This window comes from Lemur catta, chromosome 6 (genome assembly GCF_020740605.2).
Source record: "Lemur catta isolate mLemCat1 chromosome 6, mLemCat1.pri, whole genome shotgun sequence".
In the NCBI taxonomy this organism is placed as follows: domain Eukaryota; kingdom Metazoa; phylum Chordata; class Mammalia; order Primates; family Lemuridae; genus Lemur; species Lemur catta.
The window spans coordinates 7,287,659-7,431,837 of record NC_059133.1 but is presented as its reverse complement, the minus strand read 5'-3'; the positions used below and the strand labels follow the sequence as shown (position 1 = coordinate 7,431,837).

The 144,179-nt window shown below is 38.9% G+C and overlaps 5 protein-coding genes and 1 non-coding gene across 10 annotated transcripts in view; 3 read left to right on the top strand and 3 right to left on the bottom strand.

Annotated features, from left to right (window-relative positions):
* Positions 1–19,180: 19,180 nt before the first annotated feature.
* On the bottom strand, positions 19,181–47,643 carry SLC25A17 (solute carrier family 25 member 17). The gene is made up of 9 exons (XM_045554838.1): positions 47,440–47,643; positions 42,757–42,817; positions 40,316–40,382; positions 37,959–38,110; positions 28,394–28,510; positions 27,262–27,407; positions 27,077–27,172; positions 24,115–24,197; positions 19,181–20,080 (listed from the first exon to the last, which is right to left on the bottom strand). The coding sequence occupies exons 1-9, from the start codon at positions 47,491–47,493 to the stop codon at positions 19,933–19,935; spliced, it is 924 nt and encodes a 307-aa protein (XP_045410794.1). The 5' UTR covers positions 47,494–47,643; the 3' UTR covers positions 19,181–19,932.
* A 4,063-nt stretch (positions 47,644–51,706) lies between these two features.
* ST13 (ST13 Hsp70 interacting protein) lies at positions 51,707–77,200 on the bottom strand. The gene is made up of 12 exons (XM_045554836.1): positions 77,024–77,200; positions 71,199–71,256; positions 69,016–69,091; positions 65,767–65,837; positions 63,350–63,416; positions 61,388–61,472; positions 61,143–61,253; positions 58,601–58,703; positions 57,295–57,411; positions 56,026–56,074; positions 54,061–54,194; positions 51,707–53,605 (listed from the first exon to the last, which is right to left on the bottom strand). Exons 1-12 carry the CDS (start codon positions 77,131–77,133, stop codon positions 53,477–53,479), a joined length of 1,110 nt encoding a protein of 369 aa, XP_045410792.1. The 5' UTR covers positions 77,134–77,200; the 3' UTR covers positions 51,707–53,476.
* On the top strand, positions 77,200–127,061 carry XPNPEP3 (X-prolyl aminopeptidase 3). 4 transcript variants are annotated; one of them, XR_006735945.1, is made up of 11 exons: positions 77,200–77,819; positions 95,538–95,654; positions 104,639–105,046; positions 108,903–109,105; positions 113,111–113,173; positions 114,042–114,155; positions 116,780–116,865; positions 123,434–123,614; positions 125,032–125,152; positions 125,410–125,710; positions 126,784–126,862. XR_006735945.1 is itself a non-coding variant. In XM_045554833.1 (11 exons), exons 2-11 carry the CDS (start codon positions 81,036–81,038, stop codon positions 126,948–126,950), a joined length of 1,470 nt encoding a protein of 489 aa, XP_045410789.1. In that variant the 5' UTR covers positions 77,787–77,819; positions 81,020–81,035; the 3' UTR covers positions 126,951–127,061. The 4 variants fall into 4 exon arrangements, 3 of the variants coding, with proteins under 3 accessions (XP_045410788.1, XP_045410789.1, XP_045410791.1); XM_045554833.1 differs by lacking the exon at positions 125,410–125,710 and adding an exon at positions 81,020–81,045 and having other exon boundaries at positions 77,787–77,819; positions 126,784–127,061; XM_045554832.1 differs by lacking the exon at positions 125,410–125,710 and having other exon boundaries at positions 126,784–127,061.
* DNAJB7 (DnaJ heat shock protein family (Hsp40) member B7) lies at positions 83,197–84,117 on the bottom strand. Its single transcript, XM_045554837.1, has one exon. It carries the CDS (start codon positions 84,115–84,117, stop codon positions 83,197–83,199), a length of 921 nt encoding a protein of 306 aa, XP_045410793.1.
* Positions 118,686–118,817, top strand: LOC123640919. The gene has a single exon (XR_006736147.1). It is a non-coding gene; the product is annotated as a small nucleolar RNA SNORA42/SNORA80 family (small nucleolar RNA).
* A 14,988-nt stretch (positions 127,062–142,049) lies between the features above and the next one.
* The window catches only part of RBX1 (ring-box 1), a 13,078-nt gene continuing 10,948 nt past the window's right edge, over positions 142,050–144,179 (top strand). The window contains exons 1-2 of one of the 2 annotated variants that reach the window (XM_045554831.1): positions 142,050–142,210; positions 144,109–144,179. The exon at positions 144,109–144,179 is cut by the window's right edge and continues 8 nt beyond it. In XM_045554831.1, the coding sequence (XP_045410787.1) occupies positions 142,133–142,210; positions 144,109–144,179 (149 nt within the window). In that variant the 5' untranslated portion in view covers positions 142,050–142,132. The remainder of the gene's footprint in view (positions 142,211–144,108) is intronic. The other variant, XM_045554830.1, reaches the window with a different exon arrangement.

Sequence of the window (144,179 nt, the reverse complement as noted above, 5' to 3'; positions counted from 1 at the left end):
TAAGCCTAGGAGATTCTGAATCTATAGGTTTCTGCTAAGGCTTGGGATTTGCTTTTTGGTTGCTTTTTTTTTTTAAAGCTCTCCAAGTGAATCTGATTTAGGTTGGCTTGCTCTAGACCAATGGTTCTCAACTGTGGGGTTTTTACCCTTTAAGGGATACATGTGGCAATGTATGCAGATATTTTTGATTGTTACTGGGGGAGGGGAGGAGCACTACTTACATGTAGTGGATAGACGCCAGAGATACTGCTAAATGCCCTAAAAAGCACAGGACAGGTCTCTCCATTATCCAGCCCAAAATGTCAATAGAGAACCCCTGTCCCAGAAAATGGAAAGCCAATGAAGGGTTTTAAACAATGACACAGTATTCACTCACTTAAGTATCTACTGAGGAGTGTTTTCTACTTGGCAGGAACTGTTCTAGGCCCTAGAGATACAATGGTGAACTAAACAAAGTCTTGCTCTCAAGAAGCTAAAACTAGAGGAAACAGACAATGAACAGATAAACAAATAAATATATATTAATAATAAAATATCAAGTAGTGATAAGCGTTATGCAGAAAAATAAAGCAGGCAAGGGAATAGAGAATAACCGGTATTCTCTTAGGTCGGTCAGGGAAGGCCTCTGAAGAGGTGATACTTGAGCAGTGCTGGGGAAGTGGCAGAAGGAATGGCAAGACCAAGACCCTAAGCCATGAACTTGCTTGAGTCTGAAGAGCATGGCTAACCTGGCCTGTATGGGTGGGAGTGGGATGAGGTTAGAGAGGTGGCCAGGGGCCAGATCATGGCCTTGGGAGCCATGCAAAGGACTCTGGATTTTATCCTGATTATTAGAGTACACTATAGGGATGACAGCAGGAGAAAGACAGGATCTGACTTACATATAAAAAGATCATTATGGTTCCAATGTGGAAAAGAGAATGTGTAGGGAAATCGCAGAAGCAGGGAGTTAAGTTAAGAAGCTATTGTTGTGGTCTAGATAAGAGCGATGGAAGCTTGGTCATGGGGGTAGAGGTGGAGAACCTGAGAAGTGGTAGGATTTGCAATATATTCTGGAAGAATTAACTCACAGTGGAGTGATGGAGAAAGGATGATTTCAAGGCTTTTGGCCTGAACAACTGAGTGAATGCAATTCCACTCAGAGATGAGGGAAACTGGGAGAGCAGCAGATTTCTCTGTAGGAATAGAGATGAGTTCTGGCATGTTAAGTTTGAGAAGTCTACTACACAGCCAAGGGGAGATCTTTGTTTCTTGCTCCACCATGATCACCAATGTTTTCTGTTCCAATAAATGGCACTGTGACCATGAGACTAGCCCAAACTGGGCCTACTCCACTGATAACAAAATGTTGAGTTACCATCTAGGTATAACAGAGCCAAAAACTGCAAGTCATGTAGCTCAGGCATGTAAAATAGAAAAAAATTTGACCTCTAACAAACCCCAAAACCAACAGTTCCTCCCCTTGGAACCAAGAAGACTAGGACATGACTGGAACCTGAATGCTGGAATTCTTTCAGAAGCCAGGGGTCCGTTGGCCCAGAAGATCAGGGGCTAAAATCCGCCTCAACATACCTTTCTATAAATGGTCAAATTTGAAATCCTCCAATCAGACCCTGGAAGCCAAACATTCCTAAATCTTTTCCTTTGGCCTCTGAGCCCATTAATTTTCCTTAGACCCAAATCAGGGAGACAGATTTGAGCCTGCTCCCGTCTCCTTGCTTGCTGACTGGTTTTGCAATAAAGCCTTTCTTTCCTCAAAGCCAGAGCCATAGTTACTGGCTCCTCTGTGCTTTGGGCAGTGAGGCCTTTTGCTCAGTAACAGCATCACCATACACTCAGACGTGGTGGTCATCCTTCAGTCCCCCCATTTGCTCAATACCAGATGTGCAACAATGGGAAAGTTTCCAAGTCCAACCTTCCAGGTCTGTAAAATAAAGATATCACCACCTGCCTCAAAAGTTTATTATAAAGATTAAATGAGGCAGTATGTATAAAGCAGCTAGCATGGTGTTAATTTCCCCTAAAATGAAAGATGGGCCCTAGATAAAGAGAGCAGGCAACTGGATATATTCAGAGCGGAACAACCTGAAGGGTGAGAGAAGGTAAATCCACGTCCCTGAGGAACAGTAGAAAGAAAATGGAAACATTTAATATGAAGAAGTCTCACTGGGCATATAGAAGGACTGTCACTAGAAAAGTAATGTCTCTGTGGCTCCAATGGACAGAACTACGACCAGAAAGAAGATAGAAGCCTCAGAGAGACAGATTTCAGCTCAATATATGATGGTAAATTGTCGTAAATGTTATAAAGTATGCTTGGAATGTATTTTCTAATTTTGGGGTTAATAGAGATAGAAGAAAAAAACCAATGGGCTTTTTCTACTCTCTATTCTCACTCAATACAACCCTTTTTTTTTTTTTGATACAGAGTCTCACTCTGTTGCCCAGGGCTGGAGTGCCATGGTGTCAGCCTAGCTCACAGCAACCTCAAACTCTTGGGTTCAAGTGATTCTCCTGCCTCAGCCTCCCGAGTAGCTGGGACTACAGGCATGCACCACCATGCCCGGCTCATTTTTTCTATATATTTTTAGTTGTCCGATTAATTTCCTTCTATTTTTTAGTAGAGACGGGGTCTGGCTCTTGCTCAGGCTGGTCTCAAACTCCTGACCTCGAGTGATCCTCCTGCCTCGGCCTCCCAGAGTGCTAGGATTACAGGCGTGAGCCACCACGCCCGGCCTCAATACAATCCTTATTTACTTCTGGTCTCCAAAATGTGTTGATCTAAAGAAAGAAACTGTGGCAAAAATAGAGTGGGCCAAATTTGAGGACTGCAACCTGGGAGAAAAACATTCAAGTTGCCCCAAATAAGCAGCAGTTACAAGTGGGTTTTTAAAGGAAAAAAGAAGAGATAGTTCTTACATTGGTTAAGTACAATAACATAAGCTATTGATTGGCTATACATTGTTCTTTGTATCACAAATTACAGGAACATGAAGATAATGGCTGAGGGTCACATTGTGTAACTTGCCATAACAGTTTAGGTAATTTATCAGCTAATCTGGAAACTACAAGGAAGGAAAGAAATAACAATATGCCTTTAAACAATTGCCTCCAGGCAAGAGTGCAGGGGTGTGTGTGGGGTTTGTGTGTGTGCACGTGTGCATGAGACTGAAGTCTCATACGTCTCTCTATGCCTGATGAATTTTGCATGTCACGTAAACCAAAAATAAAATCCTAAGTCCCCCACCAACTGAATGAACCCCCTCTTGGACAAGGGGACTCCAGAAGAAACTGAAAAATTGAGTTCCTGGCCATGACAGGAAGGGAGTCAGACATGCCTTGGTATACCCTCTCCCTTTTTGCAGTTTAGACTCAAAAATTGACAAGGATTAATGCTTAAATAGAGATAAGACTGACAGAACAGACTCTTTGTGACAGTAAGATACCCACCAAATTATAAACAAGACCTAAGACCATGCAAGGCAAAGGTTAAGTCATGCCTGTGAGCCACCAATCTTGCTAAACAGGTATATTGTAACTTACTTTCCAACCTGACTCTAGCATGGCATCACATGACAGATAACAGACCCCTTTATCTTAAACATTCCTTTCTATTGACTCCAAGTTTTTAGGTGAACCTGAACTCTTTCAACCATTTGCCAACTAAAAAAATCCCTAAACCCACCTATGACTTTGTAAACCTTCCCCCAACCCTGGCGGCTTTGAGATGTCCCACTTTTTTGGGCCAAACTATGTATTGATTTATGATTTTACCTACAATTCCTGTCTCCCCCAAAATGTAAAAAGCCAAACTGTAACCTGACCACCTTGGATACACTTTCTCTAGACCTCTTGAGACAGTGTTTCCCTAGACCGAGAACACTCATTTGGCTCAGAATAAACCTCTTTAAAATATTTTACAGAGTTTGTTTTTTCCATTAACCTTCAGCTCAGACTGCTCTGAGCTTCTTTTCTTTCTGAGTGTGTAGGGATTTCTCCCTACACAGAACCGAGCAATTCTCTGGCAGTTTCTCCAGTGGACACGAGCTGGGTGTCCTCTAATTCAATAGCATCAGATCCCACAGGTTGAGCACTCAGTCTCACAAGATGGCCCCCAACTTCGGATGCCAATCACAAGCCCCAGGTTGTGATCTATGCTTCTGACCAATTGGCTATAAATCAGGGTTCCCACGACCCCTTTCTTGGGTTCAATTAATTTGCTAGAGTGGCTGACAGAACTCAGGGAAACACTTTACTTACCTGTACTCATTTATCTTATAAAGGATATCACAAAGGATACAAATGAACAGCCAAATGGAAGAGATACATGGGGCAAGGCTGGTCTTTCTGGTGACCAGCCCCCATCCTGAAGCTACCTAGGGGCTGCCAGCTACCAGTCAGCTCATTAGCATACCAAAGACACTCTTACTATGCTGGAGATTCAAGGGTTTTGGGAGCTCCGTGCCAGGAACCAGAGGCAGAAACCAAATACATATAGTTATTATAAATCACAATATCACAGATATAAATAATTATGAGATATTACTCAAATATTCTTTAGCCTATTTAATTTTCAGAAAGAGATATGCTAAGAGCTCCATGCGATTGTTGGATCTGACAATTTCTTTTAGTGATTCTGACCAACTTTGTATTGTGCATTTGAGTCAATGCGATTAGGTGTGTTAAATAAAAATTACAGGAGGCCATTGTTTTGGACTAATTTTCTGCCCTCAAACCAACAGACCAGACTAAGAATCAAAATGGAGTCACCCATGCTGAAGTTCTACTGCACCAAACCCAAACTAACAAATTCCAAGAAATCAGGAATAAGAGATATTAATAATAACCAATTTCCCAGACAGACCAGTTTAAATCTTCCTCAGCTTTAATCCTTACACAAAAGAAGTAGCCTGAAGTAATTTGATGTTAACTAATCAGTTATTTTTCTATCGTTCTGTCTCCCTGTCCCCACCTTACAGGAAGAGTAGCATTGAAACTAATATGCTGTTTGTTCTTCTAATATGTTCTCTGTTCTTGACTTCTGCTTTGTTTGGCTCTTCTCTGTCTATAAAGCCAATATCTTCTGCTCAGCTCACAACATTTATTCTGTTTTAGGGAATGAAGTGTTGCCCAATTCTATTAATAGAATTGCAAAAACGCCAATTGAGGTCTTTAAACTAAATTTGTTGTAATTTTTTTTTGTAAAAACAATTTTGTTTCATTAAAGCAAATGAAGTTCAAAGTCTAAAAAAAGCTTTTTTTCAATTTGCATAAAATTGTTATTTTTTTATTAAATTGATGCTTGTATTTATTTATTCTGATCATTTTTTCCTAATTTATTATTTTTTTAAATTTCATAATATTGTGGGGGTGCAAACATTTTGGTTACATATAATGCCCTTGCATCAGCCCAAGCCAGAGCTACAAGTGTGCCCATCCCCCATACAGTGCGCTCCACACCCATTAGTTGTGAGTTTACCCACCCCACCACCCAATTTGTTGTAATTTTGTCTTTTGACAAGTACATGTACATTTAAGACTTTTCTATCTTCTGGGGATTTACCCATTCTACCATTACACCTCGTGACCTTTCCTCTCCTGCAAAATGTCCTTTCCTTTAATATCAACTAGCTTTCCTTTGGCTTGACATTTGCTTGGAATATCTTTTTTTTTTTTTCTCTTAAGACAGAGTCTCGCTCTGTCACCCTGCGTAGAGTGCCATGGTGTCATCATAGCTCACTGCAACCTCCAACTCCTGGGCTCAAGCGATCCTCCTGCCTCAGCTTCCCGAGTAGCTGAGACTACAGGCGTAAGCCACCACACCTGGCTGGAATATCTATTTTCATCTCTATACTTCCTAACTTTCTGCCCTATTTTAGTTGTGGTTTATTGCCCTGTGCTCCCTAAAAGTAACCACCGTCTCGACTTCTAACACTGTTTTTGACATTTATGTAAATGGAATCATATATTAAGTAAAGTTTTGTGTCTGGCTTTTTCACTCAACATTGTGTGACTTATCCACATTGTTGCATATAGCTAGAGTTTGTTCACTATAATTGCTGCATAGTATTTTGTTGTACTAATTAATATGACAATTGTTATTTACTCGACATTGGGTTGTTTTGAATTTTTGGCCATTATAAATAATGCTGGGATAAACATTCACGTACTGGAGGAATAAGGAAAATAGGGAAAGTTCAACTAATGAAAACTGACTAGGCGTGGGGGTAAGGTGGAGGGGCCTAGGAGAGGCCTTAAAAAATAATTTTATATATGATATAGTAATACTGCACAACTGACAGTGATTCATCTAGAATAGAGCTGAGAAGCTAGGAAATAAGAGGTATTTAAGTACCCAAAGTATTGGAACTTCATTCACAGGAGAATTTCTTCCCCAGTTTACTCTTATTTTATAAAAACCAAAAACTCTGGCTCTCTGGCCGCCTGGGCCTCAGCAAATTATATATTGCCTATTAGAAGAGAATGTTCTCAGAGGCAGCATCTGAAGGTCAGAATAAGTGTTAATTAACAGCTAGGGACAGGACAATATGTACTTGATAAAAAAAAAAAACAGACACAAATGCAAAACACATGGCAGTCTGAAATAATTCTTTGAAGGAACAAGCTATCCAATAATTTCCCAAAGGCATCAAAGAGTAACATATCACAATGATGTCCAAGTTCTAAAGCAACAGTTGAATTATACGAATTCTATTATGTTTAAAGTAGCCAAGGATGTTTAGCATTTGAGAAAGATTTCTGTGCAAAATGGTTAAAACAAAAACAGCAGTAAGTCAAAACACTTCAGTGCATAAAAAAGTAGCACTGCAATGATGTTAGGAAAACAGTGGGCTAGCGTACTATCACCTATTCCTAAGACTGGCTGAAAGTGCCGAGTACAGAGTAGGTGCTCAGTCCTAGTTATTAATAACTGACTGCTTGCAGGCAATGAAACAATGGAGGGAATCTAAGAAAACCCACAGCTACCATTATGCTCAGTTGTAAAAGACTGGATGCCTTCCCCTCTAAGATCAGGAGCAAGACAAGGATGTCTGTTCTCACCACTTCTATTCAACATTGTACTTGAAGTTCTAGCCAGAACAATTAGGCAAGAGAAATAAACAAAAGGCACACATACTAGAAAGGAAGAAATAACAGCTCCTCTATTCTCAGATGACATGGTCTTCTATATAGAAAACTCTAAGGAATACACTAAAAAACTATTAGAATTAATGAATGATTCAGGTCATCCTAGAATTCTGCCTATATTGGGGTTCAATAAATACTTATAATATAAAAAAAGAATTCGTAAATGAGATCAGCAAGGTTGCAGGGTACAAGATCAATCTAAAAAAATTAATTGTATTTCTATATACTTGCAATGAACTACTTAAGAACGTAATTCCATTCACAATAGCATCAAATGAATGAAATAGCTGGGTGCAGGGGATCACACCTGTAATCCTAGCATTTTGGGAGGTTGAGATGGAAGGACTGCTTAAGCCCAGGAGTTCAAGACTAGCCTGGGCAATAGTGAAAACCTGTCTCTATAAAAAATAGAAAAATTTGCCGGGTGTGGTGGTGTGTGCCTGTAGTCCCAGCTACTTGGGAGGCTTGAGGCCAGGAATTCAAGGTTACAATGAGCTATAAGCTATGATCAGGCCACTGCACTACAGCCTGGGTGACAGAATGAGACCATATTTCTAGCAACAAAACAAAGAGAATTGCAAGAGACTCAGAATAACCAAAACAATCCTGACAAAGAATAAAGTTGGAGAACTCATGTCCTGTTTTCAAAACTTACTACAAAGCAACAATAATCAAGTCAGTCTTTCAGTCTGGTACTGGCGTAAAGATAGACATATAGGCCAAAGGAATAGAACTGAGAATCCAAAAATAAATCCATGTCTATGGTCAAGTAATTTTCAACAAGGGTGCCAAGACCATTCAATAGGAAAGAACAGTCTTTTCAACAAATGGTGCTGAGACAACATGCAAAAAATGAAGTTGGAACCTTACTTCACACCATATACAAAAAATTTAAGTAAAAATCTATCAAAGACCTAATGAATATATCAAAAATCTAGATTTAAGAGCTAAAACTATAAAACCCTTTGCTATGATCTGAATGCTGTGTCCCCCCAAAATTCATATGTTGAAATCTAATCACCAATGTGATGGTATTAGGAGGTGGGACCTATGGGATGATCATGCCCGGCTAATTTTTTTACTTTTTATAGAGACAGGGTCTTGCTGTTGCCAGGCGTGGTGCATGTTTGTAGTCCCAGCTACTCGGGAGGCTGAGGCAGGAGGATGGCTTGAGCCAGGAGTTTGAATCATTTAACCATTTTGAACCTATAAAATGGAGACATCATCTGCCCAATCCATCTCAGAGGTCTGAAGTGAGTACCAAATAAGATAGTAGATGCCAGATTGTTTTATAAACTACAAAGCAATATATAAGGATTATTATCATGTGCCTGGCACAAATGTGCTCAATAAATGTTTGTGAAATAAGTTAATATTTCAAACGTTCGTGAAGTACAGATCAATGAGAACTCCAGTTATGTTTATTTCATATGATGTGGATTTACCTGTTTATATCAACACCACTTGTTTAGTGATTTGAATTGATTTTTAAATTACAGATTGTCAAAATGTTTTTTACCTATTCTCCCTCCTGTTCTCCTTTTTTTTTGGAGGCAGAGTCTTCCTCTGTTGCCCAGGCTGGAGTACAGTGGGGTCATCATAGCTCACTGCAACCTCAAGTTCCTGGGCTTCAGCAATCCTCCAGCCTCAGTCTCCCAAGAAGCTGGGACTATAGGTGTGTGCCACCATGCTCAGTTAATTTTTTAAAATTATTTTTTTGTAGAGACAGGGTCTCGCTATGTTGCTCAGGCTGGTCCCAAACTCCTGGCCTCAAGCAATCCTCCTGCCTTGCCCTCCCAAAGTGCTATGATTACAGATATGGGTCAGTGTGCCTGGCCCATGCTCTTTTTTTTTTTTTTTTTGAGACAGGGTCTGGCTCTGTTGCCTGGGCTAGAGTGCTGTGGCATCAGCCTAGCTCACAGGAACCTCAAACTCCTGGGCTCAAGCAATCCTTCTGCCTCAGCCTCCCAAGTAGCTGGGACTACAGGTATGTGCCACCATGCCCGGCTAATTTTTTCCATATATTTTTAGTTGTCCGGCTAATTTCTTTCTATTTTTTAGTAGAGACGGGATTTCACTTTTGCTCAGGCTGGTCTCAAACTCCTGAGCTCAAACGATCCTCCCGCCCCGGCCTCCCAGAGTGCTAGGATTACAGGAGTGAGCTACCACGCCTGGCCCATGCTCTGACTTTTAATCTTTTTTCTGCCTATTGGCACTTCCATCAGATGGTGAACAGAAAAGAAGGAGTTAACAAACTGTGGATTAGTCAGTTTTGCAAGTTTAAAACAAATTTGATTTTTAATTATATAAGTACATTAAAGTTGTATATATTTAATTACAAGTTTTATTTTTTGTTTTTGAGACAAAACACCCTATATCACCCAAGCTGGTCTTGAACTCCTGGCCTCTAGTAATCCTCCTAACTCAGCCTCCTGAGTAGCTAGGGTTACAGGCATGAGCCACAGCACCTGGCTTAATTGCAAGTTTTTATTTGTGCCAATAAAGGCCATAAAAAGGTGGATGTTACTGGCCCAAAACTGTGACTTTTGTGTCTCTGACTTCAATATCTATTGATATTGAGAGGTACTGGCTACATCTTCAGGCCAAAAAAGATTTAAAATTTAGGTACATTCTTGGGGAAAGGAAAAAGTAAAAGATCATAATTTCAGCAAAATACTGTCAACTTTATTCTTTGCTTTTATAGATAAAAAGGGTGCTTCAGGGTAGTGCTCCACCAAGTGTAAGCCACAGTTTCTATTCAGATTGTTCACTGATTCTAAAAATGCTTCCTTTACTGATTTAATTGGTAACACATTTCACTAGGCATCTCTGAGAGAAGTGATTTATAATGAAGATGATATAGAAGGCTGATTGCAATGCCCTCTGGTGGTTTAAAGGTTTCTTCATATCTATAACAGCAAAATTTAAAAAAATGAAGCCATTTTCTATCAAATAGGAGCTTATTTATAAATTAAAGTATCAACAGGCCGGGCGTGGTGGCTCACGCCTGTAATCCTAGCACTCTGGGAGGCCGAGACGGGAGGATAGCTTGAGGTCAGGAGTTCGAGACAAGCCTGAGCAAGAGCCAGACCCCGTCTCTACTAAAAATAGAAAGAAATTAGCTGGACAACTAAAATAAATATATACAGAAAAAATCAGCCGGACATGGTGGCGCATGCCTGTAGTCCCAGCTACTTGGGAGGCTGAGGCAGAAGGATTGCTTGAACCCAGGAGTTTGAGGTTGCTGTGAGCTAGGCTGATGCCATGGCACTCTAGCCCGGGCAACAGAGGGAGACTCTTTCTCAAAAAAAAAAAAAAGTATCAACAAAGATAAATTGTAAAAGTCTTCTTTGATTTCCATAACCATCATAAACATAAAGCATTTCTGTAGAGTGCTAGTATAATCCCAAGGTTCATGATTATTAATAAAATGATTCATAGAAAGTCCCTGCCTTCTAGAACTTGCCATCTAACAAACGCAAATAAAGTAGGAAGCTATGTAGACATGGAACCAAAGCCTGAAGGAGAGAACTGTGGAAGGTACATGGGCTTTGGAATCTCTGTGGGAGGATTAAATAGGATTATACAAGTAGAGCGCCTAGTATGGCAAGTGGTGCACAGGAGGTGCTCAAGAAATGGTAGCTATTATTATTGTGCTTTAGTATGTGATGTTCCATGGTCTCAGCTACCTGCTGGAAGAAGACTAACTTCCAGCTGTAAACTCCTATAACATTTACTTTTGATAGGCCTCATTTAACTCTATTTCATGAGATTGTTATGAGAATTAAATGACAAAGCACTCAGCTCAGTCCTTGGTGTACAATGCCCTGCTTCCCTATCACACTTAGAATGCAGTGCAGCTTGCCAAAGTGAAGGTGGAGAGAGAAAGGAAATGTTCACATAGTCCAATGTGACAATGAACACACAGGACTAGATAGGATGAAAATTTAATTAATAACAGTATCACAGTACACAAACACTGTGAACCAGTAACTGAATTCCTGGAAATTTTTCTTAAAGAAATAATCAGAAAAGTGTAAAAAGATACATATACTAAGGATTTTATCACCAAATTATTTATAATAGCAAAAAATTGGGAACAACTTAGAAGTCCATTAATGGGAGTCTAAATAATGATATATTCATACAATGCAATTCTACACAGCAACTAAAATTAGCACATACATATTTACTGACACTAAATTATATTTGAGATGAAAAAGTTATAGAATTAGCCAGTTTGATCCTATTTAAAAAACCCTTCCACTCCCACTGCTTTACTTAACTAACCGTAAAGAAAAATCGCTTATCTATAAATACATCTCCCTAGGTATACATTTAAACAAGCCTGAAAATAGATATACTGAAATATTAGTAATGATTTCTAGGCAGTAGGAATATAGAAATATACACATATCCTCATTCTCTTTATTCTTTTCTATATTTTCTGAAATTTTTATGATTGTATATTATTTGTACAAGAAAAAAGGGTCTAAAGCTAAAATAAAAATTTTAACCATTTAGAAAATATAGATAGTTCCAAGTAGCATGAAATAGTAAAAGATTATTGAGTAAAACATCAAGACGTCTAAATTTCTGTTTTCTTTTTTACTTAATTTTTTTTTTAGAGACAGGGTTCTTGCTCTGTTGCCTGGGCTGTACAGTGCAGGGGTGTGATCCTAGCTCACTGCAGCTTCGAAATTCTGGGCTCAAGTGATCCTCCGGCCTCAGCTTCATGAGTTGCTGGGATTACAGGCAGGAGCCACTGCACCTGGCTGAATTCCCGTTTTAGACTCCCAATCTTTTGTTATGTGACCCGAGGCAGAACTGTGTCTCAATTTCCTACCTATAGTGTAGGTAATAATAATAAATCTCACAATAAAGAGAATAAAATGAGAATGAGTGCATTACAAAAAAAAAATCTATAAATGCTACACCTATAAGACAGTTGAAAGTTAAAGAAATAGAGGACTTTCTCCATTTTTAAATTCTCACTGCTTTTATAATTTTTAATATACCAACAAATGCAAAATATTCAGATAAAAACTCAACTAGTTTCACCAAATGGTACTGGGAAAACTAGATATTCACATGCAAAAAGGATGAGGTTGGACCCTTACCTAGCACCATATATAAAAATTAACTCAAAATGGAATCAAAGACCTAAATGTAAAGCCTAAAACTATAAAACTCTTAGGAAAAAATACAGGGCAAAAGCTTCACAACATTGGGTTTGGCAGTAATTTCTTGAATATGGCACCAAGGCACAGGCAACAACAACAAATAGACAAATCAGACTTCATGAAAATTTAAAAACTTTGTGCATAAAAAGACACTATCCTATAGATGATACCACTGTATTCTAGCCTAGGTGACAGAGTGAGACCCTGTCTTGAAAAAAAAAAAAAAGAAAAAGAAAGACACTATCATCAGAGTAAAAAGTCAACCCACAAAATGGGAGAAAATATTTGTAAATCATATATCTGATAAGAGATTAATATCTAGAATATATAAATAATTGCTAAAACTCAGCAACAAAAAACCAAACCCAATTCAAAAACAGGCAAATAACTTGAATAGACATTTCTCTGAAGAAAATATACAAATGGCCAGTAAGTACATAAAAAGTTGCTCAATATCACTAATCATTAGGGAAATGCAAATCAAAACTACAATGAGATACCACCTCACACCCACTAGGATGGCTACTATTGAAAAAACAGAAAATAACAAGTATTGGCAAAGATGCAGAGAAATTGCAACCCTTGTGCACTATCGGTGGAAATGTAAAATGGTGGAAAACAGTATGGTGGCTCCTCAAAAAATTAAAAATAGAATTACCATATGATTCACCAATTCCACTTCTGGGTATGTACCTAAAAGAATTGAAAGCAGGGTCTCAAAGAGATTTTTGTATACCCATATTCATAGCAGCATTATTCACAATAGTTAAAACATGGAAGCAACCCAAATGTCCATCAATGGATGAATGAATGGATAAGAAAAATATGGTATATAATACAATGGAATATTTACTATTCAACTTTAAAAAGAAAGGAAATCCTGACATATGTTACAACATAGATAAGCCTTGAGAATATTATACTAAGTGAAATAAGCCAGTCACAAAAGGACAAATACTGTATGATTCCACTTACATGAAGTACTTAGTACAGTCAAGATCATAGAGACAGACTATGGTGGTTGCCAGGGGCTAGGGTAAGGGGGGAAATGAGGAGTTAGTGTTTAATGAGTATAGGAATTTGCAATTTCTTACTTACTTACCTATTTACTTACTTACTTATTTATTTATTTAGACAGAGTCTTGTTCTGTTCCCCAGGTTAGAGTACAGTGGGGTCATCATAGCTCACTACAACCTCAAATTCCTGGGCTTCAGTGATTCTCCTGCCTCAGCCTCCTGAGGAGCTAGGACTATAGGCATGTGCTACCATGCCTGGCTATTTTTGAAAATTTTTGTAGAGGAAGGGTCTTGCTATGTTGCTCAGGCTGGTCTCGAAATCCTGGCCTCAAGCAATCTTCCCACCTTGGCCTCCCAAAGTGCTAGGATTACAGGCATGAGCCAAGCAACCCAGCTATAATTTGCAATTTAATAAGCTCCTCCATATGACACCCACGTGGGGAACCACCCACTTGGCTGGCCATTTACTCTGCCAACAGGTCCTACAGAAACTAAACCAAAGCAAGAATGAGGTACACATGAAACAATTCTATAAATAATATCATTAGGATAGATAATTTTGGTGATTCCAATTAAGCAAAGATATATTGATTCTTTAAAGGTTAAAAAAGCCAACTGGCTAGCAAAATAAAGTATACTTCAAAAAAGTGTGAACTAACTAATCTGAGGAAAAGAAATTTAAAAAACTGGTAATCAACCAAGAAAATACTAGACGTACAAGAATTGTAAAAACATGTAAATTTTTAATTAGCAAATAGATCAGTCTGAGTGAAGAAAGCTCAGTACTGTCTTCAGGCAGAAATACTCATGCAACAACTGGGGGCCTACTCTGATCAAGACACTCTGCTGCTTGATGAAGACTCATTTCCTGCCCTAAAAAAACTTGGAGTCTAGGGGAACACAGACAGATAGACTGCTGCAGTCCAAAAATGCAATGTAGTAGGTACAATGATGGACATATGCACAAAATGTTATGGGAGTACAAAGAAAGGCCTTTTGGCGTGGGTGGGAGCAAAGCTCCAGAAAGGCTTCAGAAACACCAGAAACCTGATCTGAGCAGGAATTCACTAAGAGTAGTAGGAAGAGATTCCTAACAGACCATAAAGCATAAACAAAGGCACGGAGGCAAGAAATAGCATGCATTCAAGAACATAGAGGCTACAGGAATCCTTGGAGCCTGCGGCATCATGTTGGGGTACAGACAGTTCATTATAGAAAGAATTACATGTCTTCAATCATATGCCCTCCCTACGATGTAAAAGGGAGCCACACACTGGCTTAGATGGCTTACTTTTAAGGACATCTGAAGGATGCAGTATGGCAGCGTACAAAGTTTTGAAGTCAGCCTTAATCTCAAATCCTGATCCCTGCTCATGAAGTGTGTGACTCTTAAGCCTCAGCTACCTCATCTGTTAGGGGAATGAACCTTATACTTGTGGAGTTGTTACAAGGATATCAAGATGTATACAAATCAATTGTGACTGGCATTTAGTAGGCATTCAACACATGAAAGCTCCATTACCAATTCTCATATTATATAATTAGTTCTAAACTGAGTTCTTCTCTTTCAATGCCATTACAGATTGGACCTCATTTGCTGGGTCCCACAGTTTACTGCTCAGTATATAGCTGTCACACATTTTTTAAACATCTCTTCTTTTGAGTGCCATGCTAGTGTTCCTCCTTTTCCCCAACCCTCACATCATTTCCTTATTTCCTTTTCACTCTTTATCTTTAAATAGTAATTTTATTTCTTTTCTTCTCCCACTCAGTCCCTAGAAAACCTTTTCCTTGCCCATTAAATCCCACTGAACATACTTTTCAGAGGGTACCAGTTTGCGCCACAAAGATTAGCATTAACCCAAGGCTCTTTCATTTATACAGTGATAAAAACTCTGCAGGGCCTCAATCAGCCACATTTATTGCATACATAAATACCCTACAAATAAGCCTTCATATACGTTTGGTATTCCAGGGACATTCAACACTGCTAGGTAAGTAATTCACTTGTCCAGAGAGAGTTCGTCTTAGATGCATGGCATTTGGATCCTGAAGTTACTATTCTTTAGCTTTTCAAAAGAGCCAAGGTGAGTCACTAGCTCAGCCAGTGACTTTCTGCCATTAAACCAGTTCATATTTTACTAATTAACTGATAAATGTTTGGGAGACTTAATTTGAATACCAAAAACACATAAAATTACTGGATTTGGCCTATCTTTTGAGAAGATATACCAAAAGGCTCCCAGAAATGTTCACAATTAAAATGAATGGAAAAAGGAAAAGCTGTCCCAAAGTAAAACCCAGTTGATTTTCTTGGGTTTTTTTTTTTTTTTTTTTTTTTGAGACAGACTCTCACTTTGTTGCCCGCGCTACAGTGCCATGGCATCAGCCTTGCTCACAGCAACCTCAAACTCCTGGGCTCAAGCGATCCTTCTACCTCAGCCTCCCAAGTAGCTGGGACTACAGGCATGCGCCACCATGCCCGGCTAATTTTTTCTGTACATATATTTTTTTAGTTGTCCAGCTAATTTCTTTCTATTTTCAGTAGAGACGGAGGTCTGGCTCTTGCTCAGGCTGGTCTCGAACTCCTGAGCTCAAACAATCCGCTCACCTCGGCCTCCCAGAGTGCTAGGATTACAGGCGTGAGCCACCGTGCCCGGCCGATTTTCTTGTTTTAAATGGCATTTATTAAGCACCTACATATGCCATATACTATGCCAGATGCTTTCACATATCTATATCTCTTATTTGATCCTCAGAACACCCTTGAGAGGTAATCATTTCTATTTGACAGATAAAGACCGAATCTCAGAAAGGTTACGTGATTTGTCTGTGGCCACAATGCTATTAAGCACTAGAATGAACACTGGAACCAAGTCTGGCTCAAAATCCAGAGTGCCTTCCACTAGATCACAGTTATATCTATTCAAACAGCCATATCCTTAATCAATAATAATAATAATAACAACAGCTGTTGCTAACATTTATCTAGCTCTTTTCACATGGCAAGCACTGTGCTAAGCAATTTATGTATATAATCTCACTTAATCCTCACAGTCACCCCATGAGGTAGGTTTACCAAGACCTCCATTTCACAGTTGAAGAAACTGAATTTCATAAAAAATCTCATAAAAGTTCAGTAATTGCTTTGTTCCCACAGCTGGTAAAGAGTAGGGCCAGGGGTTGAACCTAGATTTGCCTAATTCCAGAACCCATTCTCTTAATCATTACACTAGACTGCAGGAAACTCGACTCTAATCCTGGCTCCAAAGAGGCAAGTCATCTGAAAGTTCTGTCACAATTTCCTAGTTAATTAAATGGAATATTGCTACTTGTCCCTACCTATTTCACAGAGATACCGGAATTATAAAATGAGAAAGTATATAAGCTTTAAGAAGGGAAATTGCTATATAAATCTAGGCACTGTCTTAAGTTTCACTCAGCTCTTCCCTATCCCATGGTCATAAAGGGATTTAGCTGACATCATTAGCTCTCCTGCATCCTCTGAAATGGGTAGTGAGTATTATTACCTCCACTTATCAAAGAGCTGAAGCACAAGGTGATGACATAATTTGCTAGCTGGTGGCAGAACTGGGAATAAAACCCAAGATTTCCAACTTCCACTGAATATGTTCTTATGATAAATCCTATTTCTGCATTTTATACTGAACTATATAATAGACAAGGGTAGAAATATTACAGTTTCTGCTTCAAAAGATTAAATACTTACAGAAATTAAATTTTCAACTGCAGTGACACTAATGTAATTTCTAAGGTTCTTAATCCTCATATTCTAGAGAAATTGCACAAAGAATGAAAAAGAAAAATTTTCTATTTCCTTAGTATGGATTGCAGCTCTTTAGTTTTCTCAAACAATTTATTATTAACCAAAGGTTACCAAACTAGGTGAGTTACTACCTATTATACTTTCAACTAGTGAGTCTATAAGCTACCTAAGAAACAAAACATCCTGAAAGAAAATTAAAACAAGGAAAAAAGAAAAAAAACATTACATCAAGACACTGAAAGAAAATTAAAAAATGGAAAAAATAGGCCGGGTGCAGTGGCTCACGCCTGTAATCCTAGCACTCTGGGAGGCCAAGGTGGGTGGATCGTTTGAGCTCAGGAGTTTGAGACCAACATGAGCAAGAGCGAGACCCTGTCTCTACTAAAAATAGAAAGAAATTATATGGACAACTAAAAATATATAGAAAAAATTAGCCAGGCATGGTGGTGCATACCTGTAGTCCCAGCTACTCGGGAGGCTGAGGCAGGAGGACTGCTTGAGCCCAGGAGTTTGAGGTTGCTGTGAGCTAGGCTGACACCATGGCACTCTAGCCTGGGCAACAGAAGAGTGAGACTCTGTCTCAAAAAAAAAAAAAAAAAAAAAAAAAGAAAGAAAGAAAAAAAAAATGAAAAAAAGATAGGAACATAAAACCTCACTGTTAGATTGTTTCCTCCTAAAATCAGAAAAAAGAAGCATCAAATACATTCTCACATCATGAACACCTAATGTAGCTATATGAGTTATTCTAACTACCAACCCACAATACTCTGAGCTCAAAATTCAAATTTCAAAGTGAACAGCATAATAAAAACAATAACAAAATTACACACGCACTTTTATGGTCATTCTTCCGTACAGAAAAATAATAGTTTTGTGCTTCCCACCCAAGGTCTACCACAGATACACACAAAACTTAAAGTAAAATAAAAAGCTATAAAGACAATTTTGTCTTCAATTCTCTGGTTTAAATAGGGATGAATGCTCAGTTTTGTTCCCGGATTATTCACTCTTGCTAATTCATATATATATAGTGTGCTGTCACCCAGGTTGGAGTGCAGTGGCACGATCATAGCTCACTGCAGCCTCAAACTCCTGGGCTCAAGTAATCCTCTTGCCTCAGCCTTCCAAGTCTCTGGTATTACAGTTGTGAGCCACCGTGCCCAGTTTAATTTTTATTTTCTAGAACAACACAACGTTCTTTCAATTACTACTAGTTTAATAATCATATATTTTGAAATTACCATGGGGACTAAAGAGGGGAAATAAGAGAAAGAAATTTCCACTCTGAAAATTGAACTAAATTCTAAATAATGAAATATTTCATTATTACTTCCTCTGACTGAATCACGGACTTTTTTTTTTTTTTTTTGAGACAGAGTCTCACTCTGTTGCCTGAATCACAGACTTATAAATGAAAAATCTGTCATTTTGTTATAGGGACAAAAACTAAATCATAGGAATTCAGAGTTGTTCTACTAATGTTAAGAGAATTTGCTTCTTTAGTGGCTTGAGATGTTTAAATCTACTCCTAGCTACATGATAAAAGTCCTACCATCTTAACAATATGCTATGAGGTGAAAGCAAATGATGACATAGGTAGGACTCTTAGATGTCTTCAGAGGTCATTTTAATACATTAGTCTATCATTCCTTTGAGAACTATCTTTACCTTGGTTTCTATGATCAAAACCAATCACTTTTTCTGTTGGCTCAGGGGCCTCATGGTTCCTGAACTTTAGTGTGGATATGAATCACCTGGGGATCTGGGTAAACTGTAGAATATGAATCACAAGGTTTGGGCTGCATGCAAGCAAGCTCTCAGCTGATGGCAATGCTAATGTCTGATGGACCACACTTTCAGCAAGACTCCAGGGAGTCTTTCATATTCCAAATGAAATAACCTCAATCAGATGTTTATTCTCAAAACATACATCCTATGCCAAGAGTTTATAAAGGGAGATAATATCCCAGGGTTTTATGATTTTTACCATCTGGTTGCAAACCCAATGTAGTACCTTAATAGAGAGCAACTTTTCAAGAATGTCTTTTGTGCTGACAATTTATTGGGGTTTGACTGATTGGGGCCTGTATGGATGGACATAAAACCTCAAGCCTTTTGTAATCAAAGAGTTGATTCAAAATAAATATTTTAAAAATAATGTCAAACACTAATGAATAAGTGACATTTGTAAATAGTTTATAAGAGAATCATTTGAGATTAATAATTTTCATCTCCCCACAAAATAAATAGCTCATGTACTAAAAAAGACACCTGTCCTTAAGGAGGAGAAAAAAAGCCCAACAAAAATAAAGTCATACCCATGGCACGGTCACAATATTATTTTTAGTGAGGGAAATATCAAGATTAAGACATACAAAAATATCTGAGGAGAACTGCATGTTATTAAATTTGTCCTAAAACCAGAGGAAGAGTTCAGGGAAAGAGAACAGCTGATATGTATAAGAAAAATTGAAATAGATTACACACAAGAGCAAAATAGTCCATTTCCCTTAAGAAAACCAATAAACCTCCACAAACTTTCATTTTTAGGTTTTCAATAATATTTTCTTTTTATATTAGTCCAACTACCACCCCCAAATCCAACCAGCCATTATAAAAAGTAAGGGGGCAACAGGTTCAGCTGGCTATACTTCCCATTTACTCTTCGATGCCTTTCAAACCAGTGAGGGTAAAATTTGTGGTGGAAGGAGTCAGAGTAAAAGGAAAATCGCTTCTCTTTACTCAGAAGGAAACTCCCCATCTCAGCATCCTCCATTCTTCCCACTGGAAGGCGTGTCAGTGCTTGCCTGCACTCTTCAGCCTCATAACTGTGAAGGTAGCAGCTGTCAGTTTCTCATAAACAAGGAACATGAGAGCAGCAGTGAGTACTGTCTGCAGCAGTTTGGCTTCAAGGCCTTTGTAGAGTCCCATTATTCCAAAACGCCTAAGAGAAAAGAGGTTTGAAAAAACAAAAGTTTTCTTTATAAAAGTCAATTCCTTTATCACAGAAACATGCCTGCTACCTGGATAGGTACTTTGATCAAAATAAGCAATGGAGGTTTCAGATTTCAACACAGACTTCTGTTATCAAAGAACTTACCTTTAAAGGTGTCTGGGGACTGATGAAAGTTTAGTATTCATGAGCCATCAATACTTTGTTTTTATAGTCACCACTAATTATCAGAATGTTGACAATATCCACTGATAGGATGTAGATCCTAAAATCTCCTAAAACCATCTTAATGCCAAAATCTGAGATCTAAAAACATTTAGATCTTCACGTTACTGCTGTCCCAACTCAGTTGTTTCAACTTAACAGTTCCTAAATGGCAGGAAAGCTGCCAACAGGTTTATATCATTTTAGCCTCAAGAGAACTAGAGAAAGAGACAGACATGAAAAGCTACCTGATTCTCAGACTTCCCATCCACTTGATCCTCTAACCCAGTGATTCTCAAATTTAGCATGCATCTGAATCACCTGAAGGGCTTGCTAAAACACTGATTGGGTGTTTCATGCCCACAGTTTCTAATGCACTAAGCTTGGGATGGGACTCAAGAATTTGCATTTTGTACAAGCTCCCAGGTGATACAGATGATGATGCCAGCCTGCGGACCAACCCTTAAGAACCACTGCTCTAACCTCAGAGAAGAATGCTTTGGCTGAACCAAGAATTCAGAACAAATGATCTCTCCAAAGCTAATTGTTTACAGTGAATTAATTTCATATGCTAATTCATCAGCAACTTCAGGGCTATATACAGTATGCACACTGAGATATTAAAACTAATCAAATGCTCCATTTAGAAGATATTGCTATTAATATATTTTATACATATGCTGTATGAAACCTATTATTAGGGGGAAATCATGTGATAAAGAGGAATGAAAAGACCAGTTGCAATGAATTTCTAGTTCATTGACTAACTTGAACTACGTTAACCCAAGAAACCCAAGAAATTCTACCTCAGTGCTTTTCAAGGTGAGGTCCAACCGCATCAGAAGCACCAGGGTTTGTTTAGAAATGTAGATTGCCAGGCCCCACCCCAGAAGGGAGGCATGAACCTGCATTTTAACAAGCACCTCAGGTGATTCTTAATCACACATAAGTTTGGAGAGGCCTGGTATGGTATACTACACTATCCATTATAGTATTCGCTAGCCATGTGTGCCAATTAACATTTTTAAAAAATTAAAAATTCAGTTTCTCAGTTGCACTGGGAATATTTCAAGGCTCAATAGCCACACACAACTAGTGGCAACACTACTGGACAGTACAGACATTTCCACTATTGCAGAACATTCTAATGGACAGAATGAAAGCTCTTTATTTATTCAGTCCTTCCTGAGTACTTACTGAGCATCTGACTTTGAACATCTGACTCTGCCTCTATCTGTTTGGTGTATCTGTCACTTTTTCTCTAAATCTGTTTCCTGATCTGCAAAATAATCACCCTTCTACATCTATAAGGTTGAGTGAGAACCAAATAAGATAAGAGATGTGAAAACACACTGGATTTGAAAACTATATAACCCCATAGATTTCCATTTAACACTCCCTTCTTAAACTTTCTTGTTAACGTATCTTTCTTCAATCTCCCAATGCTGGTAGAAACGGAAATTGGTATTACATTTTTGGGGCAATTTGGCAATGTCTATCAAACTTTTATATGTTCAAACTCCTTAACTAGGTAATTTCACTAGTTAAAGGAATTTTCTCTACAATTATAATCAGTCATATGTACAGAGCCAAATTTATGGGCTGTTCATCATCAATGTTTGTAAAGGCAAAGACCTGGAAACAACCTAAATATTCATCAATAAGTATTGGTAAATAAATCAGGTCATATTATGTAATAGGAAACTAGGCAGTCACTACAAAAAATAAGATTAAGTTTGTAGATATCAATGTGAAGGGATGTTTGTGATATTAAGTTTATAAAAACACAAGTTGCATATATATGTTGCTAATATATATTTTATATAATATTCTGGAAATATATATACTCAGCCATTAACAGTGACTACCTTTTGTAAAAAGAATAAGGAGAGAAGAAAACAAGGATTATGTAGGCATGTACTTACACCTTTTACTGAAGTTTAACTGACCTCAATTTGATGAGTTTTGACTTATATATTAATATATACTCATGAAACCATCAACACACTCAAGATAGTGAACATATCCACCACCCCTGAAAGTATCCTCATATCCATTATAATCATTCCCTTCCTCTGCCTATGCTGGCCCCAGGTAACCATTGACTTTGTCAGTATTGATTAGTTTGCATTTTCTAGAATTTTATAGAAGTGGAATAATATAATATGAATTCTTTTTTGTCTGATTTCTTTCACTCAGTATAATTATTCTGAGATTCTTCCATGTTGTTATATGTATCAATAATTTCTTTCTTATGTCCATGTAGTCTTCTACTGTATGGATATATCACAACTTATGTTTGGGTATCTATTCACCCAATGATGGACATTTGGGTTGTTTTCAGTTTTTAACCCTTACAAATAAAGCTGTTATTAACATTTATACACAAGTCTTTGTGTAGGCATATACTTTCATTTCTCTTGGGTAAATACCTTGAAGTGGAATGGCTTGGTCCTATAGGAGGTGTATGTTTAACTTTTTAAAGAAAATGCCAAAATGCTTTCTAGAGCATTTGTTACACTATTCTACATTCCCACCAGTAGCATAGGAAAGTTCTGCTTACTTCACACCCTTCCCAACATTTTGTATGGTGAGAATTTTTTACCTTATACCAATTCTTTATCTTTGATTTTATTTTTTTATCCCATGCGTATTCTATTTTTATAATAAATTTTTTTCAAAGTATCTTCTATCTAGAAACAATAATAAAGTTATAGCAGCTTCTGCTTCAAAGGAAGTCCTTGACTCATCTGACTTCCCTGTCAGTTTCTTTAAATGAAACAGAGAAATGACAATAGTTCTTGCCTCACAGAGCTAGTATTAGGATTGAGATTACCCACATGTAGCATGTAACTTAGTGTCTGCCATATGGCAAACCCTCAGAAATGTTAAGTTATTCTTACAATATCATCATCATCATTATTACTTTTTTTTTTTTTTTTTTTTGAGACAGAGTCTGACTCTGTCGCCCAGGCTATAGTGCCATGGCATCAGCCTAGCTCATAGCAACCTCAAACTCCTGGGCTCAAGCGATCCTCCTGCCTCAGCCTCCTGAGTAGCTGGGACTACATTACTCTTTCCACTCCGCTCTCTCTTCTCCACTAATACTACTACTACTGCTAACTCTATAAGCAGATGTTACATTCCCAAGAGAGGTCATGGGGTATGCCATTGATGAGCACCACTCAAGCAGATTAGATTACAGGAGGGTTCCCTTTCTGAAGGAGTTCTGCATATCTGTAACTAACAAAGAATAAGCACCTGAACTTTTCCATGCTTCCATAGTTTCCTAAAATGGTGTCTTTCTTTTGTTTGTTTTAAAGAGACACAGTCTTGCTCTGTCACCCAGGCTGGAATGCAGTAGTGCAACCACAACTCACTGCAACCTCAAACTCCTAGGCTCAAGCGATTCTCTCACCTCAGCCTCTGAGTAGCTGGGACTACAGGTGTGTGGGATCAGCCCTGGCTAAATTTTTTTTTTTTGGAGAGATGAGGTCTCTGATTTTTAAAATTTTTTTTTGTAGAAACAGGGTCTCTCTATGCTGCCCAGGGTGGCCTGAAATCCCTGACCTCAGGTGATCTTCCCTCAGCAGCCTCCCAAAGTGCTAGGATTACAGGGATGAGGCACCATACCCAGTGCCAAAATGCTGTCATATTATATCAAGCTCCTAAAATGAGAAATGTCTGAGCACAGCATTCAAGACAGGTTTTTGAGGCTGCCATTGCCAAGGCAGTGGTATAAGAGAAGCAAATCCAGCTGTTCCTTGGTAGAGACAGGTTTTGAAAGAGTGGACAGAAGGTGAAGCATCTATAAAGCTCACCTTACTCGTTGGTGAAGAAGATAGAGAACATTTCGAAGACTTCCCAGTGTTCTGTTTTCTGGGTTTAGTCTGTGACGTCCAAACTGAAGAAGAAGAAAAAAAAAAGTTACTGTTTATTATTACTGCCTTTTAAAATCTTAATTTCTGGCCAGGCGCGATGGCTCACGCCTGTAATCCTATTACACTGGGAGGCCGAGGCAGATGGATTAATTGAGTTCAGGAGTTCGAGACCAGCCTGAGCAAGAGCCAGACCCCTGTCTCTACTAAAAATAGAAAGAAGTTAGCTGGACAACTAAAAACATATAGAAAAAATTAGCTGGGCACGGTGGTGCATGCCTGTAGTCCCAGCTACTCGGGAGGCTGAGGCAGAAGGATTGCTTGAGCTCAGGAGTTTGAGGTTGCTGTAAGCTAGGCTGACACCATGACACTCTAGCCCGGGTGACAGAACGAGACTTGTCTCAAAAAAAAAAAAAAAAAGAAAAAAAAAGATAATTCTGGAAAAAATTCTATCTCAAAAGAAAAAAAAATGCTCAGGATGATGATTTAGTTATTGATGGTATGGCTTCATAACTTCCACTTCTTTAGGAAGTTCTGCTAATCACTAATTTATTAGAATCTCTGCAGTCTAAGCTCTTCACATTATATATTTATATCATAAAAGTGTTAAAACACATTTATGAGAATGCTACTGAATCCTTTATATTAAGTACCAATTCAAAAATAATGTATTAGTAAAAATACTTTTTAAAAAAATAATAATTATTTTGAACTGAAATACTCTCACTAGCATCCTCATTTTATCTACAAATAAGTCTTTTGAACTTTTTCTCTAAAAAACAGATCTTTTTTTTTTTTTTGAGATAGAGTCTCACTCTGTTGCCCGGGCTAGAGTGCCATGGCATCAGCCTAGCTGACAGCAACCTCAAACTCCTGGGCTCAAGCGATCCTCCTGCCTCAGCCTCCCGGGTAGCTGGGACTACAGGCATTCGCCGCCATGCCTGGCTAATTTTTTCTATATATTTTTAGTTGTCCGCCTAATTTCTTTCTATTTTTAGTAGAGACGGGGTCTCGCTCTTGCTCAGGCGGGTCTAAAACAGATCTTGAGGCCATGCGAGGTGGCTCATGCCTGTAATCCTAGCACTCTGGGAGCCTGAGGCGGGTGGATTGCTCGAGGTCAGGAGTTCGAGACCAGCCTGAGCAAGAGCGAGACCTCCATCTTTACTAAAAATAGAAAGAAATTATCTGGCCAATAAAAATATATATAGAAAAAATTAGCTGGGCATGGTGGTGCATACCTGTAGTCCCAGCTACTCGGGTGGCTGAGGCAGAAGGATTGCTTAAGCCCAGGAGTTTGAGGTTGCTGTGAGCGAGGCTGACGCCATGTCACTCACTCTAGCCCGGGCAACAGAGTGAGACTCTATCTCAAAAAAAAAAAAAAGAAGAAAAATTAGCTGGGCATGGTGGCACTCGCCTGTAATACCAGCTACTTGGGAGGCTGAGGCAGAAGAATTGCTTGAGCCCAGGAGACAGAGCAAAACTCTGTCCCAAATAAACAAACAAAAAAAAGATCTTGAATCTGTTCTCGTCCTATCTCTCCTCTCCACTGCTACCACCCTAGTCTAAGGCCACCATCCCCTCTCACCTGTATCACTGAAATGGCCTAACTGCCCCAGCTTTCTCTCTTAGCTTTCTGACTGACCAATTCACCGCACAACAGCCACTACAATCTTCTTGAATTATAAATCACATCACATACTTCCCAGCTTAAAGCCCTTCAAAGGCTTCCCACTGCAGTGAGAATAAAAATCTAGACTCCTCACCTACAGCTTCCCAGTTACTTTTCTAATTTCACCCTGAGCCACTCTCTAGCCATAGAGGCCTCCTTTCAGTTCCTAGGATGGGCTGCCCCAAACTCTTGGCACATCATATTCCCTCTACCTCGAATTCATTTTCCTTTATTCTTTGCATGGCTGGGCCCTTATCTTCCTTTGTATCTTAATTTAAATATTCCTCCTCAAAGAAGCCCAGCCCAAATCATGCTAGCTAAGATCCCTACCACGTCCTCTCCATTAAACCACAAAACACGTTCATTTCCTTTACAGCTCTTTTTTCAATTTGTAATCACCTATTTATTTTGCTTATTTACCTGTTCATTCACTCTCCCACTATCTCCATGAGGGCAGGGATTATGGCTGTTTTATTCACCACAGTATACCCAACTCCTCCCATAGGATGGATGCTTAATAAACATTTGAATGGATAAATAACTGAATGAATGAAGAAACAGAAATTTCAGAGTGGGTGAGTGAGTAAAGAGAAAAAGAAAGAAGAAAAAACAAATTTGAAAGTGCTTCAGAAAAGCTAAATTATGAAATCCTCCTGAGTGAACTGAAGGAATGAACATCTGATTTTATAAAGGATAATCTGCCCTAGAGCACCAAGTAAATCAACTTGAATGAGAAGGAAGCAAATTTACACTTTCCTGAGATACTTAAAGAATGTTTCTTGCTCTGTCACCCTGGGTACAGTGCGGTGGTGTCATCATAGTTCACTGCAAGCTCAAACTCCTGGACTTAAGCAATCCTCCTGACTCAGCCACTTAAGTAGCTGGGATTACAGGTATGCACCACCACCACCCCCAGCTAATTTTTTTTCCTATTTTTAGTAGAGACAGGGTCTCATGTTTGCTCAGGCTGGTCTCGAACTGCTAACCTCAAGTGATCCTCCCGCCTCAGCCTCCTAAGAGCGTTAGGATTACAGGCGTGAGCCACCACACGACATTTGGGTTTTCTGAGACATTGTGTTACCTATGAAATGACAAATGGAACTTCATTCGAAACCAAACAGAAAACCAACTGATAGCCAGCCTGGTTAGCAGAATATCAAAGAAATGGAAAAAATGAAGAGACCACATATGTTAGAATGTTGTTTGACTAAATGCAGGGAGAACCCTAGCACTTACCCTCAGAATTGACTGTACCGTCTGCATGGGATAGGTGACTGTGGTGGCAATCGCTTTGGCTATTGCACCAATGATGAACACATCCAAAGAAGAAAGCTGGAAAGCAGAGAAAGAACAAACCATATCAATCCAAACAAGAAGAAGGTGTCAGAGATTATTTGGCTGCTTTCCAAACCAGGGATTACCTTCATCCGTTTCTTCAAAAGCTGCCGTTTTAAACCTTCATAGAACATGAATTGGATGGCAGGATTGAAGACCAACAGCAAGGAGGGAAATGTGCCATTCCATAAAGCCAAGATTCCTTCATCTCGAATGATCTGGTGAAAAGCATCTAAGCAAGAAATCAGGGACTTTTGAAAAGCATAATGATAATCCCCTAACTAGAGAAGAAAACATGAATTCTGCCCAAATATACCCAGAACACAAACCACATTGGCTCTATAAAGATTTCCTTCTTGCAATGGTATTCTGGGGGCAAGTTTATCCGCTAACTACTGTTTGATAATCAGCTACTGACAGTCACCAGGTTATTTAGAGACCAACTTCAATCACAGGCAACTCTTCCTGACAATCTGGGCTTAGAATGTCAAATTTTCCTAAGTAATTATCACCACTACTGGGAACTCTGTATTATACACAATTGTGAACTAAGCCCACATGTTTCACAACAAAGTCTAGTACAACAAAAGATAAGATCCTAGAGACCATTATAGTGGATGTGACTTATAAGAAAACTACCATTCTCATTACAAAGATTAATATGTGAGAATGGAGAAGCTGGCAATGTGGTACTATTAAAAAGCAGAAGCTCAAAGATATCAGATACCAATTCGGTATCTTTATCCAAAGACAGCACAAGAAAAAAAAAGTATAGATTATTACTCAAAAATATTCATCCTCTCCTATCTATACTGCTTGGGAGCAGTATACTTCTCTACCCCTTCTCTACTTCTCTTGGGCTTGGCCATGTTAATGTGCTTTGGCCACTGGAATGTCAGCAGTCAAGGTGCAAACAGAGCCCTGAAATATGCTTGTAGCACTGAGTGTGTCTTTTGTGCTTCTGCCACCACCATGAGAAGAATATGCTGGTGCTGGTCCCAGGAAGAGGAAGAGAGACGTGGAGCTAAGACTCTCAAGCTGGGGTCAGCCTAGATGAGTCAAATTCCTGTCAATCTACAGACACATGAGCTAAACAAATGTTACTAATGGATGCTGAGATTTGAGGTTGTCTGCTATGTAGCCTTATTGTGGCAATAGATTCCAGATGCAAAGAGGAAAGAAAACCCTTAAATAGGAACTCAGCCAAGAGACACTTACCAATAATACCTTTGTAGTTGGTGGGTACAATGTCTTCATTCCTAAATTTTGCTCCTTGCAGCTTCAGCCTGGTGTTTACCACCCACAGTGGAGTTGTTAGCAACACATTCACCACTCCTTTAAAAAGAAAGAGGGAGAGACAAAAGGAAAGCAAAATATAACCTTTAAGCTTTTCTGTCTTAAAGCAACATACCAATACTCCATTTATACCTCTTGCCACTGACCTCCTAGAAGACCTAGAGTAAGGTATCTCTTTGTGTCAGGATATAACACAAGCCACTACTGTTAGAAGCAATTTGGAAGCTTCGCTGATAGCAAATGGCTGGCAGCGGCACCTCTCCACATGAAAAGAGTAATGAGTTTCCTCATTTGTACAATAGGAGACAATCTACTTATTAATGTATATAGCACTCAAAGTAGCAATTTTGATATAGTTTCAAATACAGTTTTAACATAACATCTTTAGAGAGAGGAAATGTCTTATAGATAACATGCTAAGTCCATGACAATATTAGATCAAACACACAATTTACAACTCTCACATTAAGGAGCTCACATGGTTTTGAGTGAGTATGGATTTTGTACAATGGGTGACAGGTGAGGGAAAAGGTGACATTTCAAAGTGCCTTAACAGTGTAGAAGCTTATCGAAGAGTTCCTGATTGCTTAGACAATTAGGATAGGCAGGCAGCAAGCAGCAGCTATGAAGTGTCACAAAACATCTGAAACAGCTTCACAACCATCATGATCCTTACAAGCTTAAGATGGGGATCTTGGCCCCCCAAGGTTGCCTCAGAGTGGAACAATACAATGAGCCAGGTGCTTCTTTTTTGAAAACACATGATTCCAATTTAACACCATCTTGAGATATTAAAATATTCCTCATCAGTCCTGAAATGATTAAAAAAATACCAGACAGAATTGTAACAAAGTGCCTGACACATGGTATATACTTTGTAAATATTTGTTAATTAAATAATTGAACAAATGAACCAATGAACAAACTGCAACAAGCACACATCAAGCTACACATCGAGCTATGTGGTCCCAGTCATGATATAAAGAACCAAAAGGCACAATCCTAAGAGAGAAATCTTTTTACTAAAAGTCACTTATACACAACTGGAAAAAGAATGTTTTGATTTAAGGAATCTCAAAACATTCTATAAAGAAAAAGACAGTTTAACCAAGGATAAACTTGGTGAAACTGCCAAGAGATTCAAATTCAAATTTTTCATTTGTTGTATACAGTTGCTAAAGCAAGATATTTTGCTACCTAATGCCTATAAGAACATTATGAGAACACATTTCTCAAAGTTAAAAAAGAGGACAATACCACATACTTTTATGAGTTGTATTGTTATATTTTTATAGATTCACATATCATGGAGTCATCATTAGTCATGACTTAATATATTCATACATTGTCATTTGAGGCATTGATCATAATCTGAAAAATTCTTACCTATAGATTCTTACTAGTCTTATTTATTTATTTTTTTGAGACAGAGTCTCACTCTGTTGCCCAGGCTAGAGTGCCGTGGCATCAGCCTAGCTCACAGCAACCTCAAACTCCTGGGCTCAAGCGATCCTCCTGCCTCAGCCTCCCGAGTAGCTGGGACTACAGGCATGCACCACCACGCCCTGCTAATTTTTTCTATATATTTTTAGTTGTCCATATAATTTCTTTCTATTTTTAGTAGAGACAGGGTCTCGCTCTTGCTCGGGCTGGTCTCAAACTCCTGAGCTCAAACGATCTACCCACCTTGGCCTCCCAGAGTGCTAGGATTACAGGCGTGAGCTACCACACCCGGCCTAGTCTTATTTTTAAAAAGCACCAGTGTCTCAGAGGCCAAGATGGAAGGGTATTAATACATGCCCATTTGCCCAGATTTTAGAATGTATTCCTATTCAATGCAATGCACACTTCACTAAACAGAAAAACTAATGGCCAGAAAAATCAGACTAGAAAGAGCAGTCTACTGCATTTGTTTTAAGAGAAAAGGAAGACAGGAAAGCTCAGGAGCAGAGATCACAAGCTTCCATGGATACTGAAGAAAGGCATACCTTTCTAAATAAATGAAATATGTTGCCCTTTAAATAAATTCTTTAGAAATCAAAATTCCCTTCATGTTCTATTCAAGAGGTAGGCACATGCAAAACACTTAGGAGGCAATACAGCTAAGATTAAGATTTAACCATTATTTAAAATTCTGCTTTCATATCCCCATTATTAACACAAACGGAAAGACTGAAAGGATTCTTCTAAAGGACAACCTCAAGTACAAAAATGAACTACATTATTTAAACAAAAGAATATAAAGTCCGTGTAGAAACATTTTTTATTTCAAAGATTTTTGTCTGAGAAGTTCAAGTACTTTTTTCATTCTCTAAGCCAAAATAGATGGAGGGATATTTTTTAACCACTATCATTTTATGAGTTCTAAGAAAAGCTACTCAAATACTTGAGAACTCCAAATTTTACTCAAACTTGCAACCTATATAACCAAGCAAAGGACAAACATTCCACTGAGGAGAAACATGTCAGAAATCATTCATGAGTACCGATTCCAACTCTTACTAATGCTAAAAGGCTAGAAGGGTAAAGAAAGCTATCTGCTTATTTATGAGCCTATGTAGAAAACTCTTCTGCCAGTTCCAAGCTGTGGATGCTACTTCAGCTCTAAGATGGGAATGCTAATTAATATTTTATCTATCTAAGGACAGGAGATTGTTTATCTCCTAATTCTAATGTCTATAATTCTATTTTCTTTTTTTTGGTTTGGTAAGAAATCATTTACAAGAAAACGTAACCAAAATTAAGAGATGAAGAACAGTAAAAATTATTCCCCAAATCAAAGAACAATTGGAACATAGCTATTTACTCCTGAAATCTTGAAAACAAATAGTTTTATCAGCAGCAAGTCTCCTTTATTTGGAGAGAAAACACACATGAAGTATGCTAATTGAGTACTTTTGGGAAACAGGTACACTCGCTAGTCATGTAAGAACAAAGCCACAAATATAACTAACCACTTGACTCCTTAGAAAGGAATAAAACTTGACACAAAACAGGGACACATCTGTCTTACTAGATTTAAGGTTGAAGGGCAGGAAATACATTTTGAAATATCACAACAATGATAATACCATTGGCATTAAAAAAGAGTTAGTGGTAAAAATTCCAATTTCATAAAAATGATAAGTGTCTCTTCATCTAAGTTATCTGTAAGGTTCTTTTCCCAAATTCTTTCCCAGGGCATTAAGCTTTATGGGCTTTCTTTCTGTGAAAATACAATAAAATAATCAATTTATAAGTTTTAAGCAGAATTTGAATACCAACAATGCTGTTCCTAGTTCTCGTTGGAGATGATAAAACTGATTTCTTCAGTGATTATAACACTATGACAGGGCTCACAGCAGGAAGAGAAAAAGCTGTTCTAATTGAAAACTAAAACTAAAATCCTAAGCACCCCCTCCCAGAAAAACCTTAAAACTGAGTTCCCAGCCAGGAAGGGAAGGGAGGTCAGATTTGCTTGTTACACCCTTTCCTTTTTGGAGTTTAGACCAATCACAAACTGGACTCAAGGCCATACAAGGCAAATGTTAAGTAATGCCTGCAGGCCATCAATTTACTTAATGGATCACTTTCAGTACATTGTGCCTTGGTCTATAATTAACAGAGTTCCTTATCTTAAAACATTCCTTTCTACTGATTCCAAGTCTTTAGAGGAAGCTTTATTTCTTTAACCAATTACAAATCAAAGAATCTTTGAACCCACCTACAACCTGAAACATTCTCCCCTTGGAGACATCCCACCTTTTTGGGCCAAACCAATGTATGCCTTCTGTGTATGATTTATGATTTTGCCCGCAATTCCTGTCTCCCTAAAATGTATAAAACCAAAATGTAGGCCAGGCGCGGTGGCTCACGCCTGTAATCCTAGCACTCTGGGAGGCTGAAACAGGTGGATCGCTCGAGGTCAGGAGTTCTGAGACCAGCCTGAGCAAGAGCGAGACCCCGTCTCTACTAAAAAAATAGAAAGAAATTATATGGCCAACTAAAAATCTATATAGAAAAAATTAGCCGGGCATAGTGGTGCATGCCTGTAGTCCCAGCTACTTGGGAGGCTGAGGCAGTAGGATCGCTTAAGCTGAGGAGTCTGAGGTTGCTGTGAGCTAGGCTGACGCCACGGCACTCACTCTAGCCTGGGCAACAAAGTAAGACTCTGTCTCAAAAAAATAAATAAATAAATAAAAACAAAAACAAAAAAAAACCCAAAATGTAACCTGAGCACCACAGGACCACTTACTTGAGGTTTCTTGGGTATGGCTCCCCAGGCCATGGTCACATACTCGGGTCAGGATAAACCTCTGTAAATGACTTTACAGAGTTTGGTTTTTTCCATTAACATAATCACTATAAAAATATGTATACATTAAGATATAAAAACATGTTATTGAGAGAAGTTTAAAACTTCAAAAGTAATTCCCTATCTTCAGAAAAATAAAGGACTTATAATTAGATAATCTCAGAATTACAAAAGATTGTAAAATTCTTTAATCCAGGGTCTTTCAACTACGACAATATTGACATTTTGGGCTGGATAATTCTTTGCTGTATGTGTAGGTTATTGTGTAGAATGTTTACCAATATTCTTGGCCTCTACCCACTAGATGCCACATTTGACCCTGCGGGTCAAGATCAGCCTCAGTTGAGAACCACTTAGATAATAACCAAGTGATTATTCACATTTTTTTTTTTTCCTTTTTGAGACAGAGTCTCACTCTGTTGCCTAGGCTAGAGTGCCATGGCGTCAGCCTAGCTCACAGCAACCTCAAACTCCTGGGCTCAAGCAATCCTCCTGCCTCAGCCTCCCGAGTAGCTGGGACTACAGGCATGTGCCACCATGCCTGGTTAATTTTTTCTATATATTTTTTTAGCTGTCCATATAATTTCTTTATATTTTTTTAGTAGAGATGGGGCCTTGCTCTTGCTCAGGCTGGTCTTGAACTCCTGAGCTCAAACGATCCACCTGCCTCGGCCTCCCAGAGTGCTAGGATTACAGGCGTGAGCCACCGCGCCCGGCTGGAGTAGTACTTTAAATTTAATTAATTCGCTCAATGTTTTAACAGCACCTTATATGTACCAGGCAATGTGCTAAGATACTGGGGATGCAGAAATAACAAAAATGTAATCTCTGCCTTTAAGGAGCTTATTGTTTAATAGAAGATAAAGACTATGCAGACTTAGTAGAGCAAGCACTAAGACAGAGGTAGATACTGTGTTGGAGCACAGAGGAAGGGCACCTAACCCAGAATAAAACCTGGGGGTGGTGGGTATGGGAAGCAGGGAATGATTCTTGAAGAAGAGGTAGCTGAGAATAAAAGGAGGAATAGGAGTTAATAAGATGAAATAAGCAGTAAGACTGTTTCAGACAGATCGCAGTCACTGCAGAGGAATGGAGTTACTAAATGGCATGGTACAAAGAATCACAGTTTGGCATGGGAGGCTACCCATACCTATAATGCTTTGCCTACAGTAACAGATAACAACTGGCATAAGCAGGTTTGAGAAAAAACATAGTTCACTGTTGGTAGGTGTAAAACTCAGTAGACAGAAGTAGAAGAGCATGGACATTCTAGCAAGTAGCCTACTGGTCACAAATGCTCAGTGCACTGGGGCATCTGCAATAAAGATCCAGTAAAGATCAGTAAAGATAGAGCTAGAGAGGTGAGCAGTATCACAGCAGATCTCGTAGGTCAGTCTCACACCCTGTAAACAGCAAGGGCCTGGTGTGCTAAGGGTGCCATGCTGTATGCAAGGGGCAGACACTGAAGGCTTTTAAGCAGGGGATAACACAGTTAGATTTGGTTTCAGAATCGTAGTTCTCAACCATTTTCTAACAAGACGTGTAACAGATGATGCACACGATCAACATAGACCTTGTATGTCAGGCTCTGCTTGTATGTCAACCACAATCCCGCCCTTCTTTCACATACTCAAGAAAACAGTTCAGGATTATCACAGTGGGATCTCTTTCAATCAGCTTCCCATAATGGACTCAACAGATAACCTGTGTTCTTTCCTCTTTAAGACATACTGACATTTGCCACAGCACACCAGATACTTGTGACCAGTAGACTACTCACTAGGATGCCCATGCTCTTCTATTTCTATCCAGAGTTCACACTTACCAAGAGTGAACTGTCTTTTCTCAAACCTGCTTATGCCAATTGTATCTGTTACCCAAAGCAAAGCATTATAGGTAGGGTTATGTACGAAAAAAGCACAAAACTCCCAACAGTGAACCCATATGCCAAGAAAAAGCCTTGGCCATACAACAAAAAAAATTGAGGAGTATATACTCATATATCTTAAGTTAAAATACAATACTTAAAGTAAGTAGGCTATAATATTCCTACTTTAACTGACCTTTAAAAACTAATTGCCCTACTACTACAGTCCATCTGTGTTAGGTATGGGGGAGTCTAATGTAATTATAAATTATACGAATTAGAAAGGAAACAAGCAGGGCACAGTGAGAGAGAATAACATGGGGGTGATGTGTACCTGGTAGGTAATGGGATGTCAGATACAGCAAATAAACAGCTTTGGACAATTTCAAAAGCACTGGATTTCATCATTATAGCCCATGAATTAGTAGTTCCATGGAAAGTTACATGAGTTAGTCCCTGATGGTGAGTGATAACCTTTTAAATGCATATATATAAAAACTATGGTAATCTAAAATGATTAAAATAAAGGTATTACAAATAATTGGTTTCAAGTATGGAAGATGATACTAGATTGCCATTTGTTGTAATTATGTAAAAAACAGTTCCTTCTGTATAGAATCTATTCTATTTTTTTTCTGCAAGTGAACAAATCTCAAACTTGAGTTCTTTGAGTTATGACACAATTTGAAAACTACTCTCCTAGAAAGGCTACTTGGGCAGGACTGTGTAAAGTAGGTTAGTGAGGAAGAACTCAAAGGCAAGGAGATCAGACTAGTCCAATAGTCCAGGTGAGAGATGAGGCTTGATTCTGGGAAATGGTTATGGATATGGACCAAAAGGAATCAACCCAAGAGATATTTAGGAGATAGAGCAATGGTTCTTGATGATCGAGCAGATGTGCAGGGTAAAAGGGCATGAAGAGCCTATGAGACCCCTAGACTTCTATCCTGAGTTATTTACCTACAACTATTCATTCATTTCCTCCAAGAATGAAATTTATGTGAAAGCTGGTCCAAGTGAAAGTTAATTAGATCAAAATCAAATCAAGACTAACATAAGAATATTAATCAGAAGAAAGACTCAGAGCCCATACCAAAAAACAGATCAGTGGCCTCAATACAGGTGGAAAAGAGGACTTGTGGGCTGTGAATACTCCTTGCCTGGTAATTATTTTCCAATCGAATAATTTTAATTTCAAACAGATATTTACAGTATTCAACTGTATGGCCCTAAAATTAGTAATTTCTCAAAGAATATAAAAAAGTGATTCCACAAAATACTGACACTAAACAGACATTTAAATCAATTAATTTGGTTACAAACTGAAATGGATGAACACTAAAAAATCATGGGAAAGAGATCTATTTTCTTTCCACTTCTTTAATAAGACTCTGACTAGTTTATTCTTTTGGTCATTCAGTAAATATTTCCTGAGCACCTACCACATGCCAGGCACTGTTCTGACTGGGAATATAGCAAAGGGGGGAGAGATATGTTTTTACATATATAATATACTTGCTCTTATGGAGCTCACATTCCATTAAATGGAGACAGACAGTAACTAAATATTTACAATTCCAGGTTAACGGCTCCTGAGAGCTTCTAAAGTCTTAGATGACAAGAATCTAAAGACCTCTGAAACCTGGCTCCTACTTACCTTAACATGATCCTACATTTTCTCAATTTCCTACCATTTCCTCTATGGAGAAACTGTCCTTTATTCACCTACAAATGCTACTGATCCTGCCAAGGTTCAGTTCAAGAGTCATTGCTTTCTACAAGTAGATATCTCCCAGCCACAAGTGACCTCTCTTCCTCCTACGAACCCCTAAGGCATTAACAAGTCTTATGATACTAACTATGCTATGCTGTGCACTAAAATATCTATCACATTTGACTAAATGCTTTCACACTCGGGGTGGGCTTCATGGATGTGTGACTTGTGTCACTCTTGGTTTAATGCTCTATCTTGAAATGCTTAATAACTTTTGAGCAAGGGGTCCTGTGTTTTCATTTTGCACTGAGTTCTGCAAATTGCGTAGCTAGTCCTGTTCATGTTAAATATCTCTTGTGAACCTCAGTCAAAAAAAATCATCGTAAGTAAGAGAGGAAGACACTGTAATTCTCATTTTTTAAAAAACAGATAACTTCCATAAACTCAGAGTATGGGCTACTAAACAGGGATAACTGATCTTCCTCTCTGGATTGAAAATACAAAAATAAGCCAAGTCAGTTCAGAAAAAAAGCCCTGCATATATTCTGTTCGTGGGATTATAAATGTTACGAATGTTATAGAAAGCAGTATGGAGGTTCCCAAAAAAGCTAAACATAGAACTACATATGATCCAACAATCCTATTTCTGGGTACATATACAAAGGAACTGAAAGTGGGCTCTCAAAGAGATATTTGCACATCCATTTTCATAGCAGCCCTATTTACAATAGCCAAGAGGTGGAGGCAACCTAAGTGTACATTAACAGACGAATGGATAAACACAATGTGATATATACATACAATGGAATATTATTCAGCCATAAAAAAGGAAATCATGTCTGTCATGGGCTACAGCATGGATGAAACTTGAGGATATTATACTAAGTGAAATAATCAAGCCACAAAAAAACAAATATGATTCCACTTATATGATTATCTAAAATAGTCAAATTCTTAGAAACAGAGAAATGTAAAGTAGATGGTGGTTACCAGGGGCTGGGGAGAGGAAAAGGGGAGCTTGTTTTTTTTTTTTTTGAGACAGAGTCTTGCTCTGTTGCCCGGGCTAGAGTGAGTGCCGTGGCATCAGCCTAGCTCACAGCAACCTCAAACTCCTGGGCTTAAGCAATCCTTCTGCCTCAGCCTCCGGGTAGCTGGGACTACAGGCACGCACCACCATGCCTGGCTAATTTTTTCTATATATAGTTTTTTTAGTTGGACAGATAATTTCTTTCTATTTTTAGTAGAGACGGGGTCTTGCTCTTGCTCAGGCTGGTCTCGAACTCCTGACCTCAAGCGATCCACCTGCCTCAGCCTCCCAGAGTGCTAGGATTACAGGTGTGAGCCACCACACCTGGCCGGGAGCTTGTTTAATGAGCACAGAGTCAGCTTTGGAAGATGAAAAAGCTCTGGAGATTTATTTCACAACAATGTGAATATGCTTAACATTACTGAGCTCACACTTAAAATGGTTAAGATGGTAAATTTTATGTGTTTTTTACCACAATAAAAACAACCCCCAACCAAGTCAGAAAACTGATTATATCTTTTGTAGTATTACTTTGTGCTAAAATAATCTCATATAAAACATTTCATACCCAGGAAACCTTGTTACCTGCAACAAATCCAACTACCAGATCTTTTCCAGTAGTAGAACGTTGACCTTTAACCCAGACTGCTTTGAGGCTATTAAAAGTGTAGAAATAGACAAAATTGGAGCAGCAAAGACTCGAAATGACTGGAAACCACCCTCGATATGGTGCCAGGCTAGGGGAAAAACACAAAAAGCAAAAGGTTATGGACAAAAGCCTTTTGAAATTGGTAGGTAAGTCCTAGGAAAGGCTGATCATCACTCAGTCTCAAAGTTCTCTCCTACATTACTACAAAGGACTCCAAATTGTATACACACTTTACCTTCTGAAAAATGACCAAATCAAGAAATCTTTTCTAGCACTAATGATATCAAAGAAACAACACAAAGTCTTACTGAGTTACTAATTCCTCCCTCAGTTTTCTTTAGTAACATCAGTATATAATACTGAAGATAATTTCCCTATGGCTGTTAGTTAATATAGCACCATTCACATTTTATTACAGAGCAAGAACATTTAAAATAAGCAATTATAGAAAATAAGTGCAAAAACCAAAAGAGATAATTGGGGCACAGAAACCAGATTGAAAGGAAGAGGCTCTTACTGGCCAAACTTGGGACAATTTGAACACCAAAATATTAATAATTAACGACAGTAATCAACTGTAAGCCACCGAAAAAGTAGAAATTTCTGAGTCTATACCAGTGTGAACTAAAATAAAATCTTAAGCCCTTCAGCTGACTGAATGGATTTCCCTCTTGGCCAGGGCACCCCAGAAAAACCTTAAAACAAAATTGCTGGCCATGAGGAGAAGTAAGGTCAGAAATACCTCCTCATGCCCCCTCACTTTTGGAGTTACTCTTTGTAATAATAAGATATGAAATCATTAACGGGCCTAAGGCCATGCAAAACAAAGCTTAAACCACACCTGCAGGCCATTGATTTACTTAATAGATCACTTGGGTTTCAGTATGTGTCTGGGGACTTGTTTCTGATTAACAGACAGCCTCATTTTAAATTAAAACATTCCAAGCCTTTAGACAAAGCTTTATTTCTTTAACCAATTACAAATATCTTTAAATCCACCTACAACCTGTAACCCCAACCCTCTTCTAGATGTCCTGCATTTTCGGGTCAAACCAACGTACGCATTCCACATATTGACTTATGATCTTATGTGTAATTCCTGTCTCCATGAATGAATAAAACCAAACTGTAACCCGGCTACTGTGGGCACATTTTCTCAGGACCTCTTCAGGCTCTGTGCTCCAGGCTGGTCACATACACTCAGTTCAGAATAAACCTCTTTAAATTATTTTACAGAGTTTGGGTTTTTTCCCATTAATACCAGTCATAAATAGACAAATTAATAAATGATGGAGGTGAGGCTCCTTCTTACAGTAGAATGCTAAGACTGGCAAATGTGGAGGTAATGCTGGAGTTGGAAAATCATGATTTTGCAACTTCATGGTAAATTTAGGGGAGAAATTTTTGATAAGGAGCAGGATATTTGTACTGTCTTAAAGAATCTCCTCAAAGACTGTTTATAGTTGCAAAGGAAAAAACAATTATTCAGTAGCTAAATCAAATCTAAGACATCATACTTAACCAATGAAGAACGGGTAGACAATATGTGACTCAAGATGTGATACCCTGAGAAGGACACAATATCACCTGTGCATTATTTTAGGCAAGAATGCATAACCTCAATCTAATCATGAAGAAACACAAGGCAAACTTAAAATGAGAAACATTCTATTTTAAAAAAAGGGTGGTGGGGGAGAGACTGTATTCTTTAAAAGTGTCAATGTCATGGGGGTAAAAGTCTTTGATGTATGTAACTTATTCTGAAATAATTCTGAAAAAATTTGTGTGTGATGTGGGTATGTGTGTAATAAGGAGAGAAGGGGATGGAAGAGAGCATGAGCACAAACAGTAAAACAAAGAGAAAAAATGTTAACAAGAGATATATCTGGGTAAAGCACATGCTGGTATTCTTTGTACTAATTTTAGTTTTGCAAATTATGTGAATTTGAAATTATTTCCAAATAAAAAGTTAAAAAAAAAAGAAGTACATAATCTTTCTGAATGCATTTGATAGGAATGAACTAAACCCCCTATCGTCTTCTTGGATTTACTATACATAATACAAAGCACTGGTTTCACGGAAGATTCCATGATCAAGAATCAAATGGCTAACTATTAATACAGATCTTTAAGGAATTGAAAACAATTATGTACTTTAAGTCAGGCAGTTAAAAGTTCACAACATTATAAAGCTACAAGAATGGATAGAAAGTAAGTATATATGTACTGGAGACACGTGAACCCCCTTACAAATTACTATGTTTAACTCAAGATGAAATGACATGGTACTCACAGGCCTTCTTCTTTAATGATCTCCAGAAGCACCATGTGTGTAGTTTTGGACTTTCTTTTCTCATCAACTACAAGACAAAACAGTATATATTTAAATCCTTTGAGAATTATTATCTTCAACATCAGCAAGTTCCACCGAAATGCCATTTCCCTCACCCGAGCAATCTCTCATCCTATTCTTTGAGCTCCCTGGTTTGCCTCATAACTTAATGATCCCCTGTGTGACCATGTGCTAAATTCCCAAATGTACATTCCTTGAATTTCATCTGTTATTCATGAACCAAAAAGCATTTTAATTCAATTCCTAATTTCCAAAATAAAAAACCTGACAGGAGAAAGTTATTCCTTGTATTTCATAAAGCTCTCTTGTTTTTTTCAAAGTTATATATATATATATATATATATATATATATTCTCATTTTAATACCCTATAGAGAGGAAATAAATTACAGTCTTCCTTTTACAGAAGAGGCTACAGACACAAAAACTGTGAAGCAAAGCCAGGATTAACATTCAAGTTTCTTAATAAGTTTTAGCCTTGTGTTGTGTCTCCTAATCTAAAAAATAAAAGATATCAAAAGGATGAGAACTACTCTGCTTTTTCTGGCATTCTCACTGAAAACAAAACTTACCTCAATTAACTTCAAATTTTCTACTCACATGAAAAATAATTTGAGAACATAAAAATGTGGAAATTAACCTATTTCCTAAGAATAAAATTGGTACTAGTATGACTTGTGGGATGGCAAATTAGTAAATCCCTATAGAAGACATTCTTGCAATAACTATTAATATTATAAATACATTTACCCCTTGGTCTAGTAATCCCATTTCTGGTAATGTATCCCATGGAATTTAGAGAAACAACATGGCATCTGAACAAATCTATTCTAATAACAAAAGAGTAGAAACAACCCAAGAATCTACAGTAGGGGAAGGGTAAACAGATTATGGTACATCCACATCATGGAACACTCTATAGCTATAAGATAAGATAAAGAAACAACCAATGTGCTGATTTGGAAGGCATCCAAAACATACTTCAAGTGAAAAATGCAAGATACAGGCAGGGTGCGGTGACACGTGCCTATAATCCCAGCTACTCAACTACTCCGCTACATGGGAGATTGAGAGGGGAGGATCACTTGAGGCCAGGATTTTAAGGCTACCCTGGGTAACACAGTGAGACCCTGTCTCAAAAACAAACAAACAAACAAACAAACAAACACAAGGTACAGATAAGTGTGTAGAGTTTGTTTTTTGTGTAAGAAAGGGATAAAATTTAAAAAAATATATTTTTATTTGCTTGTTATTCTATAAAGAAAGTCTGTAGGGCTATTCAAGAAATGAGCAAAGGGCCGGGCGCGGTGGCTCACGCCTGTAATCCTAGCACTCTGGGAGGCCGAGGCGGGTGGATCGCTCAAGGTCAGGAGTTCAAGACCAGCCTGAGCAAGAGCGAGACCCTGTCTCTACTAAAAATAGAAAGAAATGATCTGGCCAACTAAAATATATATACAGAAAAAATTAGCCGGGCATGGTGGCGCATGCCTGTAGTCCCAGCTACCCGGGAGGCTGAGGCAGTAGGATCGCTTAAGCCCAGGAGTTTGAGGTTGCTGTGAGCTAGGCTGATGCCACGCACTCGCTCTAGCCCGGGTAACAAAGCGAGACTCTGTCTCAAAAAAAAAAAAAAAGAAAAGAAATGAGCAAAGGTGTTACATGCAGTGAACAGGAAAGGGGGACAGGGCAAACCACAGTGAGTGTTTTCACTGTACTTTATATCTTTTTATATATTTTCTTTTTTGAATCATATTAAATTATTTCCTACCCAAAACCTCTAAAATAGACCAAAAATAACAGGCATGAAGGGTTTAACCTTTGTGCTTTGAATTAGTATTCATCACTGATTTTACTCATCTCTTCATGTAAATTCTGGTATAGGTTTATAATTTCAAGTTGACAAAACATTGAGAAAAAAAAACAAGCAAGAATTACAGTGAGTTTGGGAATCCTACAAACCTAAAGAGGCAGATTAGGACTATGTGCCTAGATTAGCAATGACGGTGGGTATTTGGCTCCATTATATTTCCTATTCTTCTTCTTTTCAGAAAATCTACCTCCCTCAACATATTCTCTACTTTGTGCCTTTAAAAAGTCATATGGCTTATTAGAAAGGATTGTAATGATTCAAAATTATTAATGCAAGCCCACTCAGGTTCTTGCAGATTAGAAAATGGCTAAGGTTGTGACTCATCCATGAATGACTCTCTGCTAATCAGGAAACAGCAATGATGACCAGTATTTAAAGTCAGTGAAAACAGACCACAGTAGACCTCTAAAGAAACAGAGCATCTTTACATTAATTGAGAACTTACTAGAGAAAATGTTTTGCTCTCTGATGCCAAATGACCAGGAATATGATTACTACAAAAGATAACTACTCACCCTGAAGTCGAAGTCTAGCTGTATCCAAGGGAAAAAATACTGTCATTGCTGTCACACTTCCCTGAAAGTTAGAAAAAGGCTTTAGCCACTGCAGTATCACAAACATAATGAGCCACAACTTTTAAATAAACAAAGTTCATTATTAACAATGGGTCAAATAAGATTTTCACTGAACAAATATATACAACATTTTAATCTGTTGGGATTAAAATGTTATATGCTTAAACATAAATATTTAATTTGCCAGAAGAGAAATTTCTCTCTCTCTCTCTCATATTGAAAAAGAAAATACAGTAGTTCCCTGCAAATGACAAACTTAGGGGCTTGAAACCTAGGACACATGTGGAAGATAGCAGGTAAATGGATTTTTAATTGTTTACAGGTCAGTTGTTATTACCATATTCACTCTCCGATAATCTCCTAACCCCAAATATCCAGTAATTAAACAGACCTGTACTTCTATTCTCTGTGCTTAATCATATATTCACCACAAAGTAAAAGGATGTGTAAGAATCATATTGTTCTTTAAATTAGCATTTTGTTTGCTTGTGTTTTAAATAAAATAGGAATAATCTCTTTGCTAAAAATTCTTTAAATTCATCCGAGGTAAGACAATGACACAAATTATCAGGAAAAAAATCCAACCAGTCTTTCCATTCATAAGACCTTATATAAAAACCACAAACATTTATTTAGGGATTAAATTGTATGCCTGAAACTTGCTGTTCAGTTTATGTTCTCAACCTAGATGTGGACCCACTGGTGTATACTCTCAGGTATAAAATCAAGTTCTAGGTTGCTGATCTAATAATGGTTGTAACATACAGTATTTTAATCATGATAACAATTGGAAACTAGACCAACTTTAAAGGTAAGTATGAAAATTTACTAGGCCTCTGATCTACTTAAATAGGTCAGCTTGCCTTGATGAGAGAGAACACTGTAATATTGGTATTGCTCAAAACTCAGATTAAATCTTACCTCTCCCTACCCATCAGATTACAATTGGTTGTCTAGAATAGCATTTGTTTATGTCTCTCTTATAGCATTTATATTACAATGAAAATCACAGTGAACTCTAATTCTTCTGCTAATTTGTGAGAATACTCATTTCATACCTCTGCACATCCTAGATCAGATGTGGGGAACATGTGGCCTTCTAGGTCCTTAAGTGCAGCCTTTTGACTGAATCCAAAGTTTACAGAACAAATCCTTTTATTTTTATTAATACATTTTTCTTCATTTTTTATATTTTTATTTTATTTTTTAAAATAGATGTATTTTATATAACAAAGAATAAGTTTCAATGAAATAATCCTCCCAGATTGACCTGCACAATTAGAAACAGCTGCTATGTTCATGATTTAGTTCTAACTACCCTCGCCTGATTGGCGCCACTACTGCACCAGGCTGGTTGGTGAGAGTTTATGGGGGTTGAGTTCACCAGTCTGTTACCAACTTTTGACAACAGTGTGCTGTGCTTCTGTTTGAAGTGGAATTTGTGAACAGTTGCACAGCTCCACAGCATTTTTAAATTCTGTCTACTTAAGAGCCAGATCATGTCAAAGATCAAGAGAATGCTGAAGGAAGAAAACAGATTTTTTTAATGAGGTCTGGGAATCGCAATATTATCTTGTTTCTGCTGAAGATAAGACGATTTGCTTGCTTTGTGATACTGCAATATCAACATTAAAGAAATTCAATGCTCATCAGCATTACAACACTCATAAGGTCTCCAGTATCATCGCTAAGCTTTGGTTGAACATTATGCTTAGGAGATTTAATTAAACATCAGCCATCACCATGATACCATACCATTAAAAGCAATGTTATTTTTCTTATCAATGGTAGTTACAGTTTTGTAGTGAAATTTTTCCTTTGGTATCAACTAGAAGACAGTAGGGCCACATGGTGTGGTTTAACCTTAATAAAGAGGTTTGCAAAAAGAGTTTAAAAACCAATCTTCAGTGTGAAAATTCAATAGAATAACAAAACACAAAGAAACTTCTCACTCAGATATGTGCTAGGAACTTTCCTGAGAAGAAGCAAGAGAAAAAAATTATTCTTACAAAAGTCTACATATCAGATAAGCTAACATAGCTTATGGGAGGAAAAAAAAATAGCAAATCCAGGGGGCACAATTTCAAGTGGAACTTTTCAACTTTTATTTTATTTTTTTTAGAGACAGGGACTGACTTGAACTCCTAGGCTCAGGTGCACACTTCATGTGGAACTTTAACAAGAGAAAAATGGGCAACAAGAAGAGAAAAAAATAGAAATATCTTTGTAGATTAAATAGAAATATATCACCTCTACTCCCAGTTACTCTCCATAGCAGGGCTCAGAAAACTAAGGCCTTCTGCTTTAAGTTCTCCCCCAAAAAAGGAGAAAAAGGAGAAAAAAAGAGAAAAAGTAATTTTAAAATAAAATTAAATTTAAAAAAAGAAAAAAACTATGGCCCATGGGCCAAATCCAATCCAAGAGCTCTTTTTGTAAATAGGGTTTCACTGGCACACAGTTTTGCCCATTCATTTACTTATTGTCTACGGCTGCTTTCACACTACTGTGGCAGTGCTAAGTAGCTGTGACAGAGACTGTACACAAAGCCTAAAATATTTTCCATCTGCTCCCTTACAAAAAATGTTTGTCAACCCCTATTTTATTTCTTTTATAGCACTTAACGGTATCTAAAACTATTTTATTTTTTGTTTAGTCATTTACTGCCTGACTACCCCACTGGAATGCACATTTCATGAATAAAAAGACCTTGTTCTTTCCTATATTCTTAGCCCTTAAAACAGTGCATGGCACAAAATGCACTTTAAAAAAGTGTTAAATGAATAGAATTTATTAAGACAAGAAAAAGAAAACGAACATTTCCCATCTTCCCATTCTCTCTTAGATGCACTCCAACTATTCACCCCACTACTCCACCCAAACTGGTCTTTAATTAAATTAAACACTGCATTTATCAACATGATAATTCTCAGTCCTCGCATGGTAATTCTCAGTCCTCACCTTACCTGATCCATGCGCAGCATTTGACCCAGTTGGTCTACATCCTTCTCCTCAAACATTTTCTTCCTGTGGTTTGCAGAACACCACTCTCTTAGTTTTCCTCCTACTGTACTGGTCCTTCTTTGCCTCCTTTATTGGTGTGATCTTATTTCTCCAATCTCTTCCTGTTTCAAGGCTCACTCATTGAGATTTTTCTCTCAGTTCATGCTCACTTCTTTGGTGACCTCATTTAGTCTCATGACTACTCTCAGGCATTTCAAACTTCAGTCCAAAACTAAAGCCAAATTCATCTTCTCCCCCAAACCTACTCCTTCACAGCCTTTGCCATCTCAGTAAATGGGAACACCATTCCTCCAGCTGCTCAAGTCAAAAACTCTTGGAGTTAACCAACCCCAATCTTATAAATATATTCCAGGTTAATGATCACTTCTCACCACCACCACCGCTATCACCCTGGTTCAAGCCACCACCATCTCTTGCCTGACAATGTGTCTCTTACACTCTACTCTCAACAGAGCAGCCAGGGTGATCGTGTTTAAAATGTAAATCAGCAAGTCCAACAGCCAGTTCTCTTTCCCACTCAGAGTTAAAGTCTCACACAATTTGGTCCTCTGAAACTTATCTGCCTCTTTGTTCCCTTCATTCCAGGAACACAGGCCTCCATGCCCATCTTAACACATGTCAAGTGAGCTTCCTTCTCAGCACCTTTACACTGACTGGAAGGCTCTTCTGGTTGAACCGAATGAACCCGGTCTCTTGAATTAGGCACCTTAATGAAATATTGTGTCACCTAATTCTCAAAACAACTCTATGAGGGAGGTATTATTTCCCCCACTTTACAGATTAGGAAAGTGAGGTTTACAGGCCACCTAGCTAACAAACCATGGACTTGGGATTCAACCCAGATTAGTCTACACAGAACATGAACAAAACAAGAGAGGATTCAGTGATGTTCCTCTGAAGTCACAGTGATCCTAACAGCTACAGGTGCGTTTTGACAGCTAGTGAAGGATATGAGAAAGGGTAGTAGGAGATTAAGAGAAGAACCAGAGAGGAGTTACCCAAGCCGAGCGGAAAGTTTCAAGGAGAAGGATGTCAAATGGAACCTAGACATTCAGAACCCCAAGAACCAAACGCATACCTCACAGAAAATCACACCTGTGGTAAACAGCAACGCTGATCTTGGTAAAAAACAAAAAAACCTATCTTCTCCTGCCAGAGTGTGAAGATAGGCTGTAGTTAAGCATTTGATTAAGCTTCACACCTACTTTCTCCTCCGACCCAGTGAGGCAAAGTTTATATGTGCGGTGGGGGTGGGTTGGCCTTAAACTTCAGAAGGCAAAGAAAACAGCAAATTTCTCCTCCCCAACTCTCCGTGGGCATGTGTGACCATTGCTGTCTATATTACAGACAGTCTCGAGGCGACCACAGCTCCAGGAGACAAGTCTCCAGGTGGCCAGGGCCCAGGGCCGAGTGTCGGCTCTCACCAGTAATTGTTTCAGCAACTTTCTGCCAATGGCCCATTCCTCTCAGCCCTACGGTCATGACAGAAGACCCCGGCCCACACGATCTCTCTCTCATAGCCATCCCGCAGCCATATTCAGGGACTGGCCCGAGAGAAACCCCGCGCCCCGCTGCGGCCCCGGCGTGAAGACCCCGTCTTACCACGGCTCCGGCCACGGCGTGGACCAAGCTTTCGTAGGACAGCACAGAAGCCATTGGCACGGCTCCCCGAAGACCTAGCCACACTTCACCCGCACATGCAGCAGCCGGCGAACTAGGGAAAGCAGCTCCACAGCCTAGGGCGTGAGAGCCACAAGCTCCACCCTCTCAGGATCGCCCGCCTCCCCCAGAACAACCACTTCCGGGGCGCCCTCTGTCGCCAGTGTCAGCCGCCGCCGGGGCGGGAAAGCCGGCCTGGGAACGCCCCCCGGCGCCGATTGGCCCGCGGGCGAGCGCGGCTCCTGGGTCTAACCAAGTTCTCTCGTTTTCAGAAATTCTCATTTCAGAAATCCTAGTGGCCTCCTTTCCTACTGGTGACAGCCAAAGACGGGGGCTCGTGGGAGTCCAATCTTCCTGTTCCTCCTCGACTTAACTCACCTTTTCGCTACTTTGAAAGCCACACTTTAGAAACAAATATTGGTTGTCGCCAGGCGCGGTGGCTCACGCCTGTAATCCTAGCACTCTGGGAGGCCGAGGCGGGTGGATCGCTCGAGGTCAGGAGTTCGAGACCAGCCTGAGCAAGAGCGAGACCCCCGTCTCTACTAAAAATAGAAAGAAAAGTAGCTGGACAACTAAGAAATATATAGAACAAAGTAGCCGGGCATAGTGGCGCATGCCTGTAGTCCCCAGCTACTCGGGAGGCTGAGGCAGGAGGATTGCTTGAGCCCAGGAGTTTGAGGTTGCTGTGAGCTAGGCTGACGCCACAGCCGGGCAACAGAGCAAGACTCTGTCTCAAAAAAAAAAAAAAAAATATTGGTTGTTGACTGGGAACATTCACCCTTTGGAAAAACCCTGGGGTGTGGTGCGGAAGAGATCTCAAATGTCAGATCAAAATGATCAGACGCAAGCGAAAGCCTCCTACCAGTTGACAATTATGAATGTCACTTAACCTCTTTGGCTTCCTCATTTGGGGAATGACAGTGTTAATATCAACAACTGCCACTTGCTATGAAGATTACGAAAGCTAATTTATGTAGATGTACTTTTTAAAATAATGAAAAAAATTTTTTCCATGTCACAAAAGTGAATGACCAAACTACATAGAACTAAAGAAACCACAATTTCTAACCTGTGAGACATGCTGTTTCACGATGTTCCTCATGGATTCCAACTTCACTTTACTGGGACACCATTGTCTCCTGTCTCTACTAAAGGTTCTGAACCATGTTTACTTTTGTAATACCCTGGGTGGTAATTATTTTTTGGAGACAGGGTCTTGCTCTGTTGTCCAGGCTGGAGTGCAGTGGCATGATCATAGCTCCCTGCAGTCTCAAACTCTGGGGCTCAGCTTATCCTCCTGCCTCAGCCTCCCAGGTAGCTGGATTACAGGTGCACCACACTCAGCTAATTTATTTTGTACAAACAAAGGGTCTCACTATGTTGCCAAACTGGTCTTGAACTCCTGGCCCAATCCTCCCGCCTCCATCTCCCAAAGTACTGGGATCACAAGCATGAGCCACTGCACGTGGCCCCCCCAGCAATTCTTGTGTACTTCCTACAATGCCAGGCTCAGTGCTTTATGCCCATTATCACAATCAATCCCTGGGAGAGAGTCCCTAACAATGTTTCACCTGGTCACGTTTTCCCAGTATTTGCAGAACATATTTAACCACCATTGGTTAAAATCTCTTTCCACTTAAACTCTTCTTCAGAGATGTGCTTCAGTGACTACAAGCTAAGTAAAAGGTGAGTTGGGGACACACTAGGTTGGCTTTTTATACGGTTAAATTACTGCTAGAGGTTCTGTCGTATGAATGGCTTCCAGGAATACTCCCATGACTCCAACTGGTCATGATATGGAAAGCAGAACCAAAAATCAAATGAAGATGGGATTTTTGGCACTGGAATGCAGAGACAAGTTGGTTGTAAAATTTAAGTAGAGTAATCAGTTCTCACTGGCTCCCAACCAACTGGAAGCTGTCAAAAATACACTGGATTATAATTTTGTTTTAGGGGGCACATTAGCTGTCAAAAAACATTTTGATTAACTAAAAAATTAACTATACTGAAACACTACATTGTCATACAAAGCAACCAGAATATGCAGCTAAAAATATAGAATCAGTTATTAAACAAAACAATCTCCGAAGTTCAGAGATCTGATTTTAAAAATTGTAATTTTTTACTTCCTTTTCATTCTAAACAAAGACTCACTTTTATGTCTAATTTAGTATTCATAATTACATACTCTCTTCCTTAAAGAGGGTTCTCTGAATTATATAAGCTTCAAACCCCCTGACACTACATAAACAGTATTTTAAAAATTTAGGGACCTTCTGTATACACCCACACCATGAACAAAGAGTTGAAGACACCTAACTAGTACTCACCATTTCATGTATGTTGCTTTTTCACTGGACTAACTGTGCTCAGGCTACTTACCTGCAACCTGAAATTGTCCTAGTAATCTGGGTGAGTATACTTGATTATATATCAGATACCCAGATTTTCAGAGCACCATATACATATTTATATTAATTCTATTTATCTCACTTCTTGTAACTGTAATTCTAAAATGAGGATTTTACCAAATGTCAAAATTTATTGCTCAACTTTATAGAAAACCATGAATTTATACTGCCACCAGCACTATAAAAAAGGTTTCATTAAATAATTGCTGAACTTTTAAAATTTGTGCCAACTTGATAGGCCATACTGTTGAAATTTGCTTTATAAAGCTTAATAGTTATTATCCACATTTGTTGTCTATTTACTTTATTTTCCTCCCCAAACTGTATGAGCTCTGTTAAGTACACTATACTTGTTGTAAATACTGGCACATATAGAACTTTTAGAATTAGTGTTCCTTTTTTAAATTAGCTTTTTCTTGCCTTTATTTTAGGGATTGTCATGCACTTCAATTATGCTGTCCCTTAACTGTTAGGAGAAACTTCTTGTTGGATGTACAGATCAGCACATGAAATGTGTGACAGTCCTTATTTAACCAATCCCATTCAAATGGACATTTTAGTTTTCAATTCCTTAAACAATTCTTCAAGTATCAACCTTGTACATAGAGGCAGCACAGAGTAGAGTTTAGGAGGAAAACCTCTGAAGCCACAAGCCTAGGTATTCAAAAATCCCAGCTCCACAAATAGTGTGTAATCCTGGGCAACAGTTAAGTGCTTCAGTTTCCTCTTCCATAAAATGGTAAAGTGGTGATAAAAGGATCTACCCTTAAGACCATTCTCAGAATTGGGCCAATACTTGCAAACTATTTACAACAGTGCCTAGTACAGAGTAAGTACTGCTTACCTGACATATGTGCCTACTCAGATGCATTAATTTTAGGTATTAGTAAATATCTAAAATAGAAGTTGTTTCTCCTTTACCCTATTATCAAGCCAGTATTTCCCAGTAGGGAAGACCGCTGGTTGTCACCCTAAGTCCTTTCTGTTTCTTCTATCATTATTTTTGTTAAGCTTATGACCATGTAACTATGGATCATTTCCCTTACAGCTAAATATGGCCTCAACACACATACACAAAATTGATCAATGAGACATAAGCAGTAAGATGTTAATTCCATATACTAGCTTCACTATCTCAGCATGTGTTTCCCAGACCCCCTTTTCCTCAGATTCAAAGATGAGCACCAGTGCAAGCACTTTTGGACCCAGAAATAGAAGCTACCTTCTGAGAATGGCAGAACTGCTTACTTCTGTACAGCTACCTGAAAGAAAAGTAATCTGTTTTACTTGGGATAATGCATTTTTAGGGGTCCTTATTAACAACACTTTAAAATCTGCAGCCTTTTAAGCCTAGTAAATAACTTAAGAACATGTATTGGAAAAAAAAAAAAAAAAAAAAAACGGGGAGTGGGAGGTTTCCAATATCCAGTTTGAAACCGTATTTATTTTTTACGTAGCTAGAAATATCCAATAACTACGTATTTTAAGCAGAAAAAAGCTCCTGTTCCTTTTCATAACATCATTAGCACAAGAACATTTCTGGTTTAGAAGTGATAATGAGTTTCTATGAAAATTATGAATGTATTTTATATTTGTGGAACTTAATAGTCTAAAAGCACAAGACACTTTCAGAAGAGCAATTTCACTTTTACCCATTTATGGTAATATTTGCAACATTAGAATATAATTAAGTGTAGTTGAGTAAATCAAAGAATCAAGAACAAAACTGTTCTTCTTGGGTTAACATGACACACATTGGCAATTTTGAGAAACTAGAACACACAGGAACAAAAACAACATGCAAACTCAAATTCAAGTTTATATGGTGAGTTTTCAAAGGATTTCAAGCATACAGCTTTTTCTCATTTATATAACAGATGAATTCTGTCTGCTTGTGTACAGCAAAGGGTTAGAAACTGAATAAACTTATTTATGATTTCAGAAATATGCTATTTTAGAAATGTACTCCATAGAATTTACTTCATTGCTCCTACCACTGATTCCTCACATAAGCAAAGTACAGGTCTCATTCCTTGAAACTGCTTTTGAACACTAGCAATTTAAATGGAAAACTAGGTAGAAACATAGCAATATCAGGAACAAAGTCTCTATATTCAGTCTTATTTAAGGTAAGAATTGGATGGATGACAGAAAATTTATCATTTTCTTTATCCTTGGAGTGGTGAGGGAAAAAAAGCAGAGGTGGGGTTATGACTGCACTATTTAAGGAAGACCCAAACAGGAAGACAGTGAATCTTCACAGTTGCAACTCCACAATGTGTAATTGTGGATATCTCATCTATTTGATCATTCATGCTAGATCAAAAAGTCAGGTTCCCCTCAATGTATATCAGTTTTCAAATCTTATTCTCTTCAAAACACAAAGACGAATACTACAAGATAAACTCTAACTGCAATAGGTATTTCCTAACTAGACAGCATTTCCAAACACTAAAGGGAATCTCACCCTCTAATGTCTTTTGATGTGACAAGATTTTGGCAGAGTGAAAGTCTATCACTTAAATAAGTAATATCAAGGCCAAGTAAGAAACTACAGTTGTTACGGGTATTACCCTACAGTCACCATATGTATTACATATTAAATTAAACCCAGCATTAAATATGCTTGTATAATTATGCTGTGAATGATAATAGCAGTGAGGATGCTAGTGAAAAAAGACTATCTTTAACTCAAGAAGATTAAGGGGGGAAAAAGGGTAACAAGCAGAAAGAGGACAGGGAATTGGGCATTTTTGAACAGGAAAGGCAATTTTAAACACAGAAATATAAAAAGAAAATTACTTCCTTATTTCTGCTCTGTGGAAATAATATGAAGCATTTATTTGATATATTGGACAACAACAGAGCTAAGTAATCCAACTCTACTGCAGCATTACAAAAAAAAAATCATCCCTTCACCACAGTGTAAGATTTAAATGCAACCTGCACAAGGGTGCATGTTATATAAAACAGCAAGACTGCTGCTGCCCTGCCAAGTACTTCCAGTCCCTACCCAGGTCCTACTGAAATACTGGTGGTCCCAATAGTTTTATTGAAATAAATCATTTTTTTAAAAAATAAAGCATTTAAAAAGACAAATTAAAATGCCTCAGTAACCATATATCCAACTCAAACTTTATCTATTTAAATGAATTATATTTGCCCCCACCAATAAACCTTTATTTTACTCAAACTAGAGCAATAATTAATCTCCGATGTAAGTATCTTTCTTGCCCACTAATTCAAAGGAAAAAATCCAAAATGATTAGTAAGAAAAATGTAGGAATTAACATGTCCTTTTAATTAGTTTCAAATATTTTTAAGGTTTAAAAAGTATCTAGAAGATTGTAATTTCTAGCTGGAAAACATTATCTGAATGAATACCCTAATGGCAAACCACTGCAAAATGCTTCAGCTGCATTTGGGACAGAGGGGTAGGGATTATCTTCAAAGCACCCCAGCTCTCTTGATGAGAAGGTCAGAGGTACACTGGTTTGTATTATTGCGACATCCATTAGGTGATATAGGTTGCTTTTCCTTCAGCATGGGCTTTATTTGTCGGAAGGGCATCACGCTTGACCTCCAAATTTGGATGACAATTTACTGATGAGATTCATAACCTTTGGGTTGCTCTGGTATTTTGACATATTTGCCGGGTTCTGGGCCACATCCTGAAAGGCCACCATAACTTCTGGATCCTGAAGAGAAAGGGTTTAGTTTTCTCATTAGTATTTTAAAAAACTATCTTACTGGGTCAACAAGTTTATTATCCTAAATCCCATCTCTTTATTTAGGCCTGTAATAATTTTGTCATGGCCAAGAATAGAAACATTATTAATGTGCACCTCTCAAAGGCAAGCTCAATTATGTTGTTTGAATTAGATTACAAAAACAAGACATACAATTTTGATACAAGTAAAAGGACAACTGGATATACTTGTCAACTATTACTGAGTATTACCTATAAACTAATTTTTAAAAACTTAAGGTACTCACTCTGAAAAAAGAAAATGAATGTCACATCTGCATAATTAGCATTTGGTAACTGAGATAAATAAAAAATGACTGATAGTAACCTTCGTCTCCACACAAAATTATGAAAGAAATCCTTTAATGATATAAAGTCAAATTTTGTTTTTCTTCCAAGTCCTACCTGCATGGCTGCAAGAACCTCTGGATCACTAAGAATTTCATTGAGTCCAGGCATTCCTGCCATTCCAGGCATGCCTCCTCCCATTCCAGGCATTCCTCCAGGAAAATTACCAGGCATTCCCCCAGGAAAGCCACCTACAAGAATAAATGAAAGAACTGTAGAACACCCACTGTACTCCCAAGTAGGATGATATACTATTTCCTTCTGATTAAAAATAACACACACACAAAAAGTGCACATACAAAGAATGAGGGTGCCACTAAGCACAAGTAGTCTGAACAGCATAAACATTCTAACCTAAGATATAATAAGGCACCAATTGTAGCTCCTAATTTTCTCTTAAAAAATTAAGGCTATAAATCAGACTTTGCTACCTTCTGGATTCACTTTTTCCTAAAAATAAAACAGTTAAATAGTTTAATCTTACCTTAAAAACAAATAGCCAAGTAACAGTCCCTTAGAATTATAAAGTTGAAGTCAGTTACCCTGGTCATCTTTTATCTTAACTCTCCATTCTTGGATATGATTTCTGTTTCAATTTAAAGTTAATTCGGATGAGTTTAAGATTTTTGTTTTCACTATATTCACCTAGAGTACTTCTTCCTTCAGTTAAGAACTACCCAAAATGCTTGTTACAAATTATCTGTGGATTTTTGATTTCCACCTCGAACAGAATCAAATTCTCTGAAAATGAAACTAGAAATCTGCATTTTTAGCAAGCTCTTCCAATGATTCTTCTTTAGAGAGAATAATGCTCCAGCCAAACGGATTTAGTTCTCCCAGCATATTTTGTTAGATTATGAACTCAAATTATCTACTCTTTTCTTTAGTACCATAAATCTATTATATATATCCATTGTCAATATTCTGCAACCATAATTATAGATGCATCCTAAAGGGAAAGACAAGTAACATTAATATATTCTACAGATCAAGGGTAAAGCCATAATAAACAAAGAAACACATAATCTTAGGGGACCTGAAAACTACTACTATGGTGACATCACTGCACTCTATCAGGGTCAAGAGAGTGAGACTCTGTCTCCAAACAAAACTTCCTTAAGAGAAAAAGGTAGTTACCATTGAACAACCAGAGGCAGCTGTTTTAAAATGATTTTTTTACGTCTTTTTTTTTGGCCTTTATATAAATTTCACACTGTCTCAATCAGAAGTATTCAATAATTATTCTGAGTGCCTTTCCCCCTTCTCTTTTATCTGCATGTTAGTCCTCTGATATCATTCAAAGTTTTGCCTCACTAGCAATTTCTGATCACTTAATATTTGCAAGAAAAAGAATAAATGTTTACACTGGACTCAAAACACCATTTTTATGCCTAATAATCCCATATAGTGCTTTTATCTAGTATCCTCACGAATATCATTGTATAACAGAACAAAATTCCATTATGGCAATTTTGAAGTACTTAGATTACACCATAATAAATTCTTTTTTTTTTTTTTTTGGAGACAGAGTCTTGCTCTGTCACCGCAGCTAGAGTGCAGTGGTGTCATCCTAACTCATCGCAACTTCAAACTCCTGGGCTCAAGCGACCCTCCTGCTTCAGCCTCCTACATAGCTGGAACTATAGGAGCCCGCCATCACGCCTGGCTAATTTTTCTATTTTTTTTGTAGAGATAGGGTCTCGTTCTTGCTTAGGCTGGTCTTAAACTCCTGACCTCAAGCAATCCTCCTGCCTCAGCCTTCCAAAGTGCTAGGATTACACGTGTGAGCCACTGTGCCCAGCGCCACTAACATAACATTTTTAATGAGAATGAAACTTTCTAGAGGTTAACATTCTAAAGACTTTTTAATGTTCCAGGAACTAATGGTACTAAATATATTCAGTATATAAACCTTGCTTTCTCTCTATAAGCACATACGTGTGTATATATCTGAGCCCCCCAATCAGAAATATATCATAATTATTTACAACATTAAGAGCTTTAATTTTCCTTTAAATATACCTGGAAAAGAGCCATACTGAGCTCCTGATTGTCGTCTGGCTTCTTCCTCCTTTAATACAAAAGAAAATAAATTATATACTAGGGAAAAAATGTCTGCTGTCCACTCCTAACCTATTCATGCAAAATCAGGAACAAATTATAAAATAAGCTAGTAGAGGTCTTACAAAAACAAGTTTCAAATGGTAATACTGGACTGAAAAGATACACCTCATCCCTTTCTCAAAAAAATTTCCCAACTACATTTTCAATGAACATTATTCTTGGTCATAATTTCAAGAAGTACTAATACAAAAACTGCAAATTCTTATTGTTTTAAAACTCGAAAATGAAAGACATGGCTAGATTCGTAATACTGTCATAACTTTTGTTTTCCAAATACATCTTTTCCACACTCTCCTTATATAACTCAACAAGACAAATAGAGAACTACTGATTTGTTTTTGCATTTTTCTGTTTTTGTAAAGACAAAAATGAAAGGAAAGATGTAACACAGCTTTATGTCCTTTCATTCAACAACGCTGGAAAGACGTAAGTGCAAACTGATAGAACCAGTACAGAAAAAAATTAGGAGAAACCTTAAGAACAGGAGTAATACTGTGAAGAAATTATGGCTAATTTTCTTTTTTCCTATATTTTCTGTAATATGACTTTGTAACTAAAAATTTATAAAAAGCTGGAATCACTTTCTTACTTTTTTTTTCTGTATTTTAATTTTTTAATTCTTATTATCTTTTCTTTTTCTTCCCAGCTCTTCCACGGAAATTTTTTACTTTTTTTTAAAAAAAGAGACAGGGTCTCACTATATTGCCCAGATTGGACTCAAACTCCTAGGCTCAAGGGATCCTCCTGCCTCAGCCTCCCGAGTAGTGTCAACTACAAATGCATACCACCATGCCTGGTTCGAATCAATTTTAAATAGCCATAAATTCATCACTGGAACAGGAAGAGTCATAAATTTAAATCCAAACAGGCATCCTCAAAAAACCAAATACTATTACTACCAAGTTTTAATTACTTGACCAGGAAAAACTCATGAACACAAACAAGAATGTAAGTTGGTGAAATGTTAATAAAAGCTCACTTGAAAATTTAAAGACTAAAAGTATCCCCACAAATTAGATACAACTAAAGAAAAGTCCTTTTAATACTACCAGCACCCTACAAAACTTCAGGCAGCATTAAATAAAGTATGCAGGAATTAGAATGGTATCCTCAAAACTCCACAATATACTCTATTTTCCTTTCATTGATTAGCTATAGTAACTTTACCCTCTGGGCTCTCTCATGCTCTTCTCGAGCCTTCTTAACCCTTTCTATTCTTTCTTTGATCTCTCGCTCTTCGCGTTTTCGCTCATACTTTCTCCGATGTTCTGCAATTTTCTGGGCCTAGAAAAAAAGAGCCATAGAAAAATAAGCCTGCTCCAAAAGCTGATGAAGTTCAACACAAATAAACAGTTTTGTTAGGAGTTACTTTTCTTTGTGGAGAGAGGTTTAATTCAACATGTAGTTCTGAAAACATTTAACTAAGCTCAGATGACAAATAGGTTTCAAACTGCATGACAATTCTTGCCTGTTAGTTTCTACCAGCTGCATAGTGTTAAGGGTTCAGAAGTTACAGCTCAGTTCAGCAGAGTAGTATCACTAATGATGTCTGCCATGGGAAGGCAGAGACTGGAAAAACACACACCAGCTATTTGCCACAGTCTATATTTAAGTTTCTTAAGCCACAAAATGGGTGGGGGTGGAGGGGGGACAGAAATATTTAGTCTTATCAAATTGCTATACAGATTAAGAGAGAAAATACATGCAAATATGTGTACCAGGCACTAGTAAATAGTACCAAATGCTTTGGATCTATTATTTATTCACAGAATAAAATAAATTTAAGAGATTTGTATTCGACTGTTACTTTAGTTTGTTTACAACTCTGCTGCGTTAGCCCTGTTATGAGAAGAAAAAAAGAAATGAAATCTCTGGCAACAGATAAGTTAAACTCAATAAAATTTACACTATCTCAAGACCTTTGGGAATAAACTCTTGGTAGTTTAACTTCCCACAAAGCTGAAGGACTTACCATGTAAATGCACTGAAATTATTTTAATTAATTTTAGATAAAAATTATCTTAAAATAGAATGTTCTAGCTTTTGGATTCAATATTATCATTTTAAAAAGATTGACAGGAACTTCCACGAGGCCCTCATACTTTACAAAGTGGCTATATACATCTATAATATATAAGGACAGACCAGACTCAATCTTGGTTCATGATAATTATAGAACTATTTCTTTCCTTGTTGTAAACCTGATAACACCTTTTCCATTTCTAACTTTCTGGTTATTCCACTATACGCTTGCAAACAAAGTAACAGAGCTTGCTATAAGATAGCATGAGAAATGAAAGCATGAAAAGCTAATGATATCTTGAATTGAGCTCTCCAAACTTTTCTAAATTACAGATTATAACCTCCAAGTGTTTGTTTCTTTGCATCTGTTTTTCAGGTAAATTACGGCTGCAGGGGCTAAGTACTAGAGCCATGGAGTACTACAGTGACAACTTTCTGTATTTTAACATACCCTAGGTTGAACTTCTTTCAGCATTGCACTAACATCTTCATCATAATCCAGTTTACAGGCAAGGGCAAGATCATGGGCTGCTTCTTCCCAATGGCCCAGAAGTCTGAAACAGATTTAAACTCATTTAAGGAGACTTTGATATATATATGTAGCATGGTATCTTTCTTCCATATAAGAAAGGGTTGTTATAGAAGAAGTTAAATATTAACTATAAATATTCATCAACTAATTCAATTACTATGTTTCACATTGTTGATTAAGTCTAAAAACTTGAAAGAGTTTGAATTTCCTCTGTGGTAACTGTAAAGCTGCTCTTCTACAAAAAAATCTCTAAAACCTTAAAACAAACAAAAAAACCCCACCAAAAATCCTTTCTTAATTTAGAATATCATGAAATTATATAAAGAGTATGGAGAATTATAACTTTTAACTCATCAAAAATAGGATTAATATGGTGTATATTTAGCATGCTACATTCTATGTAAGACAGAGAGGAAAATACACATGTGCACACTTTACTTAAAAACGATAATGGATAAATCAGAAACTAAAGTTTGGTGGGGTAGGTGAGAATGGGCAGAAGAGACAGCAATGGAAATGGAGTTCTCTGAATATACCTTTTAACTCAGTGTTGACACTTCAAACATAAATGTTTTATATAACTCTAAAAGTAAAATAAAATCTGAAAAGATAGAAATACAGCTACCCCTAAACCTCAATATAAACAGAAATAAGAGGCTGTGCATCATACTGACAACATACACTACACAGAAAAACCAATTCAAGTAACTTTTATAATAGTTATTTGGCTGGGTGTGGTAGCTCAAGCCTGTAATTCCAGCACTTTAGGAGGCTAGAGTGGGAGGATAGCTTCAGGCCAGGAGTTCGAGAACAGACTGGGCAATGAAGGGAGACACTGTCTCTACAAAAAATAAAAAGTAAAAAAATTAGCCATGTGCAGTAGTGGCACGTGCCTGCAGTCCTGGCTACTCGGGAGGCTAAGGCAGAAGGATGCTTGAGGACTGGAGTTCGAGGCTTCAGCAAGCTACAATCATGCCGCTGTACTCCAGCCTGGGAGACAGAACGAGACCCTGTCTCATAAAAAACAAACAACCCAGTTATTTCGACTGTGTGTGTATATATTTTATTTATTTTTTTTTTGGGACGGGGGTCTCACTCTGTCACCTGGGCTAAAGTAAAGTGGCATCATCATAGCTCACTGCAACCTCAAACTCCTGGGCTCAAGGAATCCTCCTGCCTCAGCCTCTCGAGCAGCTGGGACTACAGGCATGTGCCAGAACACCTGGCTAATTTTTCTATTTTTAGTAGAGATGGGGTCTCACTCTTGCTCAGGCTGGTCATTTTTTGTTTTCAAAGTATTGTAATTCTGAAACAATTTTACATATATCGTAGGATTGTACAAATAAATATATTAGGCACAAAAATTTTGAATGTAGGATACAAGCATCAAAAATACAACATCACAAGGGAAAACAATGTTAAACTTTAATGGAAAATACCAGTATAAACTCAATTTTAAGAGCTTTTCCTTAAAATAGTCATTTAAAAAATCTTTTGTTCTAGCTCTGCCCATTGAAGCAACAGTTCATACTAGAAGGACCTCTAGCACCCAAATCTTAGCTTCCACAAAATCAATCATGATTTCCTTGAGAAATGGCTTACTCCAAGTCTGAGACAAGCACTGTACAAGATGAGCTTGTGCTATCTCATATCAGAGGCAAAGAAATATTCAAGACTAATGGGATTCCAAAACAATCACCAGCAATGCGTGTGCTTTTCCTATACACATAGCATTAATAAATTTTATTTCAATTTTTTACCCTTAACTTTGACATGTATCTTCATAGAGATCACTAGAGCTACTTTGAGTCATCTAATGTAGCTGCCCCATGCAGATCCATCTTTTATCTCCATCGACACTTGAGGTATAGCACCTTTTCAATCCATGTAACTAAAATGTGAGTGTCACTGGTCATTTCATCCCCAAGACACAAATACTCTTGTGTACCATTAAGTTTTGCCACCACGAATGATTACTAGTCTGGGTTAAATTCACCTCTTTATTTTCCCTTTTTTCAGATTTTTCAGGTGACCCAGCAGTGACTGAAGTAGTTTCAGGCTGGTGTATTCCCTTTTTATATATATATATATATATATATATATATATATATATATGTATACACACACACACATATATATACATATATATATATATGTAGTTCAATGTTAAGTTATAAAGAGTCTGAAAATGAAAGAAAATGTGTATGAACACTGATATAAGGTCATTCTCTCTTTTCTTGGAATTTTAAGGAAAAAAAATCCTTACATTTGCCTATATGTGGTCAAAAATTAACAAGTTTTCTTTCAATGAAAGGAGCAAATAGAATTGTTTTCTTATTTACTCCCTACTGAATTCTCTCAATTCTTCATACTAAGTGCAGATTACTTTGAAAATTAAGCCCGTAGGCAATTGTTTTTTTTAAAAAAAGAGTTCTGAAAATAATTAAGTTACATTATTTACCTGTGTGCTTTCCCTCTCCATTTGTAAGGCTGAGCTGAATCAGGATTTATTTCAATGGCTCTATCACAATCTCGGATGGCAGCATTTGGCTTCTGTAATTTGATGAAGACACTAAAAAATAAGTGTGAAATTAAAAAGTATTAATTTCAGACAATAAAAACTTTGGGATAACCATAGAAGCAATTCTATTTAAGCAAACGAGCAGAAACTATTGACCCCGGGATGCTTTTCTGTTGAGTTCTTACCTGGCTCTCTTGGCATACAAAATGGCCAACCGAGGATTCAGCTTGATGGCATCTGTGAACAAGTCAATGGCTTTCTGTAGTTCACCTAAAGTAAAACAAAAGTTACTGAGAAATATTCAGAAGACAAAAATACAGAGGTACTGGGTACAGTGCCTTATACCTGTAATCCCAGCACTTTATGAGGCTAAGGCAGGAGGATTTGAGAGTCAGGAGTTGGAGACCAGCCTGGGCAACACAGTGAAACCCTATCTCTATTAAAAATAAAAAAAGTTAGCTGGGTATGATGCCGTCTGTATTCCTAGCTAGGAGGATCACTTGAGCCTCGGAGTTCAAGGCTACAGTGAGCTATGATCCTGGCACTGCATTCTAGTCTGGTGACAGAACAAGACCCTGTCTCTTAAAAACTGGCTCTTGAAAGCCAACCTTTATCACACCTATATTGTAAACTTGAGACAGGACAATTTATGAGTACATAACCTCATAGCAGAATACCATATTGTTAGACCAATACTGATTTTTTAATTAAGAAAAAAGTAAAAGGATAAAATCAATTTAAAGGATAAGGTAAATTAATTTTATTCCATTGATTTTCTTGTGTCATTAAATAAAAAGGATAAAATTAAGCTTAAAATGGAAAAAATACCCACATAACTTCACAGGTCTGATTTTTAAAAACCACAACAATATACTACTGAAGAAAAGGTACAAAAATTCAAGAAAACTAGAACTCATAAAATACCATAACATATATTTAAAATTTATTCCCTGTATCCTATTCTCATAGTTAACTTCTTTATTAGTTTCTTAAGAAATATTCAAGAAATAAAACATACTATAAAATTAGAACAGTTCTTTGCACAAAGTCTAATTCTTGGGGAGACAAGCCAAACACAATTTTAAAATAAATGTCACAATTCACTGTGAAAAATATTTACCCAGTTAGTGAATCAGTAAAGGACTTTAAAAGAACTCATGAAAACAAGACAGAAAAATATTCAGTCTTCCTAACTAAATAAATGGCTCCTCCTATCATCTAGTTATGAGTTGGCAAACTTTTTCTGGAAAGGCCCATATAATAATTTTAGGTTTTGCAGACCATACAATCTGTAATAACTACTCAGTGATACTGCTGGAGTGGGAAAACAGCCATAGTTAAGTACCAGACTAGGTTCAAATCAAGGCACTCTTGCTTGAGGCCAGGAGTTTAAGACCAACCTGGGCAATAGTGAGACCCTGTCCCTAAAAAAAATTAAAAGTTAGCCAGGTGCGGTAGTGTGAGCTGGTAGTCTCTCCCTCCCCCGACTCCTCCCCCAAAGAAAGGCACTCTGGCTCGATAGTCCAGCTTTTAACTATATTCTCCAAACAAAAGGGCCCTTGGCAAGCCTGTGTGGGGCTTGAACTCATAATCCCTGACTTAGAATACTAATGTTTTATCACTTAGAATATACTATAGAATTGAACATATTTGAAAATTAGAACTAGGTTAAATTTACACACCCACATGAACAGAGAGTATAGAAAGAAATGTGGAAAAACAAAAACATGATTTATTAGGTGGTGGGTTCATTTTCATTTTGTTAAATATTGGTGAGACAATAAATAAGAAAATGGCGGGGGGGAAAGGACAATATGCCAAAACGAGTGACAAAAATAATGAAGTATGGCAAAAGTCCTTGGCAAGTCACAGCCCCTCTGAGCCCTCACAATGTCAATCTATAAAATGGGTTAGTATGAGGTTTCACTGAAATAATGTACCCAAAGCATAAAACTGCCAGGAATATAGAAAGCACTAAATAAATAAATGTTGGATAGAAATCTTAGGGGGTAGGGAAATGAAGAGAAGATTAGCACAGAAAAGGAACGGTCTGGAAGAGCAGTGGCTGGGAACAATTGATGGGTATAAACTAAAAGTTGAAATAAGTAAAGAAGAGTCTGTAGCAAAAAGAAAAAAAAATTACTCACCATCATTTAGGGCTTCAATGGCTGCAACTTTCTTATCATTTGCCTGATCCATCATTTCCTCAGTTATCTAGATGGAAAATAAAAGTCAACTTAGTAGTAGTAGCAAAAGCAAGAGAGGGAGAATCAATCTGGACAGTCTTAGGGAAGAGGACGAGGCAGCCACAATAACCATTTTCGTTCACTCCTCTAGTCTCCAGAGAGCAAAGAGGATAATTATGATAACTACTAAGAATGCAGAATGTGTTTTAATGTTTTATACTAAACAATTTTTACTCCCTACACTCTGCCCTAAACGTGGCCTTAATATTAAATCCAATCTCCTCTGAAAGAAGTAATTAGTTCTTTTTAGGCTTGAATCTTCAGAAGAGAAAGATCTCATTCCTTTGTTCTTATAAACATCTATTGAGCACTTAGAACACACTGTACAAGATGCTGACAGCACAAAGATGTAAGAACAAAAACTTACAGCAGGCTGGGCTCGGTGGCTCACACCTGTAATCCTAGCACTCTGGGAGGCCGAGGCGGGAGGATCGCTCGAGGTCAGGAGTTTGAGACCAGCCTGAGCAAGAGCGAGATCCTGTCTCTACTAAAAGTAGAAAGAAATTAACTGGACAACTAAAACTATATAGAAAAAATGAGCCGGGCATGGTGGTGTATGCCTGTAGTCCCAGCTACTCCGGAGGCTGAGGCAGGAGGATTGCTTGAGCCCAAGGAGTTTGAGGTTGCTATGAGCTAGGCTGACGCCATGGCACACTACCCCAGGCAACAGAGTGAGACTCTGTCTCAAAAAAAAAAAAAAGAAAAGAAAAGAAAAAGAAAAACAAATAGTTGACCAAAAGTACTTGTATTTGTTCTTGACAAAGATGCATAACACATTTTCCAGGGAAAATGGAAGTTACTGAAAGATATTTTAAAAAGACCTAAAGATTAGACAGATACCACATTCATAGATAGTTAAGCTCAATGGTGAGATGTATCCTCTCCCTAACTTGATTTAGATTTAATGCAATTCTAACAAGAGGGGGAAAAATTATTTGAAGTTGGGAGGAGACTTGACAATCTGATTCTAAAATTTATAAGGAAAAGCAAAGCAAAGAACAGCCAAAATACTCCTGAAGTTTTGGGTGTCCTTGCCCTGCAAAATAACAAGACTTAGTATGAAGCTACATAAGACAATGTGACATTAATGTATAGAAAAAAAAATTAGACAAGTAGAACAAGAGAGTCTGCAAACAAACCCACACATATAGAAACAGCATTTATTTTAGCATTGGTAGGAATTTTTTAATAATGGTACTGACAGGTAGAGTGAAAGTGAAAAGCAAACATACAAAATTTATATATGGAAAAAAACAATGTACTACAGCAATTACAACCTTGAGGTAATAAAGCATAAAATATAATCATCGATCTAACTAGATTAAGAGACACTGTTTATTGAGACAACATAAAAAATGAAAACAAGCCACAAACTGGAAGAAAATATATGTAGCACTAGGAAATGTTAGTATCTAGAATATTAAAATGAACTACATCCTGATCAACTGAGGTGAGGAAAGAAAAAATTTAGGATAAAAAAAGAAAAAAAATGAACTACAAATCAGCAAGAGAAAGACAAACACCATGGTAGACAAACGGGGAAAAGGTCTGAACACAACTTAACAAAAGCCTGTGAATGACCAATAAACATTAGAATATGCTCTACTTTATTAAGAACCAGGAAAATGTAAATTAAAGGCCACAACACTTCACACAACAAGACTAGCAAAGATGAAATGACAGCATCAAGTATTGAGAATACTTGGACCAATAATTGGACCAATCTTTTAAAACTGCCATTACAATATGATAGTGTTTCTCAACTTTTTTTCATTAACAGCTACCATGGAACCTTTTAAGACATTTTCCACATCCCATTTTAATACCACAAATATACTGCATATATGTTAACATGTTATGGCCCTTAGAAGAACTACTAATCATTGTGCTATCTAAAATTTTTTCAAGCTCCTCTCCCAATAACCAATTTTCACACCCTTGAGGGCCCAATGTGAAAAAAACATTTTGGAATACAACTTGGCATTAGATATTCCAGTAAGAGGAAATTCTGCTTTTAGGTAAATACTTTAGGTGAATTCCACTTTATAGTGTAAAGAACAGTCAAACTAGATGCACATTTAAAACAGCAGGTGAAACAGATAATAACAGGGATTTCAGAGGCTGTTTGAGAGAAGGGTTAAAAATAACATGGGAATTTTCACAAATATATTAAGTAGTAATATAAAATGCTTTCCCCAATGCCTTAAGTCAGAGAAAGATCTACTATGTGCTCTTCCTGGAAGAATCATGTCATAAAATTATTGCAACAGGGGAGGACCTTCATGTTCCTTATAAGCAGAAAATAAAATTGAACTTACCTCTACATTTTCATCTCCCATTTCTTGCGGGGCATCAGTGTCTGGTTCAATCACACCTTCATTATCAATTTCTGCCAAAGTTGAGAAAATGACAGTGAGACCTGCACTATACATTATGGTAGTCACTACCCACATGTGACTATAAAAAAACTGATTAACTATGGCTAGTGCAATAAACTAAATATTTTAATTAACTTTAACTTAAATATGGAGGCATTAAAAAATATTTCCCTGTTAAACAGTTTATTGTTTTAGTAAGATTACATTTCACTTTAACTGTCACATCATGTAAGATACTTATCAAAAGATTGCAATGGGAACATTGGTGTGTTCATAGTTTCTAGTATCACACAAAAATACACCACTGATTTAGTAAACTGTCAACAAACATTTCAGTTCAAATAATTTTTTTGTACACACTGATATACTATAATGTTTTTGGGTTTTTTTTTTTTAGAGACAGGGTTTTGCTCAGTCACCGAGGCCAGAGCACAGTGGCATGATCATACGTCGCTGCAACCTTGAACCCCTAAGCTCAAATGATGCTCCCACCTCAGCCTCCCAAGTGGTTAAGGCTACAGGCACACACTATGATGCCTGGCTCATTTTTATATTTCTTTTTTTTTTTTGGAGACAGAGTCTCACTCTGTTGCCTGGGCTAGAGTGCCATGGCATCAGCCTAGCTGACAGCAACCTCCAACTCCTGGGCTCAAGCAATCCTCCTGCCTCAGCCTCCCGAATAGCTGGGACTACAGGCATGCGCCACTATGCCTAGCTAATTTTTTCTATATATATTTTTAGCTGTCCATATAATTTCTTTCTATTTTTAGTAGAGACGGGGTCTCGCTCTTGCTCAGGCTGGTCTCGAACTCCTGAGCTCAAACAATCCACCCGCTTCGGCCTTCCCAAGTGCTAGGATTACAGGAGTGAGCCACCGCACCCGGCCTATATTTCTTATTTTTTGTAGAGATGGGAGTCTAGCTATGTTGCCCACAGTGGTCTCCAACTCTTAGCCTCAAGCAATCCTGCTTGGGCCTCCCCCGAAGTCCTGGAATTACAGGCATGAGCCACCATGACAGCCAACTATAATGTTTTTAAAAATATTTTATGCAGATAACACAAGTTACAGTGATACTTTAATGTAAATCATAATGAAATGTTTAATTTTAATATAATTATTTTCATTTTTAAAAGTATGGGCACACTCTGGGAGGCCGAGGCAGGTGGACTGTTTGCACTCAGGAGTTCGGAGACCAGCCTGAGCAAGAGTGAGACGCCGTCTCTACTAAAAATAGAAATTATATGGACAGCTAAAAATATATATACAGAAAAAATTAGCCAGGCATGGTGGCGCATGCCTGTAGTCCCAGCTACTCGGGAGGCTGAGGCAGGAGGATTGCTTGAGCCCAAGAGTTTGAGCTTGCTGTGAGCTAGGCTGACGCCACGGTACTCTAGCCTGGGCAACAAAGTGAGACTCTGTCTCAAAAAAAAAAAAAAAAAATGGGGGCAAATTTTAATTTTAAAATAAAGGCTTACTACTAAGGCAGGATCAAATCCCAAGACTAGTCCTATAACCAAATCAGTAAAGACTAAAAGGAGGTATCCTGAAAATTTTATGTTAAATGACAACTGTGATTTGCCACAACAGACCAAAACAAAATAAGGATTATAAATTTTTAAATAATAAAACGGACAAATTTAAGAGATTTTTTAACAAATAGAGTGAATTTGATAAGTTTCCATCTAACAAACAAAAAAGAATCAATGAAATTAAAATCAGCTGCCTGAGATCAGAATTCACATCCAACACACATAAAAAAATTTTTTTTTTAAAATTGACACGATTGACAAATAAACATTGCATATATTTAAGATGTACAATGTGGTTGCTCTGTTGCCCGGGCTAGAATGCTGTGGAGTCAGCCTAGCTCACAGCAACCTCAAACTCCCATACTCAAGTGATCCTCCTGCCTCAGCATCCTAAGTACTTGGGACTACAGGTGCTCACCACCATGCCCAGCCTACAATGTGGTCTTGACATACATGCATACCTTGTTTTATTGTGCTTCACTTTATTACACTTTGCAGATACTGTGATCATACACTGTGAAATGATTCTCTCTGTCAAGTTAATTAACCTATCAATCTCAAATATTTATTTAGGTGAGAACACTCAAGATCTAGCCTATTAACAAATTCCAAGGCATGTAATACATTATTGTAACCATGTTGTACATTAGATCAACAACACTTATTCAGCTTACAACCAAAAGTTTGTACCTTTTAACAAGGGCACAACAAAAAATTTTTAATCAATTTTTAACAGAAACTGAACTTGTCTATAAAAATTTGATTTGTGCACAAAAAAGAAAATGCTTTTAGAAAGAGTTGGTTAAAAAAACAAAACTATTACTATAGTCATGGAAACTGTTACAAGATAATGAGAAAGACAAAAGGTGAAAAATCTTCAATTAAGCCCCCAAACAACTGTCAATAGAATACAAGACCTTTCTGACAATATCAAAGATCAACTGATTCAAAACTTGAAAACTTGCCAAGTACTTTTCTTTAGGTTCTGTGACATAAGAGATTGTCCAATTAGAGTCCAATTGCTCAATATAGTATCCTTATAGTCTCAAAGGACTTCCAAATTTATGAAGAAATATTGTCAATTTATAGCCAAAAACAACAACAAAAAAATCAAACTCATGGCATAGATATGAATTATTCTAAATATGGACCAGTTTTATCAACATGGATGCAAGAACTAAAGAAAAATAATTTTTTGGTACTCAATTCAGTGACTGGAAAACTTTCAAATTATGTTTAGAACAACTTAGGTATATGACCTAACTTTTTCAAATAAAATGTTACGAAGTCTGAATTATTTCCAATGAAAATGTAACATTTGAATTGAGGGATGCTATATGTGTAAAATTCACTTTGAATTTTGAAGCCTTTCTATGAAAAAAAGAAGGAAAATAACTCATTAACAATTTTATTATATTGAGTACATGTATATCAACATTTTAACCAAAGTATCCATCACTGGCTTTAAAAATTTATATTTAAACTTATTTCATCTGTTTCCTTTTACTTTTTAAAAACGTGGCTACTAGAAAATCCTAAGTTTCATATGTAGCTCACATTTTATTTCTACTAGACAGAGCCGATTTAGTTAATCTAATAAAAATCAACATAGGATCATATTATAGATTATCAAATACAAACTAACTACCATGTCCTCACCTAGATCACTTTCCTCACTTGATGGTTCCTCTGTCTGTATGTTTTCCTCCGCCTTCTTACTATCTGTTTTTTCTTCCTAGCAAAGGGAAGGCAAACAGTGCTATCAGTATTTAATAACATATCCAATATTTATACTAATTTATACAAATTCATGTATAAACTGTTCACCATACATTATATTTCCGTTGTAATGTTCCCTTCCCTTGTTTTGTTTTGGTAAACTAGTTGTAGTTTTTTGTTTCTCCTTTTTAATTAATTATAGGTCTAGTCTCTTACCCAAATCTTTAGGACAATGCATTTTAGAACTTGAAAATTTTTAGATTTTAGAAAGCAAATACAATGCATATATTACATAACACCCTCATCAGGTACCACAGTCCATAAACTCTCTATAATCCAACACATTACTATTTCTACAAAATAAAGTTTGAACATTAAGTGGTACACAGACTATAAATAGTCCCGTGTCCATTCACATCACGTTTTAATATCAAATTTACTAAAAATCTTTACATTTTTCAGGGTTTTGAGTTTTGGAATTGCAAAAAATGATCTATGGAACCATAATAATACATAATGAAAATTCAAAGAATTTAAAAGTGCACATGATGGAAAGTAAATTTCCTTCTCATCTTGTATGTAACCAGTGTGGTTTCTTATATATCCCATTCTAGGATATTCTCTACATATATGAGATAACTCCGCACTTTTTTCTTTTTTTTTTTTGAGACAGAGTCTCGCTGTGTTGCCCAGGCTAGAGTGAGCGCCGTGGTGTCAGCCTAGCTCACAGCAACCTCAAACTCCTGGGCTTAAGCGATCCTACTGCCTCAGCCTCCCCCCCAGTAGCTGGGACTACAGGCATGTGCCACCATGCCCAGCTAATGTTTTCTATGTATATATTTTTTAGTTGGCCAGATAATTTCTTTCTATTTTTAGTAGAGACGGGATCTCACTGTTGCTCAGGCTGGTCTCGAACTCCCGACCTCGAGCAATCCATCCGCCTCGGCTTCCCAGAGTGCTAGGATTACAGGCGTGAGCCACCGCACCCGGCCACTTTTTGCTTTTTCTATTCAACAATGCTGTGTATCTTGAAGAACATACCCTTATAAGCCCACCTACATCAATTCATTCAACCATATTAGTATATCATTAACCATTTAGGTCACTTCCCCCTTTTTTTCTTAAAAACTGGAATCAATTGGAATCAAAGCCCCACCTTATTACAAAACATTTGTTGAGTCCCTACCAACTGTGCAACGTGGTAGATGCTTTAGAATACACTGAAAAGGCCAGTCATAATTGTAAATCAGAATGTATTACAAAAAAATTTTAGCAGAGACAAAGGTTTAAATATAATTTTACCTTCATATATGTTTATTCAATGGCAAAATATACTATCTAGGGCTCAGAAAATACCAAACTAATAAAATGACTCATCTAAGAAAAGGATAACTATATTTTAGGCTTTTGCTTAACTTTTCTCATTTCACTTGTTCATAGATATAACTTCTATTTTCATATCCAAATAGATCAACCATGTTTAGGGTTCTAAGTAATAAAACAGCAAACCTTCTTACCAATTTAAGACAGCTAAACTGAGCTAATCAGAAAACTTGGAAAGAACCTTTTAGACATGAAGACAGACAATGGAAGAAACAAAAAATTCTCAAGAAAGCATTTGTAAGAGTATATTTTCCCTCTCATCTCTAAATTTCAGCTACAGACAACCTCCTGATGGATCCCACATATCCTTTCAGCAAACATACTAACACAACACCTGATTCACACTCAGAAATATTACTCAAGTAGTAGGGCAGAAAAAATTTAGAATTACTAATGTTACTTGTTCATTTTCTTTGCAAGTATTAATAAAATATCTTTAGTACCTGTGCTAGGTGCTTAAGAGACAATAATGAAGACTACAAAGGCACACCATCACAGAACTTGCCACTTACAGGCCACACATATAACAATTATTGTCATTTATTCTAAAACATGGTCAACACTCAATCCCAAATTCTCAGTTTTAAATCAAATTCCAGAGATTTGGTCTACAGCAGAAATTTTAAAAGATCTTATTTCCAAGTGATCTTGAAAAAATCAGGAGTGGTAATTTGAGAGCACTCTCTAAGAAATCTTACAGTACTTTATCACTGAGCATAACAAATGAAATTAAAACTTACCTTAGTATTTTCTTCTGATTTAGCTTTCTGAGAAACAGGTGGTACTTTACCCCCCATGCTTTAGGAAGATGAGGAAAAAAAATTTGTTCAGAAAATTAAAATTCACTATGTCAAGCAACATATTTATGCCAAAAAAAAGCTAGACACTTAGATGGCGACCTTTCCAAAATTTAAGAGTAAACTCTCAATTAACTTGAATACTTTAGTATTATTTTGGTTAAGTCTTTTTCAGCTTCAAATTCCATTTTTAGTGTACTGGTTAATGAAACCCTTTCCCTGCCTCAATAAGCTTAACAAACATAATTACATAGCTTCTCTGTGCCCATTCCCAGAGGAAAAGAGACAGAGTAGCCAATATGCAATGACAAAATCATTTGTACAAGTTGTTAGCTGAGAATTCAACTCAGGTATATTTAAATCTAATACTTGAAATCTGACATTTAGCAAGACTTCAATTTAATTCAAACAGGCAGTTTATGGAATAATTATGCAGTTGTAATACAGTAATTCAAAATGTTTGTATTTCCTGACTGGGACCTACGAGAATTTTTCTTGCTTATATTTGCATGCCTCTCACATTACAGATTTTTCTCCTACTTATCCCCTCTAAACTTCGCCTATTAATACTTCCTCTTGGCCTTGCAAACCCTTCTTTCCTAAATAGTCTAGAGCAACAGCGTGAATTATATGCAAATAACTTGAAAAGAAAGGGCTAAAGACTACAAAAAAATTGGGGTTATATGCCCCATTTGGTGTAGACCCTAGCACATATCTACATGACTTCAGTCTAATGACTAAAACATTTGATGAATTTAGGGCACTGTACAATGGTGAAGGTCAGAAGTCACACAGACTTTACTAAAATTTGCCTTGAAAATAAAGAACAGCAACAACAAAAAGTCATTAACTCTCCTTGTTTACATAAAACAAGAAGATATGTTAACTTAGAGAACATAAAGGGTTAATCGTTTATAACTATAGTTGTCATATCCACATTTATTCATTTCAGTTGGGTAGAATTTGTCAACACAGGGGAGGCGCAGGTAGAATTTAAATGGATATCAGTTTTCCAAGGTTCTTTTACCAATTTACACTTCTATCAGCAGTATGAAAACTTCAGTTGTTCCAAACACTGGCCAACACTTACCTATTGTCCACCTTTCAGATTTGTAGTCATCCTGATAGGTGTGTAGTGGCATCTCACTGTAATTGAGTCCCTTTCCTATATTTACTGGCCACTAGAATAGCCTTTTTTGTAAAGTTCAACTCTCATCCAGCTATCAGGTTATCTTTATTTATTTGATGACGTTCTTTGCAGATTCTGCTAAGTGCCCTTTGTCAGTTTTATGTGTTCCAAGTGTCTTCTCCTACCCTATGGCTTGCCTTTTCACTCTCTTAACATCCTTTGATAAACCCAACAAGCAAAAGCACAAATACAAAGTAGCAAATAGAATGAAGAGAAACAGAATTTGGAATTTCTTATAAGTCAAGAAAAACAAGCATACGTTTCCCATTATGTTTAATCTGATGGAAAAAAATCTTCAGTTACTCAGTACTCTTAAGGAATAGCTCCATTATGTCAAAAATAAATAAGACCATAGGATCCAAAACATCTTAATTTTGCACACAGCAAAGTAAAATGATTTAACAATAAGGAACAGACATCTAAACACCACAAAATTCTTTTCTACAGGAAAAACTACTTTTCAAAAGAGCCTAGTGATCAAACACTAGTCGTTTGCAGTTAAATTTTAATGAAAACACACGGCTTGTTAAGCTATGTTTTTCCTAAGTTTCAAAATGCTGTGTCAGGAATGTATTTTGGGTGACATCCAAACATAGTTACACAGTAACTTATGTTAGCCTAACTCTGGAAGTGATATTTCTACCAAGAAGTGTATTAAGCTAAATCTAAACCTAAAGAAAGCTCAGACAAACCCAAATTGAGGGAAATTCTATAAAATAACTTGTCTACGATATTCAAACTGTCAAGACCATTAAAGTCCAGAGAAGACTGAAGAATTGTTCCAGAATAAAGGAGACTGAAGAGACGTGACAACTAAATGCAACATGTAATTCTGAGAATTAGGTAGTATTAATGCATCACTGTAACTTTCTGGAGTTTGATGATTGCATTGTAGAGACTGTCTTTGTAAGAAATACCAAGGTGTTGGGAGCATAATACTGGCAACTTATTCTTAAATAGTTCAGGAAAACTGTTCTTTGTACTGTACTTGCAATTTTTCTTTGAGCTAAAAATGGTTCATAAAAAAACAAAAATTAAACATAAGAGGGTTTAGTCATAAACTGGAGTTTTAGAGTTTCTCACATTCCAAACTCTAGTTAACTACTGAAAGATAACACCAATGTATGGGTACAGAAATTTCAATTAATGGTTCCAAATTTAGAACAAGTCTGTTTCCTGCCAAAAATTGCCATTTGGACTTTGCCAGAACAGGCTTTTACGTTATATGATCGAGTAGGGGCATGCAGAAGCAGACTTCATTCGTAATTTTCTTAATTTGATAATCTTAAACCTGCTTTGTACTATTTATACACATGTACAAAAAACTGGTTGCTGTAGTTCAAATTCTTTACTGAAGGTCGAAAAGCATTCTTTTCACTTAATTTATTAAGGGCCATGTGCCATGCACTGTGCTGGAGAGCAGAATACATAGGTAATCTCTTTGATCTTAATTAAATTACCATCAAACAAAATTATAAGAGCACATACAAGATACAAAGTAGATTAAGTTGTTAAAGGGGAGAAAGTAGGACCAGACAATGCTGCACCCTCTAAAGAGTAAAACAAAAATCTCGCAAAACATATTTATTGAAAAGAAAGTCTACCACGATCTTCACTACTAGTACAGAAAGATTTTTCTTCACATTTCTCTTTGTGCAATTTAAAAGGTTGTTAAATTAATAAATTCTCACACCAAATAAAATTTTAAACTATGAACAATGATAGCAAATAAGCAAACAGACTGTTTTTCAACTTCTATCTATGACTAATTTAGTATGGGAGAGAGGCATACTGAAATGGTTTCAACTCAGGAACCCTAATAAGTACACTTAGGCCTGGGAATATTCCTGGATTTACAAGTCTCTACATTCAGCCCAATCTGCTATAATCTTGGATTGTTTTAAATCCAAGATTAAAGTCAATTAACACATTAACTGCCACGTCAGTTGTATTTAATTCATGCTAGTTTTGAGCCTGGGGCCTCGTGAAGCATATGCAACTCACAGGTCTCTTTCCCTTGAGCAAAGTGAACTATTTTTCAAGTTGCATATAACGCACGCACAGAAAACAATAAAAAAAAAAAATCAACTTTTCATTAAACTAGAAAGCATTTTGTTTTCGAGGTTTTTATTTTGCTTTTGTAATAAACACCGTGGCCCTAGAGGAAATTTTTTTCTTCTAGTGTGGCAGTCAATGTTAAAGACCTCTGAGTTTATAAAAATGTAAATTTAAATTTAGATTAAAATAAAGAGATAACAAAACCTTCTAAATTAAATATCTCAATCTAAGTTGAGAATAAAGGTCCCTATATGTGCCAAGATGCCTTACCCCATACTTAACCCAACAATTTAGGATGCCAAAAGAATATAAATGGAACCAGAAAAAAAAACTGGAATTACCTATGAGGAATCTTACAATAAGACACATGGCTATTTTTTTTGGAAATAGTAGCACCTGGCAAATAACATTTTGCAAATCTTAAATTAGAATTCTCTACATAGCCATAATCACTTCAGCACAAGTCACTTAGGTTTTTGGGGTTTTTTTTGTTTTTATCCTTTTTCCCTCAGGGTCCTCTCTAGTAGGAATGGAACAAAAATATTATATCCACTCACTACAACTTTCACCCTTGCGGCTAGCTACTTCTTCCTGTGGTATATGTCTGCCCTGTCTAAAATTTTAGAAACAACTTATTAATTATAGGATCTTTCCTATAACAAGTAGATATAAGAGGATAAAAGCACACAAACATCTTTTTTTTGCTTTTTAAAACAATTTATTTTATTTCTTTTTTTAGAGATAGGGTCTCCCTATGTTGCCCAGGCTGGATTCCAACTGCAGAGTTCATGTGATCCTCCCACCTCAGAGTCTGGAGTAATTAGGGCTAAAGGCCTGGGATACCACGCCTGCCCCAATACAAATATCACACAGGCTTTTGGATCAACTTATTCAATACAGAAAATGACTAAAATCTAGCCCTCAATTCCTAGTCTTGACATTTACCTAACACCAACTTGTAGGTTGTTCTGTTGAGAAGCAATGATTTTGTAAAATAGGATTTTTTTTTTCTTTTGAGACCGAGTCTGGCTGTGTCGCCATCATCATGGTTCACTGCAACCTCAAACTCCTGAGCTCAAGCGATCCTCCTGCCTCAGCCTCCCAAGTAGCTGACGTGGCATACGCCACCACACCAAGCTAATTTTTCTATTTTTTAGTAGAGACTGGTCTCACTCTTGCTCAGGGTGGTCTTGAACTCCTGAGCTCAAGCAATCCTCCAAGTGCTAGGATTACAATCCTGAGCCACCTCTCTGGCCCAAAATAGGATTCTTGTTGACTCTCAGGAATAGTTATAAAGTTACTATAATAATTGTACATAGTTTCAGAATTTCACATATAGAACACTGAGTAAAAATCTTATGGTAGCTGGAAAATCAAGGGGGAGAAAAAGACTGAAAAACTTGTTGAGAGGAAATTATACTACCAATATACAACGTTGACAAATTTTAACTTAAGCTTTTCCTTAGAACAAGCTTTTGTAAGAAATACTCTTTCAAATATTTGGTAACCATGAATTCATCTACCCCTATAAAATATTACTAAAATAAATTCATTAATGTTCTCGATAATTCTCTCTCACGAGTTGCAATACTTTGCACAATCGCTATTCATCCCCCTGAAATACAATTTGTACGTGGGTCTCTTTCTAATTCCCCACTAGTACTGATTTCTTTTAAAAAAATCATCTCAGGGAAGATTTCCCTCTCAGCTTTTCTCTCTTAGGTGCCCCTCCAATGTGTAGTACGATAATCTCTATTACACAGTAAATACCAAAACGAATTTTTGTATTTTTTCGTCTGTATTCCTAAATAGACCGCACTTATACTGTTTCGCAGTACCTGGCACAACGCCTGTTCAATTAATTCCTTGCACGTAGCGAAGTACTCTAGAATTAAAGATAAATAGAATACACCCTGGAGATACGCCAGGCCTTGAAAAAGCATTTTTCTTAAACTGTTTGGAGTGACAGCATTGCCACTAACGGAGGGACAGTAAGTGATTCCCAAGATAATTAATTTTACGCAGTTAGAATCGCCGTAAGGTAAGAATAATCAAACACGGTTATTTTTGTTTTAACTTACTAAACAATCATTATGAAAACACTAATGGGATAGTGCGTCAGGGAGCCGCTATGTGTTAACGCGTCCTAAGCAAGACGCCTGAGATTTAAAGAAAACCCCACACAATAGAGGAGTCTGCAGTACTAACTCTTCTCACGTCTTCAGTTCCCAAGTATCCGCAATCGTCTGTATTTACATTTCGCCCAAGATACACCCCTGGCGACCTCAGCTCTGTCCCCTGCTTCCCCGCCCCTGTAGTACCAAGGCTCCCGATTCTCCATTAGCCCTTCCTTTCCTACGCAAGGAGCGAGCCACAAAGGGGCAATGACACTTTACGGCTACCCCGCCGTCCCGACCCCGCTCCCAGCCGCCCCGCGCAAGCTCCGGGCCCAGCTACCCCCCGGCCGTCCTCCTTCCCGCCCCCCTTCCCGCCCCCAACGGTCCTCAGGCCCAGGTCTCACCTCTCCACCCACTCCCTCAGGAAGCGCATTTCCTCAGTGTGCAGAATGCTCGGATCCTGCTTACACATTTTTACGAAGGCCCGAAGCTCGCTCACTTTGCGGGGGTCCATGGTCAGGAGGCGGAGGACGCGGCTGAGGAGTCTGCGTCCGATTCCAGGCCCGGGCGCTAGCTCAGCGTGATCGCGTAGAAGGGGGCGGCTGCCGCGAGGCAGAACAGACTAGAACCTCCCCGGCCAGTGGCTCCTCCCACCCAACGGTCTCGTGACCCCGGGTCCTTCGCTTGCTCATTCCTACTCCCTGTACCTCTGCTCCTGCGCACTGCCTAGAACCTTCTAGAAGCTTGGCTGTTCCTGTTGTTGCCTGCCTCTCTACGCACACGTTCTTATTTCAACTCTGACCTACTTCCCGAGAGGGGTCAACCACCTGCAAAGGCGCTTTCAAGGAGATACGAAATATCAGCCTCTCCAGGAAGCCATACACAATCGGATATTCTGTGAATGAGCATTAACTGGAGGACAACACCCCGACGAGAAAAGGGCCGGCTGGCCAAAGCAGCGGTCAAAGCCCCAGGCGTGACGTAAGCATTCTGCGCCGCCGCAGAAGGAAAGCCCGCGAGCGGCGCCCGCCGGAAGGGGAGGGGCGATTGGTCCGGTTTCCTGGCGACGCGGTCTGCTGGCGGCTGTTTTCCTGGATTCTGCTTCTTTCCGTTCCTGACGCGTGAGCTAGGTCGATATGCCTTGGCTGCTCTCAGCTCCCAAGCTGGTTCCTGCTGTAGCAAACGCCCGCGGCCTCTCAGGTTAGACTCTCCTCCCACGGTGTTCCCTCCAGGGCTTGCTGTGTGAGAAGTTGAGGAGCCCCAGAGGGATCCAAGTTGGTCTCAGGAGATCCCTCGCTTGGCGGACCCTTCTCCTACTGGGGCCTCCGCTCCCCAACCCTTTGTGCTCTTCGCAGATTTCTTCTTTACCAGCTGCTTCTGGAAAAGGGTGGGCCCTGTGTTCTCTCTTACCTTTGAGGTATTCTGGGAAGCTGAAATGACTGCAGAGAGAATTGTGTGCCATCCCGCAGAGAGGCTGTCTTCAGTTACTCGGACTCAAGTTTTGTCAGTTACCTCACTTGCTTAGGTGACAAAGTGTCTCACATCAAGTAGCGCTTGTTTCTGTTAGGTTAACCTAAAATCTTATTTTCGTGTTTTCAAAGAGTTGATTTGATAGCTGGCTCCAGAATATATGAGAAATAAGTTTTAGTGAAAAAAATTTTGAGCAGTTCCTCTCAGAAGAGGTAATGTTTGGAAACACTCCTGGAGCTTTTTGTGTCTGAAAGTCCTGTTCGTAAAGGCAGGATAAAGTAACCTAGGAGTAAGGGTAATCATTTTTTTTTGTCCAGTGTCCTCTGTCGCAAGCAATTAATCTGATTCCCGTATAGCTTCATCAATGAAAACTAAATCATCTGCCTTGCAGGCAGATCTGTCATTGGATTATATTTCATGTGGGGAAGCCAATATGTAAACAATGTGAACTGGTGCACATGGCATTTGATCTCAAAGCTATGTCTTGGCATATGTTTATGTTGATATCTTGAATTCATTGAAAATGGAATGTTAATTATGTCGACTTCTTACTGTAAAAAAAATAAAAAGTCATTGTCCAGTGCACGGAACTTGTTCTTCAATTCTAATAGTAATAGTTGCAGAAAGCTGCCCCCTTCCATGGGCTTAGGTGAAAATATAGATGTGGAATTGATCAGTCTTAATCACGGAGTCCACAGAGTTAGGACTAGATACTGGATTATACATGGCCAAGATCTTTGAAAAATATATTCATTATGCTTTTGTATGCTTCAATGGAACAAGCAAAATTAATAACCTCTTATGTTAACATGAAATATTGGCCCTTTTTTTTTTTGAGACAGGGTCTCACTCTGTTCCCCGGGCTAGAGTGCAATGCTGTCATCATAGCTCACTGCAACCTTAAACTCGTTGGCTTAAGTAATCCTCCTGCCTCAGCCTCCCAAGTAGCTGGGACTGCAGGTGAGCACCACTACACCTGGCTGATTTTTCTGTTTTGTAGTGATGTCTCACTATTGCCAGGCTGGTCTTGAACTCCTGGCCTTGATCCTCCCTCCTGGGCCTCCCAGAGTGCTGGGATTACAGGCATGGACATCGTGCCTGGCCTGTATTGGCTTTTTAACTGAATGAATAAATGATCTCCTTGAGTCTTCATAATTCCAATAAGTTAGGGCAGATGGCCTCGTTTTACAAGTAAGAAACTAAAACACAGGATCACAACAAATCAGGAATTTTAGTTGTATGGTTGTGTCTAGTCATTTTTCTGTTATACCACCACTAGGTCTTACTCTGGCTTAGTAGAGTCCTTTTGGAACTTTTTATTCAATGAGTGAACCAGAAAAAATGTAGTTTCATTCAGTAACTTTTGAATTAGTAGTCATATTGGATGGATCTTCACTTACCTTGAGTTGCTCACAGTCTTGTCAAGGGAGATAGACAAAGCAACAAATGACAGTATAGAAAAGTGCAGTAATGGAATCTTGACCCAAGTGACATGGGAGCTCAGAAAAGGCAATAATGGGTTGTAAATATTATGTTGTTCTGAGATTTCATTAGGTTTTAGAACATACAAACTCCACATTTGAGGTGCTCATAAATAGAACTTTGAATGTCTATGGTGCTCTTGGTTGCCCTACTTTAGAAAGGCTCTGAGTACAGAGTATTGAATACCATGGGAAACTTTCTCATCTGTGAAAGTCACACATTCCTAAAGTGCAAATGTTCTTACTAGCTAAAGGTTAACATAATTATGAGAGATTTCATTAGTTGAAATATGCTGTTAACGCCATATAGTCACCTGAGAATAAGCAAAATAAAGTACTAGTCATTCAAAAGTAAGTTATGTTTTAAAAGATTATACCATTTAAAGTGTATGTAAGTCTCGGATGGGAAAGGGAAGTACTGAAAATATTAAAAATAAGTAGAAAATGTTTTTTAAAGCCTGTTTTCAGGTAATGGTTAATTCATTCAACAGCACCAAATATGAGCACTGAGTGTAAAAAGTTTCTGCCCTCATGGGAGACAGATAAAAAGGCAAATAATTATAATACAACATACTAAATATAGTAGTAAAGATCCAGTGGTTTGGAGAAAGAAGTGATAGATGTTTTGGGGGAGTAGAGGGGGGCAGAGAGGAAATGTAGGCAGGCCTTTAAAGATGAGGATTTAGTCTAAGATTTGAAAGGCTTTCACCAAGTAGACTAGAGGAAAGGAGCCATCCTAACAAAAGGAACATATGCAAAGGCACAGAACTCTGAAACAGAATGGCTGGTACCAAGCATTGCAATCATATAGTATGGTGGGAGAAGCTTTTAAAAATATGTTCTAAGCATGTTAACAAGTGTTATACCAAAATGATTCTGTGGTCAAATATGTTTGGGGAATGCTGCATTTCAGATTTCAGAGTGTACATAATAGGCTAATTCTATTGAATAAATCTCTAAGAGATATGTATTAAACAGCAGTTTGCAAATGTATTTGATCATGGAGCCCCTTTTCTGTAGTAAGTCTTGAACTGTTATTCCTGGAACACATTTTGGAAATAGTTGAGCTTCAGCAACGGTCCCCAACTTTTTTGGCACCAGAGACTGGTTTCATCATGGAAGACAATTTTTCCATGTGGAGGAGGGGGTCCTCAGCCCAAGGGTTAGGGACCTCGGGGATAGAGCATGAGTGCAAAGAGGTAATAGAAAATAAAGCTGAGAAAAAAGCTGGCTTATGGAGGGCCTTGTATATCATGTTAAGAAACAACTTTTTCCTCTAGGCCATGGGAAACCTTCAAATAGTTTAAAGCTATTTAGTAAGATAATTAAATCTGAATTTTTAGTTATCTGTTAAGAGTGAAGAAAGTAGTGGAAGTCATGTTATTACATTCTTAACTCTTCTGAGGCACTGGTTTTTGCTTTTTTTTTGAAAATTCCATTTTTTTTCAGCTTTAACATCACATACATGATAACAGGTAAGCTCTACAAAATGTCTCATTTTGTATAAGTATCATTAAAATACCCTAAGCTTAAATAGTACACGTTATAATTTTTTCTGTCTTTTACTTTCGTATTTGTATTTGGCCAAAAGTGATTGGGTTTTAGTGCTGCTAGATTATTTGCATCATTCAGTTACATTAAAACTTACAGTAATTACATATCTAAGAGATAGAAGATTTAAAAATATGATCAATAGATTTTTTTCTAAATAGGAAGAATTCAATGACAGAATTTGCAGGATGCAAGTCAATGCAGGAAATTCTTTTCACTGCTTATTAAATTCAAGCATCTGAAGTGTAGCATATCCAAAACTTAACACCTGCAACTCCATTCTCCCAGTTGCTAGATTGTGACTAAAACCTTGTCATCTTTCACTCCACTCTTTCTATTATACCCAACATCCAGGTCTGTCACCAAATCCTGTTCGACCCTACCTTTAGGATATATCCCAAATTTGATCACTTTTCACCAGCCCCACTGCCACCACCCTGGACCAAACTACTGTAATCTCTTGCCTCGATTGTGACCACAGCCTCATTTTCCTGCTTCTACCCCTGAGTCTGCTTTCAAAAACAGCAACCAGAGAGGTCCCATTTTAGATATCAATCAGATTATGTCACTCCTTTCCTCTAGATATCCGGTGGTGGCTGGGCACGGTGGCTCACGCCTGTAATCCTAGCACTCTGGGAGGCCGAGGCGGGTGGATCGCTCGAGGTCAGGAGTTTGCGACCAGCCTGAGCAAGAGCGAGACCCTGTCTCTACTAAAAATAGAAAGAAATTAGCTGGACAACTAAAAATATATATAAAAAAATTAGCCGGGCATGGTGGCGCATGCCTATAGTCCCAGCTAGTAGGAAAGCTGAGACAGGAGGATCGCTTGAGCCCAGGAGTTTGAGGTTGCTGTAAGACATCCAGTGGCTTCTTATCCTAGTATAACAACAACAGCCAAAGGGCATACTGTGATCTAGCAGTCCTTGCGTAATCTGACTGCCTGTTAACCTTTCTGATTTCATCTGCTTGCTGTGTTAATCTGCCACACTGGTTTTCTCAGTGTTCCTCAAGTACACCTTCCACAGCCCGCTTTAGGGATGTTGCACTTGCTATTCCCTCTGCCTGGAATTCTCTTTCACCAGATATCCCCATGGCTAGCTTCCTCACTTCTTTTAGATCTTTACTCAGGTGTAACCATCACTTTCCCTATTTTCTAAAATTACAATCCTTGTACCCCAAAACTTCCATCTCTTCCTATTCTATGTTCTTTGTTAGCAGCTATGACTAACAGATTATATTTTGTGTAATATTTGTTTATTGTCTGTCTCCAGTTAGTAAACTGTAACAGCTAAAACTTTTCTTTTGTTCACTAATGTATCCCAAGTACCTAGAACACTGCCTAATAAATAGTAGGTGCTTAAACAATACTGTTGAATAAATGAAAGAATGAATAGAAATAAAGGTTAAGAGGCAATATATTGGCTGGGCACGGTGGCTCATGCCTGCAATCCTAGCACTCTGGGAGGCCGAGGCGGGAGGATCGCTCGAGGTCAGGAGTTCGAGACCAGCCTGAGCAAGAATGAGACCCTCCCCCCCCACCCCCCGTCTCTACTAAAATAGAAAGAAATGATCTGAACAGCCAAAAATATATATACATTAAAATATTAGCTGGGCATGGTGGCGCATGCCTGTAGTCCCAGCTACTCAGGAGGCTGAGGCAGTAGGATCGCTTAAGCCCAGGAGTTTGAGGTTGCTGTGAGCTAGGCTGACCCCACGGCACTCACTCTAGCCTGGGCAACAGAGCAAGACTCTGTCTCAAAAAAAAAAAAAAATTATAAACTATATTAAAGAAAAATTCTATGATGTGGAAACAGCTTAAAAACAAAAAGCAAGTAAAAACCTATGCAGTTTTCCAAATGTATAACATCACCAACTGTTACTACAGACTCATCTTATTCTGACATACTTAATCCAAACAACTATTGACCAAGTGTCCACAATCCTGCTAAAGTTATTAAAAACATAATCTTAGAGTAGTATTAAATAAGTGTTATCTACAAAACCTATGATTAACCAAAACACAGAAAGAGTTATGTTCAAATGTTATATGAACATAATGTGTGTGAAGAGTCAGTTTAGCGATTCCTCTTCGTTGACTTCTTTTTCTGCACCTCTTTGTGCTTCTTTTTTTTCCTCTTACCACCTTCTTTGAATCCTGCTGAGAAAATAGTGGGATCCCAGTTGCTGGTGGCCCAAGGTATACCTTGCTCATCATTCTCCACAAAAGTATATTGAGATACATGTTTGGGGCTGTAGGAATTTGGTGAGTAATTGTTGAATGGCTGTCTTCTCCAGCCGCATTCTTCTGCAAAGCCCTCTTCATCTGCCATACCATTTACAAGGAAGGATTTCAACTCTCCATCATCTTCAACTTCTCTATATTGATCATTCTCAATAATTTGCTTTGTATTAATATTTCTGTCATTAACAATTTTGTCAGGTGCGTAGTTGCCCATCCCACTATCATTAAATGCCAGGGAAGAGAATGACGTAAGGCCTTCATGCCTCAGTGAACCACATGATGTGTATCCTGTATCGTATGAAGAAAATTGCCCAAAAACTGGATGTTCACTGGAGGTATAGAAAAAGGATCCTGCACCTCTGCTTCTGCTTCCATAGGAGCTTCTTGGACTATTTAAAAGGTCCTCAAGTGAGTCTTCAAAGAAGTGAAATGAAAATGGTTCCCTTTGACCAAAAATATCCTTAAAGACATCATCTGGCTTATGAAATGTGAAGCCATACTTGAATTCATCAAAATGACTTCCACATCCACCATTTAATCCTTCTTTGCCATATTTATCATAAATGTCCCGTTTTTCATCATTTGATAATACCTCATATGCCTCAGCTACTTCTTTGAATCTTCTCTCTGCTGCTTCTTTGTTTTCTGGATTTTTATCAGGGTGCCATTTGAGTGCCGCTTTATGATAAGCTTTTTTAATGTCCTCAGGTGACGCATATCTCTGTATTCCTAAAACTTCATAATAATCCACCATGTTTTAACAGATTATTGGAAACAGGTGCACTTAGGTAGTGAGAACTGTGGTTTTCTCTCAGCTCAGGTTCAGGTGGTAGTAGAGGCAGCGACTGGAAATAGGCACATTTTTACATTGAAGACAATATTTTTACAGTGGGCCACTGCTGGCAGAGATTAGGATACTGATTATGTGGCACACAGTTACAAGCATATGTCAGAGAGGGCTGCATTATGGTGTCATTCTGGGATAGGGGTAGAGACTAGACCTTCCAAATGAAGCTAGTCCAGGGTCATACCAGACCATCCTCGAAACCTCTTGACTGTTTCCCTATATTTCCCTGGAAGCCTCAGTCAATGCCTCATGAAACAGTGGGACCTGTTGCTAAGGGCCACAGCAACATCCCTTGCATAATATGACCTGTAAGTTAATGAACCTTAATTATTTACTTCCCAGTTCTATCATGTTTTGTTTTAGAAAAATGAAGAATTAGTGAACTGTGTGAAGAAAGGATTCAGGCAATTGACATATTTGTTTATTTCAGTAAAGAGACAAAGTTCAGTAGGAGATAAAAACAAGTAACTCAATTACAATATCATAAGGGCTATGGAGGGGGGAAGTGTTGATGCTAAACAGTCCTATGAGAGAGAGCCCAGACTAGGAGTGTAAGGGAAGGCTTCCTGGAGGAAGTGTCCTGCATGCCAGTGATGAGTCGTTTAAGATGATAGTATCTTTGCCCACCTAAAGTTTACTACTATAAACATGTAGTTAGATGTTTTTAAAATTGTGTTTATGTATTCACTATATAATTACTGAATTCCTGCTTTGTACAAGGTACAGTATTAGCCACTGCTGATAACAGTATTGAACAAAAGGTGCCAATTTTCATAGTACTTACATTATAATAGAATACAAATAATGGCCGGGTGCGGTGACTCACGCCTGTAATCCTAGCACTCTGAGAGGCCGAGGCGGGCGGATTGCTCGAGGTCAGGAGTTCGAGACCAGCCTCAGCAAGAGCGAGACCCCCGTCTCTACTAAAAATACAAAGAAATTATCTGGCCAACTAAAATATATATATAGAAAAAATTAACCGGGCATGGTGGCGCATGCCTGTAGTCCCAGCTACTCGAGAGGCTGAGGCAGGAGGATCGCTTGAGCCCAGGAGTTTGAGGTTGCTGTGAGCTAGGCTGACGCCACGGCACTCACTCTAGCCTGGGCAACAGAGTGAGACTCTGTCTCAAAAAAAAAAAAAAGAAAGAAAGAATACAAATAATAAGTAAAAAAAATAATTTGACATAATGAGGTTTGTCCTCCAAAAATATAGTAATGTGGTGGGGGCAGAGAGCTACTTTAGATTGGTTTTAGAGGCTTCTAAGGAGAGTACATTAGAGGGGGGACCTACATAACAAAGAGCCATATAATGATCTAATATGGTAGCCACTAGCCAGGTTGAGGATATTTCAGTTGTTTCCAATTTGGGGCTATTAGAAATAAAGCTAGCACTATTTCAGGTACAGTGGGAAGGCATGGTGGATTGGGGTGAAGGACAAGATATGCAGGTTTAATGATCTGAGTTACAGTTTCAGTGGATCAGTGGCTGCTATTTGGAGATTCAGCCAAAATCTGAATTGGAATATATGGGGAGGTAGAATTAGTGAACCTAGTTAGAAGCAAATTAGACCAAAGTTCATTTTCTTAAGGGATAATTTAAATTACCGGTAGGCTATACCTGAATTAAAAACACATATTCTATACCTGGTTTGTTTTATTGTCCCAGAAAATTCCCTATAATGATCTGTCTCTGCTTTTCGTCCTTCATATTTGTTTTATTTTCCCTCACATTTGTAGACCCCAGAGTTGAATAATACTCCAACAAAATATAAAACTGTAGTGTATGTTTCTGGACAGTCTTTCAAGACCATTAGCCAGGCCTGAATACTTTTTGCTTTGCATTAATTTTGTTTTTATTTTTATTTATTTATTTTTTAATTTTGGGGCAGAATCTCACTCCGTTGCCCAGGCTAGAGTGCCGTCAGCCTACCTCACAGTAACCTCAGACTCCTGGGCTCAAGCAATCCTCCTGCCTCAGCCTCCCGAGTAGCTGGGACTACAGGCACATGCCACCATGCCCGGCTAATTTTTTCTATATATTTTTAGTTGTCCAGCTAATTTTCTATTTTTACTAGAGATGGGGTATGGCTCTTGCTCAGGCTGGTCTCTAACTCCTGAGCTCAAACAATCCACCTGCCTCAGCCTCCCAGAGTGCTAGGATTACAGGCGTGAGCCACCGTGCCCGGCCTAATTTTGTTTTGATATGCTAGTTGTTGAGGGGTATTGTGAAATGCTTAAAACTCAATTAAAATTCCTTCCAGTATGTGTCCTTACATGTATTTATGTGTAGCATACCCATGGATTGTAATTTGCCTGCCATTGGAAATAATAAGTAATAACATTGAACATTATTTGAGTACCCTCTAAGTCACATTGTACCAAGTGATTTACATGTAGTTTCCCATTTAATTGACCCAGCATTCCAGCAAAATAAATATTTTGTGCCCATAGGAAAACTGGGATTCTGAGAGATAAAGTAGTATGTATAAGGCTACATAGCTTGTTAGTGAAAAATCCGATACTTAAATTTGAGTCTGATTCCAAATTCTGTCCTTTCCACTCTACTGCGTTTCTTGGACCAGGACTTAAGAGCTTAGATTCTAGACATTCCACAAACATATATAGAAAATCTATGATACAGGCTGGATGTGGTGCCTCACCTATGTGATCCTAGCAGTGTCGGGGGGGGGGGGGGGGGGGGGGAGGTGGGAGAATCACTTGAGCCCAGGAGTTTGAAACCAGCGTGGACAACATAGTGAGACCTCATCTCTACAAAACATTCAAAAATTAGCCAGGTGTGGTGGTACACACCTGTAGTCCCAGCTACTCAGGAGGCTGAGGCAGGAGGAGCACTTGAGCCCAGGAGTTTGAGGTTGCAGTGAGCTATGATGATGCCATGGCACTCTAGCCCGAAACAGAGCAAGAACTTGTCTCAAAAAAAAAGAAAGAAAACCTGTGATACAGATACAAGTTAGAAAATAGAAAATTCTGCTCTTAAGAAACTCATAATTTGGCCAGGTGTGGTGGCTCATGCCTGTAATCCTAGCACTCTGGGAGGCTGAGGCAGGTGGATCCTTTCAGTTCAGGAGTTCGAGACCAGCCTGAGCAAGAGCAAGACCCCGTCTCTACTAAAATAGAAAGAAATTATATGGACAACTAAAAATATATATAGAAAAAATTAGCCAGGCATGGTGGCGCATGCCTGTAGTCCCAGCTACTCGGGAGGCTGAGGCAGGAGGATTGCTTGAGCCCAGGAGTTTGAGGTTGCTGTGAACTAGGCTGACACCACGGCACTCTAGCCAGGGCAACAAAGTGAAACTCTGTCTCAAAAAAAAAAAAAAGGAAAGAAACTCATAATTTGAGAAAACTAGTTTCAGTAGGGTGTGAATGTATAGCACAAGAAATTGCTTCCACAATTATGCTTTGATCCCTTGCCCCTTCCAACTATGTGCCATTTTTTCTGATCCCTTCACAACAAAACTTAACCAAATTATTGTCTTGGTGTCTGTGCTTTTTTTTTTTTTTTTTTGAGACAGTCTCACTTTGTTGCCCGGGCTAGAGTGAGTGCCGTGGCATCAGCCTAGCTCACAGCAACCTCAGACTCCTGGGCTTAAGCGATCCTACTGCCTCAGCCTCCCGAGTAGCTGGGACTACAGGCATGAGCCACCATGCCCGGCTAATTTTTTTGTATATATATTTTTAGTTGGCCAGATAATTTCTTTCTATTTTTAGTAGAGACGGGGTCTCACTCTTGCTCAGGCTGGTCTCGAACTCCTGACCTCGAGCGATCCACCCGCCTCGGCCTCCCAGAGCTAGGATTACAGGCGTGAGCCACTGCGCCCGGCCGTGTCTGTGCTTTCTTACGTCCCGTTCTCTTCCTTGGCACACTCCAATCTGGCTTCTGGCTTCTATCTTCTATACTCTGCTAAAATGGTCCTTGTCAGGCACTCCAGTGACTTTCATGTTAGCAAATGCAGTGGTTGTCCTTTTGGCTTCCTTATATTTTGAAACACTTGCCACAGTTTGAGCCCCTTCTTAAAACACTTTTGTTTCTTTAACTTCCTAAACATGACACTTTTCTGGTTTTTCTCCTTTCTCCTGTTCTTCTTCTCACATTAAAATTTTATAGTGTCAGATTTTTCTCAATCTCTCTAAATAACGTTCATTCCCAGGGCTTTATATACCATCTGTGTGCTTATGACACCTTAGTTATGGCGCTTTTCTCCCTGAACTTAAGATTGCCCATTTGACATCTCCATCATATTATCCAATAAACATCTCAGTCATCTCATTTCACTTGATGGTACAACCATTCACCCACTTGTTGAGGCTAAAATCTAGAATCATTCTTAATTCTTCTTTTTTCTTTATTCCTTGTATCCAATCAAAAGCCAGACTCAACTTTTTACCTTCAAAATATGTCCTTCAAAAATAGATCCAAAAAAGTCGAATAACAAATGATCCCTGCCTTCTAGTAGTTGCTTATAGTTGACTGGTGAGCTAATTAGCAATTAAGTGAAGCGTAATAGGAATTAAAACAGAAGAAATAAGCATAGGAGCATTGAGGAGAACATTGCATCCAAAGCAGTATGAGTGGGAAGTGCGAGAGAAGGCTTCCTGCGTAAGTGATGTTTGAGTTGATTTTGTAGAATTTGTATAGTCAAAGAAGCAGGGGAAGTCCATTTGAGACAAAGAGAACTGTATTTTCGAAGGCAAATGCTGTTAAGATACAGAATGATCAGCTGGGACTCTTGAAGTAGTTTGGTGTGGTTGCAGTAATGTTAAGATTAAGCCAGACCAGTGAGCAGGGTCCAGATAATGAAGGGTGCTAAGCTAAACAGTTTGAAGCTTATTCTGAAAGATAGAGAATTTTACGCTTTACCTCAAACATAGAATGCTAGTATTTGCTTAAAGGTGGGTATATCAGTAGAGATAGATTTGGTTTCATGTGGATAAAATATCTTTGAAAGTACAACAGAAAAGTGGTAATCCTGGCTGCCTCAAAGAAGGGGAACAGGTTAGCTTAGGGACAGGTGTGATAAGACTTTTCCCTGTAAATCCCTTCTGTATCTTTGGAATTTTGATTCATATGAATATGTTACCAGTTCAAAAATTAGTTAAAGATATACTTAACTCACATAACTATAAGGATTAAATAAGTTAATATTGATACATATACAGTGCTTATAATACTTTATGGAATATAATAAGAAACTGAATAAGTGTTAGCTGTCATCATGATAATTATTATCATCAATGTTGACCAACTGCTGCTGTTTGAAAGCATTAAATATACAGTGCCTCTACTGTCTGTTTTAATGAAGCATAGAGCTGCATGCTATACTGTATGAGCTTTGAGTAGGACAAGAGTTTACTTACTGGCAAGGTTAAAAAACAGATGGAAAAATTCTGCTGAACTTCTCATTTATTCTTTTTCTTCAATACCACTCCATTCCAGTTACCCACCTACTCATTCTTGTACATGAACAAACCACTCTTATCTCTTCCCTGTGCCATCTTTCCTTTTAAGAAACACAATGTCGAGGGCCAAATATTATTAACTAAAAAATTAAGTGTACCAAAGGCTGCTATATTTTGGGGAAGATTATTTCTGTTGGTGTTTGCAAGTAAGAATATAGGAAATCTCATGTTTGGGTGGGGCAGGGTTGCTCTCAGAATCCCATCATACTCTTAAAAATTATTGAGAATCCTCTTCGCCCCTTTCCGCTCCCCAACTGGAGCTGGCCTCAGTGTACAGACATAGACTTGTAGTGCAGTGTTTTTCAAACTGCAAGTTGTAATCTTAGTAGGTCATTGTATTAGTTCCCTGAGACTGCCATAACAAATGACTGCAAACTTGGCAGCTTAAAGCAACAGAAATTCATTCTTTTGCAGTTCTGGAGGCCAGAAGTCTGAAATCAAAGCGTCAAGAGTACTACACACCCTCCAAAGGCTCTGCAGGATAATCCATTCTTTGCCTCTTCCAGCTTATGGTGGCTATAGGTATTCCTTGGCTTGTTGGCTGCATCACTCAAGTCTGTGTTTCTGTGGTCACATTGATTTCCCCTTCTTTTATTTTAATTTTTTTTAGAGATGGGGTCTTGATACATTGCCCGGGCAGACCTGGAACTCCGAGGCTCAAGCAATCTTCCTGCCTTAGCCTCCCAAGTAGCTGGTACTATAGGGGTGCACCACCATGCCCCGCTGCTTCCTCCTCTTCTGTCTTATCCTCTTTTCTGTCTCAATCTCTTTCTCTGCCTTTCTCTTATAAGGAAACTTGTAATTTCATTTAGGGCCAACCCACATAATCCAGGGTGATCTTTTCATCTGAAGATCCTTAAATTAATTACATCTGCAAAGACTCTTTCCATGTAAAGTTAGCAGTCATAGATTCTGGGGATTAGGACATGGGCATATCTTTTTGGGGTTACCATTTAAGTCATTACAGAAATAAACTCATTTTGGTGCACTGAGACAAACATTTTTAATGGAATAGGACAGAAAGAAAATCAGTGTGTTAGTCAGAAAGGATAGTATTTACTGACATTTTTATATATATTTTATATATGTATGTATGTATGTGTATACTAGTTAACTGTGTAAAACATATTTCCTTATGTGGATCTTGGTCAAAAAGGTTTGGAAAGCTACTACCTAATATAATTGCTTTATTTCACAGGTGAAGAAATAGTTATAGAGGAATTATTAAATATGTAACATGCCAATATTAATAGTAGAATTAATCTAGAACCAGCACTTTTTTTTAAACGTACTGTGCTTTTTTTAATTCTTTGTCTTAGATCACCTTTCATAGTACATACTTATTTCCTTCATTTTTCTCTGTGTTTACTTCATCATTCTTTAACGTTTTATTACAGAAAATTTCAAGGATATACATAACTAAAGTAGTATAATGAACTCCCATGTGCCTGTCACCTAACTTGAACAATTATCAACTCCATGGCCAGCCTTTTTTCATCCAAATCCTCATTCATCCTCTCCCCAATCCACTTCATTCATCCTTTCCCCGACCCACTCCATTATTTTGAGACAAATCCCAGATCATATCATTTATTAATCTGTAAATATTTGTCTATATCTCTAAAAGATAAAGTTTTCCTTTTTAACATAACTACAATGCCAGTATCATACCTTAAAATAATTACTTCTGTAGTAACATCAAATATGTAATCACTGTTCAAATTTCCAGTTATCTCAGAAATGTAATAAGTAGTATGAGTGGCTATTTATTTTACAGTTTGTTGTTTGTATCAGGATCCACATAAAATCCACATGTTGGCTAGGTGGCTCATGCCTGTAATCCCAGCATTTTGGGAGGCCGAGGCAGGAGGATCACTTGACCCAGGAGTTTGAGACCAGCCTGGGTAACATAAGTGAGACCCCATCTCTACGAAAGAAACCTTAAAAATTAGCCAGTTATGGTGGCATGTACCTGTAGTCCCAGCTACCTGTCCCCAGACTGAGACAGGAGGATCGCTTGAGTCCATGAGTTTGAGGTTGCAATGAGCTCTGATCTTGCCACCGCCCTCCAGCCTGGGTGTCAGAGCAAAACTCTGTCTCTAAAATAATAAAAAAATCCACATATGGGGCTAGGCTCTGTGGCTCATGCCTATAATCCCAGTACTTTGTTAGGCCTAAGTAGGAGAATCAGTTGAGGCTAAGAGTTTGAGACCAGCTAGACAACAAGGCAAGACCCTGTAACAAAAAAAAAACAAGAAAAGAAAAAGAAAAAACATATCCACATATTATAATTGGTTGATAAAATCTTTTTTTTTTTTTTTTTGAGACAGAGTCTCGCTCTGTTGCCCGGACTAGAGTGCTGTGGCGTCAGCCTAGCTCACAGCAACCTCAAACTCCTGGGCTCAAGCGATCCTCCTGCCTCAGCCTCCCGAATAGCTGGGACTACAGGCATGCGCCACCATGCCTGGCTAATTTTTTCTATATATATGTCTTTTAGCTGTCCAAATCATTTCTTTCTATTTTTAGTAGAGACGGGGTCTCGCTCTTGCTCAGGCTGGAAAATCTTTTAAAGTTTTTTTAATCTACAGGTTCCCCTTCCATCTCTTGCCACCTCAACCTACCTTGAAAGTTGCATATTCAAGAAACTGAGTTGCTTGTTTTCCACAGTTTGGACTTGGTTGATTGCATCCCTGTGTTGTCATTTAGCAAGTTCCCATATCCTCTGAATTTCTATAAATTGCTTGCTTCATCTTTGTTAAGCTTTCCATGTGTATAGACTGGCAATATTCTGTAGCTGGGACTACAGGCGTGCTCCACCATACTCAGATAATTTTTTCTAATTTTTTGTAGAGACAGGGTCTTACTGTGTTGCTCAGGCTGGTCTCAAATTCCTGGGCTCAAGTAATCCTCCCATCTTGTCCTCCCCAAGTGCCGGAATTACAGTTGTAAGCCATCATATTCAGCCATTTTTCACTATTTTTAACTATTTTCATACTGCCTGGAAACCCACACCATTTTCTATCTTTTTAATCATCCTAGAAGCTGTAATTTTTCTCAGAAATTCTCTATAAACTTAATTCAGTATTAACATTTAAGACTCCTAGTTCTCTCTCAAGTACGTATACTGTCATTCATACTAAATACAGAAGTCTATAGAAATCCTATAGCAATCTTTAACTTGGTCCAGACTTTGCGTATTCCGCTGTTGTTGTGATTATTCACAAGGAGATTGTCCAGTGCTCACTATATTGTTGGGATTAAACAGAGAAGATAGGCTGGGCCAAGTGGCTCACACTTGTAATCCTAGCACTCTGGGAGGCCAAGGCAGGAGGATCACTTGAGGTCAGAAATTCAAGACCAGCCTGAACAAAAGCAAGAGCACCGGACCCATCTCTACAAAAAATAGAAAAATTAGCTGGGTGCTGTGGCGAGTGCCTGTAGTCCCAGCTACATGAAAGACTGAGGCAGGAGGATTGCTTGAGGCCAGGAGTGTAAGGTTGCGGCGAGCTGTGATCATGCCACTGCACACTATTTCCCAGCAACAGAGTGAGACCCTGTCTCAAAAAAAATAAAAATTAAAAATAAACAGAGAAGATATACTGAGCAGCAGGTGGAGGGATAAGAGCACAGATCATGAAGTTGAGCTTAGGTTTGAATCTCAGTTTCTCTCGTACTAACTGTGTAACCTTGTACAAATTACTTCTCTATTTCTCTGAATCTGATTCCTCATTTGTAAAATAACAGTGATAATGACTACCTCACATGACAGTTAAAAATCTAATATCTTGGCTGGGCGCAGTGGCTTGTGCCTGTAACCCCAGCACTTTGGAGGCCAAGGTAGGAGGATCAGTTGAAGCCAGAAGTTTGAGACCAGCCTAGGCAACATGGAGAGACTCTGTCCCTACAAAAAATTTTTTTAAAAATTAGCTAGGCATGGTGGCACACACCTGTAGTGCTCTTGAGCTACTCAAGAGGCTAAGGCTCAAGAAGTGCAAGGTTGCAGTGAGCTATATTCCAGCCTGGGTGATAGTGCGAGACCCTATCTGAAAAAAAAACAAAACTAAACTAATACCTTAATTTAGCATACAAAGCCTTACCTTTGGTCTGACCCTTACTTTCCTAATCTTTTCATCTCCCTCCAGCAGCACTAATCTGTTAGCGCAGTAGACTGCTTTTGCGCTGGTACACTCTTGTGAGTTCTTTCTCTCTCCTCCTGCATCTTGTCCACAGTCACATATATGTGTACACATGCATGTGCACACACAGTGTCTTCTGTAATCTCATTCATAATACCTTCCACCCTACTTCTGCAGCCCCACATAACACCTTTTGTATGCTTCTCTGCATTCCCCAGGGCACTTTGTGCTTGTCTTTGTTATTGCACCCATCTCAAGCATTATAATAGTCTTTGCATTCTTAAAAAGCTTGTATATGAATCCATCACTGCATTCACTATTGTAATGCTTTGTTTTGTCTCACCTCCACTAGACTGTGCATTCTTTTTTTTTTTTTTGAGACAGAGTCTCACTTTGTTGCCCAGGCTAGAGTGAGTGCCGTGGCGTCAGCCTAGCTCACAGCAACCTCACACTCCTGGGCTTAAGCGATCCTCCTGCCTCAGCCTCCCGAGTAGCTGGGACTACAGGCATGTGCCACCATGCCCGGCTAATTTTTTTTTGCTATATATATTTTTAGTTGGCCAGATAATTTCTTTCTATTTTTAGTAGAGACGGGGTCTCACTCAGGCTGGTCTCGAACTCCTGACCTCGAGCGATCCACCCGCCTCGGCCTCCCAGAGTGCTAGGATTACAGGCGTGAGCCACCGCGCCCGGCCTAGACTGTGCATTCTTTGAGGACCAGAACAGTCTTGTCATTCTTGTATCTTTCTTTTTTTTTTTTTTTTTTTTGAGACAGAGTCTCGCTTTGTTGCCCAGGCCAGAATGAGTGCTGTGGCGTCAGCCTTAGCTCACAGCAACCTCAAACTCCTGGGCTTGAGCGATCCTCCTGCCTCAGCCTCCCGAGTAGCCAGGACTACAGGCATGCGCCACCATGCCCGGCTAATTTTTTTTCTATATATAATTTTAGTTGGCCAGATAATTTCTTTCTATTTTTAGTAGAGATGGGGTCTCGCTCTTGCTCAGGCTGGTCTTGAACTCCTGACCTCAAGCGATCCACCCACCTGGGTCTCCCAGAGTGCTAGGATTACAGGCGTGAGCCACCGCGCCCGGCCTCTTGTGTCTTTCTTAGCACCTGTTCCAATCATGTGCTCAATAAATTTTTGTTTCAGTTAATCCTAATAATAGTAACATTTGTCATGCACCAACTATGATTAACCACTTTTTGATACATTATTTTAAATGGCTCTGTCATTCCAAGATTAATGAGAGAGCATGTACGTATTTTCTCATACTTCACATATTCTCAATGAAAATGTTAATTATCTTTTCCTGAATTTTAGGACACAGCCTCTACCTCTGTGAAATCCTTCCAGACCTCTCCCCTGCTTCTGTTTGTTCCCTTCCTTCTGTTTTCATAGCTTCTTATTCATATTAATTAATACCTTTATTTTATATGTGTTTGTGTATGTGTGTATGTGTGTGTGTGTGCTGTATAATATCACAGCAAACAAAAATGTCAAAGGGTTAAGATAACCTAATTTCTGTTTTCCTAGGGCCCAACACAGGTTCTGGCACAGAGAAAGGGCTACATAAATATCAAAGGAGAGAAGGAAAGAAACTAACTTGCATTTTTCTAAACCATCCAAATTGCTGGCGGTAGATAAATGTATTTCTACCATGAAGAATTTCTAGATCTGTTGTTCCATTTCATCCTCTTTATTCTTCATTCAGGATGCATGTTGTGTTCACAGCGAAGGTACTCCCTCCAGCCTGTGCCAAAGAGGAAGATTCCAACCCGATACCTCGGCCAACCCAGCCCCTTTACGCATCCACACCTTCTCAGACCAGGTAAGTCCTTTTAACTGGAATAACAATGCTATTCAATAGAATTTTTTAGAGAGTAATGGAAATATTTTAGATCTGTGCTAGTCAGTAAGGTAGCTACTAGCCTCATGTGGCTGTTGTGTACTTACAATGTTGCTAATGTAACTAAGCAGCTGAATTTTTTTACTTTATTTAATTTTAATTAATTTAAACTTAAAAAGGCCAGACATGGTGGCTCATGCCTGTAATCCTAGCACTCTGGGAGGCCAAGGCAGGAGGATCGCTTGAGGTCTGGAGTTCGAGACCAGCCTCAGCAAGAGCAAGACCCCGTCTCTACTAAAAATAGAAAGAAATTATCTGGACAACTAAAAATAGGGGGAACAAAAATTAGCTGGGTGTGGTAGCACACACCTGTAGTCCCAGCTATTCTGGAGGTTGAGGCAGGACGGTCACTTGAGCCCAGGAGTTTGAGGTTGCCGTGAGCTAGGCTGATGCCATGGCACTCTAGCCAGGGCATGAGAGCGAGACTGTATCATTCATTCATTCATTAATAAATACATACATACATATAAACTTAAATGGCTATGTGTGGCTACTGGCACTGTATTGACAGTACTACTAGTCTAGAACAATAAATATGATAAATTTTATAATTCAAAATAATTAGTAAAGTATTTCAGGATTTTTTTAATAAATGTTCTATTACTTTCTAAGTCATAGTTTCTATAACTATATCCTAACTATTGTGAATTACTGTGTTAAAGACATTTTAGAAAACATGGTTTTTCTTCATAGAGTTAAATGTTCTTTCAAAATTTTGTTTAACAAAAATATTTTTCTATAAATTAGGCCAAGATTTCCAGATCTGTTTGTCACTGATTTGAGAGGTGATACCCCAATTGATAAAGGTGATGCAAAAAACATTTTTTTTTTTTACTAATTTTTTTTTTCCTATAAGATCCCAGTGTTGCTGCTAGATGTGTCATCGCTATTAGTCAAAATAAGACCTAAAGATATTTTAGTTTTGATTTTTAGAAAGGCATTGAAGGGGTGAACTATGATGAATGACCATCATCCCAAAGAGTTACTAGAGTAAACCAAATGCTTTTAGAAAAAGCAGTCAGATTTTCAAGGAAAATTAATTGTTCCTTCTGCCGTGGGAAGTTAAATCTGTACTTTTTAAGTAAGCATATATATTAATAATGTAAATTGCCTTTAGAAATATGTCACTCTTTCACTATCTCCACTCAGTGAATGATACCAGTATGTCTCTCAGTGAGGACTTCCTTTTGCTGATTCTTCATCAGACTGGAATTCCTGCTGGGAAGTTGGCTGAAACTCAGGAAATGCAGCTCACCACTGAAATACACAAGAAATCAGAGTTTTTCAAAGCTGTAAGGTAAGCTTAATATAGCAACCCAGTTGGTATTAATTTAAGTATTTCTCTACCTTGTCAACCTACCTGTAGCCTCAGTTTTTTTAAAAAAAGAATTCATATTAAATTTTCCCAGCTTTGAAAATTATTGATTTCTTGTCATGAGATACTTTTATATGGTGAGCTGCATTTTTCAGGCCTTGAACCTAGTAATCATACTGTCAAGATAATGGCCTTTGTATCTAGGCTGTCTTCCTATGTATGTTATGTGCGTGTTAACTATATTTTTAAAAGAATGTAAATAAATATGCATATATACATGTTCATCCCTGTACATGTGTTTATATCTGCTATGGGAGAAAAGGGATGCCTATTCTAATTTTACTCTCCTGGACATAAGATTTTGGACATTTAGGTAAGTGAGAAGGGATAGAAGTAGATGGAATTTTAAAGCAGAATGATCAGTGTTTTAAACTTTGAAGGAACTATCAAGTATACCATTATGTATACATTTTTGTTCTTTTTCTGTCTTTTTTTTTTTTTTTTTGCCTGTGAATATAATATCTGCTTAAGGTATACATTTTTCGCAGGCAAAAAAAAATATCCAAAGTATTAATCATTTGTATTTCTCCATCTAGAGATGCAAAATTTATGGAAGTATTAAAATGATTATCGAGTAAGGAACAGTAAAGTTTTAAGAAAAATTAAAAGGCATTAATACTTTTTAAAAAATCCCTTTTACACAGCTAAAGTCAGGTTGTTAGTTTGGGGTATAAAACTATGTCATGTATTACTTGGTTTGCTCTAAAAGGCTTCATGCTTTGCATAGTTATTTTTCTAATACATGGTACTATATACTTAAAACTTTTGGAAAACATCTTTATGCCTTTCCTAATTATTATATAAGTTCTGTATATGTTATAGAAAAATTAGAGAAATATAAATAACCATAGATTTTTTTTTTTAATTACTCATAATCCTACCACTCAGAGAAAACCACTGTTGAGATTTTGGTATATGTATCTTTATATTATAGCCTTATTTCTAATATAGGGGTGTGTGTGTACACATACATTTGTACATACTCTTTGTATACTATTCATTTATTTCGTTAAATTCTTGGTGGTGAAATTACTGGGTCAGCTCTTCTGAATTTTGGGGAACTGTTTCCCTTAGATTTTTCTTTGCTCTGCCTACCCAACCAAGTTTCCAGAAGCAACAATTGCTTGAAAAATAGCAGATGACACAGGAGATAAAGGGCTTCTGTTCTGACTGTGCTAGTACTGCTTTAGCTGGAACTGTGAGTCAGACTGATTCTCCCAAGTTCTCCTAGTGATTTTTAAAACTTGTCATTTTCTTTTTTTTTTTTTTTTTTTTCTCACTCTGTTGCCCGGGCTAGAGTGCCATGGTGTCAGCCTAGCTCACAGCAACCTCAAACTCCTGGGCTCAAGCGATCCTTCTGCCTCAGCCTCCCGAGTAGCTGGGACTACAGGCATGCGCCACCATGCCTGGCTAATTTTTTCTATATATTTTTAGTTGTCCAGCTAATTTCTTTCTATTTTTAGTAGAGATGGGGTCTCGCTCTTGCTCAGGCTGGTCTCAAACTCCTGAGCTCAAACGATCCACCCACCTCGGCCTCCCAGAGTGCTAGGATTATAGGCGTGAGCCACCACACCCGGCCCTGCACTCTAGTCTGAGTGAAGGAGTGGGACCCTGTTTCACACACACACAATAAATAAATAAAATACATACCTAGATTGTAGTGAAGACCTGTATCTTTCCATCTATTTTCAGTCTTTATTATACTTTCCTCTTTGGTTTTTCTGCTTGGCTGATAAAATATGAAGAACATTCTTCTTTCTTCTCTTAAGAGGCCCAATCCTAAATGTCCTGGAAGAGCTTTCTTTCTTGGCTACAGAATCTCAGAATTGATTGTGACACTTTGCTGTTTGCAGTGTCCAGCTTGTGACATCTAGGCTTTTGATCAGTTAAATAAACTTGTTAGAATAGTCCTTCCATACTTAAGTGATTCCACGTGGTAAAATATTGACTTTGTTTCTTAATATTAATACTTTACAATTTGACAGAGTTGCCAGAATGTTTATTCATATATAGTTTTATCAGAAGAAATTCAGGCCAGATTGACCATAAAGCTTAGTTCTGTGATCAAAGGCCATAATAATTGCCAAGTTTACTTCTCAGTTTAAAGTTCATTCCTTTACCACACCTTTTTTTTTTTTCCTTCAAATGAAAAGAAAAGGTGTGTTTTTCCTTGAATCATTTTTCTGTTGTGATGGAGAGTTCTTTGTTACCTTGAGATTTCAGAAGTTGGAAAGCATTTAGTGAGTGATCATTCCATAGTGTTGATATTTGATAGACTTGGGAAAATATAGCCAGTGTTTTAAATATTTCTCATATAGTTACTTGTATGAAATTAGGTTCTGCAAAGAGGAGAATGCTTTGAAGGATATAAAAGATGGTTTTTAATCTTGCTTTGATTTCCAAATAATTATAATTTTTTTCAGGAGTTACTTCACGACATATGTTAATGTATACTTTGTTATCAATGAAAATAAGAGATAACACACAGATTAATCAGTTATTAAAATTATGAATGTTCTTCTCATCTTCTGAAATTTAAAAAAAATCACAGAATGCATTGATTTTTTAATTTCTTTTTATTTCATGGACTATAGCTATGAAGTAACCAAAAGCAAAATTCAGGAAAGGGGAAAAAAAGACCAAACAGAAAAGGTCAGATAATTTACCAATTATAATGAGTCTCTGCTTTTATAAGAGTATTTACTGCTTAGGTAAATTAGGAAATTTCCAATGTTGAGTAACAGTGACAGCCTTAACATAAATAATTATCAGGGAGATAAATAGTTAAGCTGTTCTTCAGCTCTGGTACAAAGTTCAGTGTTCTCTCCAAGAGTGCTAGGGGACTCTTAGCCAGCTGAGTCTTGAAAGAAAAAAATGTGATATGAGTTCTTCTCAGCCCTACTCTCTTGCTTTGCCTGATTCAAACTGGCCTGTAAGGCCCTCATTTATCTATCTGTTTTATTTTTTGCCAACTTCAATAAAAATGTAAATTTCTTCTATTGTAAATGTCTAAAAACTGAAAAATATTTTATTAATAGAATACGAACTACAGAATTTGCTTGAGAGATAAACTATACATAGGTAAAACAACTGGATAGTTCCAAGGTAGTCATAAACAACTGAGTTATGTGTAATGAACATGAGTACTAAGAAAATTCAAAGGTCTTTGGCCAAGCACTCTTCTCTCCTGGGAATATTGCATAGAAATAAAAGCACCTGTACATAGGACATAAAAGTACCAGGATGTAAGTACAAACATGTTTATTGTAGCAACAAAAAGCTGAAAACAATTTGAATGCCTACCAGTATAGAAATGGTTCAGTAAGTTAGAGTATATCCACCCCAAGAAATGTTCATCAAACTGAATTAATTGAAACTAGACCAGATGACTTTGAGGGAGCAATGTCCCGGGTATTATGTTAGAAAAGCAAGATATAGGCCAGGCATGGTGGCTCACACCTGGGAGGCTGAGGTTGGGAGGACCACTTGAAGCCGGGAGTTCAAGACCAACCTGAGCAATATAGCAAGACTGTCTCTTAAAAGAAAAAAAATTTAGCCAGGCATAATGATGCACACCTGTAGTCTCAGCTATTGGGGAGGCTGAGGCAGGAGGCTCACTTGAGCCCAGGCATTTGAGGTTGCTGTGAGCTATGATCACTCCACTGTACTGTAGCCTGGGAAACAGAGTGAGACACTGTCTCCGGAAAAAAAAAGAAAAGAAAGAAAATAAAAGTAAGATATAGAAAAGAGCATCCTATTTTTGGAAAATAGCTCCAAATGCATGTATATGTATGTATGATTAAATAAATGTTGAGGAAAACAGGAAAGGGTACATACTAGATTACAAACATGGGCAAGGTGCTTATGTGGGTAGAAGGAGGGAACAGGAGTGAGGAGCCAAACAGTGAAGGAAAAGTGGGAAAATATTTATTGAAAGAATTCAGTATGATGTGATTACATTTATATACAACTATAGGATGTATATAATATATAAGGAAATGAAATGGTTACCTTTAAAAAAAATAATTTAGAGGGATAAGTCAACATTACCTGGGCTAATCAAGAATGCCTTTTGAATGAGAAGAGTCTAAAAACAAACATGTATTAAGCCAAGATTTTAGAGTAGAATTAGTATAGAGGGAGAAGAAATTTCAGAAAGGAGACACATTGTAAGCAAGGTAATAGGGAAAGAACAGATTGTTATTCATGTAAGAAATAAGAAGGAATTAATTGCAGAATAATTTGGGGAATGATTAAAAAAATTGGCCAAGTCATCAAAGACCATATGTTATGTAATCTGTGAATATGTACAATTATTATGTATCAATAAAAAAATTTTTTTAGACCGGGCGCGGTGGCTCACACCTGTAATCCTAGCACTCTGGGAGGCTGAGGCGGGTGGATCGCTCGAGGTCAGGAGTTCGAGACCAGCCTGAGTAAGAGCGAGACCCCATCTCTACTAAAAATAGAAAGAAATTATCTGGTCAACTAAAAATATATATAGAAAAAATTAGCCGGACCTGGTGGCGCATGCCTGTAGTCCCAGCTACTCGGGAGGCTGAGACAGTAGGATCGCTTAAGCCCAGGAGTTTGAGGTTGCTGTGAGCTAGGCTGACGCCATGGCACTCACTCTAACCCGGGCAACAGACTGAGACTCTGTCTCAAAAAAAAAAAAAAAAATTTTTTTTTAAAAAGACCATATGTTATGTGATATCATTTGTACAAAATCTCTGCAATAGGGAAATTGATAAAGAGAAAATAGGTGAGTGGTTGCCAAGGGCTGGAGGGACTGGGAGAAAATGGAGACTGCTTATGGACATGGGAGGTTTTTTTGGATTGATGAAATGTTCTAAGATTCATTGTAGTGATGGTTACACAATTCTATGAATATAGCAAAAACTATTGATAATATACTTTAAATGGGTGAATTATATGATATACAAATTATATCTCAAGCTATTTTTTTTTAAATTGACCAGATGAATTGGAGTCATCTGATAGAGAATATTAAATCTAGACCTGAGTGTTTAAATTTGATCTAATGGGCAAGAAAAAGCCATTGTAGGTTATGAGTATGGAATGGACTTTCCGTGATTTCCCTTTTTTATCTTCTTTTCCTCTTTATTTGAAATTTTATTTATAAAAATATGTGTTCATTGAAACAAAATTCAAATAATATAAAAGCATGTTAAATAGAAAATATCTCTCCTCTCCCTTTTTTAAACATAAATGGGATCATATTATCCAGCCAGTTTTGTAACTTTTTCATACAGCAATGTTTCACAAATATGTTTTCAGATATGTATGTGAAGACTGCATTCACCCAGTCATCACTGTGCTAGTAGTCAGGCAGTCTAATAGGTACTAATATTAAGAACTGACACACGACACTTCATTCATAACAAAGGTTCTTTTTTTTTTTTTTTTTGAGACAGAGTCTCACTCTGTTGCCCAGGCTAGAGTGCCGTGGCATCAGCCTAGCTCACAGCAATCTCAAACTCCTGGGCTCAAGCAGTCCTTCTGCCTCAGCCTCCCGAGTAGCTGGGACTACAGGCATGCACCACCATGCCCAGCTAATTTCTTTCTATTTTTAGTAGAGATGGGGTCTCACTTTTGCTCAGGCTGGTCTCAAACTCCTGACCTCGAGCGATCCTCCTGCCTCGGCCTTCCAGAGTGCTAGGATTATAGGTGTGAGCCACCGCGCCCGGCCATAACAGAGGTTCTTAATCTGGATTCTTTGAGTGGATTTAAGACAATCTGAGACTCTTGAATTTTTGTGTCAGAACTTTGTATATGCAGGCAGTTTAGTGAACAGATGAAGCCATAGCTTTCAAAAGATTCCTGCAGCAGTCTTCAATCCTTAAGAACCATATGCTTTAGGCCAGGCGTGGTGGCTCACGCCTGTAATCCTAGCACTCTGGGAGGCCAAGGCGGGCGGATCACTCCAGGTCAGGAGTTCGAGACCAGCCTGAGCAAGAGTGAGACCCCGTCTCTACTAAAAATAGAAACAAATTATCTGGCCAACTAAAAATATATATAGAAAAAATTAGCTGGGCATGGTGGCGCATGCCTGTAGTCCCAGCTGCTCGGGAGGCTGAGGCAGGAGGATTGCTTGAGCCCAGGAGTTTGAGGTTGCTGTGAGCGAGGCTGGCGCCACGGCACTCACTCTAGCCGGGGCAACAGAGCAAGACTCTGTCTCAAAAAAAAAAAAGAACCATATGCTTTATCAAATATATTCTCATAATAGCCCTAAGAGGTAGATAATATTATTAGGGTTTTTGGAGATACAAAGTTCGTCCTCAAGGAGCCAGTGTTTATACCCAGCTCACTGTAAATGTAAGATAGAGAATGAAAAATCTTGCTAGAAATGTATTATGCCTTCAGAATTCAGAAGGGGAAATTTATTCTGTGTCTTGAAATTGGGGAAGGCTTTTTGTTCTTAAACGCTATTATGTTAAAACCTATATGTCATTTAGCAAATATTTATCAAATGCCCACTATATTTCACTTATTGGTCTAGGCCTTGAATATATAATATTAAACAAACAAATAAAAATCTATGTTCTCATGGAGCTTACATTTGTGGGGAGGGGGGAGAAGGGTCATTAATCTTCAATTTTATTTCTCTTTTTAAACAGTGACTAACCCACTTGAGAATGTCCCTAACAGTAAGGCTCCACCCATGCATTCCAGGAGGCTCCTCCAGCCAGGGCTGAGGTCCAAGCTCTAGAATTCCCCCTTACCCACACCAGCCATCAGGCCTATTTTCTATCTGGAGACTTGGGACAGAAAGTCTCCAGTTAGAGGAGAAGTTGGGACTAAGAGTCACCATTGGAAGGGTTGGGCTCAGACACAGCTGCCTTTGTTAGTCTTAGGATATATGGGGATTTCATAGCATGCTCAGACAAACTGTAGGAAGGCCTGGAGAGGGGTTCCTAAATTCCTCTCTGGCCTCACTCATTCCTGGGCAAACCCCACAGCACCCCTTCCTCTTGCTGGGCTCAGTGCATTGCCTTTAGAAGATGGGCATCTTGTAGCCCGTGGTACTCCAGCATGTCTCAGTGTGAACTGGTCAGCTTCGGGGAAGCACCCTCCTCTCACCCTCTTCTCCTGGTCTCGGCAGGGTGGGGAATCAGAAAGGGAAGTCACACATGGATAGATTGACCCTTCTCCCCATCTTATATATTAAAATTTCAGAGCAGATTTGATTATATACCTAATAATGCCTTCCACATAATAATGTTCCATAAATATTTGATGGAATGAGTAAAAGAATGAAACAAAAAGCTGGAAGAGATCTTAAGGGGTGATGATCCCAGTTTTCAGGCAGGACCACATTTAACTATTATTTCTTCCAAATTTTTGCAATAGAATAAAAATTTGAAGCCTGGTTATCTCCTTAATTCCTCATGTGCTATGAGGAGATTTGGCATAAAGAATCAAACTTGGGTGTCGCCATCTAATATTAATCTACCTTAAGTGTTTCGGCACTGTAGAAATGCAAAGTACCATTTTTATTTGTCATTTCTAGGGGAGGTGACTCCAGGACTATCTCAGGTAGAATATGCACTTCGCAGACACAAACTGATGTCTCTGATCCACAAGGAATCACAAGGGTACAGTGGGACCGACCAGACAGTAGTTGTGCTCTCCAACCCAACATACTACATGAGCAATGATATCCCCTATACTTTCCACCAAGACAACAATTTCCTATACCTGTGTGGATTCCAAGAGCCTGATAGCATTCTGGTCCTTCAGAGCCTCCCTGGCAAGGAACTGCCATCACACAAAGCCATGCTTTTTGTGCGTCGGAGAGACCCCAGTCGAGAACTTTGGGATGGCCCACGATCTGGCACTGATGGAGCAATAGCTCTAACTGGAGTAGATGAAGCCTATACACTAGAAGAATTTCAACATCTTGTACCGAAACTGAAAGGTAAGAAATGGGAACAGATGATAAATCATGAACCAGATTGGGATTAAGACCTTCCTTGCCTATTTAGATAGAATTCTTAATTTCCTAAAGTGATTATCATAGCTGCATTTCCCTAAGCACCATGAAAGAGACATAAGTCTTTTACAGAAGACTGAGCTCCTTTATTTTATTTTTATTTATTTATTTATTTTTGAGACAGAGTCTGACTCTATTCCCCAGGCTAGAGTGCCGTGGCATCAGCCTAGCTCACAGCAACCTCAAACTCCTGGGCTCAAGCGATCCTCCTGCCTCAGCCTCCCAAGTAGCTGGGACTACAGGCATGTGCCACCATGCCCAGCTAATTTTTTTACTGTATTTAGTTGCTCAGTTAATTTTTTCTTTCTTTTTTTTTTTTTTTTTTAGTAGAGACAGGGTCTTGCTCTTCCTCAGGCTGGTCGAACTCCTGACCACAAGCCATCCTCCCTCCTTGGCCTCCCAGAGTGCTCAGATTACAGGCGTGAGCCACCATGCCCGGCCTGAGCTACTTTAAAGATTTCATTTATTCATTTGCTAAATCTTCACTGGATTATTCATTAACACAGACTGTTAACTACTTTCACTTGATATCTCAAAGAAAGAATTTGCTTTTTAAGGGAAAGGATAAGCTGGGCACAGTGGCACTTGCCTGTAGTCCCAGCTACTTGAGAGGCCAAGGTGGGAGGATCACCTGAGGTTAGGAATTCTAGACCAACCTGCTCAACATAGCAAGTCTCCATCTACAAAAAATAAAACTCAAAAAAATATGAAAATAAAGGAAAAGATGGGCATGGGGCACAACTCAAGATTACTGACCAGCTTATTGACCTTTCACCACTTCTTACTGCTTTTGCCAACTCATCAAAAAGTGGCATTATTCTCAGTAATCTGTGCATTACCAGCATCTGAGTCACCTGGCGATTCATATTAAAATTAAGAATGCATAATATAGGCCGGGCGCGGTGGCTCACGCCTGTAATCCTAGCACTCTGGGAGGCCGAGGCGGGTGGATTGTTTGAGCTCAGGAGTTTGAGACCAGCCTGAGCAAGAGTGAGACCCCGTCTCTACTAAAAATAGAAAGAAATTATCTGGCCAACTAAAATATATATATAGAAAAAATTAGCCAGGCATGGTGGTGCATGCCTGTAGTCCCAGCTACTTGGGAGGCTGAGGCAGTAGGATTGTTTAAGCCCAGGAGTTTGAGGTTGCTGTGAGCTAGGCTGATGCCACGGCACTCACTCTAGCCAGGGCAACAAAGCGAGACTCTGTCTCAAAAAAAAAAAAAAAAAAAGAATGCATAATATATAGTGGAAATGTAAAATCTCAGGCTGCTACTACCTCATACCTACAGAATCAGAATCTGCATTTTAACAAGATTCTCAGGTGGCTTGTGTACAGTTGAGTTTTTGTCTCTCAAAACAGTTACTTTCTCTACAGTTATTTTGGTGAAATTTTGGTCAGTGTTTTGGGATTCCTATTCTGGACTTTCTTCAGAACCTGTATCACATTATAAACTATTCTTAATGATTCTTATAAAACTTAAGCTCTGGGAAGCATTGTATTTTTTGAGGTATCTTATTTGGAAAATAAGATAGATGATAAAGTTGGAAAATACTGATTTTAGACCAAAATAATGTAGAATTGTAAAGTTTTAGCTTGATTTTCTTTTATGGCTTGTAAATCATTTCTGAAGTCAATTTATAAAAGAGAATTCCAAAAATGTTTCTGAAAATCATGAAATATGTTAGACTTATTTCCTATAAAACTCCTTTGGAAAAAATACTCACTTGAATATATAAGTTCTAATATGTTTGATTAAATTCTTTTCAGTACTTTATGGAAATATTTTTTTTATTTCACAGAGATAATTATCCTGCTTAACTCACTGAGATTTCTTATGCCTTCAAAAGCCACATAAATATGGGACATAAGATCATTTTCTTTGTGGCTTTTGATTTCTAGCATTAGTTGCTGGCTATCATGTTCTACAGTCTAAATTTCATTAACACAGTATAGTTAAAAATCTCACATAAAATAAGTTCTTTAAAAGTACTTCTCATCCACCATTCTTAATGTTTTTAGTTTACTGGATAAAAAAGTGCTAGGCAGGCCGAGTGCAGTGGCTCACACCTGTAATCTCAGCACTTTCGGAGGCTGAGGCGGGAGGATCACTTGAGCCCAGGAGTTCAAGACCAGCCTAGGCAACAGAGTGAAACCTTGTCTCTACAAATAAAAAAATTAGCCAATGTAGTTATGTGCATTTATAGTCCTAGCTGCTCAGGAGGCTAAGCCCGGAGGATTGCTTGAGCCCAGGAGTTTGAAGTTGCAGTGAGCTATGATGACAACAGAATATGGGCAACAGAGTGAGACCCTGATCTCAAGGGAAAAAAAAAGCACTAGGCAAAGGAAAAATGAAATCATATGTATTTAAAAAGTTTAAAAACCTCAAAAAGTTTAGCTATGATTTCATACACTGAGAACAGGTAGCAGAGGTTGTTTTGCTTTTTAAAAACTACAGCAATTAAGTTTCCATCTATTATTAATATAAGTAGGACAGATGTTTCCCATGTAATACATGTTTAAAACAGTGCAATGTTTTTTTTGGTTTTTTTGTTGTTGTTTTTTTTTTTTGAGACAGAGTCTTGCTTTCGTGGCGTCAGCCTAGCTCACAGTGACCTCAAACTCCTGGGCTCAAGTGATCCTCCTGCCACAGCCTCTCGAGTAGCTGGGACTACAGGCATGCGCCACCATGCCCGGCTAACTTTTTCTGTATATTTTTAGTTGGCCCGCTAATTTCTTTCTATTTTTGGTAGAGACAGGGTCTCGCTCTTGCTCAGGCTGGTCTTGAACTCCTGACCTCGAGTGATCCTCCTGCCTCGGCCTCCCAGAGTGTTAGGATTATAGGCGTGAGCCACCGCGCCTGGCCCCACTTTTATTTTAAAATGAAAATATTTAGGACATAGAATCACTAATGCATATCCAATCAAAGTTTTCTGGATTTTTTTTCTCTACTGTCCTAAAGTACTTTTTAGTCATACAAGAGATACAGCCCTTCAGACTTAGATTGTTATGAATACTATTCATAGACTACTACTGTCAGAAGAAGAGAACAAATGTGTATCTGCATTAAGTACAAGTCATTTTCATAACGGGCCTTTGTGTCATATATCTCAGGCAAATATGGACCATTTCCTTGGTTTGCTGAAGTTAAAAGGTGAACCATGATTGTTCACAGGGATACAAAGGGGAGATTGTTCACAGCAGATACAAAGGGAGAGATGGGTAAATGTGGATTAGCACATATTATCAACTATAGTGTTTCTATAGCAATGAATAATGGCTCCAAAATGAGAGAAGAGCCTTCTTCCACTAGTACGAGTTAATTTTATGAAGGGATGGAACACTTTAACCGTAACATCATGATCTGAGTATGTTCTTCTGTCCTTTCATGGGCAATTATTCAACAGTACCTTTAGCTCAACGGTGGTGGTAAGCAACAATTGTTATAATTGTTCTTTAACAATAAATAATACGTAAAGTCAAAGCTTAAATAAAGCTTTAGTCCCATCTATCATCTTTATAAAGAACAATGAAATTTTGGGTCAAAAAGCTGTATGTTCAATTTCAGAATATCTTCCCATTTCAGGGAATGGCCTTTCCAGTGATTTATAATCAAACCCTTCAGTTGCTTCAGTCCTAAGAGAGTTTTACTCAATCCTTTAGAGGTCCATATTACAGGTTTTATGGTTTTGACTTCTGTTCTAGTCCTTATGACAGTTGACATTTCTTATTGTTGCTATTAGTTTTGTTTTAAATTTATCTTTTGGCTTCTTGTTCTAAGCTGAGACGAACATGGTTTGGTATGACTGGATGAGGCCCTCTCATGCACAGCTTCACTCTGAATACATGCAGCATCTGACTGAGGCCAAAGCCAGGAGCAAGAACAAGGTTAGGGGTGTCCAGCAGCTGGTACAGCGCCTGCGACTGATCAAATCTTCTGCAGAAATTGAACGAATGCAGATTGCTGGGAAGCTGACATCACAGGTATGGTTCTTATTGAAAAGTTTTTTCCAAATTGAAAAATCTTAAGGTCTTAGGGGTCAGTAGGCATCTTGAGGTCACATACCCAATGCAGTAATCTCACAGCAGATGAACATCTAGCTTCTGCTTCAGTGTTTGGTGAACAGATCTAGAGATTTGCTCAATACCTTGCAAGGCAAAGTAAATGTGCCTTGTCTTAAGATTGGTCTTTTTTTCTTTTTCTTTTTCTTTTTTTTTTTTTTTTTCCCTTTTTGAGACAAGGTGTCTGTCTGTCTCTCTCTCTCTCTCTCTCTCTCTCTCTCTCTCTCTCTGTCACCTGGCCTAGAGTGCAGTGGCATCATCATGGCTCACTGCAACCTCAAACTCCTGGGGCTCCAGCAATTGATCCTTCTGCCTCAGTCTCCCGAGTAGCTGGGACTTACAGGTGCATGCCACCACACCCAGCTAATTTTTCTATTTTTTGTAAAGACAGTTTTGCTCTTGCTCAAGCTGACCTTTAACTCTTGGCCTTAAGCAGTCCTCCTGCCTTAGCCATCCAAAGTGCTGGGATTACAGGCATGAGCCACCACACCTGGCCTAACCCATCAATCTTGGTTGTTTCTCCTTGGAACAGTGGAAATTAATTACTTCTATTTCCTTTCCTTATAACTACATTAATAGTGTCAGTTAAACAGTGTTTAGTTGCTAAGGAAGACTCATAGGACTCAAAATGACAGTGCTTATAAATCTGTAATTTATTATAGGAAAGGGGTACAAAGTAACCACTGCATTAAAGTAAAGATACATATCATGTATGATGGCTGTCTTGCAGCAAAGCATCCAGAGACGCGAGGTACAGTCTCCTGTTGTCCTCCCTAGGTAAGGGCCAGGCAGGATGCGTTTTCTCTCACAGATCAGGAACACAAGTAAATGTACGGAACACCTCAGAACCAGAAAGCCTAAAATGGAATATTATTTAGGGGTTTTTGGTTTGGGCCACATGGGCATATTCCTGCTAAGTAATAGCAAAGCCCTCTGGAAAACTCATGGAGACCAAGTACAAACCATTAATCTGTTATTCAGTGCTGATAAGCTGTTATATACTGCTCTGAAACTCCTTGCAACACTAATGGTATGTTTCAGGCGTTGAACAGGATCGGAGTCATGTAGGAACTTTAAAAAAACAGCTCAGGCTGATTTTAGACCTACTGGAATTAACCTCACAATATAATAGAACACAAACATTTGAAGCCTGCCTTTATGTGTTCTACTTTTAGTCTTCCCAAAGGTAAATGGTTTTGTCTTCCTTAATTATTCCTCATATGTTTTATTTCCCCTCATTTTGGAAACCCTTCTCTGTATGCTTCCTAGTTACTGTCCTTCAAGGGCAATCAGACCAGCAATGACTACTTAATATTAATACAAACATGATAACCATACATCTCTGTCTTCCTTCAAATCATTGATTTTTAAAATAAGGAAGCTAAGAACAGATCTGTGGGACAATGTTAAAGGCTCCCTCTCGATTGACATCATTGTGGTAATCAGATGTCTTTGGATAAGGTGTAAAATCAGTTACAGATCCACTTAGAATTAATAGTATTCTGATCCACACGTCTCTCATGTGTACATGCTGTTATTATGAGAAGCTATTTTAAGTATTGTACTAAAATTTAGAAATATTCAGTTTGTGGCATTCCTTTTATCTACCAACCCAGTAATGACATCAGGCAGGGAGATGGAGTTTGGCCTTCTTTTTCTTTTTTTTCTTTTTTTTTTTTTTTTTCCAGACAGAGTCTCACTCTGTTGCCCAGGCTAGAGTGCCATGGCATCAGCCTAGCTCACAGCAACCTCAAACTCTCGAGCTTAAGCAATCCTTCTGCCTCAGCCTCCCGAGTAGCTGGGACTACAGGCATGTGCCACCATGCCTGGCTAATTTTTTTTTCTATATATATTTTTAGCTGTCCAAATCATTTCTTTCTATTTTTAGTAGAGACGGGGTCTCGCTCTTGCTCAGGCTGGTCTTGAACTCCTGACCTCGAGCGATCCTCCCGCCTCAGCCTCCCAAAGTGCTAGGATTACAGGCGTGAGCCACCATGCCCAGCCGGTTTGTTTGTTTTTGAGACAGGGTCTCACTCTGTTGCCCGGGCTAGAGTGCAGTGGGGTGTGATCACAGTTTACTGCAATCTCAAACTCCTGCTGAGGCAGGAGGATCACCTGGGCTTAAGTGACCCTCCTACCTCAGCCTCCTGAGTAGCAGGGACTACAGGTGCAACCCACCATGCCCGGCTAATTTTCTTAATTTCTCTTGTCATATTTTATATATCCATGTAAGCTAATCAGAATCTTTTTGGAACAAGGTAGAATGAATTACAAACATAAATGCTTAGAAAAACAGAAAACACACACATAAGGTGTGGCTATCACAGAGAATTAATAAAAGTGTTTATACTATAGACCAAAGGTTCTCAATTGGGGAAAATTTTGTCCCCTATGGTAGTAGTCTCCAACGTTTTTGGCACCAGGGACCGGTGTCATGGAAGACAGTTTTTCAACGGACTGGGATAGGGGGTGGTTTGGGGATGATTCAAGTGCATTACATTTATTGTGCAGTCAAACCTCTCTGCCAATGATAATCTGTATTTGCAGCCGCTCCCCCGTGGTAGCATCACCACCTCAGATCATCAGACATTAGATTCTCATAAGGAGCACACAACCTAGATCCCTCGCATGCACAGTTTCCACTAAGGTTCATGCTCCTATGAGAATCTAATGCTGCTGCTGATCTGACAGGAAGCAGAACTTGTGTGATGATGCTAGTGATGGGGAGCAGCTGTAAATACAGATGAAGCTGTCCTCCCTCGCTCGCCTGCTGCTCACCTCCTGCTCTGTGGCCTGGTTTCTAACAGGCCATGGTCTCCTCAGCCCAGGGGTTGGGGATCACAGCCCTTGGGGACATTTTGGCGATGTCTGGCTGTCACATTTGGCATCCTACGTTGAGCAGGACAGCCCTCCCACAACAAGGAATTATCTGGCCCTAAATGTCTATAGTACTAAGGTTAGGAAATCCTGCTGTAGACCAGACTGTTCAATCCATAATTTCTGGTATTTTGTGCTTCTATAACAATTATCTGAGACTATGTCGTGTATAAAATATAGAAATTTGGCCAGATGCAGTGGCTCACGCCTGTAATCCTAGCACTTTGAGAGGCTGAGGCAGGAAGATTACTTGAGTCCAGGAGTTCAAGACCAGCCTGAGCAAGACCCCATCTCTACAAAAAACAGAAAAATTATCCAGGCTTGGTGGCACACGCTAGTAGTCCCAGCTACTCAGGAGGCTGAGACAGGAGGGTCGCTTGAGCCCATGAGTTTGAGGTTGCAGTGAGCTATGATCATGCCACTGCACTCTAGCCTGGCCCACAGAGAGACCCTGTTTCCAAAAGAAAAAAATAGAAATTTGTTTCCTCACAGTTCTGGAGGCTAGGAAGTCCATGATAAGGCACAGGCAGGATCCGTGTCTGATGAAGGCTCATTCCTCATAGCTGGTACCATCTAGGTGTCCTCACATGGCAGAAGACAGAAAAACAGGAGGGGCAGAACTGACTCCCTCAAGCCCTTTTGTAAGGTCGCTAGTCCCATCCATGAGGGCAGAGCCCTCATATTTAATCACGTCCCAAAAGGCCCCACCTATTAATACTACCACAGTAGAGATTAAGTTGCAACCTGAATTTTGGAGGGACACATCAAACCACAGCAGTTTTTATGTTGCTTATTCCAGCATTTAGCATATATTCTGAGTGTGGAAAAGTTGAGTGCCTTTCCACTAAGTCTGTCATCAGTCAATATTCCTGAAAGCAGTATTTTTTCCCTTCAGAAATGTGTATTATTATGCCCACTGAGTCACAACTTCAGGTTGACAAAATTGTAATGAGATGTACTTTTCATTTGACCTCCAGTATTTTGAATGTTTGAGTAAGCAACGTAGTTAGAATGAGACTGTGTTCTTTTCGTCATCCTTTCTCTTTACAGGCTTTCATTGAGACCATGTTCGCCAGTAAAGCCCCTGTGGACGAAGCCTTTCTTTATGCTAAGGTGAGCTTCAGATGGTTGGAAAAGTCTTGTTGGAGGGGAATGTGTAGTGATTTTATTGATTTGCAGATGGCATACAGTCAGCTTTCATGGTAGTGACCAGCATGTCATTGGAGAGGATTTAGTTCTCAAATATCACTGGTAATTTATTAGATGAGTCTCAAACATGCAATGCTACAATTAAAGGAATGACATTGCAAAGTAGAACAGATGAACACAGGAAGACTTAACTATGTGAGGTGAGAAGAGTAATACTGTTTAGATAAATCCAAAGGAAGAGGCTGAGTTAGTGCTATAGAAAGTGGCAGATACTCGCCAGCCTCCAGCCCCATCCTAGAACATAGTGAAATTAGTAGGATTGACAATTTGCCTAGCATCCTTTTTCACTTTTTTGGAGCATTTAGGTTAGTAGCTATTTAAAAGGTTAAAATTAGTAATTTAGGGCTGTTAAAAAGGTGAACCATATTTCTGTGTTTACCTAAATAAGAATAAGCAAACAATAATGTTACATGTTTATATCTCTGGACTCAGCCTTCATCATAGGTTTCCTGTGTCCCCTTCTGGACTTTATTTGAAAATTGTGGGAAATACAGAGAACAATAAGGAGAAAAGAACACATTTAATAATAGGGTTGAATACAGGATTCGTGGGAGTAAAAAAAGATGTATAGCATACATAGGTTATAGTACATGGGGTAAGAATAAAAGAAATGGACTGAAATTACAACGTGAAATGTTTGGTTAGACATGAATAGCTTTCCAGTAGTGACCTAAGGTAAGTACTGGTATGGAAGTGTGGCCTGTTGAAGAGAGCCTGGACTGGGCAGCCCTATAGAAATGCTTTAGTCATACTTTACTGTTCTTTTTCACAGTTTGAATTTGAATGCCGAGCTCGTGGCGCAGACATCTTAGCCTACCCACCTGTGGTTGCTGGTGGTAATCGGTCAAACACTTTGCACTATGTGAAGAATAATCAACTCATCAAGGTACATGAAATGCCTTTCAGTGCTACTCCCACTAAGTCCAGATGACCTAGTAGAAAACTGCTAATTCCATGGTCCCCTGACCTTCACCTTTCAAAAATTAACTGCCGTTTTAAAAGCACTTTATTATTGTAAAATGGTTTTACAGACATTATGTCATTTTATTCTCACATTAGCCGTTAGATAGGAGCAATTATTGTTATGCCTATTCAGTAGATGAAGAAAATAAACTTTAAAAAAAAAATGAAGGAACTCATTAGTGCAGAACCAAATATTCTACTCTAAAACCTCTGCTCATTTCATTTATAACACTGTCCTTTCTAAGGACTTGTGATGACAACAGTGGGCCTAGAATATTTTGGTGGGAGCAGAAGGATTTTAATAAAACCTTATTTGCCAGATGCGGTGGCTCACACCTGTAATCCTAGCACTCTGGGAGGCCGAGGCAGGAGGATCGCTCGAGGTCAGGAGTTCAAGACCTGCCTGAGCAAGAGCGAGACCCCCGTCTCTAATAAAAAAATAATAGAAAGAAATTAGCTGGACAACTAAAAATATATGTATATAAAAAATTAGCTGGGCATGGTGGCGCATGCCTGTAGTCTCAGCTACTTGGGAGGCTGAGGCAGTAGGATTGCCTGAGCCCAGGAGTTTGAAGTTACTGTGAGCTAGGCTGATGCCATGGCACTCTAGCCCGGGCAACAGAGTGAGACTTTGTCTTGAAAAAAGTGTTGCTGATTTAAACAAACAACAAAAATAAAACCCACTAATTATCATTCCTTATAGGAAATCTCTTTTTGCTTTGGCTGCTTTTAAAATCTCTCTTTGATACTCCCCAGTTTTATTGTATGTCTAACTTCAAATTTTTTTTTTTTTTTTTTTAGACAGAGTCTCACTCTGTTGCCTGGGGTACAGTGCAGTGGCATGATTATAGCTCATTGCAGCCTCAACCTCCTGGGCTTAAGTGATCTTCCTGCCTCAGCCTCCCAAAGTGCTAGGATTATAGGCATGAGCCACCATGGCCCACTAATTTTTCTTTTTTTGTTTTTTTTGGTGAGACAGAGTCTCTCTCTGTTGCCCGGGCTAGAGTGCCGTGGTGTCAGCCTAGCTCACAGCAACCTCAAACTCCTGGGCTTAAGGAATCCTTCTGCCTCAGCCTCCTAAGTAGCTGGGACTACAGGCATGGGCCACCATGCCCAGCTAATTTTCTTCTGTATAATTTTAGCTGTCCAGATCATTTCTTTCTATTTTTAGTAGAGATGGCGTCTCGCTCTTTCTCAGGCTGGTCTCAAACTCCTGACCTCGAGCGATCCTCCCGCCTTGGCCTCCCAGAGTGCTAGGATTATAGGCATGAGCCACCACACTTGGCCAATTTTTCTGTTTTTGGTAGAGACTTGGTATTGCCCAGGCTGGTCTCCACCTCCTGGGCTGAAGTGATCCACCTGCCTTGGCCTCTCAAAGTGCTAGGATTACGGGTATGAGCCACCACACCTGGCCTACAAATTTACTGTTATGTACATTTATGTAAATAAATTTATTTCTTCTTCCTGAATCTGTAGGTTCATGTCTTTCATCAGTTCTATAAAATTCTCAGACATTATCTCTTCACATATCATCTTTCCTACATTCTATTTAATCCTTAGAACTTCGAATAGATGTATGTTAGACCTTTTCATTCTGTTCTCCATAAAATAACTTCTCCTTCACACTTACCTTTGCCTTGCCTCTCTCTGTCATATTCTGACAGGTGATTTTCATGGGTCTGTCTTCAATGAAACTTAATTTTCTCTTCAGCTGTCTGTCTAATCTGCTTGCTTACCCCTACTCCCAGCTGTGTTTTCAGTTCTGGGTTGTCTTTTTGGAAGAAACAAATAGTCTTTTAAGTTATATAACGTCAACATTTCATAAAGTATATTTTTATCCAGGATCTGATTGTTTTCTTGCAGGAAATTTATTCCATTTTATTGCCAAAAACAAAAACCATATCCATTCTTCAAAGTTGCCATTACTATGTATGTACTCATTTAACCATTATCCTACTGTTTGCCAGATTTTGTACTTATTTAGATATGAGTAAGATGTGCTCTGTCTTCAAGAGCATAAATAGATAATTTCAGTATAATATGATATGTATTAAATTAGAGATATACCCAAAGTTATTTTCTTTCCCCACATATATTATGATAGAGAGCAGCAGGGGAAGTGATGTTCCAAAGTTAAAGGATTAAGGGTAATTGTGTTTGAATAAGGCCCTGGATACCAGCTTATGTAGGATTTTTTATGTATTTCTTTTTTATTCCCACAAAGCAAAGAGAAAGGGAGTTTTTAAAAATTAGTAGTGATAATAGTAAGATTTATGATGTGCTAATGTTTACACCTAGTAAGTCAAACCCAAGCTGTCTGGTTCCAAAGCCTATGCACTTAAACACTATGTAGTGTGACCATTCCTGAACCAATGCAAATTAATTTGAAAAGCTTAGATGCTGTTTCTTGTGAGAAGCAACCAGAGATTAGTCTCCTTTAAATTAGAGCTTTTTTTAAAAAAATAAAATAAAAGGTGTAATTTAAATTAGAAGAAACAATTTACAGTTATGATATTACCCACTTTAACTTATCTTACTTTGTTCCAGGAAGGGGAAATGGTGCTTCTGGATGGAGGTTGTGAGTCTTCCTGCTATGTGAGTGACATCACCCGCACCTGGCCTGTCAATGGGAGGTAAGGCATCTACAGAATAATGTATCCCACTGCTTTTTAGGAGTATAAGTTAGAATATGGATATATTTGGAAAAAATGACTATGGAAATATATACAGATCCCTTTAACTGTCTTTGAAAAGCTCTCGATTATTTTCTGAGATTGTCTTATTCATCCTGCCACAGGATCATTCACCTAGAAACAGCCAGTTAACTAACACACACAGACTTTTTTTTTTTTAAGAGATGGGGGGCCGGGCACGGTGGCTCATGCTTGTAATCCTAGCACTCTGGGAGGCCGAGGCGGGTGGATTGCTCGAGGTCAGGAGTTTGAGACCAGCCTGAGCTAGAGCGAGACCCCGTCTCTACTAAAAATAGAAAGAAATTATCTGGCCAACTAAAATATATATAGAAAAAATTAGCCAGGCATGGTGGCGCATGCCTGTAGTCCCAGCTACTCGGGAGGCTGAGGTAGTAATATCGCTTAAGCCCAGGAGTTTGAGGTTGCTGTGAGCTAGGCTGATGCCACAGCACTCACTCTAGCCAGGGCAACAAAGCGACACTCTGTCTCAAAAAAAAAAAAAAGAGAGATGGGGTCTTCTATATTGCCCAGGCTGGAGTGCATTCACTATTCATAGGTATGATCATAGAGCACTGCAGCCTCAAACAAATGTCCCCAAGTGATCCTCCTACCCCAGTCACCTGAGTAGCTGGGATTAAAGGGGCATGCCACCACACTTGGTTCATATACATTGTTTTAAAAATAAATTTGACTTTTTTTTTTTCTCATTACAAAAGTAATAAGTAGGTTATAGTAGAATACTTTGGTTGGATTAACCCTCCACAGATAATAATTATAAAATCTGGACAAAATACTAAAAAACAACTGTCTAAAGACACTACAGAGTTTCCAGAAACAGGCAAAAACTTTACAAAAACTTTACTTTCTCCTTGAAAGAAGAACTGTAATGAGTAAATTTAGTAGTTCGAGCTTTGTGCCTGAGAACATTTCGGAATCCACACAGCTTGGGCAGCAGAAAGCCATAGGTTGGTTGTTTTTTTGTTGGTGGTGGTGTTTTTTTTGGGGGGCCAGGTGTTGCCAAAGACAGAGACTTGCTCTGTTGCCTGGGCTAGCCCGAGCAACATAGCAACACCCCATCTTTACAAAAAGTAAAAAAATTAGCCAGCATGGTGATATACACCTGTACTCCCAGTTACTCAGGAGACTGAGGCAGGAGGATCACTTGAGCCCCAAGAGTTGGAGGTTACTGTGAGCTATGATCATGCCACTACACTCTAGCTTGGGTAACAGTAAGACCCTATCTCTAAAAAACATAAAAAATTAAATTAATTAAATATGAAAGCAAAAATAAATAAAGTAGCTATTATAGATATAGCCACAGACTTAAAGAAAGATATAGGCATAATGAGTGAACAGATGGAGAATCTCAGTGAGAAATAGAAACTGTATAAAGAAACAAGGATTCTGGAAAGATGAGAACAGCAGTATAGTTTTTCAATCTTTCCAAATTGTCAAATAAAAATATAGCAACTAGATAGCAAAACTAAACAGTAGGTAATAGGGTATCATAACAAACCTCAAAATTCATAAACATTCAGTCCATACCAGTATGCAATTGGCAAAATCCAGACTGTGATAAACTCTGTGTGTCAAACAGCCCGGATTCTTTAACAGATAAATTACAAGGAAATGGAGGCAGATCCTGTTATCTAAAAGAGATTTAAAAGGCATATCAAATTTATATTAAATGAGCAGGAGGAAAATTATCTTGGGATGCATATTTGAATGATAAAAATATTTTTAAAAACACAAGGAATGATGTATAGGTTTGGATTTATGGCAGGCCCGTCCCCCTGGGCCTCATAGTGCCCCATGCCAGAACAAACTGTGGCCCCAAACCATTGCCTGGCCTGTGCCCATTGGCTGCTGGTACTGAAGTGGGTTGCACAATGGAAAAAGAAAAAAAAACACAAGCAATGGGGAGTAACTGCTAACAGATATAGGATTTTTAGAGGGGTGGTAATGAAAATGTTCCAAAATTAGATAATGGTGATGGTTGCACAACATTGAATATACTAAAATCCATAGAATGTGTGCTTTTTAAAGTGAGTGAATTTTATGGTATATGAATTAAATTTTAATAAAAATGATAAACATGTACACAAAAATTAAAAAACATAAGAAAGTGATTACTGTAAAAGTTAGGATAATGGTTATTTATTGGGGGGATTGTCATTGTTATGGGACACACAGGGCTTCTGGGATAGTTAGCCAAGTTTTTTTTTTTAATCTGACTGGTGTTGGCTTTATAATAATTTCATAGGGTTTATATTTGATTTGTTTGGCTTTCTGTATGTTTTGTTTTACAATAAAAATATACTTTTTAATGTTTAAGTGGAAATTTGAAAGGTGAGAAGGACAATAACTGAAATGGAAAATTCACTAGGTGGACTTAAAAATAGATTGGTAACAGAAGTTAGTGAACTTGAACATAAATAGAAATTATCCAGTTGAAAGAATAGAAATATATTGTAGAAAAATGAATAAAATGTCAAAGACCTATGAGACATTTTCAAGCAATCTAACACATCTATTTGAAGTCCCAGACGTTGAAAAAAAAGAAGGTTGCCTAAGCCCAGGAGTTTGAGGCTACAGTAAGCTGTGGTTGCACCGCTGCACTCCAGCCTGGGCAGCATGGCAAGACTGCACTCCAGCCTGGGCAGCATGGCAAGACCCTGTCTCTAAAAAAAGAAAAAAAGATCAGAAACAAGAGAAGAATGCCCACTGTCCCCACTTCTGTTTAACTTTGTAATAGAGGCCCAAGCCTGGGCAGTGTGGCAAGCAAGAGAAATAAAAAGCATAAAGATTGGAAAGAAGGGAGTAAAAATGTCCCTATTTACAGATGACATGATTGTTTCCATTATAAATCCTAGAGATCAACAAAAGAAATGAATTTATTTTAGCAAGATCTCAGATACAAGGTAAATATAAAAACATCAATCTAAATTTCCATAAACTGGCCAGACGCTGTGGCTTATGCCTGTAATCCGAGCACTTTGGGAGGCTGAGGCAGAGGGATCGCTTGAGGCCAAGAGTTTGAGACCGGCTTGGCAACACAATGAGACCCATCTCTACTGGGAAAAAAAATGAGCCGGCTTGGCAACACAATGAGACCCATCTCTACTGGGAAAAAAAATGAGCCAGCTTGGCAACACGGTGAGACCCATCTCTATTGGGAAAAAAATTAGTCAGACACATGTAGTCTCAGGTACTTGGGAGGCTGAGGTAGAAAGAGCCCCTGAGCCCAGGCATTCGAGGTCACAGTGAGCTATGATCAGGCTACTGCACTTTGGCCTATGCAACAGAGTGAGACCCTGTCTCTATAACAAAAAAAAAAAAAAGGTAAATTTCCATAAACTAGCAAACAAGCAAATTGGAATATGAAATCTTTTGAGAATTTCATTTACCATATCATCAAAAAACATAAAATACTTAGGACTAAATCTCAAAATTCTCAACACTGAAAACTACAAAACATTACTGGGCCGGGCGCGGTGGCTCACGCCTGTAATCCTAGCCCTCTGCGAGTCCGAGGCGGGTGGATCGCTCGAGGTCAGGAGTTCGAGACTGGCCTGAGCGAGACCCCGTCTCTACTAAAAATGGAAAGAAATTATCTGGCCAACTAAAAATATATGTAGAAAAAATTAGCCGGGCATGGTGGCGCATGCCTGTAGTCCCAGCTACTCGGGAGGCTGAGGCAGGAGGATTGCTTAAGCCCAGGAGTTTGAGGTTGCTGTGAGCTAGGCTGACACCACGGCACTCACTCTAGCCCGGGCAACAAAGTGAGACTCTATCTCAAAATAAATAAATAAATAAATAAAAATTAAAAAAATAAAAATAAAATAAAAAATAAAACATTACTGAAAGAAACTAAAGACTAAAGAAGTGGAGAGATATTTCATCTTCATGAATTGGGAGATGAAATACTGTAAGGTTGTCCTTTTCCCCCAAATTAATCTGTAGACTGAACATGATCTCCATCATCATCCCTATAAGCCTTTTTTTGTAAAAATTGACAAATTGATAATAAAATCTTTATGGAAATGCAATGGACCTAGAATAAGCAAAACAATCTTGGAAAGTAGAAAAAAACTTAAGGATTTAAACTACCCTCAAGATTTATTATAAAGTTACAGTAATCAAGACAATAATACAGTGTCAACATAGGCATAAGTAGATGGAATGGAATAGAGAATCCATAAATAGACTCCACTTATATAGTCAATTCATTTCAGATGAAGGTGCTAAAGCCTTCTGGGAAGGAAAATCTTTTCAACAAGTGATGCTGGAACACTGGATATCTACATTAAAAAACAAAGCTCAACCCCTATCTCACACCATATACAAAAATTACTATGAGATGGAATATAGAACTAAATATGAAAGCTAAATTTTTTTTTTCTTTTCTGAGACAGGGTCTCATTCTGTCACCCAGGCTGGAGTGCAGTGGCATCATCATAGTTCACTATAACCTCAAACTCCTGGGCTCAGGCAATCCTACTGCCTCAGCCTCCCAAGTAGCTGAGACTACAGGCGCTCACCACCACACCCAGCTAAATTTTCTATTTTTTGTAGAGAGGGTGTCTTGCTCTTGCTCAGATTGGCCTTGAACTCCTGACCTGTTGTTCTTGATTAGGCAAAACTAAGGCGAAAATAATCACAACAGTATTTGCCTCTGGGATTAGGGGTACTGATTATAAATTGTCACAAGGAAACTTTCGAGGGAGATAGAAATATTCTGTATAATGATAGGGGTAGGGATAGGGATATGCATCAGTCACCATTCTCCAGAGAAACAGGAGCAATAGGCTGTGTGTGTGTATGGATGGATGGATGGATGTGTGTGCATAGGTAAGTAGATAGATAGATGATAGTTTGATTGATTTTAAGGAATTGGCTCATGCAATTGTGGGGGCTGGCATGTCTGACTTTTATAGAGGAGGCTGGCAAGCTGGATACTCAAGCAAGAGTTGATGTTGCAGTCTTGAGTCCAAGAATCTATAGGCCAAGCTGGAAACTTAGGCAAGATTTATATTCAGTCTTGAGGCAGAATTCCTTCAGTATACTAAGGCAGTTCTGGCATTTGAGTTCATTTGTTGTAGGCTCCCTTTTGGTCCATGTCTCAGCCAACCAACCAACCAAACTGTTAGAGCCTTGCTGAGCCCTAGAGCTGCAACATTGAGTCTAGAATCTCTGCTTAGTGGACCCATATCAATAAATTAGGCCTGATTCAACTTTATGTTCTTTCTACCATTATCTTACACTGTAAATATCCATTCCCACGCATATTCTCAGATTTTTGTCTGCATAAATTGGAAAAATCATGCAGTTCTTTTTGGGCTATAGTACACCTTCTCATGGGTCATACTTTGTCCTAGCCTTTTGGGGCCGTCTGAGACTTGAATCTAGCTATAGGTCTATAAGCAACCACCTCAAGGAAATTACCTGTAGGTTGTCAGGCAAAACAGGGTTAACTTTCTCAGATGGGGGTGGAAGGGCTGCTTCTACTGGCAAAGAAGACTCAGCAGAATGTACGAGTTCATTGTCCCCAGCTTCAACAGGATTGGTACACCCATTTGTCAAACTACAGCCCAGATTTGTGCATTTCAGTGTAGGTAATTTTTTTTTTCAGCCGAGTAGGTAAATTTTATGTTAAAAAATAACTGTTAAAAAATAATTATTTGGTAATCGTATGGTGGGGTACAGATAGGTGCATTTATAGGTGGTATAATCATAACAGTGTTGATAATGGTTGAACATAGGAGATGGGTACATAGGTATTCATTATACTATCCTATTGTTATATTTAACCATTCTTCTTTTAGGCAACATTCAGTTTTTTTGAATTTCAAATACTTTCTTAGGATGGATTCTTAGAACAGAATTATAAGTTCAAATTATATGACCATCTTTAAGGCCTTTGATTTAATTGGTTATACTAATTCATACTCCCATCAACAGTGAGAATACATATCATACATCATCCCAGCTCACTGTTCTCTCATTTTACCCCCATGATTGCTAAAGAAATTGTTATTTTAAGGACACTTAAATACTAGTAAGTAATAGCCAGGGTGTTGATATTAATAGTTTGTCCCATGATATCTGCTTCACCTATCAGAAGTGGATCCCTAGGCTTTCCTTCCTCTTTTTTTTTTTTTTTTAATGGTGATCTATATCATGTGGGATTAGAAAGGTTCAAGGGTGAGCCTGGTCTGGCCCTCTGACTGCATTCATGGCTATGTACATCTTCTAGCTTGACCTCGTAAGTATCTGCTGACCATCTGAAGGAGAAACTGTTGCTGCTCCAGCTTGAAGGACTATTGCTCTTCCTCTTGAGCCTCTAGGGCATGATTAAGGTCCTGTTAGTAATGATATTGGTACTTATTAAACATCAAAAATGCCCCATCATCATCCTCTTGGAGTTTTTCTGATCAAACTTAGAAGCAAACTTACTGTTAATATCAGATTATGCTAAATTCAAGTTCTTTGGTTTTCCTGTCCCCAGGTTCACTGCACCTCAGGCAGAACTCTATGAAGCTGTTCTAGAGATCCAGAGAGACTGTCTGACCCTCTGCTTCCCTGGGACAAGCTTGGAGAACATCTACAGCATGATGCTGACACTGATAGGACAGAAACTTGAAGAGTTAGGGATCATGAAGAATGTTAAAGAAAATAATACCTTCAAGGTACTTCACTTCTCTTGACCCCAGTTCTCAAGAACACCTAACATGCTGCTAGGTTTTTACCCTAAATAAAGCTATTAGATTTAGGTAATGGTCTTTGCAGCTTGTCATCTGTAAGAGGAGCTTAGCTTTAACATAGATTAAAACAAAAGAAGTCAGTACTTATTTCTCCCAGAAGATGGCAGCACATTCTGATTCATTGGATACTGCGGTATTAACTCAATATTCAGAAAACATAAAATGAAGTATGGTGCGGACAGGGTGGAAAAGGACAAAAAATGAGAAGTTAACTCTTAATCCTTTTGTGGTGATTCTGGAGGTTGATGGGGAGGTTGCTTCAGTAACATCATTGAAACTTCAACACTATGCCCAAGACAACATCTTTAGTGAATTTTTTCTGCATGCAAAATGTTATTGTTCAGTAAAAATGTAAAACCTCAGCTTAAAAATTAAGATGCTAGGTGGTCAAGCTGGACAGACCATTGGGCATCTCCCACCTCCAAGTTTAGGCTGCCAGGACTTCTGTTATCAATAAAAAAGAAGCTATAGGCCGGGTGTGGTGGCTCACACCTGTAATCCTGGCACTTTGGGACACCAAGGTGGAAGGATCACTTGAGGCCAGGCATGGTGGCACACACCTATAGTCCCAGCCACTCAGGAGGCTGAGGCAGGAGGACACTTGAGCCCAGGAGCTTGAGGTTGCAGTGAGCTGTGATCACACCACTGCGCTCTAGCCTGGGCTATAGAGGCTCAAAAAAAAAAAAAAGAACAAGAGAAGAAGTAGTAGCTATAAATTCCCTTTTTCTCAGGCTGACAAATCTTCAGTTAACTGTTAGAAATATCCAAGCTGGTAAATGCCCGATAATTATGCCTACTCTACAAGTTGCCGTGAAATACTTGGGGCCTCCTAAGTAGGCTTCCTGAGAGGTATATGTGAACACTGGAAAAAAAACTCTAACAATCATTCTCCCTTCCCCAAGAAGAGAGATTTTTTTCAAGAGAGGGTCTTGCTATGTTGCCTAGGCTAGAGTACAGTGGCACAATCATAGTTCACTGTAACTTGCCCAGTCTCAAGCGGTCCTCCTGCTTCAGCCTTAAGTGGTAGGATTACAGGTATGAGCCACCATGTCCAGCCAAGATTGTCATTTGAGACAGTCATTGCTGGGATTACCCAAATCAGCATGTATGTAGTACATTAAATATTGGCAAATTAGTTAGAATGCAGTTGGCAGAATTGCATACAAAAGGTAGCAATTTATCAGACTTCTTAAGCATTAGCCCAAGGGTAGGTTAAACCTAAGTGGCAATACCATGGGGGAGATATTAACACATATCTCACTAATTTATATATGCCCAACTTTCCCCTTAAGGGATCTAATAATACTATGCTCTAATAATACTGTAGTAATACCTTTTTCAGGCTGCTCGAAAATACTGCCCTCATCATGTTGGCCATTACCTTGGGATGGATGTGCATGACACTCCAGACATGCCCCGTTCCCTCCCTCTGCAGCCCGGGATGGTGATCACAATTGAGCCAGGTAAGGAGAGGTGTTATAATAATAGTATGACATAAACATTGTTTATTTTTACCTGAACCAACATAATTAAATTAGAAGAGACTGGGGGAAAAAAATCTCTCCAGTGGAGAAGATACTCATTTTAGATTTATCTTTAGCTTTCTTATTTAACATCACACAGTTTGTTTAATTTGACTCCTTCAATAAACAACAGATGGAGTATACTTTATATAAGTAGATATTAAGAAATGGATCTTTTTTAATCCTGCCTTTGCCAGGGCCATTTTGTCCTGGTCTCTCGTTTAGTACTGGTAGACCACGAAAGCCTCCAGAGCCCTGGTGCTCGCATGCTGAGAGACACACAGATGCACCATGCTCCAGTTGCAACACCTCTGCAAGCTGTACTGAACTACTCTGCAAGCTGTACTGAACTACCCAGCACAACCCTAATCCTTAGTATGCAACTTGTTCCTCACAAGCTTCAGAGAAAGCTGACAATCGAACAGATTACCTGACTTGAATGATACCAGGTGTTGGGCAGCATTCAGAAGAGAAGTGGTGGCCACAGTGAACTTGAAGGTTGATGTTACACGAGTTGATTGTTAAACACTAATGCAAGTTTTGTCATAAAAACAGGTCTCAATTTTAGATTCAAATATTTTAATCACTAAATTATATAAATTATGGCTGGGAAATATCTTTTATACAACTGTTTGAACCCAGTCATACATTGCTCTCTGTGGCCTTAGATACCATTTATTTCAATCTAGTTGGTACCTGGGTACTTCCTTAAACTTTGACTACATTTTCCCTGGTCTTTTTCATTTTATCACGGACCAGTATCTGTGAGTAGAGTGGAAGAAGGTTACATTTCTTTAATATGAAAAGACCTGGTGTCTGTCTAACTTCATGGTTAGGAAGGGTACTGAGGCTCCTAGATTTTTCTAAATGTGCGTTAAAGTCTTTCTGTTTCTCTCTTATTTTACATTATGTACATCAGTTATAGCTTATTTGAGAGGGGAAAAAATCTTTATAATCATTTCTGGTTGTTAAGGCTAATAATCCCTAAATAAATATTTTAATAAATTTTAAGTACATTTTGTGTTTATTTTCACAAAGTGCCTTTTTGCAGGTGACTAAGGCAGAGGAAGAATATACTTATATAATCTGCTGGTTCCCACCGTATATTGACATACTCATAAGTTAAGTAACTTTAGGGGCCTGCTTGAGCCACCAGCATATGACAGAATCACGATCAACATTATGATAGTTGTATGGAGCCTATAGTCTAATATACAAAATAACTATAATAATAATTCTAGTAGTGATAGTCAACATTTACTGACCATTATGTACTAGGCATTTTCATATGTATTATCTCATTTAATCCTCACAACTCTTGTTACGTAGGTGCTGCTAAGATCCAATATTAAAGACAAGGAATTTTGACCAGGCACAGTGGCTCACACCTGTTATACTAGCACTTTGAGAGGCTGAGGGGGGAGGACTAATTAAGGCCAGGAGTTCAAGACCAGCCTGAGCGAGACCTGATCTCTAGGAAAAAAAAAAAAGATGGAGAAGTTAACTTACTTTCCCCAAGTCACCCAGTTACTCTCATTGCTGAACAGCACATTCTTCTTTCTACTTCCCAGGCATTTATATTCCGGAGGATGACAGAGATGCCCCAGAGAAGTTTCGGGGTCTTGGTGTACGAATTGAGGATGATGTAGTTGTGACTCAGGACTCGCCTCTCATCCTTTCTGCAGATTGTCCCAAAGAGATGAATGACATTGAACAGATATGCAACAGGGCCTCTTGACCTTCATCACAGCCAACATGCATCTCAGGTTCAAGAGGGTGTGCGCTGGCTTCCCTGCACACGTGCTAAGTGCCTCTGTGTGTACGCTTATACACGTGTTCCATTTGGGAGTGTGCAGCAGCTCTATGAATGTATATAATGATGTATGTACGGTTTTTTAAGTAAATAGAAATCTAGAAAAATGAAGTTTTGAACAGTATGTTACTGCAGCTTTAGTAACATTAATTCAGTAGAATTAAGGACCTGAGCAAGTTTGATTTTTTTTAACATAAAGAAAAGTTTTGGTTATATATGTCCATGCATTCCAATTAACACATTTAAACATACAGAAAATTTTCTTCTTGGTTTCGGGTCCTTCCCTTCCTGCACTTTTGCAAGATCCACCTAATATCATAAGATGTTTGTTTGATGCCTGTATTTTTAGCTAATCACCACGGTCTCTGCCTATGCTAAAAGCCATCTGCCAGTGATTGTGGGTGACCAGTACATACCTTCCACAACCCCTCCCTACCTACTCCAGATCCTGCATATCTACTAGAGCCACATGAGCCCTTAGGGGCACTGGTGTCCTGTAATCTTGCCATTCAGCCACAGTCCAGATTCTAGCAACACTAGCTCTCAAACAAAACAGTTTTCAGCGTTTCTTGCCATTTGGTTGCCTTAGGCGGGGCCTGTAAAGTATTTAGATTCTTGATAAGGAAGGAAATGGAAGAGAAAGAAAAATATATATGTGACTGCTACAGATCCAGGCCTCCAGCCGTTATTAGGTCTCTTCAGTTTGAAGATGATTCCTTTCCCAAACATTTGTGCTTCCTTTATAAGATCTTAATACATTGACCCTCATAGGTTTCCTTATAGCTGCTGAGCTGGCCAAAGGCAGATCCTCTACTTACTCTATCAGAGTAGTAGCACCCAGTTTTCAGAGAAATACCCCTGTTACCATTCTGTGATTTCCTCTACTGCTGATAAAAACAAAATATGGAATCCACCAAGTACCTGTAAACATCCTATGATCCTTATCTTTCTCTAATGTTAGCACTGGCAGGACAGTGGTAAAGAGGCATATTTCTCTAAACACAGTATTGGGTGCAGTTATACAACTGCAAGGTGAGCAGGGCTAGATTACTGTAAGTGGCTTATTTAGGAGCTTCTGTGATACATAGTAGCTTTAAAAGCCAGTATGTTCACCTCCTTTAAATCTGGATATGGGCCCAGGACATACAAAACATGATGATTGTTGGAGCATAAATTACAGGATTTTAAAAATATATATTTATATTAGGGAAGTACAAACTAGGGGATTAATAATCTCTGTAGCGCTAGAAGTTTGCCCGTGACATCAGGAAAACTCAAGGTACAGAGCCAAAAGCAGACAGGCAGTGACTTCCTCAGAAGACAAAGATAATGTTACAACCAAAGTGATACAAATTGTATCCTGACAGTGCTTGTCCAGGAATGCTTGGCTTTGCCAACAATATCTAAACAGCTGTGGGAATGGAAGCTGCACAGCTGGGATCTCCCTCCAACTTCTCAGACCTGCGCTACTTTCTAAAAGAGAGGAAAGTAAGTCCACAACTTTGGCTTCTCACTTCCCAGGCGTCTGTGCTCCCAACAACCCTTTCCTTGGATTGGGTTTCCTTTGTTCATTTATAATGCTGGAATAAGAAATTTCCATTTCTTCCTATATGTTTCTATGGTCTTCAGCTTTCTAGTTAAAAGCTTAGGTGGCTTTTATGTATCGCAACATACTTGGACATGAAACAGACTGGAATCCCGGTGAGATTCCAGTCAAATTCTACAGATGTTACTGGTAGTTAAAATGGCTGTTATGAAATTCTGGCAATTTTTAGTCTCTGACCCAGGTATATTGTCCTTTGAGTCCCAGATTAACCATAGCAACTGAACATTTGATAGCATAATAAACATCTCATAGCCATGTTTTAGGGGCTATCTGACATAGGATTTGTTGAGCAGATAATTATGTATAGTGCAGTGTTCTCATTCATTCTTAGCCATGCCACAGACATACATTTCCCTTTAATGTTTTTATTTTTTTAATAAAAAAATGCTGTTGTGTTTTTTAATTGTCATTGGATATATTAATACAATAATTTTATTTTTCTTATGTTGTCAGGAAATGACCCATTCTACTTAAGTGGGCTTTCCAATTAAACAAACATTTCTTAAAATTTACATTATTTTAGTTTGCTGATCTCTTACATTTAACAAAGCTAGGACTTCAGGTTCTCCCATAGTTGCTGGGTCTTGCTTTGTTGCCCAGGCTAGAGTGCAGTGACACAATCATAACTCATTGTAACCTCCAACTCCTGGGTTCAGGTAAGCCTCCTGTCTCAGCCTCCTGAGTAGCTAGGGCTACAGGCACATGCCACCATGCCAACTAATTTTTTTAAGTTTTTATAGAGACAAGTTCTTGCTATGTTGCCCAGGCTGGTCTGGAACTCCTGGCCTAAAGCGATCCTTGTGCCTTGGCCTCCCAAAGTGCTGGGATTATAGATGTGAGTCACTGTGCCCAGCCTCTACTATAGTTTTTGACTGGTTTGCAAGTTATAAATTTGTAACTGTATGAAGGTGAATAATACAAATTTCACAGTTTTAAGGTAAGGACTTACTATCAGTTTTTTTTTTAACTTTAAAAAAAATTTATTTGACATATAATTGTACATATTTACAGGGTACATAGTGATGTTTCGGTACATATAATGTATAATGATCAGTTCAGGGTAATTAGTATATCCATCATCTTGAACATTTATCATTTCTTTGTATGGGACCTTTCATTCTAAGTATAATAAATACTTCATATATACACCAAGATTTCCTGCTAAAAACCTTATTTTGAAAAACAATTGTTCAAGGCCGGGCACAGTGGCTCACGCCAGTAATCCCAGCACTCTGGGAGGCCGAGGCATGAGGATCACTCAAGGTCAGGAGTTTGAGACCAGCCTGAGCAAGAGCGAGACCCCGTCTCTACTAAAAATAAAAAATAAAATAAAAACAATTGTTCAAATGTTACCACTGGAATTTTCTCCCTGAACTGAAGATGTATGGTTGGATTATTAACAATGCCATCTTAATGTTCTTCATTTTTTTTCATGCTTTCTTAGCATATCTGGATAGTCAGTGACACATGCTTTTATATATTTATTTCAGGCATTGCTATTTTTTTCCCATAATCAGGAAGCTATGACTGATTTTTATTTTAAACACCATAGTAGAAATACTGGGATAAGAACTCTCCTCTTCTCATAATCATAGTATCCAAGTTAGGAAGGTACTCCTAATGGTAACTTGAAGTACTCTATGTGCATCTTCTTTTAAAACCTTTTTTTTTTCTCATTTTTGTAAGGTGAGAAAGGGAAAATGCTCACCATAGAAATTGTATCTTAATTGAGATTAAGATCTATAAAAATAGTTAAATCTCTAGGTGAAGATATCATAACTCATTAAAACAGAAAAATCCAGGCCGGGCACAGTGGCTCACGCCTGTAATCCTGACACTCTGGGAGGCCGAGGTGGGAGGATGGCTCAAGGTCAGGTGTTCGAGACCAGCCTGAGCAAGAGCGAGACCCCGTCTCTACTAAAAAAATATAAAGAAATTATCTGGACAACTAAAAATATAGAGAGAGAAAAAATTAAATTAAAAACAGAAAAATCCAGCTTTGTTAATAATACGAAGATCGCAAACATGAAGTATGAGTGCTGCTTCTCCCTGTCCTGCACACGTGTCAGAGATCACAGTAGAGCATAGTGTGCTATTCCACCCGTCCAGCTGTGACCTCAGAGTCCTTTGTAGCCATGTTTCCAATAACTGCTGCCAAAAAACAGTTGGAATTTGAGTTAGAAACTATCTCCCATCCCTCAACTAGTATATGATAGGTGATAATGTAACTCATTTGTGTGTGTGTTTTAGAAAATATGTAAGGGCCCACAGATGGCAGCATAAAGAACCCTGCTTGGAAGAGGTTTTTAGGGTGTGGTTGATTTTTTAAAATGGTAGTTTCCTGAAGTAGGATCGATAGCCCACAACTTAAGCTGACAGGATAAGTTTTAAGCCTGGGCAAATATACTGTAAGCTGAAGTGTTTTTAATGCTCCTAGAGTAATAAGATGATGAGTGCGTGGTTAAACCCTAACATTGAATTCCACTGTTACAAATCACATGGGTTCTCCTGGTTGCTCTTCTTGTCTCTGCCTGTGTGTCACTGAATTAGCGTCAGTATTGTTCTGAACAGAGGTCCCCGCCGGAATCATCTTGGGATGTGCTCCCCAAGGATTTGAGAAAACTGCAGTCTTTGTTAGCATTTCTTAATGCTTTGTATGACTTTTGTGCAATTATATTAGTTCAATTTGAACAAAATGCTGTTACTTTTTAAGGTATTACTATTCACTGAAAATAAATATGTCATTCCCCAACAAAGGGAAACCATTTGTTACTGTCATTTTAAAAATAAACTATAAAACAATATAGAAGTGTACGGTGTGTGTGTTATTTCGGAATCTCGAGCTTACAGGTTTAACCATAACATTTTCTTGTACAAAATATTTTACAAAGTGTTCATTAACTGCTGTCACAAAATCACGATAGCAAACTTGAGATGATCTTATCAGTTGTGGGGGTGGGGGGAACCTGATGGATTTGATCCAGCCTATTAGAAGGTTGACTCTATAAAATGGACCCATAGGTCTCCAGATAGCCCCTGTAACACTCAAGACTGGAAACTATAGCCATGAGCATTTTGTGAAGCATGGATTTTGTGGGGAAGTGGATCAATTTGTAAAATCATGAATATTTGAACTTAGTGAGCCATATAGTCGTTCCGTTTTCTTTTGTTTTTTGAGACAGTCTCACTCTGTTGCCCGGGCTAGAGTGCCATGGCGTCAGCTCAACTCACAGCAACCTCAGACTCCTGGGCTCAAGCAATCCTCCTGCCTCAGCCTCCTGAGTAGCTGGGAATACAGGTGCGCACCTCACCATGCCCGGCTAATTTTTTCTATTTTTAGTAGAGATGGGGTCTTGCTCTTGCTCAGGCTGGTCCTGAACTCCTGAGCTCAAGCAATTCTCCCACCTTGGCCTGCCAGAGTGCTAGGATTACAGGCGTGAGCCACCACACCTGGCCAGAGACATATAATTGTAAGTGTAGCCATCTCTCCCTATTAGGAACCATCTTTAAAATCTGACACTGTCTGTAAGGTGTGCTTTCCAACATTTTCCACATCCTAGCACACATAAAAAGATACTTTTTGCATGGCACAATGGGAGTAAACTTGGGAGGGATTTAGGGTGAGTACATGTGACTTGGAGAAAAAATTCATTACATATCTTTTACATAACTATGATAAAAAGTATGTACAAAGTTTTATAGAAATTTTAAATTATCACATCTTCGCGCTTGGGACTCTGACTCGGGGGGATGGGCGGGACAGGGACAATGTATATGATCTGAACTTATGTACCCCCATGATGAGCTGAAATAAAAAAAAATATATTAAAAAAAAAAAAAAAGAAATTTTAAATTATCACATCTCAAAACAATTTTTAAAACATCAATGGGCCTTTTTTGCACGCTTTTGCTCTCCCTTTGCTTCAACAATGGGTCTGGTTGTCATCTGTGGTGTATGTATCATGCTCTGTTAACCTATATCTTGCTCTTGCCCTATAATCCTACCTTCATTTCCTCAATAAACCTAATTTTCATGCTTGCAACAACAACAAAAAAAAAAACATTAATGGAAGACTTGAGCTTCCTTCTGGGAACATAGCTTTTGTTTTTAATCTATACCTAAAAAGTACTCCTGATAATGGGTTTTTAGTGATGATGTCTAGAGATTCTTCATAATCATTTATCTATTATTTATTCATAATAGCTAAAAGATAGGGAAAAATCCAAATATCCATTGGCAGATGAATGGATAAACAAAATGTGTATGTATATTTTTATATAGATACACACACGCAAAATGGAATAATACTCAACTTTAAAAAGGAATAAAATTCTGACAGATGCCAAAACATGGATGAATCTTAAAGACATTCTTAAGTGAAATAAGCCCAATACAAAAAGAAAAATATTGTCTGATTCCACTTAATGAGGTGCCTAGAGTAGTCAAATTCGCAGACAAAGTAAAACAAAGGTTGCCAGGGGCTGGGGAATGGGAAGGTACTGTTTAGTGGGTACAGAGTTTCAGTTGGGGAAGATGAAAAAAGCTGTGGAGATGGACGGCTGTGATGGTTGCACAACGATACAAATGTACTTTATACCATTGAACTGTATACTTAAAATCAGCTAAAATTTCAAAATTTTGTGTATATTTTACCACAGTAAAAAAATTTAATAAGCAAAAGAACTGGGTTGGGCATGGTGGCTCACACCTGTAATCCTAGCACTCTGGGAGGCCAAGGTGAGAGGATCACTCAAGGTCAGGAGTTCAAGACCAGCCTGAGCAAGAGTGAGACCCCATCTCTACTAAAAGTAGAAAGAAATTATCTGACAACTAAAAATATATATAGAAAAAATTAGCCGGGGATGGTGGCACATGCCTGTAGTCCCAGCTACTCGGGAGGCTGAGGCAGGAGGATTGGTTGAGCCCAGGTGTTTGAGGTTGCTGTGAGTGAGGCTGACGCCACGGCACTCTAGCCCGGGCAACAGAGTGAGACTCTGTCTCAAAAAAAAAAAAAAAAAAGAACTGTATTAGCAAGTGGGCAAGAGGAAAAAGAGGACTAAAGGCAGATGGAGGTTGACAGTATTTAAGTCATTAAAATGAGAATTAATTAAAATGCTAAATCAGTATCACCAAATAACAGGAGTTTGTAATCTCACCATCTCCTGCATAATCAGACTATGTCCGAAGCTATCTTGTGCATTTTGGGGTACCTATTTTTAAAATGATGTGTCCAGGTGAGAGTTATGAGGAAACAGTGTCATAAAAAGTGGTTGAAATAGCAGAGGCTGTTTCGGGGAGAGAAGAGAACGGTAAGGGGAGCTTGATGCTGGCTCCGGAGATGTGAAAGGCTGTCATGTGGAACATTTCATCTGGTGCTGCTCCAGGAGGCAGAACCAGCACTGCTGGGTAGAAGCTGGCACGCATAGAGGCAGACTTTTAAAGGTAAAGGGGATGTTAGTGACTTTGTCCGTTTCCCTGCCAGGTGATTCTAAAAAGCAACTTGCCTTTGATCACAGTTTGTCAGTGCAGTCAGGTCTACAGGCAGGTTTCCCAGCTCCAAGACCAGGGTGTTTTCACCACAGCATGCGGATTCTCGCAGCCTGTTCCAACCCGTTTCCACACTCTTCAGGACCAAGCACCGTTACCTTCCGAAACTTAGCTAAATAGCGCCCCCTACGTTTTCAATGAAAGCATCAATTCCTTCAGAAGTGAGCTCCCTGCCCTGTACTCCCTTAGAGGTCAATGTGTCCAGGTCCTTCGGTGTCAGCTCCTAAGTCTCTTCTGCCTGTGCCCTGGACCCCTTCTGGTCTATCTCCCTGTGACTCTGCCCCCTCAATAACGCTCCTCCTTCCCTCTCCCACAGACTATGTCCCCGGACTACCCAAATCCACAGACTGATGTATTCTTAAATTTCACTCAACCTCTCTAAACTTTCTACTATTTTGTGACTCTTTTGCACAAGAGTCACAAAGTATTTCTTGAGTGAAGTCAGCAGTAACTACTACTCTGAAACCAACCCTGGTAACCAAAAGCACTCATTATCACAATACTTAACTTTTTAAGTCTTTTATCCATAGTAGTCCAGTCAGGAATATAAAAGCTACCCTCGATATTTAAAACAGAAAATGTAATATCAGGAATTGGTTTCACAGGAGCTGAAAGAGCAGCCATATGGGATGGAGATGCATTTGCAGCCAGAAACGGAAGCCTCTACCAGTCCCGGGCTGGATGACAAGAAGGAGTGGAGTTTCTCAAGTCCAGGAGCCTAGGTCAACAGCAAAAGCGGGCCACAGCGGGCCTGCCAGCTGGTGGGAGTTGAAATCAGAGACTCAGCTGCTTCTCAGATTTTGTGATTTTATAAGTGTACAAATAATAAAGTTACATAATGTATATACCCTGCTGCAACAAAATCTAAGTCTTTTTTTGAAAAGTGCAAGACCAAAGTAGGAAGCTGAAGATCTCCTGACAGAGAACAAAATGTTATTTAACTTTTTTTTTGAGACAGAGTCTCGCTCTGTTGCCCGGGCTAGAGTGCTGTGGCGTCAGCCTAGCTCACAGTGACCTCAAACTCCTGGGCTTAAGCGATCCTACTGCCTCAGCCTCCCGAGTAGCTAGGACTACAGGCATGCACCACCATGCCTAGCTAAATTTTTCTATATATTTTTAGTTGTCCAGCTAATTTCTTTCTATTTTTAGTAGAGACAGGGTCTCGCTCTTGCTCAGGCTGGTCTTGAACTCCTGACCTTCAGCGATCCACCCACCTCGGCCTCCCAGAGTGCTAGGATTACAGGCGTGACCCATCGTGCCCGGCCCAGAGAACAAAATATTAGTAACAAGATTTGACACCATTCCAACTAAAATTTAACTTCCAAAAAGTAACAGCCTATATTGTTTTACAGCAAGTTGCTAACTGACGCAACACCTTGTAAAGGTTAACTTTCAAAAGGTCACACAAAACAATGAAATAAGTTCTTGATTGAGTTCCTTCTCCAGTTTTTTTCCCCCTTTTTGTTCTGGGACCATTTAGAATCCAACTTAGATCTGATTCAGGTTCTCGGCAACTAAGTTGATCATATTCACCTAAATCATTTGTGGACAACCAAAACTGCTCCCTGACAAACTAACACACAGCCAAAGGCCTCTTCTAAGTGACTTCAGTTGCTTATGTTTAAAAATGTGCATGGATAAGATTAGTGACATTTAGTAACATAAATCTTAGCCTCAAGAATCTCACAACACACATAACCACAACATAACTACAATATGCAATAATTTATACCAAAATGTACCCTAAATAAATAAACATGGCAGTGCAAAAGGGAAAGGGTCAACATAGAACTCTATAGGTTTTTTTTTTTTAAATAATAAATGTGTTTTTGGATTCTCTACAAACAAACTGGCAGAAAAAAGAGGTAAGTGCCGATATGTACTGCTGGGCAAGAGGAGGAGCATACCTACAATTAAAATTTTGCTGTGGCTGAAACACATTTTATAAATGAGAGAACCAGGGCTTACAGAAGTTATAGTAAAATTTGCCCAAGTTAGGATATGAATTCAGCTGTGACTCAGACCCTGAACCCTTAACAACCCTATTCGACTATGCTGCTTCCCATCGTTAGGCAAGTCAGGAGACTTAAATGTGCAATTATCCACACTGGCATGGGGCATTTGGAAAAGATTTCGGTTCAGCCACATCTCAGTCAGAATCTCTCCTTAGCCATTTACCAACTTTTGGCTCTTGAGACAAGTTACAGAACCTCTCTTACCCTCGCGTTCCTCACCTACAGAACAGGAATCGTACCTACCTGGCCACTGGTTACTTTCACTCACAGCATCCCCTTTACTTCTTTTGTTTTGCAATTAACCAAACTTGTAATCCATTGCTGTTGCCTGCCTCTGCCTGCAGGATACAAGCTCCATGCAGGCTGCGACTGTCTGTGTCTTGCTCACCAACGTGTCCCCCAACACACAGCACAGGGCCTGGCACTTGGGGGGTGCCCAGTAAGTATTTGTTCAATAAATAATTCATTCCAGAGAGGGTGAAAAGAGAGTTCTCTCTCTCTCCCTGCTTCATTATATATGACCTCCCCAAAAGGATTCTTTTTTTTAAATTTTTTTCACTCAGAACATTTTTAATAATGCACATTAAAAAAAAAAGTATTGGGGCTGGACAAGGTGGCTCATGCCTATAATCCTAGCACTCTGGGAGGCCTAGGCAGGAGGATCACTTGAGGTCAGGAGTTCGAGACCAAGAGCAAGACTCGAGTCTCTACTAAAAATAGAAAAAAATAGCGGGTCATAGTGGCACGTGCCTGTAGTCCCAACTACTCGGGAGGCTGAGGCAGGAGGATCACTTGAGCCCAGGAGTCTGAGGTTGCTGTGAGCTAGGCTGATGCCACAGCACTCTAGCCCAGGCAACAGAGCAAGACTCTATTCAAAAAAAAAAAAAAAAGTATACCTCTGACAAATTGTTTTGCAATCCAAACATACAATAGCTTGGAAAACAACATTCAGAAAACAAAAGCCAATGTAAAAAGACAGATTAAAGCACCTAGAACAGTGCAGGTTTAATATGGCTCAAACTTTATGGTTTTCTTGCTGCATCATCAGTGTCAGAAATCTGTTCCTTCAGCTGGCTCCGTTGCTCTGGATTTAAAGAAATTCCTTTTCTGGTCAGGCGCGGTGGTTCACGCCTATCATCTTAGCACTCTGGGAGGCTGAGGCCGGAGGATGGCTTGATGTCAGGAGTTTGAGACCAGCCTCAGCAAGAGCGAGACCCCGTCTCTACTGAAAAAATAGAAAGAAATTAGCCGGGCAACTAGAAATATAAAAAATTAGCCAAGCATGGTGGCGCATGCCTGTAGTCCCAACTACTCAGAAGGCTGAGGCACGAGGATCGCTTGAGTCCAGGAGTTTGAGGTTGCTATGAGTTTTTTTTTTTTTTTTTTTTGAGACAGAGTCTCACACTGTCACCTGGGCTAGAGTGCCATGGCGTCAGCCAAGCTCATAGCAACCTACAACTCCTGGGCTCAAGAAATCCTCCTGCCTCAGTCTTTCGAGTAGCTGGGACTACAGGCGTGCACCACCACACTTTGCTAATTTTTTCTATTCTTTTAGTTGCCCGGCTGATTTTTTCTATTTTTAGTGGCGATGGGGTCTTGGTCTTGCTGAGGCTGGTCTTGAACTCCTGACCTCCAGTGATCCTCCCGCCTCAGCCTCCCAGAGTGCTGGGATTACAGGCATGAGCGAGCCACCATGCGTGGCCTGTTTGTTCTGTTCTGTTTTGTGGTTTTTTGTTTGCCTATAGATATTCAATTGCTCCAGCACCATTTGTTAAAAATACTCTTTCCTCCACTGAATTATTTCATTTTTGTCAAAATTCCCTTGGGCATATTTGAGTGGTTCTGGTTCTCTGTTCTGTTCCATTATCTATGTGTCTATTCCTCATTCATAAAATTATAGATGCTCCTCAACTTATGATGGGCTTACATCCTAATAAACCTATCATTTTAAGTTGAAAACATTGTAAGTTGAAAATGCTCAAAACACGTAAAGAAAATTTTTTTAAAAAACACTCAAAGAGGCTAGGTGCGGTGGCTCACGTCTCTAATCCTAGCACTCTGGGAGGCCAAGGCGGGTGGATCGCTCACGGTCAGGAGTTCAAGACCAGCCTGAGCAAGAGCGAGACCCCGTCTCTACTAAAAATAGAAAGAAATTGTCTCGCCAACTAAAATATATATAGAAAAAATTAGCCGGGCATGGCAGTGCATGCCTGTAGTCCCAGCTACTAGAGAGGCTGAGGCAGTAGGATTGCTTGAGCCCAGGAGTTAGAGGTTGCTGTGAGCTAGGCTGATGCCACAGCACTCTAGCCTGGGCAATAGAGTGAGACTCTGTCTCAAAAAAAAAAAAAAAAAAAAAAAACTGTCAGAGTCATGTTTGAATTTGACAAAATTACCCAAGACAGAAGCTATTAGTGTTTTCTTCAGGATGGAAATGAACCACTTGCTATACCATACTACCTTGAACAATGAAATTGCATTAAAATAGCCAAACTTTGAAATTATTAAAAAAACAAAGAAAATGCCTTTAATACATGTAACCTACTGAACGTCATATTAATAGCTTAGCCTAGCCTACCTTAAAACATGTTCAGAATACTTATAGTAGCCTACAGGTGGGCAAAATCATCTAACGCACAGTCTATTTTACAGTAAAGTATTGAATATCTGAATACTGTACTATACTGAATACTGTACTGAAAGTGAAAAGCATATTTGTTGTATGGGCACCATCGTAAAATTTAAAAATTGTAGGTTGAACCATTGTAAGTCATGGACCATCTGTAATTAGAAAGTGCTCTGCTATTTTCTGGAAGAGATTGTGTAAAATTGGTGATAATTCTTCTTTAATCTTTTAGTAAAATTCTTCAACCCATCTGGGCCTGGAGATTTCTTTTTTGGAAGTTTTAAAATTATAAATTCAATTTCCTTAGTAATTATGTGGCTATTCAAACTATCTATTTCATCTTGGGAATTGTGGTAATTTGTATTTTTGGAAAAACTGGTCTATTTTGTCTAAGTCGTTAAATTTAATGTGGGTAGAGTTTGCAATATTTCCTCATGATCCTTTTAGGTCTGCAGGATATGTAGTGATATCCTCTGTTTTATTTCTTAAATTGGTAATTTTTGCCTTCTCTTTTTTTCTTTGTCAGTCTCCATAGAAATTTGTCAATTTTATTGATTTTCTCAAAGAATCTAGTGTTTATGTCATTGATTTCCTTGATTTTTTGTTTTGTTTTATTTTCAACTTCATTGATCTCTGCTCTTTATGATTTCTTTCATTCTGCTTTCTTTGAGTTTATTTTGCTCTTTTTTTCCCTAGGTTGTTTATCTGGGAACCTAGATTATTCTTTCCCTCTTTTATAACGTATACATTTAGTGCTAAAAAAAATTCCCTCTTGGCCGGGCGCAGTGGCTCACACCTGTAATCCTAGCACTCTGGGAGGCCGAGGAGGGTGGATCGCTGGAGCTCAGGAGTTCGAGACCAGCCTGAGCAAGAGCGAGACCCCGTCTCTACTAAAAATAGAAACAAATTATCTGGCCAACTAAAAATATATATAGAAAAAATTAGCCGGGCATGGTGGCGCATGCCTGTAGTCCCAGCTACTGGGGAGGCTGAGGCAGTAGGATCGCTTAAGCCCAGGAGTTTGAGGTTACTGTGAGCTGGGCTGACGCCACGGCACTCACTTTAGCCCAGGCAACACAGCGAGACTCTGTCTCAAAAAAAAAAAAAAAAATTAGCTGGGCAGGCATGTACCTGTAGTCCTACCTAGCTACTCCGGAGGCTAAGGTGGAAGGACCCAAAGTTACAGTGAGCTATGATTGTGCCACTGTACTACGACCTGGGTGATGGAGCAAGACCCTGTCTCTATGGGGAAAAAAAAAAGAGAGAGAAAAGAAAACCCAGGAAATTCACCACCATGTCATTCCTCAAGTCCTGAGGTCCCTAGCTAGTCTGCCTGCTGTCCATCTTTCAGAGTCTTCTTTTGTTTTTAAATATATCTTGTCCAGGGATTTTAGTTGTACTTAGTAAGAGAAATAGTGAAAATTAGGTCTACTCCATCTTCCGGGAAGTGGAAGTCCTGCCTAGCACTTTGTAAAAGGCATATGTGACCATGATTCATCTGGTTAAAATCCTTCAATTTTGCAGTGAACTATGATGACACCACTGCACTCTACCCAGGGCGACAGGGCAAGACTCTTGTCTCAAAAAATAAAAATAAAAAAACCCCTCCATTGGGGAGGCCAGGTGCAGTGGCTCACACCTGAGTAAATGACAAAGTATGTTAGAAGGTATACCTAAATTGAATGGGGAAGGAGACCATGTAGGGCCATTCAGGCCACTGTAAGGACTTCAGCCTAAATGTCATTCCTCATAGGAATGCCTTACCTAATAGCCCAATTTAATGTTGTCTCCTCCTCCCCTTAATCGCATTACCTTGTTTTGTTTTCTTCATAGCACTTATTGATGACTGACAATTCCTGATGTATTTATTTGATAACCTGTGTTTTATTTCACTACTAGCAGTTTGTTTGACTCCATCTTTATGTCTCTCCTGCTTGAAACAGGACGTGGTACATACTCAATGCATTGTTGAATGATGGATAAATGTCCTCAATACCTTAATTTACTGTGGGTTCCTAGTATTCCTGTAGGGGCCTGTAAGCACACAATAAACTAACGACATTAAAACTTTGTAGTAGAGTTCCTGTAATCCTTTAAGGTATCACAGTTTTTCTCTTTCCAAGTATGGTTAAAGCTGTGGTGGTGTTTTCACGGATTTGTTGTTCCTGTCCATGACTAACAAGGAAACAAATCGCAGTTCTGGTTTGGCAATGGAGCCAACACACTCCATTACTCCCCAGTTATCTTTTAAGAGAAAATATGGAGATTTCAAATAAACCTATACAAGAACTAAGACTGATTTAGAGAAATCATGCCTCTGCAAGGTTCGATGTAAAAGGGAGGCCTGGTCTACCTAGAAATGGGAGAGTGACATAAAGCACCAGTGCTTTGGCTGGCTGGGAATGATCAGTGAGAATGTCAGAATCCCTCACAAAAATTCAAGATATGCAGCGATTGCAGATTGGTCAGTTTGACTATAGCACAAAGAGTGGAAAGAGGACAGAAATTTAGGAGAAAGGACCCTATATAGATTACCAATCGTGGAGTGGGTAACGTGTACTCAAATACGTGAAGTTGAAATCGTGTACCTTAACCAAAGGCCGATCTAGGACGTACGGGTATTACTGGGGGTGAGAGACGGCATCTCCCAGGCTCCTAAGCCTGCCCCATCTATTTCCGGTGGGCAGGTGAAGGAGAATGCCTGCTCAGTTTGGCCTTACGGAGGACATTCGGGGGTCTCATCTCTCGCCGTCGAATCCTTGAGCACTTCCTGAACTGAAATCAGGAAACCAGACGGTGTCTGGGCCCCCGGCATGCCCCGACCTCAGGCCTCCCAGGCGTGACTGCACCTCGGGCCTGGCTCGGAAGTGGCTCAGCGTCTGCGAAAGGCCACTATGGGGTCTCGGGTTTCGGCAGCAGGAGGCGGGGCAGGCAGCGGGGACAGGGCCGGGCAGCAGGTCCGGGCCGAGGCGGAGGAAGCGGCCGCCGCCCTAGCTGAGGGAGCGCGGCCGGGGGGCTTCCCAGGGGAGGAGGGAGAGCAGCCCCTTTCGAACGTTTCCACCCGGCTCGCTCACGTCGCTTCGGCCCCGCCCGGCCCCGCCCCAGCCACTCGGCCCAACGCCTCCTCCCCAACCAACGCGAGGGGGGAAACCTGAGCCAGCGCCTTTAAGAGGCGTGGTCACGTGCTCCGCCCCCACCTGCCCTCTCGCTCCTGTAAGGGGTGGGGTGCGGGAGGAGGCGCCGGGCCGTGGGGGAAGCGAGCCGTGCGCTGCTGCGCAGGCGCAGTGGCCGGATGACAGACCGTGTGTTTCCAAAATGGCGGCAGCGATGGATGTGGATACCCCGAGCGGCACCAACAGCGGCGCGGGCAAGAAGCGCTTTGAAGTGAAAAAGGTTGGGTCTCGCCAGCGCCTTCCTCAGGGAAGCTAGAGAGGCGCGGACCTGGCTGGCAGGCCCGAGGATGACCGAGGCGCGGAGGAAAGGGCTTCATTTCAGGGCGGTCCTGGGACCGGGTACCACGAAAGGAAGCTGGGGGGCGGGTCTTAGGGTTGATCGGCGTGAGGGCGGCCCACTGTCAAGGGCACTGTTAGTTTCGCTGTAATGCTGAGGGGCCAATCACGGAGCTGCTTATTGAGATACGCGGGGTTGCGACTTGGTTGCGGGAGCCAAGCGCCTGAGCTGTCACTGGAGGGGTTGGAGGGGTTGGGGGAAGACAGGGTGGGGTGAGTGGAATGGGGAGTCGGAGTGACTGCGGTGGTGGAGGTTGGGGCAGTGCGGCGAGAGCCGGGAACCTGAGGTCGTACCGCATTGGAGGCCTCTGAGGAGTCCGGCTGCTGATCTTGCCCCGCCCTCTTCTGAAGCTTGGGGTCCTCTGACTCTGAGGGACCCTGGCTTGGTCCTTGCTGAATCGAGGCCTCCATTAGCCCGCTCTCTGGCTGGCCCTCGCCCTGCCGAGTTCAAGAGTCTCCAATGTAATGCTTGGCTCTTTTGAGACGTCTGATGGTTTGTCACACAGCCGCCCCAGTCCTGTGGTTCTCCATCACGTCCAGAATCTCCCTCTTCCAGAAAAATAAAAAGCATGGTGGAATTTGTTAAAAAGGAAATGCGAGCCCAAATCTTGTGGCATTTAGGGAGGATTGAGTACTAGTTGCGAATGACCTGGTACGAGTGAGAAAGCGAAAATGTGGAACGTGTCTTTTTGCATGAAATGCCTCTTAGTGCTTTGCCAACAGTTTGGAAGAGAAGTCAGTTCCCACCTAAAATGAAATAAATCTTCAAAACGAAGATTTTGAAATAGGGAGGATGTCATTCCTGGAACATCTGACTGAACACTAACAATATTCCCACTCCTAGTGCCTTTTGGCGGCTCATTGTGGCCACCGCTGCTCAGTTACAGCCAGCAGCCATGTTGAAGAATAATAGAAGTAGGGGTTTTCGTCCAAGTTAAACCTGTGGTATAAAAAGTGCTGAAGAAGTTACGAGGCGCTGAGAATTGAGTTTGAAAAAGATGAAGGTTTGGGGAGTGGCACCAAATTAGTGATTATTTATAATTGCAGAAGCCAGAGAGTTGAATTACTTGACTACCACTTTTAGGTGGACTCTTATTGGAATTATCTTAACTGAATATAAATAGTAAGGGCATATAAAAGTTGAGAACATCAGTTTATTTGATGGTAAGAACTAAAAGTCCTAGTGAATTCTAGAATTTGTTATGAAGTAATCTTAGATTCAAGTGATGACCTTGTTCTGTGTACTGATACTGGGTAGTTATCCAGCTTATCCAGCGATTACCCATTTTATGATCCAATCATCATCTTAGTTCATTCTCTTCCCTCGCTTTTACCTCCCTGCTCATGCTTCCAAAGCTGCCTTGAAGAGCAGGTATTTGTTCATGCAGATTTTGAGCTTTTCTGCAACTGCCAGGGAAACCTGCACAGTAATTCAAGTTTATGCTTCTTAAACCTAAAACAGGCACTTAAAAATTATTCCTAATTTGCTAACATTGATATGGCTGACTAAACTATTTTAAACTGCAGGAAAAAACATAAAAGATGACTCATTAATTTCTGTGTTCATATACTCAACCTTTTGGAGACAGGGAAAGCATATGCGTAGCCTGCTGTTCTCACCTGGTATAATAAATAAGAGTAATGTAATATCCCAGAACTTTTGTTTGGTGGTCCCTGTGGCCAAAGAAATGGTAACTGCAGCTGCAGCATGAAATCCTAAAGAGTGTGTGTATGTGTTATATTACAAGGAGAGTGTATTGTTCCCCCTTTTTGTCTTTGCAGTGGAATGCAGTAGCCCTCTGGGCCTGGGATATTGTGGTTGATAACTGTGCCATCTGCAGGAACCACATTAT

Bases quoted from the DNA above. Each gene is read 5' to 3' on its own strand.
- DNAJB7 (XM_045554837.1), bottom strand. From the start codon at position 84,117: ATGGTGGATTATTATGAAGTTTTAGGAATACAGAGATATGCGTCACCT.
- ST13 (XM_045554836.1), bottom strand. From the start codon at position 77,133: ATGGACCCCCGCAAAGTGAGCGAGCTTCGGGCCTTCGTAAAAATGTGT. The intron at 69,092-71,198 runs GTAAGTTTTAAT...TCCCTTTGCTAG, and splicing joins AATCAGAAGAAAATACTAAG to GAAGAAAAAACAGATAGTAA. The intron at 53,606-54,060 runs GTAGGACTTGGA...CTTTCTCTTCAG, and splicing joins AGGTTCTTGCAGCCATGCAG to GATCCAGAAGTTATGGTGGC.
- SLC25A17 (XM_045554838.1), bottom strand. From the start codon at position 47,493: ATGGCTTCTGTGCTGTCCTACGAAAGCTTGGTCCACGCCGTGGCCGGA. The intron at 38,111-40,315 runs GTGAGTACCATG...TTTTTCCCCTAG, and splicing joins ATCATTAAAGAAGAAGGCCT to CCTGGCACCATATCGAGGGT. The intron at 24,198-27,076 runs GTAAGTGCTAGG...CTTCTTCTTCAG, and splicing joins CGGTACAGTCAATTCTGAGG to TTTGGACGTCACAGACTAAA.
- XPNPEP3 (XM_045554832.1), top strand. From the start codon at position 77,756: ATGCCTTGGCTGCTCTCAGCTCCCAAGCTGGTTCCTGCTGTAGCAAAC. The intron at 105,047-108,902 runs GTAAGAAATGGG...TCTTGTTCTAAG, and splicing joins TCTTGTACCGAAACTGAAAG to CTGAGACGAACATGGTTTGG. The intron at 113,174-114,041 runs GTGAGCTTCAGA...TCTTTTTCACAG, and splicing joins AAGCCTTTCTTTATGCTAAG to TTTGAATTTGAATGCCGAGC.